The sequence below is a fragment of the Lathyrus oleraceus genome, chromosome 2 (genome assembly GCF_024323335.1).
Source record: "Lathyrus oleraceus cultivar Zhongwan6 chromosome 2, CAAS_Psat_ZW6_1.0, whole genome shotgun sequence".
Lineage (NCBI taxonomy): Eukaryota > Viridiplantae > Streptophyta > Magnoliopsida > Fabales > Fabaceae > Lathyrus > Lathyrus oleraceus.
This window is the reverse complement of record NC_066580.1, coordinates 338085940-338230118: the sequence shown is the minus strand read 5'-3', so window position 1 is coordinate 338230118 and position 144179 is coordinate 338085940. Positions and strand designations below refer to the sequence as shown.

General features: G+C 37.2%; 4 protein-coding genes, 1 long non-coding RNA gene and 1 pseudogene across 12 annotated transcripts; 3 read left to right on the top strand and 3 right to left on the bottom strand.

The window, feature by feature from the left end:
- Positions 1 to 20992: 20992 nt before the first annotated feature.
- Positions 20993 to 24414, bottom strand: LOC127123124 (putative disease resistance protein RGA4). Its single transcript, XM_051053379.1, has one exon. It carries the CDS (start codon positions 24281 to 24283, stop codon positions 20993 to 20995), a length of 3291 nt encoding a protein of 1096 aa, XP_050909336.1. The 5' UTR covers positions 24284 to 24414.
- A 13192-nt stretch (positions 24415 to 37606) lies between these two features.
- LOC127119397 (DNA polymerase lambda) lies at positions 37607 to 68452 on the top strand. Of its 8 annotated transcripts, none has more exons than XM_051049627.1 (9): positions 37607 to 37898; positions 38137 to 38316; positions 38412 to 38465; positions 38754 to 38842; positions 39047 to 39170; positions 39535 to 39615; positions 40444 to 40511; positions 40760 to 40844; positions 67997 to 68452. In XM_051049627.1, exons 3-9 carry the CDS (start codon positions 38421 to 38423, stop codon positions 68093 to 68095), a joined length of 591 nt encoding a protein of 196 aa, XP_050905584.1. In that variant the 5' UTR covers positions 37607 to 37898; positions 38137 to 38316; positions 38412 to 38420; the 3' UTR covers positions 68096 to 68452. The 8 variants fall into 8 exon arrangements, with proteins under 8 accessions (XP_050905584.1, XP_050905585.1, XP_050905590.1 ...); XM_051049628.1 differs by lacking the exon at positions 40760 to 40844 and adding an exon at positions 67847 to 67931 and having other exon boundaries at positions 37608 to 37898; XM_051049626.1 differs by lacking the exons at positions 40444 to 40511; positions 40760 to 40844 and adding exons at positions 67531 to 67598; positions 67847 to 67931 and having other exon boundaries at positions 37611 to 37898.
- A 350-nt stretch (positions 68453 to 68802) lies between these two features.
- On the top strand, positions 68803 to 81871 carry LOC127123123 (putative disease resistance protein RGA3; annotated as a pseudogene).
- Positions 81872 to 106835: 24964 nt separating this feature from the next.
- On the bottom strand, positions 106836 to 107475 carry LOC127123121 (uncharacterized). The gene is made up of 2 exons (XM_051053378.1): positions 107130 to 107475; positions 106836 to 107020 (listed from the first exon to the last, which is right to left on the bottom strand). The coding sequence occupies exons 1-2, from the start codon at positions 107473 to 107475 to the stop codon at positions 106836 to 106838; spliced, it is 531 nt and encodes a 176-aa protein (XP_050909335.1).
- Positions 107476 to 110350: 2875 nt separating this feature from the next.
- On the top strand, positions 110351 to 112089 carry LOC127119399 (uncharacterized). The gene is made up of 2 exons (XR_007802799.1): positions 110351 to 110497; positions 110589 to 112089. It is a non-coding gene; the product is annotated as an uncharacterized LOC127119399 (long non-coding RNA).
- A 409-nt stretch (positions 112090 to 112498) lies between these two features.
- LOC127123120 (disease resistance protein RGA2) lies at positions 112499 to 124520 on the bottom strand. Its single transcript, XM_051053377.1, has 3 exons — positions 123732 to 124520; positions 123057 to 123597; positions 112499 to 114462 (listed from the first exon to the last, which is right to left on the bottom strand). Exons 1-3 carry the CDS (start codon positions 124365 to 124367, stop codon positions 112499 to 112501), a joined length of 3141 nt encoding a protein of 1046 aa, XP_050909334.1. The 5' UTR covers positions 124368 to 124520.
- Between the last annotated feature and the right edge of the window lie 19659 nt (positions 124521 to 144179).

Genomic DNA, 144179 nt, shown 5'->3' with positions numbered 1-144179 from the left:
GACATGGGTGAGCTTAGGTTCAGGAAGAGGTATAGGTGTCCGAATGACAAATGGCATTTTAATTATTTGCACCCTTTCCTTTACCCACTAAAAATATGGTTCTTTTGTAATCCCATTTGCTCTCCCTAACTCAGCTTTTCCTTTTCGATTGACATTTTTCCAAGCTTCTTTGATTCGCTGGAATAAGCTAGGATTCTCAGCCCCAAAGTCAAGTAATAAGAAAGCTTCCAAATAATTTGCCTTTGGAGGGCCTTCCATTGGGTAGCCAAGTTGTCTGAGCGATAGAACTGGATTAGCATTTACACATCCTTGAGTTCCAATAAGCGGTAGATTTGGGAAATCTCCACAACTGGATATGATGTCTACGTTGATATATTCTTTGGAGTACCAAGAGAGATCTTCAAATCGGAGTGATCCCAATCTCTGAGGCCAACTAACATCTGACTGTTCAACCCAAGCACCTGTCTTCGGAAGATGTTCCAGAAACCACTGATACAATAAAGGAGCACAACAAGCAATCAATCCCTTCTTCTTAGTATACCTATGACTTATGTGATAATAGACATCGGCTAACAAAGTGGGTACTGGCTTCCCAGTAAGGAAAACACAAATGGCAGTCATGTCTACGAAACCATCCATATTCGGGAACAGGACGATGCCATAGATAGCCAATGCAATAGCAGAGTAACAAGCATCCCAACTTTCTGCCTTCAACAGGGTATGAGCTCTTTCAAAAAGAAAACTTAGTGAAAACCCTTTGGTATTCCCTTTGGTCTCTAAGTTGTCTTTTGCTTCCTTTTCATCCATGTGAAACGCACTAGCAATGACCTCAAGGGGCAAAGATTCATCTGTCCCTTCAAATAGTGACTTGTCCTTCATAGGGATCCTAACAAGACGCTTGAATTCTTCCAACGTTGGTGCTAGCTGGAAGTCTTGGAATGTGAAGCATCTTAAAGGTAAGTCATAAAATTGGGCTAAAGTGATCAAGGCTGTATGGTCCACTTGTTGATTGAGGATGCTGAGCAAATTGCCATAGTTCTTTCCAAAGTTGATTCTGTATACAGGGTGCATCTGAGAGACCAGGCTACGTAAGCTCCTTAGATCAGGATCTTTGAACTTGAATGAGTAAATGTTCCTTTTGCTTGATTCCATGTTTCTTGAATTATGTTCTAATAAGGTTCTCAGAGTCATAGATCGAGGTTGGGAATACCACTGTAAGGTAGTAATACGCCCAAGGGATCTCATCTGATTGGGGCTTTCGTATTACCCTAATAAGTCTGAGACTTTTCAGGTAAATACTACATAACCACCTGATATAATGGGTTAAAAGGTCCCTAGAGTCATTGATCCAACTTGAGAATACTATCGCCGTGACGAAAACTCGTCGGGCAATAATATTTCAAGAGAATCTCCTCTAGGCGGGGTCTTCGTTTCTTCCCAACAAGGAAGACTCCTTGTGGGCGCCCACTACGCAACCACCAACTTAATCTTATGGTTTTTCTCAGACTCGGGTGGAGAGCCTATCTCACAAAGTATCACCAACCATAGAACCCCAAATAGGACATAATCAATAAATCACAGTAATTATAATCATGACAACATAATAATAACAAAATAAATAACAAACAGATAAAATTAACACACAATACATTAACTGAACTAAGTTAGGCTTCACTCTCTCTTGCTTGGAGCTAGTCCCCAGCAGAGTCGCCATCTGTCGCATCTCGAAAAATACGATTCCTCGCGATGGTCGCGGAAAAATTTAATGTTCGAATAGAGTCGCCACTGAACTTTATTTATCCCAACAAAGGGATAGGAAAATATCGATAAAACCTTTAGGAAATGGAATAATGGTCATCGCAACCATATTCGGGTTCGGGAGTGGATTACGTAAGAGGAAGGTATTACCACCCCTTACGTCCGTTGTACTCAACGGGAACCTTTTAGTTCTAATTTGCATTTTGTGTGTTAATTTATGTTTGTTTGTTATCTTTGGGTTATAAAATATTAAAAAATAGAAATGGATGGGAACCTCAAAAAAGGAAAGGGGAGGTTTTTTATTAGTGTGCTCGCGAAGATACAACAATCTCCTGCCTACATATCCTTATCCTATAATAAGGAAATCAGAGCATTCGTAGTTCGGGGAACTACGGTTAGTTGGTGTTTTTTAATGAACAACTGTTTAGATCGCATCCTAAAGGCTAAACATTGGCTTGTCTACTCTCGGCGGAGGCTTAAGCATTAGTTTGTTGTGCGCATCAGAAAGGATTAAATAGTGTTCTTTTGAAAAGAGTTTTGATCACACGAGGGTGATAAGTTGGATTAATATGTTGGATATTTTGTTTGGTTGAGATGTTTTTCGTTGGATGACGATTACTCGGATATTCGAGTAAGACAACTCATATCCTAACAGTCGGGAAAGGGAATAGAAGACTCTAGACCACCTTCTTTTTCATCCTTAATTATAGAAAGGATTGGATAATAATTAAGGTGTTTTGAAAGGATGACGAATACTCGGATAATCGAGTAAGACAACTCGTATCCCAATAATCGGGAAAGGGAATAGAAAACTCTAGACCACTTTCTTTTTCATCTGAGTGATTATGAAAATAAGGTTGTATATGGTGGATGTATTTTTAAAATGAACGACAAGTACTTGAATAACTGAGTAAGACAACTCATATCCAAGCATTTGAGAAGAGGAGTTGAAAGCTCAAAACCATCTCCCTTTTCGTATAGTTCGTTGTGAAAATGATTTGATTAAGTTGTAAGTTGGTGGAAAAATGACAATTGTTCGACTGACCGAGTAAGAAAACTCGTATTCAAACAAATGAGGAGAGAAGTTGAAGACTCAAAGTCATCTCCTTTTTCATTTAGCTTATTATGAAAATAATTTGATTTAATCGGGTTTAGAAGTTTGTAGAGGAACGACAATTATTTGAATAACCAAGTAAGAGGACTTGTATTCAAATAGTCGTGGAGAAAAAATTGAAGACTCAAAGTTATCTCCCTTTTAGTTTCTTGTTATAAAACGATTTGATTTGTTTGTGCTTAAATGGATTAGAAATGACGACCATTTGACTAATCGAGTAAGAAAACTCGTATTCAAATAATCGAGGAGAGGAGTTGAAAACTCAAAACCATCCCCCTTTTCATTTTCAAATGAAGTGTCGTTTAGATGTGATTAAGTATTTTAATTTAACTTTCGATGTCGGATCGAGGTTTTAAAAATTGCATTCTTGTGAATGAATTGAATTTATTTAGTGAATGGTCCATTTAATCGATTAATTAAAACTGAGTATGTCTCATTGTAAGAAAGCCCAAGAGTAAGCCATGTGAGGTTGATGGCGATGCTTTTACAAGCGATCGACTTACATAGGTGTTTTGAAAAACGGGCTCGACTTTGAATCGAGAGGTTTTATTTGTTTTTTTAAAAAAAAAATTGGTTTGAATTGATGGCATGGGAATTATAATCTTTTTTGTATTTTTTTAAGTCTTTATCATTTTTAGGTTCATTTTAAGATGAGATGAAGGTTGTACAATGATATAAAGTAAATATAAAAAATAAATGTTAGAAGCGGAATTTAAAAGAGTTAGATGTTAATTGCGGTAATTAAAAATTAGAGTTAATCGTTAAATGTTAGGTGTTAATTGAAATCAACATGGAATAATCAAGAGAATTGCAATAAAATATTAAATCTAAAACAAATAACTAAAGTTTAAACAATTAATAAAAGTATCATTAAATTAAAACTCAAAACAATATTAAACTATCAAAAATCTCAATTCTAAACTATTATCCAAAATATTAATTTTAAAATATTAACAAAGATTAAATTCTAAAATCATTCTAAATTAAATTAAAATTCTAAAACAATTTTAAATCACCTTATAATTCTAATCAATCTACAATCATTTCTAAAAAAAGAAATCTAATTAAATTCTAAAATATTAACAAAGATTAAACTCTAAAATCATTCTAAATTAAATTAAAATTCTAAAACAAATCTAAATCATAATAGAATTTTAATTAATCTACAATTATTTCTAAATAAGAAATGATCTAATTAAATTCTAAAATATTAACAAAGATTAAATTCTAAAATCATTCTAAATTAAACTAAAATTCTAAAATAAATCTAAATCACAATAGAATTCTATCTAATTAAATTCTAAAATATTTTCAAAGATTAAATTCTAAAATAATTCTAAATTATATTAAAAAATCTAAAATAATTTCAAATCACCTGATAATTATAATTAATCTACAATTATTTCTAAATAAAAAATTATCTAATTAAATTCTAAAATATTAACAAAGATTGAATTCTAAAATCATTCTAAATTAAACTAAAATTCTAAAATAAATCTAAATCACAATAGAATTCTAATTAATCTACAATTATTTCTAAATAAAAAATTATCTAAATAAATTTTAAAATATTAACAAAGATTAAATTCTAAAATCATTCTAAATTAAACTAAAAATTCTAAAATAAATCTAAATCACAATAGAATTCTAATTAATCTACAATTATTTCTAAACTAAATTTATCTAATTAAATTCTAAAATATTTTCAAAGATTAAATTCTAAAATCATTCTAAATTAAACTAAAATTCTAAAATAAATCTAAATCACAATAGAATTCTAATTAATCTACAATTATTTCTAAATAAAAAATTATCTAAATAAATTCTAAAATATTAACAAAGATTAAATTCTAAAATCATTCTAAATTAAACTAAAAATTCTAAAATAAATCTAAATCACAATAATCTACAATTATTTCTAAACTAAATTTATCTAATTAAATTCTAAAATATTTTCAAAGATTAAATTCTAAAATCATTCTAAATTATATTAAAAAATCTAAAATAATTCCAAATCACCTTATAATTATAATTAATCTACAATTGTTTCTAAATAAAAAATTATCTAATTAAATTCTAAAATATTAACAAAGATTAAATTCTAAAATCATTCTAAATTAAACTAAAATTCTAAAATAAATCTAAATCACAATAGAATTCTAATTAATCTACAATTATTTCTAAATAAAAAATTATCTAATTAAATTCTAAAATATTAATAAAGATTAAATTCTAAAATCATTCTAAATTAAACTAAAAATTCTAAAATAAATCTAAATCATAATAGAATTCTAATTAATCTACAATTATTTCTAAACTAAATTTAACATTTCCAATATTTCTAAATCCAACTCTTCATAAAAATTATAAGCTAAATCTAAAAAATTCTAATGAACCTAAATTCCTAATTATTTCTAATATTTCTAATACTATTTCTAATCCTAAAATTATTTCTAATTAATCCTAATCATAACTAATTTAATCTAATTAATACCTAATCATCTAATTAAGCTAAGTAATCTATATTAACTAAATTTAATCAACTAGTAACCCAAAACAAAGGAATAAGCCTAAAGAAGTTGAGAATGGGCTCAACAAAGGATATCAGAGCCCATTCAGATGGGGTGCAGTAGCATTGAGGGAGTGTACACGCAGGCCAAAATTGCTTGGGCCAAAGGCCCAAGTTCTCACCAACATAATTAGGTTTTTACAACAGAAACTTCAGATCGTACCTTCAAAAATTTCCTAGAATGAGCGATTGTGGTTGTGAGACCTCACAGACCAACTGAAGCCGCCATGGAGGTTGCGCCGGTGAGGAGCGATTGAAGGTCGATTGTGGCCGGCGGAGAAACTGTGGTTTTGTGAGGGTGCTCGTTGGAGGTAGAAAATGAGGGTGTGGAGCGTGTGGGTTCGCGGTCGAAGGAGGAGAAGAGGTGCGCGTTTGGAGGTTTGGAAGGATCCGTTGGAAGGAGAAGAAGATGAAGTTGAGTTTGATGTGTCCCGTCTTCAGATAAGCCTCATTCTTCTGTTTTCGTTCTTAGGGTTTTCGAGAAATGTTATGGATGTTGTGTTCTGGGTTTGCAAAAAAATCGCTCCGTTGTTCTTGCTGTATTAACTTTTTTTAAAGATTTTTTGAAAGTATCTTGTTGTGTTTGGGTTCCAAGAAAAACGAACTGTTCGGGATGTTTTTGCTGTTGGTTCTTTAAGGTTCTCTTTGAAATATTGTTGTGCGTTCTTGTTTCGGGTTTTAGAAAAAATTCGTGTTGTGTATCTTGTTCTGTGGTTCTTGTTTTTTGGATCCTGAGAAAAATATCTTACTGTCTCTATCTGTTCATCTCCTTTTGAATCCGTTTATGAAGGATTTCTTAAGTCTAAAAAAAAAATCCTCTTTCCCTTTGTCCCACCCCAGATTATGTGGGATTTAATTTCTATTGATTTATTCTGTTTTAAGCTAATGTCAAAAGTGCTTTTTTGAGTATTCATGTTAACTTGCTGGATAAAGCTTCAAACTGAATGTTTCATTTAGTTATTTTTTAGCTCTCTAAGTGCTTTTGAAAAGTGCTTTTAAAATAAGCTATTTTTGTTCTCTGCAGATTACAACTCTGAGATGACCTGCTGGAATGGAAGGTGGCTGCTCCAAGCTTCAAGACAACCTGTTTTCATGACTAAGTCCAATGTGATTTCATCCTAATTGCTTGGTTTTGGTCATTAGGAACCTATTTCCATCTGTAGCAATTTTTACTGTAATTACTTAGTTTAGTTTTTTAGACAAAATGTATGTTTGGATTATTTGAGACTTATTGAATTAAATTTTAATTATGTAATTACCTTTTAATCTTTCAAAATTTAACTCAATATTTATTTATGTTAATCATTCAACTTTTTTTTAAAAACAACAAATTTCTAACTTGAGTATAATGACTTAATTTTAAAAACAACATATTTCTAACTTAAGTAAAATGACTTAGTTTTCAAAACAACATATTTCTAACTTAAGTATAATGACTTAATTTTAAAAACAACAACTTTTTAATTTAAGTATAATGACTTAATTTTAAAAACAAATTTCTAATTTAAGTATAATGAGTTAATTTAAAAAACAAATTTTTAATTTAAGTATAATGACTTAATTTTAAAAACAAATTTCTAATTTAAGTATAATGACTTAATTTAAAAACAAATTTCTAATTTAAGTATAATGACTTAATTTTAAAAAACAAATTTCTAATTTAAGTATAATGACTTAATTTTAAAAACAAATTTCTAATTTAAGTATAATGACTTAATTTAAAAAACAAATTTCTAATTTAAGTATAATGACTTAATTTTAAAAACAAATTTCTAATTTAAGTATAATGACTTAATTTAAAAAACAAATTTCTAATTTAAACACAAAAATCTAAATGTGGGACTTTTTATTTTAAAAAAAAACAATACAATTCTATTTTAAATACAAAAATCTAAACATGGGACTTTTAATTTAAAAAAACACAATTCTATTTTAAATACAAAAATCTAAACATGGGACTTTTAATTTTTAAAAAAACACAATTCTATTTTAAATACAAAAGTCTACACATGGGACTTTTAAATTAAAAAAAACACATACATGTTTCTAAAAAAATGCAAATTTAATTTGGGAACCCATGAAGAACTTAGAACTTGGTATAAATATTTGGGATGAGTAAATAGACTAGTAAATAGTGATCATAGAAATAATAACATGGCTTTTAATACTTACTAATAAAAAATAGGTTTTGGATTAGTAATGTAAAAAGATTCAAACCACATTTTAGATTATGAACACACTTATGCAAATGGGCCTTTGAAATAAAAAGATCTCATGGGTAAACCACAAATGGCCGGACAAAATTGGGGTATGACAGTATGAATCCTTTCTTGGAATCATGCATATTAAAGCGTCTTAGCACTTTGTCTATGTACGGACTCTGACTTAGGCCAAGCAGTTTTTGTGATCTATCTCTATAGATTCTTATTCCTAATATATAAGTTGCTTCACCTAGGTCCTTCATAGAAAAGTATTTACCCAACCAAGACTTTACTTTTTGCAAGGTAGGGACATCGTTTCCAATGAGTAATATGTCATCTACATATAATACCAGAAAAAAGATCATGCTCTCACTAACCTTCTTGTAGACACAAGGCTCACCTTCGTTCTTGATGAATCCATATTGTTTTACTGTTTCATCAAAACAAAGATTCCAACTTCTGGAAGCTTGCTTCAATCTATAGATTGATCTTTGTAACTTACATATCTTTTGGGTTTCTTCTGGTATGTAAAATCCTTCAGGTTGTGTCATGTACAAATCCTCAAGAAGATTCCCATTAAGGAAAGCAATTTTGACATCCATCTGCCATATTTCATAATCATGATATACAGCGATAGCAAGTAAAATCCGAACAGATTTAAGCATTGCAACTGGTGAAAAGGTTTCATCATAGTCAACCCCATGAATTTGTTTATATCCTTTTGCAACCAGTCTTTCCTTATAGGTATGTACCTTATGTAACACCCTTCTACCCAAACGACATATTTAAATAGATTATCAGAGTACAACATGTAGAAGAGTTTACATTTCTTACAACGTAACAATTTTCGCATCACAACATAAAACATATTATTTATTTTATTAAAACTTCGCAGCGGACAACCACACAAATATTATCATTCATCATACAATAATTCATAAAAATGTTTCAACATTATCTCACAAAATATCTCAACATATTAGTCATCATAAACAACTTAAATAATAACCAATTATCTATCGAATCCCATAACCCCGGTGTCACATGACCAGAGCATTTGACTCGACTCCGTAGAATAACTCTACACTTATTCTTCAAACCTCAACAATAGCTACTCCTCTTTATCTGCACATTGCTCATCATAGATGAACATAAACACATGCAGAAGGGGTGAGAATTACATTATTAAATAATAATATAACGACAGAATTATAAACATAAATATATTTCACATATGCCAACACAGCTCATCATATTCATCATAATCACATACTCATGAACATCAACAAAACAACATATCAAATGCAATGCACACACCCATGCATGACTCAACACGACTCGGTATACCCATTTTGTGACCAACTACAGGATCACCACTCCCAGATTCATCACCATAGAATCCGAGTTCCCCACAAGGAACCAAGCATCTCAACAAGCCCGGAGTCAACAACATCATTGGAACTCAGTCCGTTCATCACTAGGCATCGGCCTTTCATGAATGCATGCACACCAAACATGCATCATAATCAACATAGCAACAACAGCATCATATAGTCATGTTATCATCATCATTAATAACATGACATACAACTCAACAAAACAACAACAGTATCACAACGATATCACATCGTTACATAACACATTTAATTATTACCAAACACGTAAATTCATCATTATCATCATCATAAACACCTCATACACAATCATATAATCACTGTTAATTGTTTATAATACAAATACAACAACTTACTAAGAGTCTCACAACTCAACGTACCCCAAAACTCCCCACATCAACTTCTGCACAGCACAGTTCGCGCCGCGCAGCAGGGTTCGCGCCGCGAACGATGCGTTACAGAACTCCTCTGAATCCTGTCCAGTTCGCGCCGCGAACTAGGCTTCGCGCCGCGAATCGCGCGCGAACAGAAGCCCTCTGTTACGAAAACCAGCGCAGCTTTGCTTCTCTACTCGCCATAGCTCATACCCCAGGGCTAACAACCCAATATCCACATTAAACAGTCATATATACACAACATACTTCGATTATAATGCATATAACTCCACAAAACTCACAGATCGGAGAATTTTCCATCAAAACCCCAACTTTCCCAATCTCCCTAAAATCCCCAAAATCCATCAATAATCCAACAGATATCATGAATTGCTCGCGTATTATCGTTTAATAAGGTTCAGACCCCTTACCTCTTTGGATTGAAGGAAGCTCTGAGCAATCTTTGGCCTTTTCCTCTTCCTTCTCTTTCTCTTCAGCGTTTCTCCCCCTTTCTCTGATTCTGAGGCAAAACACGTGAAAACAACCTGAGTTCTCACTTTGGCCTCTTTTATCCAATTTCCACTTTTACCCTTCCACTCTTCATATTCCAATTATTTTATTTATTTAATTATTATTAAAATAAATAACATCTATAATAATAATAATAATAATCCAATAATTCAACTTTATTTAATTAAATTAATAAAATAATATTAACTCAATTAAATAATTCTCTTATTTTAATCGGGGTGTTACAACTCTCCCCCACTAAAAGAGTTTTCGTCCTCGAAAACATACCTCAAGCAAATAGAGCCGGATACGACTCCTTCATCTGATCTTCACGCTCCCAAGTCAAGCTCTCCCCAGCTGGACCTCCCCAAACAACTTTCACTAGAGCAATCTTCTTACCTCTTAGGGTCTTCTCTTCTCGGTCATCTATCCGAATTGGCAACACCTCAACGGTCAAATTATCCCTCACCTGGATATCATCCAACTGAACAACATGCGAAGGATCCGCAATATATTTTCTCAACTGAGATACATGAAACACATCGTGCAAATTAGAAAGCGACGGCGGTAAAGCTATCCGATACGCCACTTCCCCAACTCTCTTCAAAATCTGATACGGACCCACAAACCTCGGAGTAAGCTTTTTAGACTTTAAAGCTCTACCCACGCCTGTCGTCGGAGTAACTCTCAAGAACACATGATCTCCCTCTTGGAACTCAAGTGCCTTTCTCCTGTCATCATGATAACTCTTCTGACGACTCTGAGAAATCTTCATTTTCTCCTGAATCATCTTAACCCTTTCCGTCGTCTGCTGCACAATCTCCGGTCTGAGTACAACACTCTCACCTGATTCATACCAACACAATGGAGTTCTACACCTCCTACCATACAATGCTTCATATGGAGCCATACCGATACTAGCATGAAAACTATTATTATAAGTAAACTCCACCAACGGCAAATAACTATCCCAAGAACCACTCTGCTCCAACACACAAGCTCTCAACAAATCCTCCAAGGATTGGATAGTTCTTTCAGTCTGACCATCAGTCTGAGGATGATAAGCTGAACTCAACCTCAACTTAGTCCCCAACGCTTTCTGCAAACTTTCCCAAAATCTAGAAGTAAATCTGGGATCTCTATCAGACACAATACTGGATGGAATACCATGCAGCCTCACTATCTCCTCAATATACAACTCTGCCAACTTCTCTAAAGAGTGATTAATCTTCATCGGCAAGAAATGCGCCGACTTAGTCAATCGATCCACAATCACCCAAATAGAATCATTACCTTTCACCGTCCTCGGCAATCCCGTCACAAAATCCATGGAAATGCTATCCCACTTCCATTCAGGAATCTTCAAAGGTTGCATCATACCTGCCGGTTTCTGATGTTCAATCTTTGACTTCTGACAGGTCAAACAGGCATACACAAACTTAGCAACATCTCTTTTCATACCCGCCCACCAAAACAACTTCTTCAAATCTTGATACATTTTAGTTGCACCTGGATGGATGCTCAATCCACTCCTATGGCCCTCTTCAAGAATACTCTTTTTCAATTCAGACACCTCAGGAACACAAACTCTACCTTTAAATCGCAGGATGCCATTCTCATCAATCTCAAAATTACCACCATTACCCTGGTTAACCATAGTAATATGATCAACTAGAGCGACATCAACTTGCTGACCATTCCGAATATCTTCCAGAATTCCACTAGTCAACTTCAGCATACCCAACTTTACACTATCAGCGGAAACTTCACAACCCAAACTCATATCACGGAACTGTTCAATTAACTCAAGTTCCCGAACCATCATCATAGACATATGTAGAGACTTTCTACTCAGCGCATCTGCAACTACATTAGCCTTACCGGGATGATAACTCAATTCAAAGTCAAAATCCTTCAGTAATTCTAACCACCTTCTCTGCCTCATATTTAACTCTTTCTGATCAAACAGATACTTCAGACTCTTGTGATCACTGAACACTTCGAATCTGGAACCATACAGATAATGCCTCCACATTTTCAACACAAATACAACAGCTGCAAGTTCTAGATCATGCGTAGGATAATTCCTCTCATGAACTTTCAACTGTCTAGAAGCATAAGCTACAACTTTACCATTCTGCATCAAAACACCGCCAAGACCCATCAAAGAAGCATCACAATAAACAACGAAGGACTCACCAGGATTAGGCAAGATCAACACTGGAGCACTGGTCAACCGCCTCTTCAACTCAACAAAACTCGCTTCACAAGCTGCATCCCACACATACACTTGACCCTTCTTAGTCAACCGCGTCAACGGCAATGCCAATTTAGAGAAGCCCTCAATAAATCTGTGATAATAGCCAGCTAACCCCAGAAAACTGCGTATCTCAGTAGCAGACTTCGGAGTCTCCCACTGTAATACAACATCAACTTTAGCAGGATCAACAGAAATCCCACCACTCGAAATCACATGGCCAAGGAAACTCACATCCTTCAACCAGAACTCACATTTAGATAACTTTGCATATAATTTCTTTTCTCTTAACACCTGCAAAACAATTCTCAGATGTCCTGCATGCTCTTCTTCCGTCTTAGAATATATCAGTATATCATCTATGAACACCACAACAAAATTATCAAGGTACGGATGAAATATACGATTCATATATTCCATAAACACACCTGGAGCAGTAGACACACCGAACGGCATCACAGTGTATTCATAATGACCATACCTCGTACGGAAAGCAGTCTTTGCAATATCATCTGACTTTACTCGGATCTGATGATAACCCGACCGCAAATCAATCTTACTGAAAACATGAGCTCCAACCAACTGGTCCATCAAATCATCAATCCTCGGCAATGGATACCGATTCTTGATAGTCACCTTATTCAACTGCCGATAATCGACACACAACCTCATAGTACCTTCTTTCTTCTTCACTAACAATACTGGTGCACCCCAAGGAGAAACACTTGGACGCACAAACTTCTTCTCAAGCAGTTCTTCAAGTTGCTTCTTCAATTCAACTAATTCAGTTGCCGACATTCTATAAGGAGACATCGACACTGGACTCGTACCTGGTACTAAGTCAATGGCAAATTCGACTTCACGTTCTGGAGGTAGTTCACTTACATCCTCCGGAAACACATCCTGAAATTCACAGACAACAGGCAAATCTACACTCACCACTTTCTTATCCGCTTGCAGAGACGCAAATAAAGCGAATATCTGAGCTTCATCTTTCACAAATTCCCCCACCTGCCTAGCAGATAGAAATCTTGCCTCATCATTCTCACCAACTTCAGAAAACCGCACCGTCTTACTATAGCAGTTGATAAACACGCCATAGAATTCTAGCCAATTCATTCCCAGAATAATATCGATTTGGTGCAAGGGTAAGCACACCAAATCAACCACGAACTCTCTCTCAAAGATCGTCAAATGACAACCTCGACAGACAACAGAAGTCTTCACAGAACCATTAGCAGGAGTATCTATCACCATACTTCCGCCTAGGGACGACATAATCACACCAATCCTGGTCGCACACTCATACGAAATAAACGAATGAGTAGCACCAGTGTCAACAATAGCAAGCAATTCAACATTATTAATCAAGCAAATACCTTTAATCAGATTATCTTCTTTAGGAGCTTCAGTCCCACTCAGAGCAAACACCCTACCAGTAGTATGAGCTGCAGTAGCCGCCTTCTTCGGTTTCGAGCACTGCGAACTGATATGACCTTTCTCACCACAATTAAAACATGTCGGACCAGCATCCTTACATTCCGTAACTCTATGACCAGCCTGACCGCATCGGAAACATCTCAGCACTTTCTTGGTACAGCTATCAGCACGGTGGCCTGGCTCGCCACACTTGAAACATTTACCAGCTATGGGAGACCCTCCCCCACTTGACTTCTTCGCATCTACCACTTTCTGCTTACCTTTACCATTCGGAGATGCATAAGGACTACCCCGATCCTTACTCTTCTTCTCACTAAGACTCTTGTAGTGAGCAGTCCTAGCCTTGCTATCTTCATCAAATATCCTGCACTTATTAACCAGTGTAGGAAACCTACGAATCTCCTGATAACCAATGCCTTGTTTGATCTCGGGACGCAACCCGTTCTCAAACTTGACACACTTGGATTCCTCAGCATCAGCATTATTATAATGAGGACAATACTGCACCAGCTCCTCAAACTTCGAAGCGTAATCAGCAACAGACATGTTACCCTGCTTCAGTCCTAGAAATTCCATCTCCTTCTTACATCGCACATCAGCAGGAAAATATTTCTCCAGAAAGGCCGTCTTGAACCTTGCCCAAGTCATCTCAGCACCTGGTACTTCAATTCTCTGGCGGGTGTTATCCCACCAGTTTTCAGCCTCTTCAGATAACATATGCGTACTAAACTGCACCTTCTGTGCTTCAGTACACGTCATCACCCGGAAAATCTTCTCAATTTCCTTCAGCCAAATCTGAGCACCATCTGGATCATAGCGCCCTTTGAATGTAGGAGGGTTATTCTTCAGAAACCTTCCCACATTCCTAAACTCGTCGACCGGTGGATTCTGCTGCGCCTGCATAGCCTGCGCCATAGCAGCCAAAGCCTCAGCAATCGCACGGTCATTTTCTCCAGCCATACTCTGCACAACACAACTACAACCGTTAAATATCGACAGTGTCATTTACACTAATCGACCAACAGGGAAAACCTCACATTATGACTCGACTGGACTGACCATGCTCTGATACCACTAATGTAACACCCTTCTACCCAAACGACATATTTAAATAGATTATCAGAGTACAACATGTAGAAGAGTTTACATTTCTTACAACGTAACAATTTTCGCATCACAACATAAAACATATTATTTATTTTATTAAAACTTCGCAGCGGACAACCACACAAATATTATCATTCATCATATAATAATTCATAAAAATGTTTCAACATTATCTCACAAAATATCTCAACATATTAGTCATCATAAACAACTTAAATAATAGCCAATTATCTATCGAATCCCATAACCCCGGTGTCACATGACCAGAGCATTTGACTCGACTCCGTAGAATAACTCTACACTTATTCTTCAAACCTCAACAATAGCTACTCCTCTTTATCTGCACATTGCTCATCATAGATGAACATAAACACATGCAGAAGGGGTGAGAATTACATTATTAAATAATAATATAACGACAGAATTATAAACATAAATATATTTCACATATGCCAACACAGCTCATCATATTCATCATAATCACATACTCATGAACATCAACAAAACAACATATCAAATGCAATGCACACACTCATGCATGACTCAACACGACTCGGTATACCCATTTTGTGACCAACTACAGGATCACCACTCCCAGATTCATCACCATAGAATCCGAGTTCCCCACAAGGAACCAAGCATCTCAACAAGCCCGGAGTTAACAACATCATTGGAACTCAGTCCGTTCATCACTAGGCATCGGCCTTTCATGAATGCATGCACACCAAACATGCATCATAATCAACATAGCAACAACAGCATCATATAGTCATGTTATCATCATCATTAATAACATGACATACAACTCAACAAAACAACAACAGTATCACAACGATATCACATCGTTACATAACACATTTAATTATTACCAAACACGTAAATTCATCATTATCATCATCATAAACACCTCATACACAATCATATAATCACTGTTAATTGTTTATAATACAAATACAGCAACTTACTAAGAGTCTCACAACTCAACGTACCCCAAAACTCCCCACATCAACTTCTGCACAGCACAGTTCGCGCCGCGCAGCAGGGTTCGCGCCGCGAACGATGCGTTACAGAACTCCTCTGAATCCTGTCCAGTTCGCGCCGCGAACTAGGCTTCGCGCCGCGAATCGCGCGCGAACAGAAGCCCTCTGTTACGAAAACCAGCGCAGCTTTGCTTCTCTACTCGCCATAGCTCATACCCCAGGGCTAACAACCCAATATCCACATTAAACAGTCATATATACACAACATACTTCGATTATAATGCATATAACTCCACAAAACTCACAGATCGGAGAATTTTCCATCAAAACCCCAACTTTCCCAATCTCCCTAAAATCCCCAAAATCCATCAATAATCCAACAGATATCATGAATTGCTCGCGTATTATCGTTTAATAAGGTTCAGACCCCTTACCTCTTTGGATTGAAGGAAGCTCTGAGCAATCTTTGGCCTTTTCCTCTTCCTTCTCTTTCTCTTCAGCGTTTCTCCCCCTTTCTCTGATTCTGAGGCAAAACACGTGAAAACAACCTGAGTTCTCACTTTGGCCTCTTTTATCCAATTTCCACTTTTACCCTTCCACTCTTCATATTCCAATTATTTTATTTATTTAATTATTATTAAAATAAATAACATCTATAATAATAATAATAATAATCCAATAATTCAACTTTATTTAATTAAATTAATAAAATAATATTAACTCAATTAAATAATTCTCTTATTTTAATCGGGGTGTTACACCTTACATCCATGTCAGTCTTCTTTTTGAAGACCCACTTGCATCCTATAGGGTTAACTCCTACAGGAGGCTCTACCAAGGTCCAAACTTGGTTTGTGTACATGGAATCCATTTCAGATTTCATGGATTCTAGCCACTTCTCAGACTCGGGACCAGTTATGGCCTCTTGGTAGGTTACATTCTCATCTTGATCCATGAGTAATACACCACCTTGATCAGTTATGAGATATCCATATCTCTCAGGTAGGTGACGTATCCTGCTTGACCTACGTTGGTCTTGTTCTACTTGAGTAGGTTGCTCTTCCACAACTACTTGTGTTTCCTACTCTAATTCCTCCATAGGTGTATCAATGCTTTGTGATTCTTGAATTTCTTCAATCTCTACTTTCCTCCCACTTATTCCTTTGGAAATAAAATCCTTTTCTAGGAAAACTCCAGTTCGAGCAACAAACACTTTGCCCTCAGAATGATTGTAGAAGTAATACCCTCTTGTTTCTTTAGGATACCCCACAAATAAGCATTTGTCAGATTTGGGTTCAAGCTTAGTTGAAATTTGTCGTTTCACATAAACTTCGCAACCACAAATCTTCATGTAAGACATATGTGGTTCCTTACCACTCCATATCTCATATGGTGTCTTCTCAACCTTTTTGGATGGAACACGGTTAAGTGTGTAAGTTGTTGTCAATAGTGCATGTCCCCAAAAGGAGTTTGGAAGATCGACATGACTCATCATGGATCGGACCATGTCTAACAGGGTTCGATTTCTTCTCTCAGATACACCATTCCATTAGGGTGTTCCAGAAGGAGTAAGTTGGGATAGGATCCCACACTCTTTCAGATGGTCATCAAACTCTAGGCTTAAATACTCACCACCTCGATCTGATCGAAGAGTTTTAATGTTCTTACCTAGTTGGTTTTGTACTTCATTCTTGAATTCCTTGAACTTTTCAAAGGACTCTGATTTGTGTTTCATTAAATACACATAACCATATCTACTGAAATCATCAGTAAATGTGATGAAGTACTGAAAACCTCCTCTGGCTGGTATGTTCAGTGGTCCACATACATCGGTATGTATGAGGCCCAAAAGATCATTAGTTCTTTCACCTTTTCCTGTGAATGGAGACTTTGTCATCTTTCCAATTAAACAAGACCTGCATGTCTCATATGATTCATAATCAAAAGAGTCTAAGAGTCCATCTTTATGGAGTTTGTAAATGCGTTTCTCATTTATGTGGCCTAATCGACAATGCCAAAGGTAAGTTGGATTTAACTCATTAGGTTTCATAATATTAATGTTATAAATAGGCATTTCAGGATCAAGGACATATAGCCCATTGTTCATTTGTGAAGTAGCATAGAATATATCATTCAAATAAATTAAGCAACAATTGTTCTTTATTATAAATGAAAAACCAAACTTGTCCAAACAAGAAACGGAAATAATATTCCTGCTAATTGTAGGTACATAATAACAGTTCTCTAACTAAAATATTAAACCACTAGGTAAAGTCAATACATAAGTTCCTACGGCTAAAGCAGCAACCTTTGCTCCATTGTCAACTGTAGGTCAACTTCACCTTTTGCCAAATCTCTACTCCTTTTTAGCCCCTGCACATTGGTACAAATGTGAGAACCGCATCCAGTATCTAATACCCATAATGCAGAAGTAGATAAATTAATTTCAATAATAAAAATACCTGAAGTTGAAGTCTCTACTCCATTCTTCTTATCTTCCAGGTACTTTGGGCAGTTTCTCTTCCAGTGTCCGGTCTTACCGCAATGGAAGCAGGTGCCTTCCTTTGCTATGCCTCCACTAGGCTTCAAAGCAGCAATAGTGGGTTTAAGTTTGGCAACTTCCTTGCCTTTCCCTTTATCACCCTGCTTGGTGGGTCTTTTGTGAAGGAGAATTGCGGTCCAAAACGCAGCGGAAATTAAAATTTTCTCCTTTAGAGATCCTTACAAATGGTCATGATCAGTGATAGAATATTTACCTCTTGTGGCGATTGAAATCTTTGGTGCATATCTCTTGTGATGATCAAAACCTTTGATGCAGATCTACGGAGCGATCACGAACGTTGAACGATGATAACGTCTCTACTCAGTCCACACGAACGGATTCCTTCAATCTCAGTGCTAGCTGGTATGAATGAAGGCTTTGAGTGAGAGAGAGAGAGAGAGAAAGAAAACGAAAATGCAACCGCAATTAAATGCTTCTGCACAAGGGTTCTATTTATAGAACCACTTGTGTGGGCTTTAAGCTAAAAAGTCCACTTAAGTGTATTTTGGCCCATATCTTATAATATGCCCAAAATCACTTAAGCGTGTGGTACCTTACCATATTTCGTATTCTACTTAAGTACATCGTACCTTACGATGTTCTATAATTCACTTAAGGGCATTGTACCTTACGATGTTCCTTAGTTACTCTATCTCTCATCAATCCGTCCTTTGTGTGTGACCCTGTAGGTTTTCGCGACGTTGACAATTATATTAAATCATGTATTTAACATAATAAATAGTGAGCGGTATCTAGCAACACATCACTGCTACCCAAGACACGAAAATGTCATGTGATCTTACAAATCCTTCTGTGATAATACTTATGTGCATAATTACTCTTTTTCCCTTATGTCTATATTGAACACAAGGCATAGACCGTGTCATCCTTGTCCAGTTCAATATTGGGCCCATAGATATTTATCCTGTTATGCAGGATGGGCAAATTCCATCTAGGTCACTCATATCCCTAAGCATGCTTCGTGGAGTACCCATCAACTGTCTTTATGGTCATCCAGTTACAGACAATGTTTGATCAGCAATAAGGCACTCGACTCTACATCTAGGGTCCATAGTGGTTTCAGGTCGAAGGGTATACACCATTATCACCATGAGAATAACTTATGACACTTTGCATAACATTCTATATAGTATTCTCATAGCGGGTCAATCCAGTATAAATATTACTCTTAATATTCATACTTATGTTTAAGACTTGATAACTCCTTATCCATGATCCATGAGATGTGATCATCAGTCTATATACATAATAGTCTTAATACTTTAATGTTATCCCACTTCACAATAAAGCTCGACTATGGATACTTTAAGAATAGTGTCCTTATGTTTAATGTTATCTCATGATTAAGTCACACTTGATACATTAAACGAACTATCTATTCTAGGGACTTTATTAGACAAACATAATAAAGAAAAAACCTTTTATTATTAATAAATAATTCGATACAAGTACCAAAAGTATTGACCTCTAGGGCTTACACCAACAACTTGGTGGGTTCATGTGACAAAGGCGTCTTCATCTCGGCGATCGCCCCACTAAATTTCCACGCGTACTCAGATGCGGACTGGGCGGGCGACAAGGATGATTATATTTCTACCACTGGTTACCTATTATATCTTGGCAGCACGCCCATCTCTTGGAGCTCTCGAAAACAACGTTCTATTGCTCGATCATCCACAAAAGCAGAATATAAAGCCTTAGCTGACACGACGAGTTAGCTGCTATGGGTCCTTTCCCTACTCACCGAACTTGGCCACACTCCAACAGCCAATCCAGTCATCTATTGTGACACTCTCGGTGCTACCCATCTTAGTGCTAATCATGTATTTCACTCTCGGATGAAACATATAGCATTAGCATATCACTTTGTCCGAGAAAATGTTCAACGTGGCAAGTTTCGCGTATCCTTTGTTTCTACCGATGATCAACTTGCTGATATTCTAACCAAACTCCTGCTTCGTCCTCAATTCGATTACTTATTGTCCAAGTTGCATCTCTCATTCAGACCATACAACTTGCGGGAGGATATCAATAATAATAATAATTAGAATTTAATTTCCTTTAATTATTATGATTTGTAATCACTCATTATTCACTCACCTAATTAGTGGAGTGGAGAGTTTCTAGGAAAGTTGTTAGTCTGACTCACTCCATTTAGGTTTACGTTGTATATATACATGTCAGAACCTAATGAGTAAAGAATGTATTATTTACACAGTTCTTTTCTTTCAGTTTCTTATAGGCATTACTCTAAAACAATCTCTAATTAACATAAATATAAAATAAATAAATTAAAATACAAATTTAAAATTAAATTAAAAAATGTTAGATAAATAAAATTTAATTTTATATTTTTGTGTTAACTTCTTTTCTTTGACTTCAATAATTTCTGTACGTTGTTTTTTATGCAAGAAAAGATATTGACAACCCATATCTATAAAGATGAAAGAAAAAGATAATAAAATAGGATGAGGGGTTTAGGAAGAAGAAAGAAAAAATAAAACAAATAGAATAAGAGAGATTACATTATCGCATTTTATTTTATTTGAATATTTATTAAACATTATAATGATCTTCAAAGATTCTTAAACACAAGCTCAGTATGTACGATGTGCAATTTTAGTTTTGCTTAACAAAATAATTAGAATTTGCTTTCACGATTTTTATTCATAGAGATCAAATACATTATTATAAAGGAAAAGTTTAAAATAAATAAAAAATTATCTTACACATGCATAGAATCAAACCTACTCCCTATGACAATATCTTGAACGTGGGCTATTTTGTGCCAATCTTCACCAGTGTTCTCTTTACATCGTTTCTCTAATTCACTGCAACCGTGAATTCTCAAATGTTTCAGACTAGTAAGGCGTTGAATGCTCATGGGAAGACATGTCACCTTTGGACAATTAGAAATCTCCAATTCTTGAAGCAAGGCAAGGTTTCCTAACCAGTCAGGTAAGGATGCCAGGTTCGGAAGATTAGCCAATGACAAAGATTCAAGAGCACACATATGTTGTAATGCCTCATGCAAACCTTCTATTTCTGGGCAACCTTGGACTGTCAAATCCTCAAGACAAGTGAGGTATTGAAAATTTTCTGATAGGTTGAACTTTTGGCAGCTCGTAATACTCAATGTCTTAAGAGAGTGCAATCCATGTAATACTTCATCTGCCAATGACTTGAGGTTCTCGCAACCACTAATATGTATTGCTTGGATAACATTAGTGTTATTGATATCAGTTGGAAGTTGCTCAAGTTTGGAAAGGCCATGAATGTAAAGATTCTTTAGAGAAGTGAGGTCTCTTAGCATCCCAGTTGGAAAGAAACTTAGCTCTGTATGACTGTTGAAACAAAGGAATTCAAGACTACCGAGTCTATGAATTGAACTTAGCAAATGTTGGCTGCATTTCCCTTCTATAAGCAAACCACTAAGAGAAGGAAGGCAAGGCAACTCCAACAGTATAGGACATTCTGTAATTTCAAAATTTGAAAGGCACGGAAACATGTTATCTCTATCCTCCCTTGATAACCTTACCAGGTTCGGCAACTGCTCTAGTTCCAATTTTTCTAGTTTTGTGAAACCTCCTGCAACTCCACCATTGCATGAATCCTCCTCATATAGGTATTTTACATGACTCAGGTTAGATACTATTAGATTCGTTAGAGAAGGAAGTTTCCCCAAGTCTGAAAGGTGTAAACAACTTTCGCAACTCACAAGTTGTAGATGAGTTAAAATAGTTAGAGACGAACTAGACATCCATTGTGGGAAATAGGCACCTGTATATCCTCTCACTCTCAGACTTTGAAGTTGTTGGGTTTGAGGTTGAAGCACTTCAAGAATCTCTTTAACGTTTTCTTGTAATTGGGACTCTTCATTTATCTCCCATTCCAATTCCAAATTGTTCACTTGCTTTCTCAACATATTAGCTTCATTGGCATCCATCACACTTTCAACTCTCTCCAAGTGTTTAATGTAAAGGCTTCCTTTAAGATTCATCTGTCCTAGTTCCGCCAAAAGAAACCCTTTCTCCATGCCAACAACATACATGGTTAAAGTTTTTAGAGAAACCATTTTACTTATATGTGGAGGCAAACTTGATAGCGAGTTACAGCGCTTCAAAGATAGATGTTGTAGAGCTTTCAACTGTACCAACCTATCAGGCAACCTTTGGAGACTTTTACAATAATCTAACTTTAAAATCTGCAAATTCCATAACTCGCATAAAGATTCTGGAAGAGTTTTGAATTCTCCACGGGAAAGATTCAAGTATCTTAAATGTTTCAAACGAAAAATCGAAGATGACAACTCTTTCATTCTTTCGAAATCAAGTACTCGTAGAGAATAACATTTTAGTATTTGAGGTGGGGAACAATTGTATGGACGACTTAAAAAGGTCCTTAATGATTTGATTTCATGCAACTGTTTTGAACCGACTATCATAGAAGATTTCTCACCATAAATTGAGAGGTGGCGAATTCTTTTAGATAGGTTTGATTTTGGAATGTAACAACTAACCTCTTCCGCAATAGATTGAGCAAGATCATGAACAAGGTCATGCATTTTAAATTGTTCAATTTCACCAATATCATCTATCTCTATATCTTGAAAAAATGATCTCCAATATAACTCATTCCACACCTCATTGCCAATATCTTCTGCTTCCAGCATTCCATTAGATGAAATAAAACCGTTAGCCATCCAAAGATCAATCAAAAATTTCTTGTCTATTATTTTGTCTTTGGGAAACAGTGCACACAAGGCAAAACACGGTCTCAGTTTTACTGGCAAATTCAAATAGCTCAATCTTAAGGCAGGCATGACATGATCTTCACCTTGTAAATTCCATAGCTGGCTTTCCTTGACATTGAGCCACTCTATTTCCTTTCTTTTGAAACGCAACAGACTTCCTAATGCCATTGCTGCAAGAGGCACTCCCCCGCACTTCTTTACTATCTCCTTTCCTATGGCCACAAGTTCTTCCCTCTCTTCCTCATTTGGTCCAAAGGCTCTCTGTTTCAACAATTCCCAACAATCAGTGTCTAATAGGATTGATAAATCATGAGGGGGTATTGTTCCCATGATTGCTGCAACCTTTAGAAGACGAGTGGTGACCAAAATTGATGCGCCTTTTCCCCCACATGCCAATACAGATTTCAACATCCGCCAATTCTCTTGTTCATCATCCCATACATCATCCAACACAAGCAAATACTTTTTTCCTTTCAACAAATCTAGAAGTTTTCTTTGTAAAGGCTCTAGATCCAGTTCTGCACAAGCATGGCCAGTTGCTGATTCAATGATGGCTTTTGTTATTCTCTTCAAACTAAAATCTTCCGAAACACATACCCAGATTCTCAGCTCAAAATGACTGACTACCTTGTCATGATTGAATATAAGTTGGGCAAGTGTTGTTTTTCCAAGTCCACCAAGACCAACTATTTGATAAACAGACAAATCCTCGAAACTAGAAGCATCGCCTACCAAAAACTCAATAATTCTATCCTTATCTTGTTCTCTTCCGTAGACTTGAGGTTGAGTAATGATTGAAGTAGTTTGGCGCCAGTCAAGGACTCCACTTCTCTTCTCTCTAACAATCTCCATCAAATGAAACTTGCTCCTTTCTTGAGCGATTTCATCTAACCTCTCTCTTATCCTCTTCATTCTCTTAGCAATTTGGTAGCGGAAAACATTATGTTTGGGATGAAAACAAGATAAAAAAGAGCTTTGTACCTTGTGTGACAGTCCTTTAGACTCCATCTCCAGCACTTGAGTGGCACACTCGTCCAAGATGTCCTCGAGGACGTAAGCAGCATCTTTGAGCTTAAGCAGCCAATCCTTGATAGCTCTATCACTGAACTGTTTTTCTTCGGCATCTTCAAGTGTAGCCTTGATTGTAGTTAGCAAGCTGGAAAGACTATTAAAGTCTTGATCGAAACCCAGAAATAAGTCAAGCTCATTTCGAATGAGTGAGCTCAAATTAGTAAGCACAAGTTCAAGCACAGCCTCAGCCATGTTTCAAATTTGTACCTGAAGAAGAATGTAAACGCAAGGAAAAGTTTGTTTGTTTTTGGTTAAGAAATGAAGATGTAGTAGATGTTTTGGGATAGACTTTGTCAAGTCAACATTAGACATAGAGATGAGAAAATGACAGGTTAGAAAAGGAAACAGATCTGAAACTTGGTTGCAATAAGTAAGGAGAATATTGAGTAGAGACACATGTCTGTTTTTAATTGGCCTGTACAGAAATTGGCAAAGAATGCGAGCTGTTTCAGATTTCCATAAACATATGTTACATGACAGTTTGAAAGCATTAACAAAGTTTAAATATTTGATTAATTACTCAATTGATGATTAACTAATGAATATTGTCTCCTGTCTTAGATGGTAGATTTTGACGCACATCTGACAGTGCTTGCTGAAAGATTACAAGAATGAGTAGTAATTCATACAATTACAAACACCAACGTTTATCAAGTTGTGATTTATTTAGCTTAAGAAAAATTGTTGACATATGCACACTAGGTTGTGCAAAAATATAGTTAACCAAACTATATGACTAAACTGAATTATATTGCACCATAAAATAACTAAACCAATTGAATAGTTAATGAATGAACCATTTAAATTAACCATTATAATTGAGTTTAAAATTGGTTTATAACCCGTTTTCTTTTATAAATTACTTTAATTATAATTTTTTTAATAAAAAAAAGAAGTATTAATGAGAGTGAAAAAAATGGAAATTAAAAATATTTATAATTATGAAAAGTAAAAAATATTTTATTGAAAATTAAAAATAAAATTATAAAAAAAATATATAATTTTTTTAGAAAAAAATCTAAAAATAAAATATTTTGTATTCCATAAAATAAAAAATATTTTTTTTATTCATTAAAAGAATATAATTTAATTTGAAATAAAAAAATATTTTTTCAGAAAAATAAAAAATTATTGTTTTTTGAAATAAACAAAATCTGAAAAAATAGTTTTTTTTTAAATAAAAATTTCAGAATAAAATAATTTTTGTAGTGAAATTTTTCCTCAAAGCTTTTGAAATATAAAATAAAATATTTTTTTTTCTGAAAATAAAATTCGAAAAAAATTTATTCTGGATTTTTTTCCCCGAAAAATTTAAATCAAAAAATTTTTAAAAAAAATTTTTTTGCATGAAATTTTAAAAATATTTATTCCGATTTTTTTCCAGAAAAATAAAAAATTTAATAATTTTTATAAATAAAAGTTTTTTTTAAAAAAATAAATATTTTCAAATATTATTATTTTTTTAAATTAATTATTTTTTATGAAATTCAAAAAATTGATTTTAAAAGAGTTCAAATTATAAAATTGGTTTATAATTGTAAACTGATTATAAACTAGTTTATAAATACAAACCGGTTATAAACTAGTTTTAAACTGAATTGAAACCATTTTAGCAATTAACTGCATTTTTTTAAAAATGATTATTATAAACTGAACTGAACTATAAATATGGTTTGGTTCAGTGCAGTCCATGAACCACGAACACCCCTAATGCACACTGTGTGTATTCTAAATGAATTAGTTAAGGAAAGAAAAAGCAAGTTTGTGTTGATCTGATACACTAACATAAGGTAGCCAAGTTTCTTAACTAAAGCGGCGGAGCCAGATAAAAAAATTTGGGATGACCGCTAACGTAAAATAAAGATTATAAATAAAATATAAATAGTATTTTAAATAAAACATTAAAGTTAAAATAAATACAAAGTTAATTACTAAAAATTTAAATTACATGACTTAAAACTACCTTAAAGTAATGCTTTACGCGTTCCGAGTGACTTGAAATCGTCAATAATTGACTCCGAACTAATGCTTGCACTAATCTCCCTTTCAATATATACTGTCATGCTATCTCCAAAAAACCCATCATCCATCTTATTTCTCAACTTAATCTTAATAATTTTCATTGCTGAAAAAGACCTCTCCGTTGTGGTCGTAGAAACGGGAAGAGTCATGATAAGACGAAGTAGTCTATCAATCAAGAAGTAAGTTTCAGCTTGCCCAGATGCAACCAAACATGAACATAGTTCTTGAATAGTTGATAAATTATTCAAGTTTGATGCTTGACGAGCAACAAATAGAAAATGTTGGAGTTGAAATTGCAAATTATTCTTCTCTTGATCACTAAAATCCATAGGATAATATTTTTCAACTAAAGAACAAATAGTATCAATGCTAAAAGCTTTATATCCATCCTTATGAGATAAAGAACAAGAAAGAGTTAACAAATTCATTGCCTGCTCACCGAATCTGCTATTCAACTCTTGTAACTGTTTGTCAATGGTAGTGAAAAAGATTTCAACTTTAAAGTAATGTTGAATTGTGACTTGATTCTCTTCAAGACGGGAGCGTCCGAATCTTGTTGTTGAATGAACATCATTAAGATCAAGAATCTCAATACCATGCTTTTCACAAAAAGATACCACTTTAGTAAACAATATATCCCAACCATTTTCTCTCAAACCTTGAATAAGATGTTTTGTTGAACGAACCAAATTCATAGCATTAACTACATCTTGATTTTTTTTGTAAGGCTTGACAAAGCATATCTGTTATTCCCATGATTTCTTTCATCAAGTGAAAAATAAATATAAAATCAAATGCCTTCAAGTAATTGTAACAACTATCTACATTCCCACGTGTAGCATAACTCCCTCTATCTTTTGCAATTTTTTAAAAAACTAAACAAGTTACATACATGTTTATCAAGCTGGAAATTGAATCGTAATGTGATCCCCAACGAGTATCTCCAGCTCGTTTCAATGTACCAACTTGATTTGCACCTTTACCAGTTACAATCTCATCAATCTCTAACAAATAAGCAATTTCTTCTAATTGGGCAGCTTGTAACTCATCATGACGCTTTGTAGAAGAACAAACAACATTCACAACAAAGATCAGCTTCTCAAAAAATTTATGAACAGGTTTGACTTCTCTTGATGATGTAACTAATGCAAGTTGCAATCGATGAGCAAAACAATGAGCATAGTATGCATAAGGACAATCCTTCATAAAGAGGGCTTGTAAACCATTCCATTCTCCTCTCATATTGCTAGGACCATCATACCCATGGCCACGAATGTTAGAAACATCAAGGTTATGTCGAGAAAGTATATCACATATTGCTTCCTTAAGAGTTAAAGATGTGGTGTCTTTAACATGTGCCACGTCAAAAAATATCTCTTGTATTAAACCAACTTTATCAATAACTCTTAATACAAGAGTCATTTGTTCCTTTTTTGACTCATCACGGGCTTCATCAACAACGATACAAAATTTGAAATCACTAATTTCCTCACGAATACTCTTTTTCACCCTACTAGAAAGAATTTCCAAGAGCTCTTTTTGAATTTGATGTGAAGTATACTTGCAATTTTGTGGAGCATTTTCCAACACAACTTTTGTAACTTCATCATTGTAGGATGCTAAAAGTTTCAATAACTCAAGAAAGTTACCTTGATTTCTTGATTTGCTACTTTCGTCGTGACCTCTAAAAGCACAAGCTTGTAGTGTTAACCAACGAACAGTGTCAATTGAAGTCTTGAGTCGTAACCGATTATTCATTCGTTGACTTGAACTTTGCACTTGAATTACATTTCTAATATGACCATCTTGATTCAACAAGTCTTGACAAGCTTTCATTGCATTGTTGTGTGGTGAGCAAGGATCCTTCCCTATGTGTTTAAGAAAGGAACAATGTTTTCCATTCCTAACTTTCTTCCAATTTCTAAAATCCATAGAAATAAAGACAAGTGATCCGGGACGTCCACTTAGTTTTTTGCTAAAAAGGTAACATGGTAAGCAATATGCGGCATCTTCAGATGGTGAATATTCTAACCATGATGGAAATATGCTAAACCAAGTATGTTGAAATCTTCTCGGATGATCGTCGTTACCGGACAAATGATAGTTTTCTAAATGAATTTGATATGAACCCCATTTTAGATAAGCTTTTCGTATTGCATCCACTTGATTTGGTGGATATTGCCAAATCGGAGGACGCTTTCCAGGATCGCGTTCCAAAGAATTTTCAAAACCATGATGCTCTTCAATTGTTGGATTCTCAAGAACTGTTTCAGATTTGGATGTCGGCATTATAATTTATTCATCTCTCTCTTCTCTTTCAATTTCACATGCTTTCCTTTTGAAAAAAGAATCAATTTTCCTATTATTCATCTTTACTCTTCCTATAATATCATATCAGATCCAAAAATCAATTTAGAGAACATAAAAATTAAAAGAGAAAAAAATTAATAAACTTAATTAATCAACTTTAATCCGTTTTCAAATACCGGTAACTTCACTATTAGAAATTAGCAGCAACAATGATTAAATAAACCTTATTACAGTGTATAACTATATTTGTAAATTACAGTGTTATGAATTGGCTTAATAAATCTCATATAGATTATTTTAACACATCAAGAAAGAAGAACCCTAAAAATCTCAAAAACACAAATCAAACAATCACTTTAATTTGTTACTTTTTATAAAAGAAGAATGAATAAAGTTTTTTACCTGTTAGATGCCGATCACTTTAATCTATTCCGATTCCGGTGTCGGTAGCAAACCCATATGAGAAATAAAGGAAAGGTAAGAGCTTTTTACCTTATCTGTATTTTAACCTAACTTTGAATGAAAAATAAAAAATAAAAATTATTTTTAATTTAAACTAAGAATATTTTAATAATTTAATATATATATGAATTAAAAAAAAATAAAAAGTTGAGGGGTGGTCGTGAAATTCCGCCTGTGATCATTGATCATGTCCATGTTCACATTTCATTTGATTTAGCGGTTACTTTGAACATTATGAGCCAAATACTTAGAATCAATAAAACCATTAACAAAATAAAAAAATGACAATGCATGCATCACATCAATTCCTTTGAAAACTAAAAATCACAATACTTGGTTAATTGGTTTTATAAGCTTCCAAATTTTATATATGGTTCAACAACCGGAATGAAGCAAAAAAATAACCTAACAAGTTGAATGTTCCATGTTGTAATAGTTTGCAAAATGGAATTAAAAGATACTGATGATTAGATATTAGGAGGAAATAGTAAGAAAAGAACACATTGACAGATCCATAATAATAGCAGATTTGATGATAGTAGCAAGCAAACAAAAAGGTCAACTAGGAAAAACAATTATAAATGTAAATGACATGTTAGATAATACTACTATAAACAAAGACTTCACCGCAAAAACAGGTGGAATTGCTCAATACCAATGCATTTGTCGGGTCATATATCTAAAAAAGGACATATTGTGATAATAAGAAAATACATTCAATATAAAATGTATATATGATTGGAAATAAGAAAAGAAAATGTTTCATTCCCGCTATTAGTTTGTATAAGATTAAAGATATTGCACTTACACCATCCAATAGAATTATAATTTATTTCATATTATATTTATATTTTAAAATTAAATATGTAATTTGAGGGATACACGTCCCCAATTAATTAATAGTATAAAATTATTTTACACTATCAGTGTATATTCTTTTTTTTTAAAGATTATATACATCATTTTTAATTCAATGTTTTTCAATTTATACTTATAATAATATTGAATAGCTTAAGGGTGATTTAATAAATAAATAAAACATTCATATATGTGTTGTTTTACGAGGATCGTCATTGAAGAAATTATCGAGTTGAGTCGCAGACTATATCGCTCTCTTTAAAATATTTTACGGTATTGTTCAAAGTTATGCAAAACTATCATCCAACCAGGCAACCACATTGTGTCTCTAGGATATAATAGCTCAGTTCTATAATGTATGATTATCACTTGCACAGTAGATAATCGGTCCACAGATACACTCTTTGGTGGTTCAAAAACCTGTCGAATATGATATAAATATCACTCGTTGTATCTGGGATAAAGATCACTCGTAATAATTTCTCAAACGAGGAGAATTCAAATAATTCGAAAAAGAGAATTCGAAAAAGAAATATTTAGAAAATTTTTAAACAAGGAGAAATTCAAATAATTCTATAAAGAGAAATCGAGAAAATACTCGAAAAATCCAACAAGTAGAAAGAAAGGGGAATTGTTAATACCTTAGGATTGGCATTAATTTTGTAAAACAAATAATGCAATCATCTCTGTTGTTTTAATATGTTGGGTTGAAGAAGTTCAACATCTGGACCAATATGTCATGTACGATGTCACGACATCATGTCTGTGACATCGTACATGTGTAGAAAACTGAATTAATTAATTCAGTATATATTCTGGGATTAGTGAGGATATTTGGTGAATATCCTAACTCTCATGTGGAGGTCTTAAAGACTCAATCAGAACATATATAGGCTCAAAATAAGGAGATATATATGGAGAGATTTTAGGATTGAAGACCTTGTTTGTAGCAGAAATTTTCTGCTGTATTTGTAACAGCAAAGAACAAGTTTGCTGCGAATTCTGAAGGCCCAAATCCAGTTGGGTGATTAGGTTATAAATAGCTTATTGTAACCTAGTATTTGTAAGCCTCATAGAATGAAAATTTAGGGGTGTGTGTGAGGTAAACCTCCCAATCTGTGGGAAGGTTACCATGTGTTTCTCAGTGGTAAAAGCTGAGAGTATTTGTAACTCAAAGCCTGTAGGCAAGAGTGATTATGTTCTTGAATGAAGCTGTGAAGCAAGTTCAAGTTGGTTTAACATTACATTGTATTTGTAGTGATAGGAATGGAAACTGGAGGTTTCTATCTAGGAGTTCCTAGGTATATATTACATTGGGTAGGGATTAAGTGAAGAGTTGTAAACGGGGGAGTTTAACTCTGAATTAATACTGCTGATAGTGGATCTTCTTCCTGGCTTGGTAGCCCCCAGACGTAAGTCATGTTGGACTGAACTGGGTTAACAATTTCCTGTGTTTGTTTTCCTTCTGCATATGTTATAATCCTGTATGCCATAACTAAGCTTGTATCTCAGTCTGCCTACCAAGATAATAACAGACCTGATACATAGCCTTCTGGTTGTATGTTAATCAGAATGTCGTGACATTCATCATTGACAGCATATACTGAATAATAGGCAGGTTGGTTTTTATGCTTCAGTTCAGTATATATTTAAGTCTGGTTTTCAAGTGGAAAACAGACCTGGCCAAAGGATCATTGTGAAACTGTCAAACTGGATGTCTAGACAGTTGTTCATGTAGGCTGATACTGAACTAGAGACTGGTTGGTCTTTTACAGTACAGCAAATTTAGCACAGTCTGTTTCTCAAGAACATAACAGAATCAACATGATGTATATGTTCTGACTGTCAAACTGAATGTTGTGACATTCATTCCTGACAGCATGTGCTAAAGTGTAGGATGATTAGTTTTTCTGTTTCAGTATTTTTCTCAGGCAATTCTTTAGGAATCAAACAGCTGAGCTAAAATCCAGGAAACCAACTACTATCCTACAATTAATGAACCTAACAAATAGCCAATTTGTTAGCAATCTAATAAGTGGTAATTAGATTAATGAATTCAACCTTTATTTCAGGAAATACAAGTAAAAGGCAAGCACACTGGAATAATGTAACAGATGATTAATATTAAGACATCGTGCAGATAACTGTGTAGGAAAACAACAGAAGTGAGAACGATGATTGATCTCTGCTGAGGTTGTATACCTGATGCACAGGACTAGGGGTTCCTTCATTCTAGGGTGACATAGAAGGAGATGTCGTGACATCTGTGAAAGCGTGCTTTAGTACAGGGTTTAATGTGTTAACTGTCTTGCTATGTTAGTTACAATGTTGGATCAGATGTCATGACTTGGAGTAGAACATCTGAATTCTGACTACGCCAGAATTACAGGAAGAAGTTGACGCTTCGATAATTCGAATATGCAAAGTAAAGAGAATGAGAGAGGAAAAACTCAAACGACGTTTTTGGTGTATTTTGAAATGAAACATGTGCATTCCTTATATAACGAAGTAGGTTATTCAAAACACACATATACACATTGACAATGTATAATTTTTTCAAGTTCATTGCCATATTAGAATATTGACAAGTTTCAATAATCCCCCCACTTGAATTTAAAAAATTATTTAGAAGATAATCAAATATTTTAAAAGATCTGCATAAATAGAGGTGTCTACGACTTGAAATTTTGTATAGTAAGTACGGTTCTGATTCAATAAGAGTGACACAACTGTCTTGAATTCTATATAAGACATCAAACTCGTACACAATTTTTTTTCTTAAGGTGTATTTAATAAGCTCATGCTTCAAAGGCCCTGCATGCCTATATCAATTTAGTGAAGGCTCTATGAATTCTTCCTCGAAATTCAATAGGAATCAACCTAAGTTTCACAATCACACCGGTGAATCTATCAAGAGTACTCCTACAGGTAGGTACTCCCTCATATAGAGTATAGATCTCATTAAGAGTTTCTATTATCTCATCCTCATACCACTTCAGGATTCATGCTTCCTTTACATATTACTCATAACTTGTTATTACACATTGAATCTATGTCTTAGGATCTCCATTCTATTAGGTTGGATTACAATCATGAGAAACTCATTACTCTATAGGCATTAATAAGAGAATACATTCAATATAAAATATATATGATTGAAAATAAGAAAAGAAAATGTTTTGTTTCGGCTATTAGTTTGTATAAAATATTTATCTTAATATAAATCACATTTATAATTTTTTTTTTATGTAATATTATATGTATTATAAGATTAAAGGTAGTGCACTTACATCTAGGGATGTTCGTGGTTCATGAATTGAATTAAACCGAACCATATTAGTGGTTCAATGCAGTTTTTAAAAACCACTTTAGCAAAAAGTGGTTAATCTGTTTAATCAATTCAATTCGGTTTAAAACCAATTCAGAACCGGTTCATAATTTTAAACCAGTTTAAAACCAATTTTTTTAAAAAATTGGATTAATTTTTTCATCAAATTCCAAACTGGTTTTCTTGTATATTTAAAAAAACTGTTTCTTTTTTGTTATTATATTAAAATTGAATTTTAAAATTAAATTCAAATTTGGATTTTTTTTTAAAAAATGGTTTATATAGCAGTTTTAAAAAAAAATTGGTTTAAATATTTTGATTTAAATAGAAATTTTTGCATAATCAATTGTGAATGTTCCTTATCATTTTTTCTTCATTAGAATTGTCATTGAACTCATACATGTTGCTTAAGTCACTTTTAATCCATATAGTTATCAAAATCATCAATAACATATGTAGTTATCAAAATCAACAACCGTGGAATATAATGAAAGGAATACTATAAAATATTTTTCTTTGACACTTAAAAATAAAAGTTCTGTACATTTCCTTTAGGATTACAATGAATGACCATCACTTTCTTTAACCTTCCATTATTTTAGGATTACAATCAACAACTATGATTTCTTCACAAGAAGTTTACAACCATTACTACATTATTGGCCTATAAAATTACATACAAAATTTGAAACAGAACAAGACAATTGTCACAGTTGTGTTCAGTTAACAATTCCATAATCAACTTTGCTTGTCAATAGCAGTTAGTAAATTCTATGGTTTTTCTTCTATTGAAAATGAGCTATGTCTTGTTGGTGTCTCCTCACTATAGGACCATTCAAATCAATACCGAATGTAATTTTTTTCTACGCATAAAACAGTGCAAGCAATATTATCTCAGTTAACACTGGTGAAGAGGAATATTATCGCATTGCAAGTTTGTCAATTAAGAAATGAAAAAGTTTAATGGAATGTGTATTTGTGAATAAATCAACAATATACAAGAAAGATGCGACAAATGGTAGAGTAATGGTTCCATTTTGAACATGAAAATAGTGAAGTGACAATCATCTACGAAAGATCTGTGCTCGTTGCCGCCTCCATTCGAGCCCACATCGCTCATGATTTTCTGCGCAATGAAACAAAATTTAATCAACAGAGTTAAGAGGTGGGAAAATGAGTATTGGAAAAATTCAAAATGAGCAAATACACACTACAAACATTTGAATTGATTGATCATAGTCAAGAATTATCAATGGGAAGAGTAAGTTATAGTAACAAATCATCTCCTTCATGTATTGATCTTACATTTAAGAGCAACCAATTGTAAATGCTACTGAAAATATGTAATAGAAATAAAATTGATTGGGGAGACTAGGAAACTAATGGTCAGTATATCTTACCCTAAATCATCAACAACAGACACAAAGGTTGAGCAACTTCCGGTATCTGGCGTAGAATATAGTTCTACAAAAGAAAGAATGAAAATTTAACATGTAACAATAAAGTAATAAGACACTAGTTTTTATATCTTTTGACATCTTACCATCCTCAATTCGATCAATATTATCGAGATCCTCACTACTAAGAAAAGATGGAACTAATCCTTTGAGCCAATCTTCAATACAAATAAGTGCTTCCATACTAACCGATGTTAAAGAACTACGATATGCATAAAGGATCCTTCCTCCGGTACTAAAAGCTGATTCAGAGGCTACACTGGATATCGGTATGGCTAAAACCTCTCTTGCAATGCTTGCAAGTATTTGATATCGGCTTGAATTCACCTTCCACCACTCTAGCACATCAAAATTTGGAGGATGATTTTCTACTTCTTCTTGAATATACTTCTGTAATTCTGTCTCTGATGTGCTGCACTCATCTGATTGGTAGAATTCAGCACAATGGTACGGATCGTTAACTGCATTAAAACCACCGGATAGATTAACTGAACTACCTAGATGAGACACTGCCCTACCAGAGTATTCATCAAAAAAGACTTCAAATATGAATCCAATTTGGTTTTCAAATATTATGCATCACTAGTATCATAAATCCTAGCTGTCATCCATACCACAAGCTTCAATTTATATCTAGGGTCTAATACCATTGCAATCAATAACAACATGTTAAGGTGGTCAGATTTTCCCCAATATTTATTGTACTTTGCCTTCATCTTTATAGCCATTGACCTTACCTTTTGATCTTCCGAATTACACATGTTCAGAATGCTTCTTCCAACACCAAAAACCTCAAGCATATACATGTTTCTTGTCACATAAGAAGATCCTGAAATACGCTCTGTAGCTTCATGAAATATCTATAGAAATGGAAGGATTAACTCAACATGCTTCCAATCTTCCAGTCTAGGCACTCCTTTGTCCTTACTCATTTCATTAAAATATTTCGATCTCTGAATTCTAACTCTGTAAAGGTCTTATTATGTTTTAATGGACCCTTTAACATTAGATATGTTGAGTTCCACCGAGTCTCACAATCTCTCCCAACATAACATTTATATCCAATTGTTTCATGATCAATACATTTCTTAAATCTTTGAAACCTCGAAGGAGTACGCCTCACATACCTCACCGCTGTACGAATTCTTACAATAGAATCATCAACTTCTTTCATACCATCCTTTACAATAAGGTTTAATATGTGGCACAACAACGTGTATGAAGGTATTCTCCATTTAAAACTATGCCATTCTGAGAGTGGAGCCATCTTTTGAGATGTTGAATTCCAACGTCATTTGAAGATGGACAACTAAGCACACGATTTAGTTCCCAACCATTTAAGCACTTCTTAACTGTTTTGGCCATAATCTCTCCTGTGTAGTCCGTGACTTGAGTAAAATTCAAAATATTTTTTTGTAGCTTCCAATTGTTATCAATGTAATGCCCTGTGAGACACATGTAATTAGATTCTTGGGTAAATGTCCATGTGTCTGTAGTGATACAAACTCGGTGACAATTTTGTGACAAAATAGTCTTCATTTTCGCTTTCTCCACGTCCCAATTCTTCAAAATATCACGTGCCAGTGTATTGCGTGATGGGAACTAAAATTTTGGTTGTAAGCCATAAAAGAACCTATGTAAATATGGATGCTCTACCTTTTGAAACGGAAGTTTCATGGCTACAAACATTTTTGTCAAGTCCATTCGACTAACTTCTTGGTCAAATTTGGGAACCGAAGGGGATGAATTAACAATCGCCTCAACTACTTGACTATTACTCGCCCCGACATATCTTTTGTTGTTCAACAAGTAAGTCAATTCATGCATTCTCCTCGCCATCTTCATTTGGCTGCGGTTCGTCGTATAATTCGCTACTTAAAGGGAACCTCTCACCGCGAATTATTCTTTTCCGTTGGAATTTCTCTTCAGTTGAGTGCTTATAGTGATGTTGATTGGGCAGGGTGTCCTGATACTCGTCGATCTGTTACTGGTTGGTGCATGTTTCTTGGTTCTTCATTGATCTCTTAGAAAAGTAAGAAGCAAGCAAGAGTTTCTAAATCTTCTGCTGAATCAGAGTATCGTGCCATGTCTGCTGCTTGTTCAGAAATACTTTGGCTTCGTGGTCTTTTGGCTGAACTTGGATTTCCCCGAACAGAGCCAACTTTACTTTATGTTGACAATACAAGTGCCATTCAAATTGTTGCAAATCCTGTTTTTCATGAACGCACCAAACATATCGAAGTTGATTGTCATTCAATACGTGACGCCTACGATGATCGAATAATATCACTTCCTCACGTCAGTACTCAGTTGCAGGTTGCAGATATTCTTACCAAGGTTGTTCCACGCCCACGACATCAGTTTCTTGTTAGCAAATTGATGCTCCTTGACCCGCCGCATCAATTTGAGGGGGGATGTTAATCAGGAAATAATCAAACACATTTATTGTAAATAATTTACATTCATAGAATAAAAAATTAGTCATTAAGAGTTGTAATTAGTTGTGATTAGTCATTATGAGTTGTAATTACCGACACTATTATATATAGTATCAAATGCAATGAGAAAGACATCAAGCCAAAATTTCTAACACTTCCCTCCTCAGCTAAATTAAGATCCTCCTCAGCTAAATTGTCATCTATCTCTAGTAATAACATTTAGCTATTCTATGAGCCTCGTTGTCTGGTCAGGACTTAGGTATTCTGATCCTCGAGTAGTATAGGGTCCCTTAGTACTTGGGTGTTTGTCTAAAATGGTATTCGAGGGAGTCGACTGGCCAGAAAAAGGCTGAATGAAGCATTGTAAAGTGAAGCCTCTGAGATGTTTTCTCTTAGGTGCAGTGCTACAATATTAATAGGGACTTGGTTATGAATATGGAGATCCTAGGCCCTGTACCAAGTAGTATGCAATGCTTAGTGAAATAATTAAGTGGTTTGGTTTTTCTCCCTTGACAATTAGCTTATAAGGGAGGGATTTTTCTAGTGCATGGGTGCCTATCATTTTCATTGCAGAATAAAAGTGCACGTGTTGTTTATAATTTAGATACTAGTCTGATAATTTCTGTGAGCTATGATTCTTTCCATTTTTAGAAAGCTGGGTTCCAATGTTCAATTATGCTTCTTATTACTAACTTCTTTTATCAACTTTTTAAAATTGACTTTATTCATTGTTGACAAATGACTCTTCATTGCTAATACAAACATCTGCATTTGATCCTCAATAAGACATCTGTGCCTTTTCCTTTGTACATATTGAGCAACTTGTTTGGGTCAGGTAATAGACAAAAAATTGTTTTTACTGTGTTCAGATTCAGGAGATAATCACTACTGGGAAGTTATCGAAATTGGAACACTTTGAAATTGATGAAAAGGTATTTAGTACTTGGCCTTTTTAAACACTCTTGGTCATATTTATTTAATTTTATAACTTACTGTCCTACTGATTGGCATTTTGTTATTCTTATCTTTTATTGGTTAGTTGATTGATATATAATAGGAAATAACATATATTCCATAAAATAGGTGCAAACAATATCTTTATTTGGAAAAGGTATATTTTTGACATTTTAATTGCAATCTTGTGCCTTATTTGATTCAATTCAACTGTAGGTGCAAACAATATCTTTATTTGGAGAAGTTTGGGGTGTAGGCCCAGCCACAGCTCTGAAATTGTATGACAAAGGACACCGTACATTAGACGATCTTAGGAATGATGATTCACTTACAAATGCACAGAAGTTAGGATTGAAATACTTTGATGATATTAGGCAACGGGTTCCACGCCATGAGGTATGTCCGGTGGTACCTTTTATTTGCTATTATTTCCCAAAAAAGGAACTTGTTTTATTTTACCTAAAATCATTGTTCTCTTTTTGATTCGATAGGTTCAAGAGATGGAACAAATTTTGCAGAAAGTTGGGGAGGATGTTTTACCTGGGGTGAGCACTTCAAAGTTTTCTTCATAAATAGCAGTTTGAACAATAATAATGGTCATTAGTGCCATTTTAATAATTAATAATTTTTTTTTTGACCATTGGCCTAGTCGCCAACACATGTTTTGACCCGAGATTCCATATAAAATATCCTACAGCCAAACCACTAGGCTGGACGAATAGTTAATAATTTTCTCTTCCCCAATTTTTTAAAAGTATTTTTATCAGGTGACCCCTGATTTAGAATTGAAGCATTACATTGAAACCTGGTTACTCTGCTTCTGATTCAATTAGGTTATCATTATTTGTGGAGGATCATATCGACGTGGGAAAGCTACTTGTGGGGACATTGATATCATTATAACACATCCTGATGGAACAAGGTATTGCTTGGTTTTATATAGTGTATTCACTGGGAAATATGCAGTTATACTGTATTCAACTGAAAGTATGCATTTCAATCAACACATGTCATTTTCATCGTGGTTTTTGAAAATGTGATCAACAATCATTCTACACTTCTCTTTTACTTGTGCAATATTTTTTCTCATGCTGAGAGGCTCACTAGATTTGTTCATGTGTTGCAGTCACAAAGGATTTTTGCCCAAGTTTGTAAAGTGTTTAAAGGATATGAATTTCCTGAGGGAGGATTTAATTTTCAGTACCCACAGTGAAGAGGTAGTGTTGGCTTTTGCTTTTTCTCTACCCATGGTATTTTATTTGGCTGACTATGCGTTCCTGTTAAACATAGATAGCATTGTGAGTCATTAATTGGTATTATCCTAAATAGGCATGTACATGGATTTGAAACATGCATAAGTGTTGTAAAATATTAAAAATTGCTAATATTAAAATCAGGAGCATGTAATCATTTGATTTTAATATTAAAATTGTAATATACACCATGAATCTAATATAAACCATCATCCTATAGCTTTATCTTCCTTTGATTTTAAATGATTAATTATAGCTAAAAACATGCATTATTCAAATCCAATCAATACTGATATTTTTGTGTGTAAGTCACTTTGGTAGATGTTTCTGCAGTAACCTTCCCATATATGCATGCACACAGGGCACTGATTCTGGTGTTGACACATACTTTGGTTTTTGCACTTATCCTGGACGGGAGTTGCGGCATCGTATTGATTTAAAGGTGACATATGGTCTCTGTTAGAAAATTGGGTATGATAATCCTGGATAACTTCGAAGAATCTTGTTCGTACACTTTCCGAACAAAGTATTTCGACCCTATTCTTGTCTGGGTTCACGAAATCTTTGTGGGGATAATTCTTGAAGAACAATTTGTTTCTGGCAAAAAGAAATGTTCAGGAATGTAGAGAGAAAGTTTGGTTTCGTTATGTCTTTTAAAATTGAGGCCAAATGACTCCTTATATAGGAGATCAATAACAGAAACCGAAAAGACGCAACTGTTTAGAAACGGTTACGTCGGTTGGGAAAGGATTCGAAATTCAAAAGAAAATTTCGAACGTTGGAATCCCATTTCAATTATTCGCATTCAATTATACGTTGACTCGACGAACGTGCACTTCGCACTACCCCTAACTCGTTTCCAAACTTTAACGTATAATTGCATCGGCCTATAATAAATCACATTACTACTAAAATTACATTGATGATACTAAAATCACCAACAGTCTCTTCATAGAATGACTGATGAAGGCTGCTGGTAGTCAAAAAAGTTTCTTATTTCGTTTTCCTTCTGACATATATAGCATTGTAAATATTGTTGTAGAGTTGTAGTTGCATGCTTTTTTATATGATACTTCAGTTCATACTTTTGTAGTGTTTTTCAATTTCTCTCGTTTTGTCAAAATACTTACCAATTAATCATCGAATACCGTGGTAAAATGTAAATGTGATACTCTATTGTTCATATTTTTCGTTGTAGTTTGTTGCTTAGTCCAGACTTATTATTTATGGACATTTGAGAAGTGCATGTGATGGATTAATGTATTGGCAGGTATACCCAAGAGACATATATGCTTTCGGACTTGTAGCTTGGACCGGAAATGATGTATTAAATAGGAGGTATGCTTGCTTCCTTTTGAACTGAACTTTCCATTGTCATTGTGGCTGAAAGAAATAGATATCTTTCCAAAAAAAGCTACCAATATTGCATTTTCATCTTCCTTATTTAAAAAATGGATGCTTCCGTATTCATACTTTCTGTTAGAAATTTGATGGAATATCGGGTGTTTATCTATTTCATTGATTTCTTTAAGATCAATAGTTGGCGAGTTATGTTGCTTTTCCTCCTTTTGGGTGTTCGGGTGCAGGTTGAGGCTGCAAGCAGAATCTAAAGGATTTAGGCTTGATGATACAGGGTTGTTTCCAGCTATTCAAGGCTCTGGTGGCAAACGGGTCTGGCAAAAAGAAATGTTCAGGAATGTAGAGAGAAAGTTTGGTTTCGTTATGTCTTTTAAAATTGAGGCCAAATGACTCCTTATATAGGAGATCAATAACAGAAACCGAAAAGACGCAACTGTTTAGAAACGGTTACGTCGGTTGGGAAAGGATTCGAAATTCAAAAGAAAATTTCGAACGTTGGAATCCCGTTTCAATTATTCGCATTCAATTATACGTTGACTCGACGAGCGTGCACTCCGCACTACCCCTAACTCGTTTCCAAGCTTTAACGCATAATTGTATCGGCCTATAGTAAATCACATTACTACTAAAATTATATTGATGATACTAAAATCACCAACAAATCCCCCCCATTTTAGTGTAATCCTTGATTTACTCAGTATATACAATAATATATACAAGGGTATAACACACAGGTATAACGATCAAACAAATGCATAAATGAAAATGTCTTGCGATTGAACTTTCATCTTAGTACAAATACACATTCCAAATACTCGAAAATCGGGGTGTCATAGCGATTGAACCCGTCAATCCATTTGAGTGTCTGAAGATATAGTACACATATGTTTCTTACAATACTCTACTATTCATACTTGACACTTTACAAGCCATGTGTCCTTATCCATTAATAAGCATATAGGAAGCCAAGTCCAAGCTTCTTGAAGCGGCAAAACTTCATGCTCACATAGGTGATTCTTTTAATCTTGCACCTGCATTTGCAATTTTCCAAAAGAACCATTAAGAAGATATAATTCAACCTAGCCATCACTTGCAGGTCTGAGCACATACCTTGGGAAGATAAACACAATTGCTCCAATCTCTAACTGTGATCTTTCCACATTGAATTTTGCTTCTAATGTTGTATTAGAAGGGAATTGGGTATACCATAGCTAATAGATTTAAATGGACTTTAATCCCATCCCAATTACCGACTTCTTCACTAAGTCTCTAGCTAACCCCTTCGTCAAGTGGTCGGCTAAGTTTTGTTGCGACCGAACAAACTCAATAGATATCACCCCATTCATGATTAATTCCCTAATCATACTATGTCTAACACCCAAATGTCTAGACTTTCCATTGTATATTTGACTATAAGTGTCGCATTACGCGAAAAACCGGCGGGAAACAAGAACAACAGAGCCGCCACCGTGCGTTATTTATCCCAACAGAGGGAAAGGAAACGCTCAGAGTAAACCTGGAAAGAACATGGTCTCGCGACCAAAGAGAATGGGATCGGGAGTCGGTTATGCGAAGGGAAGGTATTAGCACCCCTACGCATCCGTCGTACTCGACGGGATCCACGCACAAGAGGAAGGGAAATGGTTGCTAAAAACGCTGCTCACACTCACACAGGGAACGCAGGTGGGGTTAAGAGAAGGGAGCTCGATAAGGTATCGCACCTTATGCCTACATATCTCGTCAGGAACGAGAATCAGAGCCGCTGTAGTTCGGCTAACGCACGCCAAACAACACAAAACACACAAACAGGTGGCAAACCTGGAGCCCGACAGCCAATCACTGGGCTTACGTCGGCATCCGAACCAAAACGCAATCAAAACGGCAAACATGGAGCCCGACCGCCAATCACTGGGCTTACGTCGGCATCCGAACCAAAACACACACACACTGGAACCCGAATGCCACTCGATGGACTTACATCAGCTTCCAAGCACACAACAAGACACAGGATGTGGAATGCCAATCGCTGGGCTTACATCCATCTCCTGACACACACAAGGAGAAGAAGGGTCTCGATTGCAACTAGGGCAAGAGAAAGGGAAGGTCTCAATCGCAACGAGGGCGAGAGAGAAGAATTAGTGTTAGTTGTTAGTCAAACTCGACAAGACATCGCATCTCGTGTCTACGTATCTCATCTGGACATGAGAATCAGAGTTGCCGTAGTTCGGCTAAACTATTCCTGTTGGTTTGTATTTTTTAAGTGGACAACGTCACTACGCAATCTACCGGATGCTCGACCTTTGGAGACTTACTCACCTGTAGTAGAAGGAGTTGACGTATCCTTAAGAGGGGATAATGTTTGTTTGTGTTTTAGGAGAGCTCAAGCAAGAAAGGAAGTCCTATACGAAGGAACCGTGCTACCTTAATTGACATGCAAACGAGACTACGCGGAGTCTAGCAAACCTAGGGGATACAATCACACCACACAAACATATACAGCATGAAATAAACACACCAACAAGGGGGCTCAAACATCAAGGCTAGGCTTTAGTCGAGGGTCATATCAACCTCAACAAACAAGCCTCTGTATCGGGGTCAGGTTAGCTCTTAACCTTGCCATTGAGGGGCTAAGGTGAAGCTGATGAAAAGGTGAGTGAAGATAAGACTTCACAGCTCATATCCCTGGTCAGGGAGAGCTTCTGACAAATGAGCATGGGTCCAGAATGGGGGAACCCTTCTATACTCAGAGACACTGACACAATGTGCACTGCACAGGATCTTGGGTTTCGATCTCAATGCTACAACCATGTAATGGGAGCAAGGAGAAGACTCACAGAATAGTGGGGGATAGGCTACATATCCCTAACTTCCACCAATTGCCTTATTTAAAGGACTTTCACCTGCTTGGCACGAAAAATAAACAATCACACACAATGCCTCTTAAGGAGGACTTCAGACAATTTGCCCGGCCAAATAACGGGCCGGGTCTCCAGACTACATGAAGAACAAGAGGTGCATACCTCAAATGCCACTTGCTATAAAGCAAAGCAATGCAAGTTCTTAAGAGAACTGAGCAACTAAAGGTACCTGCAAAAGTCAAACAGAATCAGCATCCCAACATCAACAAAATAATAACATAAGGATCAACCAATGTTCAATCAAACAATAATGTGCAACATGTGCATAGCACAAAGATCAAGTGGACCAAGCCCTACAAAACAAACAATTAGTCAAATGATTTCAACTCAATTATGCATCAACCTCCTTAAGGCACTAGCTTTTTAACCTGAAAAGTCAAAGTCAAACTCAAACATAAGTAACTAGACCACTAGGCCAAGCCTAGGGTCCAAGGGAGGAAAAAATATTAAAACAGCAAGCAAATCATGATCAAAGTCAAGATAATTCAATTAAGAAAGGACTCCAATTGGTCTCGAACCCAAACTATGCCCCTATTTCATTTTATGCATCATGTAAGGCAAAGGAAGCAAGTGTAAATCACATATGAGCAACCAGCAAGATCAAACTCAAAAAAATATCAAAACAGAACATTAAATTCCACAAAAATTATATCCTAAACAGAGGACATTCAACAAGCTACATGTCAATTTTCATGCCATTTGGACTAGTGGAACTATGGGAATTAATTCAACATGACAAGGCATGCAAAAACACAACCAAATGAGGTCACAAAATGTATGCTAACTTCAATCGAATGGTAAACAGTGATATTACATGGGAAATTGATGGGACCAAAGCTAAATGGAAGCTACACATGTTAAGAACTACCTCACCAAATTTCATGTTCATAGGGTTAGGGATGAGGATTTGGCAGCATATATACAAATGTAACACAAACAAGGCCCCAAAAATGATAAGCAGTAGACAAAAATCCTAATCAATTAGAAAATGGATTATTAAAATCTACAAAAATTCATGTTGAAAGTTAACATCTCAAAGGTATCTCATGCAAAAAATCAAGGCCATAGGCCACAGGGAAGCATGGAAAAATAATTGGTGAATTCAGCATATCATGTTGTGTCACATATTATCACACTCAAGTTCAATAAATCATATCTAAAAAACCAGAAGTCCAAAAATTGCAAATAATATGCCAAAAATTCCAGAAGAGAGTCAAGAATCTACACCTAAAATTTCAATCCATTTGGAGCTAGCATGGTGATTTTATGATTAAAATGGTGACACATGTGAATATTGCATACATTGGAAAGATCTCTATGGCAAATAAAAATCCTACCAAGCACAATTTTATTTTTTGATTCTATAAAAAAGTAGATGAAAAATGAAGACTAACAAAAAAAGTCTTGAATTATTTGGATCAATATTGAGTAATATATGATTTTTAGAAGTTTTGAAATATTTATTGGAATATTTATTTTGGATTTTTGAATGAATTTATTAATTAATTTAGGCGAATGGCAAAAATGTAATTCTGGAATCCCAGGCCAAAACGCAGCGTTCAGCTTTAATGACATGGCGGCACTGGATTCGCTCATTCCAAGCGGTAAACACGTTTTGAAATTGCAAGGCGCGGATGAAGGATCTACAGAGCAATTTTTCCAGAAATCTTGTGTTCTTCCTCGTTCTTGAACCTTCTTCATCCCAGAGTAGGGTTTGAGCAAATGTTAATGAAAACGAACACTCTATACACCGTTGGAACCGGTATGAACTCAGGATCGCAAATATGCATGTGATTTTGTCCAGAAGTTAACATACAGTGCGAATCGAACGAAAGAAAGAATGGCGACGAATCTTAAATCACGAATTACTCAACCAATCCACAACGATTTTCAATTCTACAAGTTTCTACATGCTCTACAATGAACATACTACAGAATCCCTAAGCTAATTGCGCTAATCGACGGTTTCGAAATCCAACCTTTCTTGGAGCTAACAGCAATGGAGTTCGCGGGATTTGAACTTCAGCAATGCGAAACAGATCGAGAATATTGTTCAGGAATGCTTGTAGTTACGTTCTTGCAGCTCGGAGGTGCCTGGATCAACAAGATTTTGTGGACTGTTATAGAAGAAAGCAGGTTTCGCAACAACTTGATTCAGCCACCGTTTTGCTTCGATCTTCTTCAACAGCAATTCAACAATACCTGCAAGTTGTAAACCAGTAGAGAAAGCACACAGAAATTGATGAAATCTTGGTGGAATGAACCAAAAGGTGTTGTGTGAATTGGAGCAAAATGAGAGAGTTTGAGAAAATTTGCTTTGAGATTTTTCTGTTAGATGCAAACTGTGATTTGTGAATTGTGATTAGCCTCCAATTTCTGTTATAGATTAGGTTTATATATGGAACTCTTAATCCAACTATAATTACAATTAGCAAAAAATGGATTAGTGAAAAATGAGATTATCCAAATATGCTTATGTACATGGTTTGGCCCTTATGCCCTTGAATGGTTAGAGACATTGCAGCAGTATTTTCTCACTTTGAACAAGTTGCAAATATCATTTGGAAGCTGATAGAATTGGTCTCATGTCCAAATTCCTCATATTTTGCATTTTGGACCATTTTGCCCCTAACTTTTAATTAGTTCACTTCAAAAATGACCTTTTGCATTGAGCACTTTTGGAAAAATCCAATTATGCACCACGAAAGTACATATCAAATGGGGTTTGTGCATATAAAGAACTTGCAATTTGGACAATCCATGTGGAAGTTATGGCCTCCTGATTACGGGCCTTTTTTTGAAATTCACTGAGCCATAATTTTCCAACCATACATTGGATTTTCAAGTTCTTGGACTTTTTGGAAAGGTGAGAACAAGATCTACAACTTTCATGTTGGACAAAATTCCATTTGAAGCTTGTATGATGAAATCATTTTGAGGAGAAAAAGTTTCCATTTTGGGCAGCTGAAATTACAGGTCACCTGCTATTTTTGGAAACTTCTTGTCTGACCTCCAAATCTTCAACCTTGGTCTTTGATATGTCAAATGAGACTCATATGGACATGAATGAGGCCTTTCAAACCATCTCCCACCTTCCAATCCATAAAATCAGGCACAGTTGACCACAATTGACTTTCTAGGGTTTCAGCTGAAATTCAGCTTGACTGATGACTTCTGAGCATCCAATCTTTGGCCAAACCACTTCAAAATGATCCTTGGACCATATGAGCTTGATGAATCAACCCTAGGGCTTTGTTCCAATAAAAATAGCACTTGCTTGCTTGACTGACTGATTCTTCTGACCAGTTTGACCTAATTTGTCAGTGGGCTTGCACTTGGGCAAAGAACAATGCAATGTTATGCAATTGACTATGTTATGTTAATGACCTAATGATGAAAATGAATGTACAAATGGTAGGGTGCAAATTTGAGGTGCTACAGCTGCCCCTATTCAATCAACTGGGAACCCGAATGGATGAGAGCAACGGCTGTCAGACTTTCAGAGTAAACAGGGATTGAATACCAAGAACCGTAGAAATTTGCACACTGCTGGGAATTTTTCTTCTGTTTTTTTTTCTTCAGAGGTACAACCACATCCAGACATCGACACACGATGAATGGGATCAGAAATCGTCTCAACTAGATGCCAACGGACAACTAGGAAAAACTCAACGTTTACCAAGACCAACGGAGAGGTAAATCCACATGGGGACAGGTACAACTAGACGTCATAGGACGAATAGGGAAAAACTCAGCGTTTACCAAGACCAACGGAGAGGTAGATCAGCTCTACTGGGGATAACCAGGAAAGGATACAACCATACGTCAGCGGACGTAACGGGAAAAACTCAACGTTTACCGAAACCAACGGAGAGGTGAATCAGCTGGGACGACCAGGAAAAACTCGACGTTTACCAAGACCAACGGAGAAGGAGAAAACTCAACCAGACATCATCGGATGAATGGGAAGACTCGACCAGACGTCATAGGACGAAAGGGAGAAGCTCGACGTTTATCGACACCAACGGAGAAGGAGAAAACTCAACCAGACATCATAGGATGAAAGGGAGACTCGACCAGACGTCATAGGACGAAAGGGAGAAGCTCGACGTTTATCGACACCAACGGAGAAGGAGAAAACTCAACCAGACATCATAGGATGAAAGGGAGACTCGACCAGACGTCATAGGACGAAAGGGAGAAGGAGAAAGCCACTTCACGAGGGAAAGGCACCACAACCGGAAACCGAATAGGACGTCTACTGGGAATTCTGGCTGGGAAATCAACCAGACATTAATGAATGAATGGGAATAGGGCATACAATCAAACGTTTGCGGACGAATGAGAAAAACACAACGTTTATCGAAACCAACGGGGAGGTAAATCCACTTGGGGATGGGTACGACTAGACATCACAGGATGACTAGGAAAAACTCGACGTTTATCGACACCAACGGAGAGGAGGAAAATCTGAGGGGATTCATCTGGTATTACCAAATGATATGCGGGGAATAAGCAACTAGACGTCATAGGACGACTAGGAAAAACTCGACGTTTATCGACACCAACGGAGAGGAGAAAACTTCTGGGGACGACCCTGTGGGGAAAGATATCAACTATACGCCAACGGACGCATCGGAAAAACTCGACGTTTATCGACACCAACGGAGAGGAGGAAACTTCTCTGGGGAGAGTGAGAACACAACCAAATTATCAGCGGATAATTGGGAAAAACTCGACGTTTATCGACACCAACGGAGAGGAGGAACTCTTCTAGGGAGAGTGAACACAACCAAATCATCAATGGATGATCGGGAAAAACTCGACGTTTATCGACACCAACGGAGAGGAGGAAACTTCACTAGGGAAGGGACGACGTTACGAACATCGAAAGATGATGTTTACTGACATCAGAGAATACCAGACACTACGCATGACTGGGAAATCACCGAAATATGGTGTTTACCGACACCAAGGAAACAACACACGCGGGTGCTGACAGGATACTGGCATCTACATGTCAGGGCAAGGCCACATACTGGCAGGGGATCTCACTGGGGAACAAGGTCACGACAGCGAGCAAACAGGAAGGAACACCAAGGATACCGGGTTGTAGGTATGAAACAGGTGACCGACCAAACGTGAATTGGTTTGTTGTCCAAAACACTCAACATCCTGAAGAGGGCTAGAAAAGCAAACTCGTTAGAGGATGGACATTCGATTCCACAAGGAATACGAATCTTACTCAGCTGGAGAAAACAATCAAAAGACTGACCAGAGAGTGCATGAGATATATTATCTATAGCCGTCAAAACGTAGATAACATACTCGCATGGAAGATTATCCATAACCGGGTTGCAGGTTGTTAAATGGATAAATCAACCGAAAAGAAAGGCATCGGGGTACCAGACTAGGTATGCAAAGGATGACCAATCAAAAGAGGATAAAGTTGCTAACTCGGAGCAAATATCCAAAAGAAAGGGGAAGACCCACTGGGGACAATACTGCTTGATCGAGGCCAGTATCCAGAGGGGAAAAGAATATCAATACCGCAAACGGGATACTGATAACTGCAAAGAGGGGATTACATCTACCGGTTTGTAGGCAGAAAACCACGGAAAAGTAACCAGTCATCGTCGGGATGAGCACAAAGGGTTAACTCCACCAAGGGGAGAACGTGGGATTTTACAACTACCAGCTTGTAGGTAGAAAACCACAAAGATAGGACTTACAACTACCGGCTTGCAGGTAGAGGCCAACAAACAGAATGAACCACAAAGATTACCTCTGCTAGGGGATGAAAGTGGGATTTTACAACTACCGGCTTGTAGGTAGAAAACCACAACGATAGGACTTACAACTACCGGTTTGCAGGTAGAGGCCCACAAATTCCGCTGAGGATAAGATGAATGAGTACCGGTTAGTGAGCCACTATTCATTCATGCCCCAGGGCAACACAAGAGACAGTCAACAAGAAGCCAATTTAGGATCAATCCCAAAAGGCAGACTGAAACAAGACTCATCCTAATGAGGAAAGAACTCAATAGGGAAACCCGTCCCGTGAGGGAGGGAACGGAAACAACCGTCATCCACGAGGATGTATCTCAATGGGGAGCGCAGAAGGAAATGACAGACACTTTCTGCTTAAGGGGTAGACTCTACATGGAGAGATCAGACACGCCCACATCTGCTAGGGGAATGGACCCAGGCTTGCAAGATGCTGCCAACTTCGGGGAGTAACACTGCTGGGGATACCCACTCGACTAAAGGGTCACTTGTTGGGGAACACTTCTCTCAACCCTGCTGGGGGAACCCAGTTCTGAAATCGATCCAAGCGATGCTAAACTCTTTCCAACAATCCATTCTCGGTCAATTCACCACGGCCTCGGGCTAATGGATGCGTTTGCAATGCTAATGCATGATTTTTTTTTGTTTTACACAATGCCCCATGATCATGGAAATGCTATGCACTAATGATGCGACATGCTATGCTTATCTAAATGATGGATGCATAAACACACGTCCCCTCCAGAGACAACACTGGGGAGCTCCACGAACTGTACTGAGGATCTCATTACCACGTCGATTTCCACCCTGCTGGGGGAAGACAAACCTTGCTGGGGATGACCTTCATCGAACCCGGACTGCTTGGAGATTACCCTGCTAGGGGAGGCAACCCATGCTTGTCTCTACTGGGGATGATCCTCCGGACTCGATCCGCTTGGGGACCTTGCTGGGGGAGAACCATCAACACAAACTCTGCTGGGAAGACAGCTTCAGAATCACAACTCCGCTGAGGATGTGGTAACCTTCAGGCTTGCTGAGGAGGCACCGATCTCGAACCTGCTAGGGAGATGACACTCTCAAACCCGTTGGGGAAATACGGCCTATAGGACACAGGCCGCACTTCGATTCGTCGAACACTGGTGTTCACCGTCCTACCACAGTGTTGACTTCCCACTTTTGAGAACTCCCGGGCTCATCCGGACTCTTCTGATTCATCACCTTGAGGATCGAATTCCTGGGATCCATACAACTTTCCAGTCTTTAGGCTTTGAAGAGTCTTCTTGATTAACCCTCCAGGATCGTCGTCGTAATCCTTCACCGTCCTTTCATTGTTCATCTATCCCTTGCCCCTGGTTGGACTCTGTGGGGATCTTTTGTCAAAAGGCTTCATATCACAACCTGCCAGTGAATGAAGATATCTAAAGGCACCTGCACAAGAGATTGTTAGATAAAAGCGTGCCCCAGGCGTGCCAACACTTCAGCATCTTGGTCACCCAAACTTCCGAATAAGATTTCCAGATTTCAATCTTATAAGCATGCATCGGAAGGGACCTCTATGTTTCAAAATGCAAATATTCTTATCAAAACGAACGGATGTTTTCGTAATCAAAGCGGTAATGAAAACAAAAACAAAACTATTTGACTGAACACGCATTTTATTGACTGAAAAAAAATAGCTCAAAATCGAGCAACACACAGGAGGCAAACCCTGGAAAGAGGTGATTGCGCACAAAAGGAAAAAATCTATCCTATTGGCAATGTGGAACCGTGATCTCATCGGGTTCCAACTCGGTTACACCTCATATGTCCTCAAGACTTTCCGCACTTTCGGCCTTCTGAACAAGACGCTTCCAATCGATTTCTGTCGGAGATTAGCTATGATGTCTTAACCAAGGCACAAACGATCATGCTAGACGCAGTTGTTCGTCTCAACCCCTCTTTTGGCTGGACCGCCCTTTCGGGTTTCAGTCCACCGGGATACCCTTTTTTGCCCAAGTCGCCCTGGTGGGGTTTTCGACTTGCCGGGTGTACAGTTTTTTCATTATCCCTAACTTTTGCCCGAACCTTTTCTCTTTTTTTTCTTGGTCCGCCGGGATGCCCTTCTTTGCCTGGACTCTTTTATTCTTTTTGTCCAGCGGGTCTCTTTCTTCACGAAGTATTTTCTAACTGCGTCCGCATCCGCAGGGGATGGAAAATCCTCATCATCCGTGGTCGTCAACAACAAGGCTCTGTCAGAGAAAACCTTCTTGACCACGAACGAACATTCATAACTTTTTATCCGCTTGCCCCACGATCGTTGAGGAGGAAGGATCCTTTTCAACACCACATCTCTTCCATGCTACCCACGAGGTCATACGTCTTGATTAACAACCCGCTTCATTTGCTGGGTATAACTGCCCTATGACAAGTAACTGCCAGCCCTCTTTTCTCAATCAGGCTCAACGCGTCATACCGAGTCCTCATCCATTCGCCCTTTTCTAACTTCTCATCCATCTGGATTCTCCACAAAGAGATCTAGCCTCCAGCAGGCAATATCACTTCCATCCCATACTGAATGAGGAAGGTGTTGCCCCAGTAGATGCACGTATCGAAGCACGACACTCAGGGTACCAACTTCGTACTCAGCCACCATCGTTGGTGCTTTCAACTGTTATCGGGGAAGCACTAGCTCATTCACTTTTAAACTCTCCCCATCAGACATCAGAACCCGTTCGGATTCAGGGTCAGGCCCCTCCTCCGGGATCGGTCACTCTCAATCTTTCGATTTGAGTACCTCGAGATGTCCTCATCAGGGACTTCAAACTTCCTTGGTTAAGAATCATCGATGGGTTGTTGGGCGAGATAACCATACAATACCCTCTTCTTGATTGCTTTCTGGGAGGTATACCGAATATCGTATTCAGTTGACGCCATTTGCTCTCTCGCAACCCGTTCGTTCAACGCCAGCTCCTCAAGCACATACTTGATCAGATCCATTTTGGACATCCACAAAGTGGTATGAACCAGCATACTGTCTCAGTCGGCGAGCGGCCTATGCCAAAGTACATCAAGTTTTCTCAAGCAGTGAGTGTATTGTTTCACAGTCGATAAACTTTTTGCTTAGGTAAATTGCATGCTCTTTTCGACAAGACTCGTCATGCTGACACCATACACCTCATAGACCCCTTGAGGGCTGTCAAGTACCAGATTAACAGAATCAGAGGTTCCTGCAACTTATTCTTTTTTCAAATGCCCCTTGGCAATCATCATTCCACCTGACCGTTTGAGCTCTTTCTTGTTCTCTTGTCTTTGGTTCAGGCGTTTCTTGTATTGTTTTTTCTTTTTTTCTTTTTTTTTTCTCTTTTTTTTTTTTTAGCAGGATCGACCTCGACTCCTCTTTCGTTCAAAATAAGCCTCGGCAACTTACCGGACAGCACTTCATAAGTGCACTGATTCGAACTCAACGGTATGAGTTATCTCTACCTGTCAAACCACTGGATCAAGTCCACCGGATGCCCCTCTTCTGCTTGGGACTTTGCCATCATGTCATCAACATGGCATTCGCTTTCACGATGAGTCATATCATGAAACAAAGTCACCGTAGACCTTCGATCCGTGACACCGGCCTCCTTCTTCACTAGAGGGTGGTCTTCTCTCGATGGTAGCTCGTGCCCCACAACATGGGTATTCCACCTTGATGTATCTTGATACAACCAGGCGCACATATCAACCTGCTCTTTCAACAGGGCTACCATTCTGTTCGTGACTTGCCTCTAAAGCGGCCTCAACTTTCATTTCCACCTCGGCGGTATTTGGGATTACCATCTTGACTCGCTCCTCGTGTGGTTGAATCACCTTCTCCTCTTGTTTCAACAACCTGGTTATTCCCAGCAGATCACAATCTTCTTCGCCTTCTTCTTCGGCATGATAGCTCGGAGTGTCGAAGTCATACAGAGGTGTAACCAAATTGTTATCGATGAGATCAGGAGGATAATCACTTTTGTGGTTGGAACGAGACAAGTTCAAAAGAAAAACGAAAAACATTGCCATTTTTATTTTTTAAAACTGCAAAAAATGGAAAACAGGGAACACCGCTTTTGATCACAAAAACATCCATTTATTACTGATGCAAAAGGTTGCAAAATGAGACACATGAGGTGGCCCTTACAATGGACCAGTACGTTTCGGGCAAAACGTATGGCTTTCATGCAAACAAAATTAACACAGAAAAACTACTCTTCCGGATGAGCGACAATGATGCTTTTGGAGGCCTTCCAGTTGCTTGGTACGCACGACTTTATCCACAGCTCTAGCTCGCGGTCGCGGTCGATCTCTTCACTCACTGAACAAGCATGATCAGAATTCAGCATTCCTGCACTGACGAAGATGTACGGTGGACGACGTCCTCTGTTTGGTCTAGACGACTCTTGATCTGGATAACCAATCCCGAACATGTCTGCCTTCACCACTATGTCAATGATCCTGCCCCAGCCTTGGGCCTCTTGGTTCTTCACCACCTCTAGAGCTTGTTTATAGGAAGAAATGGACAGCTTCTTCTCTTTCTCAACAACAACAGCATTCTCTACCTTGATGGTTTTAATTGCTTGCCTGGGTGTTTCAACTTTTTCACTATCCATTTCCACCTTTTTCATCTTCTGGGTCGTATCTCTCATCAATACACACCCCTCTGTGGCAACGGCCGCACAACAATTATCAACAACAGGGAAAGCTCCATCCTGCATCAAAGGTTTTGGGGCCACAGCCATGGGAACCTTTAACTGACCTTCCTCAGTCATTTCCATTCTTTTCTTGACCTTTTTTACCATCTTCATCTTTACAGGACCCTTCCTGGGTACAGGGTTGACATCCCCTTTCATGATCTGGGCCAAGTTAATGGTCTTGGAGTCCACCATGTCCTGAACGACATGCTTGAAAGCCCTACAACCCTCGACACTGTGCCCGGGTGCCTCAGAATGGAACTCGCACCTGACATTCTCATCATAGTGTGCAGACCTCTTCTGTTGTGCTACGGGAATCAAAATCCTTGGCCGGACTAACCCCAAATCCCTTAATCTCCTGAACAGAAGGGTATAGGTCACAGGTGGTTCCTCAAACTGACGTTCCTCCTTTTTCTTCTTCACCTGGCTCCTAGCTCTCGGTGCCTTCTGTTGAGGTGGTAGTTGTTGCGGTGGTATAGGTGAATTACCAATAGGAGCGGTTACAGCAGCAGCGTAAGGATGATAACGATCCTTACTACGTTCTTTCTTCACTGGCACACCGCTTGGCTCAACCTCTTTTTTGAGCGGACCACTACCAGAGATTTTCTTTGCTACAGATTCAGAGGGATTTGTCACCTCGGGTGACGGAGCTTTTCCTGGAACTTCCTCCTTGATCATCCACTTCTCAATCCTTTCCAATCTCTCGGCCATGGCTTTCTGCCCCAAGGCAAGCCCTTGCACAACACTAAACAAGTCCCTCACCATCTCTTTCAGCTCAAGGATGTCGGCGTTGGGGAGATCCATCAGCTTGGATTTGTTGCCCCTAGCAGGATATCTGAGCAAACAAGCTATGCGCACCGGTTGACACCTACAAAACAGCAAATGGGTTAGTATGACTCACACATGCAGTGTCCACCCGTACCAGGAATATTCTGTCCTTTGATTCCGGTTTCATCGAGACAGATAAAATTTTATCAACAACATTCTGACATCTGGATGTCTCTCAACCTGAGTCTTTGTTAAAAATAATGGACCCTGAGTACGGGCAAACATGAGTCGAATGCAGATGAATGCGAAATGAGACCGATGCGAATGCATGAATGCGGGTCGCTGTGCCACCAAGTCATCTGTAGACCCATTAAGTCTCTGAACCAGTCACAGTTATCTGAAGGACTAGGTCACCATAAATCCAACTTGGGGAGTTCCGAAATAAACGGAACTGGAGATTACATCACTATCATCACAGGAACATCCACTGAACGGACGACAAACGGATCCTCTGAACAAGTACTCTCAATTCAACCCGGGGATCCGAAATAAACGGAACCCGCTGATAAACCACGGACAGAACTCCGGCGTCCCAGAAATAAATGTCCATAAATTCGGCTGAACCAAAGTCACTATCACAGCACCGCTGGCAGAAACCGTATCTGTAGAGATCAAACCCTCCCCTCACAGGTGAATTCTAACATGGTCATCCTAAGGCGGACAATGGTCTCAACAGTCGGGCAAAGATACTCAACGGGTTTGCCCTTTCGGGTGTGCCGTTGTAGCTCTCTTAAGATCGTCTCAACCAAGAATCCGGGAAAGAACGGTCACCAGAGTCAATAGTTCAGATGAAGTAACTCAACCAAAGTGGAATACCCACAGAGGCAAGCACTATCAAATGAACCTCGTCCGGCTTGTGGTACATCATGTTGTCAGGCACATGTTGACCTAACATGAAGGAGGCAACATGAGACCACACTAATCCTAGGTGTATACTCGGGCCTGGGTTTTAGCCCCACTCAGAACACCCACCCCAGACAGAAGAACCACCTGCACAGGAGACAGTTCAATGACAGTATGATGCATGCAAACGTACATGCAAAGAATAAATGCAAACAATAAATGCACATATATACAATGAATGCAATAAATAACAGCACAAAGCAACCAGGGCCCTAACCTAGAGAGCGCTAGGAGAGACTCGCTTAGGGAAGATGGACCAGCACAGGTCAACTTCTTAAAGATCCCCAGCAGAGTCGCCAGCTGTCGCATTACGCGAAAAACCGGCGGGAAACAAGAACAACAGAGCCGCCACCGTGCGTTATTTATCCCAACAGAGGGAAAGGAAACGCTCAGAGTAAACCTGGAAAGAACATGGTCTCGCGACCAAAGAGAATGGGATCGGGAGTCGGTTATGCGAAGGGAAGGTATTAGCACCCCTACGCATCCGTCGTACTCGACGGGATCCACGCACAAGAGGAAGGGAAATGGTTGCTAAAAACGCTGCTCACACTCACACAGGGAACGCAGGTGGGGTTAAGAGAAGGGAGCTCGATAAGGTATCGCACCTTATGCCTACATATCTCGTCAGGAACGAGAATCAGAGCCGCTGTAGTTCGGCTAACGCACGCCAAACAACACAAAACACACAAACAGGTGGCAAACCTGGAGCCCGACAGCCAATCACTGGGCTTACGTCGGCATCCGAACCAAAACGCAATCAAAACGGCAAACATGGAGCCCGACCGCCAATCACTGGGCTTACGTCGGCATCCGAACCAAAACACACACACACTGGAACCCGAATGCCACTCGATGGACTTACATCAGCTTCCAAGCACACAACAAGACACAGGATGTGGAATGCCAATCGCTGGGCTTACATCCATCTCCTGACACACACAAGGAGAAGAAGGGTCTCGATTGCAACTAGGGCAAGAGAAAGGGAAGGTCTCAATCGCAACGAGGGCGAGAGAGAAGAATTAGTGTTAGTTGTTAGTCAAACTCGACAAGACACCGCATCTCGTGCCTACGTATCTCATCTGGACATGAGAATCAGAGTTGCCGTAGTTCGGCTAAACTATTCCTGTTGGTTTATATTTTTTAAGTGGACAACGTCACTACGCAATCTACCGGATGCTCGACCTTTGGAGACTTACTCACCTGTAGTAGAAGGAGTTGACGTATCCTTAAGAGGGGATAATGTTTGTTTGTGTTTTAGGAGAGCTCAAGCAAGAAAGGAAGTCCTATACGAAGGAACCGTGCTACCTTAATTGACATGCAAACGAGACTACGTGGAGTCTAGCAAACCTAGGGGATACAATCACACCACACAAACATATACAGCATGAAATAAACACACCAACAAGGGGGCTCAAACATCAAGGCTAGGCTTTAGTCGAGGGGTCATATCAACCTCAACAAACAAGCCTCTGTATCGGAGTCAGGTTAGCTCTTAACCTTGCCATTGAGGGGCTAAGGTGAAGCTGATGAAAAGGTGAGTGAAGATAAGACTTCACAGCTCATATCCCTGGTCAGGGAGAGCTTCTGACAAATGAGCATGGGTCCAGAATGGGGGAACCCTTCTATACTCAGAGACACTGACACAATGTGCACTGCACAGGATCTTGGGTTTCGATCTCAATGCTACAACCATGTAATGGGAGCAAGGAGAAGACTCACAGAATAGTGGGGGATAGGCTACATATCCCTAACTTCCACCAATTGCCTTATTTAAAGGACTTTCACCTGCTTGGCACGAAAAATAAACAATCACACACAATGCCTCTTAAGGAGGACTTCAGACAATTTGCCCGGCCAAATAACGGGCCGGGTCTCCAGACTACATGAAGAACAAGAGGTGCATACCTCAAATGCCACTTGCTATAAAGCAAAGCAATGCAAGTTCTTAAGAGAACTGAGCAACTAAAGGTACCTGCAAAAGTCAAACAGAATCAGCATCCCAACATCAACAAAATAATAACATAAGGATCAACCAATGTTCAATCAAACAATAATGTGCAACATGTGCATAGCACAAAGATCAAGTGGACCAAGCCCTACAAAACAAACAATTAGTCAAATGATTTCAACTCAATTATGCATCAACCTCCTTAAGGCACTAGCTTTTTAACCTGAAAAGTCAAAGTCAAACTCAAACATAAGTAACTAGACCACTAGGCCAAGCCTAGGGTCCAAGGGAGGAAAAAATATTAAAACAGCAAGCAAATCATGATCAAAGTCAAGATAATTCAATTAAGAAAGGACTCCAATTGGTCTCGAACCCAAACTATGCCCCTATTTCATTTTATGCATCATGTAAGGCAAAGGAAGCAAGTGTAAATCACATATGAGCAACCAGCAAGATCAAACTCAAAAAATATCAAAACAGAACATTAAATTCCACAAAAATTATATCCTAAACAGAGGACATTCAACAAGCTACATGTCAATTTTCATGCCATTTGGACTAGTGGAACTATGGGAATTAATTCAACATGACAAGGCATGCAAAAACACAACCAAATGAGGTCACAAAATGTATGCTAACTTCAATCGAATGGTAAACAGTGATATTACATGGGAAATTGATGGGACCAAAGCTAAATGGAAGCTACACATGTTAAGAACTACCTCACCAAATTTCATGTTCATAGGGTTAGGGATGAGGATTTGGCAGCATATATACAAATGTAACACAAACAAGGCCCCAAAAATGATAAGCAGTAGACAAAAATCCTAATCAATTAGAAAATGGATTATTAAAATCTACAAAAATTCATGTTGAAAGTTAACATCTCAAAGGTATCTCATGCAAAAAATCAAGGCCATAGGCCACAGGGAAGCATGGAAAAATAATTGGTGAATTCAGCATATCATGTTGTGTCACATATTATCACACTCAAGTTCAATAAATCATATCTAAAAAACCAGAAGTCCAAAATTGCAAATAATATGCCAAAAATTCCAGAAGAGAGTCAAGAATCTACACCTAAAATTTCAATCCATTTGGAGCTAGCATGGTGATTTTATGATTAAAATGGTGACACATGTGAATATTGCATACATTGGAAAGATCTCTATGGCAAATAAAAATCCTACCAAGCACAATTTTATTTTTTGATTCTATAAAAAAGTAGATGAAAAATGAAGACTAACAAAAAAGTCTTGAATTATTTGGATCAATATTGAGTAATATATGATTTTTAGAAGTTTTGAAATATTTATTGGAATATTTATTTTGGATTTTTGAATGAATTTATTAATTAATTTAGGCGAATGGCAAAAATGTAATTCTGGAATCCCAGGCCAAAACGCAGCGTTCAGCTTTAATGACATGGCGGCACTGGATTCGCTCATTCCAAGCGGTAAACACGTTTTGAAATTGCAAGGCGCGGATGAAGGATCTACAGAGCAATTTTTCCAGAAATCTTGTGTTCTTCCTCGTTCTTGAACCTTCTTCATCCCAGAGTAGGGTTTGAGCAAATGTTAATGAAAACGAACACTCTATACACCGTTGGAACCGGTATGAACTCAGGATCGCAAATATGCATGTGATTTTGTCCAGAAGTTAACATACAGTGCGAATCGAACGAAAGAAAGAATGGCGTCGAATCTTAAATCACGAATTACTCAACCAATCCACAACGATTTTCAATTCTACAAGTTTCTACATGCTCTACAATGAACATACTACAGAATCCCTAAGCTAATTGCGCTAATCGACGGTTTCGAAATCCAACCTTTCTTGGAGCTAGCAGCAATGGAGTTCGCGGGATTTGAACTTCAGCAATGCGAAACAGATCGAGAATATTGTTCAGGAATGCTTGTAGTTACGTTCTTGCAGCTCGGAGGTGCCTGGATCAACAAGATTTCGTGGACTGTTATAGAAGAAAGCAGGTTTCGCAACAGCTTGATTCAGCCACCGTTTTGCTTCGATCTTCTTCAACAGCAATTCAACAATACCTGCAAGTTGTAAACCAGTAGAGAAAGCACACAGAAATTGATGAAATCTTGGTGGAATGAACCAAAAGGTGTTGTGTGAATTGGAGCAAAATGAGAGAGTTTGAGAAAATTTGCTTTGAGATTTTTCTGTTAGATGCAAACTGTGATTTGTGAATTGTGATTAGCCTCCAATTTCTGTTATAGATTAGGTTTATATATGGAACTCTTAATCCAACTATAATTACAATTAGCAAAAAATGGATTAGTGAAAAATGAGATTATCCAAATATGCTTATGTACATGGTTTGGCCCTTATGCCCTTGAATGGTTAGAGACATTGCAGCAGTATTTTCTCACTTTGAACAAGTTGCAAATATCATTTGGAAGCTGATAGAATTGGTCTCATGTCCAAATTCCTCATATTTTGCATTTTGGACCATTTTGCCCCTCACTTTTAATTAGTTCACTTCAAAAATGACCTTTTGCATTGAGCACTTTTGGAAAAATCCAATTATGCACCACGAAAGTACATATCAAATGGGGTTTGTGCATATAAAGAACTTGCAATTTGGACAATCCATGTGGAAGTTATGGCCTCCTGATTACGGGCCTTTTTTTGAAATTCACTGAGCCATAATTTTCCAACCATACATTGGATTTTCAAGTTCTTGGACTTTTTGGAAAGGTGAGAACAAGATCTACAACTTTCATGTTGGACAAAATTCCATTTGAAGCTTGTATGATGAAATCATTTTGAGGAGAAAAAGTTTCCATTTTGGGCAGCTGAAATTACAGGTCACCTGCTATTTTTGGAAACTTCTTGTCTGACCTCCAAATCTTCAACCTTGGTCTTTGATATGTCAAATGAGACTCATATGGACATGAATGAGGCCTTTCAAACCATCTCCCACCTTCCAATCCATAAAATCAGGCACAGTTGACCACAGTTGACTTTCTAGGGTTTCAGCTGAAATTCAGCTTGACTGATGACTTCTGAGCATCCAATCTTTGGCCAAACCACTTCAAAATGATCCTTGGACCATATGAGCTTGATGAATCAACCCTAGGGCTTTGTTCCAATAAAAATAGCACTTGCTTGCTTGACTGACTGATTCTTCTGACCAGTTTGACCTAATTTGTCAGTGGGCTTGCACTTGGGCAAAGAACAATGCAATGTTATGCAATTGACTATGTTATGTTAATGACCTAATGATGAAAATGAATGTACAAATGGTAGGGTGCAAATTTGAGGTGCTACAATAAGCTTTAGCCAATGTGGCAGTACTATCACAACGGATAGAAATTGGTGATATCGGTTTAGGCCATATCGGAATCTCATATACCAAATTCCTTAGCCATTCCGCTTCTTTACCAGCAGCAGCTAATGCTACAAACTCAGATTCCATTGTGGAACCAGTTATACATGTTTGCTTCTTGGAAGCCCATGAGATGGTGTCATACCCCAAAATTTGCCCATTAATATTACAAGGCATTTCTTAAGCACTCCAACCTATTTTTCAAGGCATGGATCCCAAAAGAACAAAGGCCCAGCTCACAGATGGCCAAATCCAGAAAATGGTCCAAACTGGCATGCTCGCTAGGCGAGCAAATCCTTCGCCTAGCGAACCCTTCGCTACAATGCTCGCCTAGCGAAGCTTGCGATATATCAGAATTTTCGGGCTTCATTCTGAGCCCATTAGGTCATCAAAGGAGTATTATAAATACCCCAACTTCAGTCAGAAAAAGGGAGAACGAAAACAGACAAGGACGGACAGAAACCCTGGCATAGAAACCCTGGAGACTAATTCAGAGAATTCCGAGTAAAGAAACCCTGAAGGCCGCTCATCCGCACCGAAGTTGCCGCCGTCCAACTCCATCCGATACCAAGAGTGGTCAGTCCCTTCAACATCGCCATTCAGTTGCAACAGGTTTGCGCATCACTACTGTTTTATGTTTCCAATTTGTAATCTCTAAATACATAATGCATCATGATTGAATTTTTTGATATGTAATTAGATTTTGCATGTGAATTCCAGTGAACCTGAATACCTTAAATGATTAATCATATAATTGCTGTAATGAAAACCATAAGACATAGAATTGGTTGAAATTGATACTGATATCAAAACCAAAATCCGCAGTCGCTCGCTAGCACATCGCTAAGCGAGCATGCAGCGAGCATTCGCTAGGCCTTCGCTAGGCGAAGCAGGAGCGAACGGGACAGTGGTTGTTTTGTTTCTTTGCTGTTCTGCCTTATGGTTATCTAATCAAGATTTATTATAATTCTGCATTATTTGGCCTGATTTTATGACTGTTGTGTTCATTTTGTGGTGCAATTTTCAATTGCACTTTATCTCGATGTTCTAACCCGTGTGCTGAATTGTGTAACGGCTTACATATAGGAAACGGCCGGCTAGGTATTCCACTTTATGTGTGGGATACCCTTATGGAGATGGATTCTGAATTATTTAATTTTAATGTGGAGATTCATCCTAAATTACCCAACTGATTTTAATGTATTGATTTCATCGATTTTAATGTGGACTTAACTACTTAATCGATTACGGCTATCTAATTAATTGTAAAACTTTGCCTTTAAATATGCGATCTTGGACCTCTCTTTGTTACCCTACGATATTACGGTATTATGGTCATGTCCCGCGAATGTGGGGATGCACTTAGCACAGACCCTTCGGTTAAATCATCATAGTCCCTCGGATGTTGCCTTCGAATATATGATTTTGTCCCTCGATAACCCTTCGGTGTAGCCTACGGTTAAATGATGATCGTCCCTTCGAATGTTAAGGTATCCCTACAGAAGTTGCCTTCAATGACCAATCGATGACCCTACGATGACCCTTTTACATCCAAAGGATAAAATTACTTACTTCTCAATAGTAAGGACAGTTTTACCCTCATAAGGATAGGAAATGCCCATGAAGACCTTAGATAGGTATAACTCTTAATTGCTGGGTCACAACCTAAAACACTTTTCACACCTCACAACTTTCAAAGCATCTTTTGGAAAATCACCACTTGGCATACATTCATACTAGAATCATTGCTAAGTTATATTTTTCTAAACCATTTTCATAATTAAACGAGATAAATACTTTGTATACATTCATACGAGAATCATTACAAAGTTAAACTCTCTTTTCAAAACATTTTTAAGCAAATTCACGAACACTTTTTTCAGATAAAAACATAAGTGATCCAGCAATTAAGAGCTCATGGATAACCATGGATACAAAGGGTGCTAATACCTTCCCTTTGTATAATGTACCTCCCGAACCCAAAATCTAATTAAGGTCTTTCCTGTTCTTTTCCGCCTTTCCTTATTGGATAAAAGAAAAGTCGGTGGCGACTCTTGCTATCCGCGACATTGCGATTAAAAGCAAAACACACAAAGTCAGTTCACCGTATGACAGATGGCACCTCCCCCAAGCAAGAACACCCATCCACTTGTAGAGGATGAATCTTCAGCATTATTTATCCAACTAGCATCCGAATAACCCTCTAACACCGAAGGAAATCCCATATATGACAATCCATAATTCATTGTACCCTTCAAGTACTTGAATACCCTAGTTATCGCATGCCAATGATGTCTACTAGGATTACTAGTAAATCTGCTCAACTTTCCAACCGCATAAGCAATATCCGGTCTAGTACTAATCATAGCATACATCAAAGAGCCTATAGCTTTTGAATATTCGAGTTGATCCACAGGTTTACCTGTATTTGGCATAAGCTTTTCTCCCGGATCCATGGGAGTACTTACTGGAGAACAACTTTCATAATTGAACTTCTTGAGTATTTTCTCAATGTAATGAGATTGCATAATTACAATCCCCTTATTCTCCCGTTTAATCTTAATACCAAGAATAACGTCTGCTTCTCCCATATCCTTCATGGAGAACTTTGATGACAAGAAATTCTTTGTTTTATCAACTTGATTTTGGTCGGTGCCAAAGATCAACATGTCATCAACATATAAGCAAATGAAAACTCCTTTACCGGAAGTATCAAATTTGCTATATACACATTTGTCAGCTTGGTTTAGAATGAAACCATTAGACAAAACAACCTCATCAAACTTTTGATGCCACTGCTTCGGAGCTTGTTTCAGCCCATACAACGACTTAACTAGCTTACACACTTTATGCTCATTACCAGGCATTACAAATCCTTCAGGTTGCTTCATATACACTTCTTCCTCCAAATCACCATTTAGAAATGCTGTTTTGACATCCATTTGATGAATCACTAGATTATGAATGGCCGCCAAGGCAATCAACAATCTAATAGTAGTGATGCGGGCAACCGGAGCATAGGTATCGAAATAATCAATCCCTTCCTTTTGTCTGAAGCCTTGGATAACTAATATAGCTTTAAACTTGTCAATTGTACCATCGACTTTCATCTTCCTTTTGAAGATCCATTTGCAACCCAATGGTTTGCAACCTGGTGGTAAATCAGATAATACCCAAGTATTATTTTCCATGATAGAACCAATCTCTTCGTCAATTACTTCTTTCCAAAAAACAGAATCTCGAGATTTCACAGCTTCATCATACGTTCTTGGATCCTCCTCTATGCTATAACAATAATAGTATTGAGTGTCAATCTGATCCTTTGATCCCTCAACTAAATATAGTTGAAAATCAGATCCATAAGATCTAGATTTTCTAGCTCTTTTGCTCCTACGGGGTTCAAGTGTCTCACTTGGCACATCATTTGAATGATCATCCCTTAGAGATTCATCTGAATTAGGTATAGAGTCCTTTGGTCTAGGTATAGAAGAGAAACAATTCTCATCAAATATGGCATCTCTCGATTCTATAATCGTGTTAATAGAAATCGAGTCATTAGGTTCTATAACATAAAACCTATAGGCCTTGGAGTGCTCAGCATATCCAACAAAGATGCAAGTTACACCCTTTTCACCCAAAGTTTTCCTTTTTGGGTCCGGGAGTCTAACCACGGCCCTACAACCCCAAACACGTAGAAATGTTAAGTTGGGTCGTTTCTTATACCAAAGTTCATATGGGGTAGTCTTGTTCCTTTTATTAGGAACCCTATTTAACAAATAGCAAGCCGTTAACATAGCTTCTCCCCAAAACCCTTCACTCAAACCAGAGTAAGATAACATGGCATTCACCATTTCCTTAAGCACTCTATTTTTCCTTTCAGCCACACCATTTTGTTGAGGTGTATAAGGTGCCGTAGTCTCATGAATGATTCCTACGGATTGGAAAAATACAGGATCATAATATTCACCACCTCTATCTGTACGTAATGTTTTAATCAACACATTCTGTTGCACTTCAACTTCAGTTTTATAAATTTTGAATTTATCTAAGGATTCGTCCTTGGCGTGCAACAAATAAATATAGCAGAATCTAGATGCATCATCTATGAAAGTGACAAAATATTTTTTATGTCCTAATGATGGAGTAGCATGCAAATCACATAAATCACTATGTATCAACTCAAGAATGACAGATTTCCTTGTTATACTTTTAAAAGGTTGCCTAGTGATCTTTGTTAACATGCAAGTTTTACAATTTTCTACATTTTTATCAAAAACAGGAATTAAATTATCTTTAGACATTTCATGCATTCTTTTATAATGTACGTGTCCTAGACGAGCATGCCATAACGATGAATTGATAACATTCGAAGAGGACATAAATACAGAACCAGAATCATTAGGAACTCCATTCAAATTCATCATAAACATACCATTATTATAATATCCAAATCCTACAAACACACCAGACTTCGATAAAACATATTTATCGGATTCACACACTTGCTTGTATCCAAGCTTATTTAATACAGGACCAGAAATTAAATTCTTACGTATTTTAGGAACATACAACACATTAAACAAAGTAATAGTCTTTCCAGAACTGAATTCTAGCACCACGTTTCCTTTGCCTTCAACGGGAGCGAAGTGATCATCTCCCATGTAGAGGACAGAACCATCTTCCACTGGAACAAGAGTCTTGAACCAGAAACGATCCTTGCAAACATGTGTTGTAGCGCCAGAATCAATCCACCACGCGATAGCATCATCCTGCACATAGAATGCTTCAGAATTTAGTGAAACCGATTGTTTAATCAAACTATTCAAATCACGAATTGATTTCTGACCTTGGTTTTCGGATTGGTCCTTAGACCCCTTTCCTGAACCACTTTCATTCGCGTTATCATGCTTTTTGCCGGAACGACAATCCTTCTTGAAGTGGCCTGTTTTGCCACACTTCCAGCATTCTAGTTTCGGTTTCTTGTTAGCACCGAAACTGCCCTTATTGTTCTTGAAAGCACGCTTCTTTCCTTTGTTTTTGTTGTTACCGTTCTTACCACCCTCTTCGACCATATTAACCGAGGGTCCAGCAATTTCTTTTCCTTTTCCTTTGTCATCCTCATGCGCTCTTAGAGATTCTTCTATGCGCAAGTGACTTCCAAGTTGGATCAAAGACAATTCGTCTTTTCCATGCTTCAGATTGTGTTTGAAATCCTTCCACGAAGGAGGCAACTTGTCTATGATGCTTGAGACAGATATTGTTTCATCCATCTTCAATCCATGTTGTGTGAACTGTCCAAGGATTCGGAGGAGTTCATTGAATTGTTCCATGACAGACCTCGATTCAACCATTTTGTAATTGTTGAAATCGGTTACCAAGAACTTTTTACTGGATGAGTCCTCTGCCATGTACTTGGATTCGAGACAATCCCACAATTCCTTTGCAGATTCTATGTTTTGATAAATATCAAATAAGGGATCAGACATACCGTTAAGAATGTGCCCTCTGCATATGTAGTCGTCGTTCTCCCATTTTGATCTACGTCTCAGATTTTCAACCGTGTCTTCCTCCAGAAGTTCTGGAATCGGTGTAGACAGGACGTGCACCACCTTCAACGTTGTCAACATGAAATGCATCTTCTTTTGCCAACGCCTGAAGTCTTGTCCTTGAAACTTGTCCAATTTTCCGAAGTTTGTAGTCATCTCCTTGACGGTGCTTCCTCCAGCCATGATTATCAGAAAATACTTTGTTCGTTTGTTAGAAAATTGGGTATGATAATCCTGGATAACTTCGAAGAATCGTGTTCGTACACTTTCCGAACAAAGTATTTCGACCCTATTCTTGCCTGGGTTCACGAAATCTTTGTGGGGATAATTCTTGAAGAACAATTTGTTTCTGGCAAAAAGAAATGTTCAGGAATGTAGAGAGAAAGTTTGGTTTCGTTATGTCTTTTAAAATTGAGGCCAAATGACTCCTTATATAGGAGATCAATAACAGAAACCGAAAAGACGCAACTGTTTAGAAACGGTTACGTCGGTTGGGAAAGGATTCGAAATTCAAAAGAAAATTTCGAACGTTGGAATCCCATTTCAATTATTCGCATTCAATTATACGTTGACTCGACGAGCGTGCACTTCGCACTACCCCTAACTCGTTTCCAAGCTTTAACGTATAATTGCATCGGCCTATAATAAATCACATTACTACTAAAATTACATTGATGATACTAAAATCACCAACAGTCTCTTCATAGAATGACTGATGAAGGCTGCTGGTAGTCAAAAAAGTTTCTTATTTCGTTTTCCTTCTGACATATATAGCATTGTAAATATTGTTGTAGAGTTGTAGTTGCATGCTTTTTTATATGATACTTCAGTTCATACTTTTGTAGTGTTTTTCAATTTCTCTCGTTTTGTCAAAATACTTACCAATTAATCATCGAATACCGTGGTAAAATGTAAATGTGATACTCTATTGTTCATATTTTTCGTTGTAGTTTGTTGCTTAGTCCAGACTTATTATTTATGGACATTTGAGAAGTGCATGTGATGGATTAATGTATTGGCAGGTATACCCAAGAGACATATATGCTTTCGGACTTGTAGCTTGGACCGGAAATGATGTATTAAATAGGAGGTATGCTTGCTTCCTTTTGAACTGAACTTTCCATTGTCATTGTGGCTGAAAGAAATAGATATCTTTCCAAAAAAAGCTACCAATATTGCATTTTCATCTTCCTTATTTAAAAAATGGATGCTTCCGTATTCATACTTTCTGTTAGAAATTTGATGGAATATCAGGTGTTTATCTATTTCATTGATTTCTTTAAGATCAATAGTTGGCGAGTTATGTTGCTTTTCCTCCTTTTGGGTGTTCGGGTGCAGGTTGAGGCTGCAAGCAGAATCTAAAGGATTTAGGCTTGATGATACAGGGTTGTTTCCAGCTATTCAAGGCTCTGGTGGCAAACGGGTATGGCCTTTTCTAATTACGAAAAAGATTAAAACGATTATATTCTGATTCACTTGATTTTGCAGGGCACAAAAGGTACTGCAAATATGAAATTATATACCGAAAGGGAGGTGTTTGATTTCCTGGGTTTTCCTTGGCTTGAACCACATGAAAGAAATCTCTAAATACCGGAATAGTTTGGTTAGTCTTCTAGAAGTATGAGATACAGCGTCGTCTTGCGATACTGGGAAGTGGTGTCTAGCTTGATTTTGGTGGGCTCTGAAATCCAATGCTTTGTAAATATATATGTAGGAAGGATACCAGATTACGATTCTGGCGTCATCTTCAAAAGATCGTGTACACAAAAATAGATCAATAGGATGAATGCTGTTTTTGTTTCCGGGCTTTGTTTAAAATGTATTAAGTTTAACGTTATGACTACACTTTGAAACATAGTGAGATTGGATCAAAATGAAGAATGAGTGTTAAAATATGCTGATCCTATTCAGTTTTCCAAGTGTTCCAGATATTTACCATGTTTTTACTTGAATTTTTTCATGATATATTTGTATTCCCTCGAAGTCTTGCGAGCCTAAAGGCTAGGAAAGTTAAATTAAACAAAGTGATATTTACCATGTTTTACTTGAATGTTCAATAATTCTTTCCAGTCAACAGTCCTTTGAAAACACATTCATAAGATCTAAAACAAAAATTTGCTGTTTAGAGACCAATTTAATGATCAAATTGTTTCAGTCTCTCCTCTCCAGGGACCAATTTAAAGCCTTATATTTTATTGAGTCTCTAAATCGGTCATTACATGACAGTTTTTATGAGTAATTATAACCATGTAGACTTGGATGAAACTACTGTTTGGATCTTCAAAAGTTACAACATGGCTGAGGCTGTGCTTGAACTTTTGCTTCACAATTTGAGCTCACTTGTTAACAAAGAGCTTGACCTATTATTGGATTTCGATCAATAATTTAATAGTCTTTCAAGTTTGCTCACTACAATTAAAGCTACACTTGAAGACGTTGAAGAGAAACAATTCACTCACTGTGCTATCAATTACTGGCTGCATAAGCTCGAAGGTGCTGCTCACGTCCTTGATGACATCTTGGACGAGTGTGCCACTCAAGCTTTGAAGTATGAAGGAGTCAAGGGAAGCCTTTCCAATAAGGTAGAAACCTCTTTCTTATCCTCTTTTCATCACAAACATGTTGCTTTTCGTTACAAAATTTCTAAGAAAATGAAGAGGGTATGAGTGACGTCCTTGACTGGCGCCAAACCACTTCAATCAGTACTCAACCTCAGGTTTATGGAAGAGATGAAGATGATGATAAAGTTATAGCCTTTTGGTTGGTGATGCTTCCGCTTTTGAGGATTTATCTGTCTATCCAACCGTTGGTCTAGGCGGACTTGGAAAAACAACACTGGCCCAACTTATCTTCAATCATGAGAGGATAGTCGATCACTTTGAACTAAGACTTTGGGAATGTGTTTCTGAAGACTTCAGTTTCAAGAGAATAATAAATGCCATTATAGAATCAACATAAGAGCCACTACAAAGAAGACTTCTCGATTTACTACAAAGGAAAAGATATTTTTTGTTTTGTATGATTTGTGGGATGATGAACAAGGAAATTGGCAGAGGTTGAAATCTGTATTTGACAGAAGAAGCGAGTAGTTTTATAAACTTCTGTTATTATTAGAATGCAATTTTGGACTTTATACATAAAAAAAACTTTAGCTATTCTACTAATTATGATAAATAGTAAATACTCTTAATTTTCCCACTGTCTCTTGACCTTCCAAATCTCTCCATTAACTTATTATTAAAACCCATTAACTCTAACATTAAAGTTTATTCAACAAAACTCCTCTGTAAACTTAAATGTTTCTTCTATTCATCATGCCTATCAACTTCTTGCCTCTGTCGAAGATTTCTTTTGATAGTGGTTTTGTGAAAATGTCTGCTGCTTGGTCCTTACTTGCTACATGCTTCAATTCGACATTTCCTTCCTTCACGTGTTCTCGAATAAAGTGAAAGCGAACGTCAATGTGTTTGCTCCTTTCATGGTTTACTGGATTCTTTGCTAACTCAATTGCTGACCTGTTGTCAACGTGTATTATTGTAGCATCGTTCTGTTCTAGCTCCATTTTACTCATCAATCTTCTGAGCCATATTGCATGACAAACGCACCAGGATGCTGCTACATATTCTGCTTCACACGTCGAAAGAGTTACTATTGGCTGCTTTTTTGAAAGCCAAGTAAATGCAGTATTTCCCATGAAAAACACATATCTAGAAGTGCTTTTTCGATCATCTATGTCTCCGCACCAATCACTGTCAGAGTAACCAACCAGCTTGTATTTGTCTGAATTCGAGTAGAACATCCCAAGTGACACTGTTCCTTGGATGTACCTCAGAATTCGCTTTAATGCTTTCCAATGTGTGTACACTGGCTCCTCCATGAATCGACTTACAATGCCTACACTTAGTGAGATATTTGGTCTTGTACATGTGAGGTAGCGAAGACTTCCTACCAAACTTCGATATTTTCCTGTTTCGACACGTTCTCCTCCATCAAATTTTGACAGTTTTGTTCCTGGTTCCATTGGCGTCGAAGCCGGATTACAGATTTCCATCTTATATCTTTTCAAGATTTCTTTTGCATATTTTTCTTGTGAAATGAAGATTCCTGTTTCTTCTTGTCGAACTTCCAGACCAAGAAAGAATCTCATCAGGCCTAAATCTGTCATCTCGAATTCACGTGTTATTGTGCTTTTGAATTCTTCTATCATCTCATCATTACTGCCCAGAAAAATAAGATCATCAACATAGAGAGCAACAAGTAATACATTCATTCCTTTTTTCTTCACATAGAGGGCATGTTCATACGGACATTGCTCGAACCCGTTCTCCTTGAAATATGTGTCGATACGTGTGTTCCATGCCCGCGGTGCTTGCTTCAGCCCATATAGCGCTTTCTTCAATTTCAGTACCTTCTTCTCTTCTCCAGCTTTCATGTACCCGAGTGGTTGTTCGACATAGACTTCTTCTTCGAGTACACCATTCAGAAAAGTTGTTTTGACATTCATTTGAAATATTGGCCATTTGAATTGAGTAGCTTGAGATATGAGTAATCGAATTGTCTCCATTCTTGCAACAGGTGCAAATACTTCGTCATAATCAACTCCTGCTTTCTGTTTGTATCCCTTCGCAACAAGTCTCGCTTTGTATCGTTCTATTTCTCCTTGAGCGTTCATCTTTTTCTTGAATACCCACTTTACACCAATGGGTTGACTACCTTTTGGCAATTCAACTAGCTCCCAAGTGTTATTGTGGTTAATCGCCCTCATCTCTTCGTCCATGGCACTTTTCCACTTCTTGTCTCGTACTGCTTCTTCAAAACTGATGTTTTCAGCATCTGCCAGGAGACATACAAGGTGCACTTCACTTGTCGAATCATACAGATCTTGCAAACTTCGCATTCTGGGTTGTGTAGGTTCATCTTCATCGTCAGAATCTTCAAGTGTTGTCGAAATGTTTGATGGTACAGCGACAAATGGTTCTTCAACTTCGACAACAGCTTCTATCGAACTGTTCTAGTCCCACTTACTTGCTTCGTTTATTCGAACGTCTCTACTCACTATCACCTTCTTTCTTATGGGATCAAATAGCTTGTACCCTTTTGTTTTCTCATCATACCCAATGAGTATGTATTTCTGACTTTTGTCTTCAAGTTTCGTTCTTCGTTGATCTGGTACGTGTGCATAAGCAACACTTCCAAATACTTTGAGATGAGAGACTGTTGGCTTCTGTCCGCTCCACGCTTCTTGTGGTGTTTGATCTTCTAACTTCGAATGTGGACATCGATTTTGAACATAAATAGCACATTGTACAACTTCTGCCCAAAATTCCTTTAGCATGTTCTTGCTTTTAAGCATTGAACGAACCATGTCAAGGACTGTTCGATTCTTCCTTTCAGCCACCCCATTTTGTTAAGGTGAGTATGCTGCAGTTAGAAATCTCCTTATACCCTGCTCTTCACAATACTTCATAAAAGCTGTCGAAGTATACTCACCACCTCTATCTGATCGAATTGCTTTAATGTGTCTGTCGGTCTCCTTCTCCACCATTACTTTGAACCTTTTGAACACCTCGAATGCTTCAGACTTTTCTTTCAAGAAATAAACCCATGTCTTCCGTGAGTAATCGTCGATAAAGGAAATAAAGTACCTTTTGCTACTGAAGGATTCTGGCGTGATTGGCCCACATATGTCGGTGTGAATCAAATCAAGGATATGCTTAGCTTGATATTCTGCCTTCTTTTGAAATGAAGTTCTTGTTTGTTTGCTCAGCACACATTCTTCACAGAACTTTCCTTCATAATCCATATCTGGTAGTCCATGCACCATGTTCCTTTTCGCCAACCTTTTTAAACCAGCATGATGTAGATGACCAAAGCGTAGATGCCATAGTGACGCTTTGTCTTCGACATTTACTTGTAAACATTTTTCTCGAACGTTTATCAGATTCAGTTTGTACATTCGATTTCTCTCCATTTCAACACGAGCAATCAGATGTCCCAGCTTGTCCTTCAAATACAGTATCCGTTCTTTCATAAGTATCGAATAACCTTTTTCTTTAAGTTGTCCCAAACTCAAGATGTTGGTCTTAAGATTTGGTACATAATAAACATCTTGAATTGATCCAATCAACCCATCCTTCTGCAGGTAACGAATCGTTCCTTTGCCTTCGACCTTCACTTTCGATGCATCTCCGAAAGACACATTTCCATCTTCAATCTTTCTCATTTCTTTAAACAGGTGTTTGTGACCACACATATGGTTACTTGCTCCTGAGTCAAGATACCAAACATTGTCATTTGTGTTGATCTCATTTTGAGCCATCAAGAGAAAACCTTCATTTGCTTCAGCTTCCAAGGTTAGATTGGTTGTTTCTTCTACCTTCTTTTCGATTCGACAATCTTTTGCAAGATGTCCCACTTTATCACAGTTATAGCATTTGAATGAGTTACAATCCTTCGCATAATGGCCATACTTCCCACACTTGTAGCATTCAAAGTTGGAATGGTTCGACCTACCACCTCTTTGACCACGTCCTCTGCCACGCCAATTTTGCTGACTCGACTGTCCTCTGTCGAAGTTGCTGCCTCTACCACTTCGACCACTGTCACGTCCTCCTCGACCACGTCCTTTTCCTCGAAAATTTTGAGAAAAGAGTACCTTTTCGTCTTTGATTTGCTCCTTGGTTTGATTTGCGTCCTCTACTCCTTCTTCCTTCTTTTTCATCTTTCGTTGTTCGTGTGCTTCGAGGGAACCATCGAGCTCTTCGACTGCGAGCGTCGAAAGGTCCTTTGACTCTTCTATTGCACACACAATATTCTCAAATTTATCTGTTAAAGATCTCAAAATCTTTTCGACAACTCGTGCATCAGTTACTGTTTCGCCATTTCTGGTGAGTTGGTTCACCACCTTTTGTACACGCGTAATGTAGTCAGATATATTTTCTGACTTTTTCATCTGCATCCTCTCCAATTCGCCATGAAGTGTTTGGAGTCGAACTTGCTTTACTCGATTTGCTCCTTTGAACACTTTCTCTAGCGTGTCCCACGCTTCTTTCGACGTAGTCGAACCGACAATCTTTTTGAAGCCTGATTCATCAACAGCCCTAAACAGCATGTAAAGTGCCGTTTTATCCTTCGATCGCGTCTCTTTCAACGCCTTGTTTTGAGCTGCCGTATATCCCTCAGTATCTGTTGGTTCTTCAAACCCATCTTTGGTCACCTCCCACGCGTCTAGAGATCCGAGAAGAGCTTTCATTTGGATACTCCAGTTTTCGTAATTTAACTTCGTTAGTCGTGGCAACGACATTTGATTCATCATATTTGCCATTAGCTCTGATGCCAATTTGACAGAAGAAGCGAGTAGTTTTATAAACTTCTGTTATTATTAGAATGCAATTTTGGACTTTATACATACAAAAAAAACTTTAGCTATTCTACTAATTATGATAAATAGTAAATACTCTTAATTTTCCCACTGTCTCTTGACCTTCCAAATCTCTCCATTAACTTATTATTAAAACCCATTAACTCTAACATTAAAGTTTATTCAACAGTATTGACATGTGGGGGAAAAGGTACTTCAACTTTGGTCACCACTCGTCTTCCAAAGGTTGCAGCAATCGTGGGAACAATGCCACCTTATAATTTATCAATGCTATGTGAGACTGATTGTTGGGAATTGTTTAAACAACGAGCCTTTGGAACAAATGACGCTGAACGGGCAGAGCTTATGATCATAGGGAAAGTTGAAGATAAGCACATATCAAATCATAATTATTTGATTATGATTTGTTAAAATGTTACAAAACAATGGTGTAAATAGATTTATTCTCTATTATTATTATTTCCTTATTTAGGTAGTAGCAATTATAGGGAGTTATTTCTCTGTTTATTAACAAGTTAGTACAACTTGTTGTATCCTATTTATACCTTACAATGTAATAGTTCCTATCACAATGAAATATACAATATATTTCTATATGGTATCAAAGCACAAGATCTGAACCATCCCTAAATCTTGAGCACCACCCATGGCAGATACTAAAACAGAAAATTCAGCCAACAATTTGGTTGAAGGACATGCTCTTCCTATCACTGGTCACAAATTGAATGACCAGAATTACAATCAATGGGTGCACTCAGTCAAAATCTACCTTCAAGGAAAAGGGAAGGAAGGTTATATCACAGGAGACTCCAAGTGTCCAAAAAAGGGGGATTCAAACCTCGAAAAATGGCAACTAGAAAACAGTCTAGTAATGTCATGGCTGCTAAACACCATGACAAATGAAATTGGAGAAAAATTCATGTACTATGACACTGCCAAAGAGATGTGGGATGCCGTAAAGGAAACCTACTCTAATGTCGATAATACGTATGCAATTTTTGAAATCAAGAGCATACTCCATGATTTGCGTCAAGATGACCGCTCAGTCACAAAGTACTTTAATAGTCTCAATCGTCACTGGCAACAACTGGATGTATATGATGAAGTTGAATGGAGTTGCACGGAGGACAAAAAGAAGTACAAAGAATTGGTGGAGAAAGATAGAGTCTACAAATTTCTATTAGGTTTGAACACAGAACTTAATGAAGTTCGTGGGAGAGTCCTTGGAACCAAACCTCTTCCAAAAATTCGAGAAGCATTCTCGGAAATACGAAGAGAAGAGAGCAGGAGAAAAGTGATGCTTAGAAAATCCAATGCAGTCCCATCTATAGAAGGATCTGCAATGGCAGCAAGGGGAGATCATCGTTCTTTCCAAAAGAAAACTCGGCCTTGGTGTGACCACTGCAAGAAACCGGGTCATACCAAGGAGACATGCTGGATCATTCATGGAAATCCATCAAAGCTAAAATGGACTAAAAACCGGGACAACAGGGGGAACACAACTGAGGTAAATTCTCACTCATCACCATTCAACAAGGAGCAAATGGAAGCCTTACAAAAAATGCTTCAACAAACAATTGGTACAGCTACTGTGGCACAAAAAGGTAATCTTTTTCATGCTCTAAACACTAGCATGGGAAAACAAAATTCATGGATTATTGACTCAGGAGCATCTGATCACATGACTGGAGATTTGACTGTCTTTGATAGCTATTCTCCATGTCAAAATAATTCGACTGTTCGAATTGCTGATGGTACCCTTTCTAAGGTCATGGGTAAATTTTCAGTCATTATTTCACAAAATATTACTCTTAGTTCAGTACTGTATGTGCCTAAACTTGATTGTAACTTGCTGTCCATCAGTAAACTTACAAAGGATTTGAAGTGTATCACTAAATTCTTTCCTAACCTGTGTGAATTTCAGATTTTGGAGTCGGGGAGGATGATTGGCAATGCTAAAGAATGTGCTGGACTCTATATCCTTCAGGCTGAAGCATCTAAACCAGAATCCGAGGCAACCTCTTGCGCTGTAGTTTCTGCATGTAGTGAAAATTCTGCAATGCTGTGGCACTATAGACTAGGTCACCCAAATTTTATGTACTTGAAAAAAATGCTTCCTAAAGTATTCAATAAAAATCAGAAGTTGTTTCAATGTGAAATTTGTCAATTGTCCAAACATACACGCATCCCCCACCCACCTCAACCCTATAAACCTTCCCAACCGTTTTATGTTATTCATAGTGATGTATGGGGACCATCGCGAGTCAGAAATGTAACTGGATCAAGATGGTTTGTCACCTTTATTGATGACCACACACGGATCACTTGGGTCTACCTTATGAAAGACAAATCGGAAGTTGGTAGAATATTTGAATGTTTCCATACCATGGTGCAAACATAATTTCAAAGCAAGATTAGAGTGCTTAGGAGTGATAATGGCCGTGAGTACTATAATTCTGCACTAAGCTCATACTTTATGCAACATGGAATAATACATCAAACCTCATGTGTGGGTACACCTCAGCAGAACGGGGTTGCCGAGAGAAAGAATAGACACCTCCTAGAAGTAACCCGATCTCTCATGCTAGCTACAAATGTCCCTAACCATTTTTGGGGAGAAGCTGTCCTCTCTGCAACCTATCTAATAAACAGAATGCCTTCCCGAATCCTTAACTTTCATACGTCTTACTCCACTCTCCAAACCTTATACCCAACCAATCGCATCCTTACATCTATTCCTTTGAAAATATTTGGATGCACAACCTTTGTCCATAATCTTGATCCCCAACGCAGTAAACTTGACCCGAAATCCATTAAATGCATATTCCTCGGCTACTCTCCTCACCAAAAGGGATACAAATGTTATTCACCTCAAAACAAAAAATTCTACCACATCATGGATGTAACTTTTTTTGAGAATCAACCATATTATCCCAAAGTTGGCATTCAGGGGGAGAACATCTATCTAATTGAAGTGGTAGAATCCCAACTTTTGGAACTTGAGCTAACTGAACCCAAACTCATTGCAGAGGCATCAAAACCTACACCTAAACCAAATGAAAATGCAACAGAAACTGCAGAACCTACACATGGACCAGAAGAAACTACGTTAGAAAATGTAGAGGAAATTGCAGTAGAAACTACAGCCCCTACAACAGAAACTGCACCAGAAAACGTGAAAGTGTACTCCAGGAAGAGCAAGAAGGGAATAGAGTCCTGCACAGCTCCAAGGCAGAACCAAGAAACCTCCAAGACTCTAGAAAATGACGTTCCCTCAGGTAATACTGCTCCTAACTTTGTGAATGTTGATGACATTAATATTCCTATTTCTTTGAGAAAAAATGTAAGATCGTGTACTAAACATCCCATTGAAAGATTTGTATCTTATGGAAAATTGTCCCAGAGTTACAAGACGTTTGTAACAGCCCTTGACAATACACATATTCCAAGCAACATCCATGAGGCACTCCAAAATTCTGAATGGGCAGCAACCGTAACTGAAGAGGTTCAGGCCTTAATTAAGAATGGCACTTGGGAGATCACAAGCCTACCATCAGGGAAGAAGCAGGTAGGATGCAAATGGATATTCTCCATGAAGTATAATGCAGACGGGAGTGTAAATCTGTACAAAGCTCGACTTGTAGCAAAGGGATTTACTCAATCATATGGACTAGACTATGAAGAGACTTTTGCACCGGTGGCCAAACTGAACTCAGTTAGAGTTATTCTCTCTTTGGCTGCAAATTTAGATTGGCCACTCCATCAACTAGATATCAAGAATGCCTTCTTAAATGGTGACCTAGAAGAGGAAGTTTATATGAAGATTCCTCCTGGACTTGAATCATCCAGCACCGCAAATATGGCGTGCAGGCTCCGAAAATCCCTTTATGGCCTCAAGCAGTCTCCAAGGGCGTGGTTTGATAGATTGACTCGAGTTATAAAGAAAGACGGGTTCAACCAATGCCAATCAGATCACACTATGTTTGTTAAACACTCCATGGAAGGAAAGGTAGCTTTGTTTATTGTTTATTTTGATGATATCGTTATTACAGGAAATGATTATGATCAAATTGATCATTTAAAGGGACTCTTGGCAAAGGAATTTGAAGTTAAGGACTTGGGATAACTGAAGTATTTTTTAGGGATGGAAGTTGCTCGAACAAAGGATGGTATCTATGTATCACAAAGGAAATACACCCTTGACTTACTTCAAGAAACTGGAATGCTTGGGTGCAAGGCAGCTAATACACCAATAGAACAAATAAAAGGAAGAGAAGATGAAAGTCCACCAGTCGACAAAGATAGATATCAAATTTTAGTTGGGAAACTAATCTACCTATCTCACACTAGGCCCGACATTGGGTTCACTGTAAGCTTGGCTAGTCGCTACATGTCAAATCCAACATGAAAATGGCGAATAAAATCCTCCAATATCTCAAAGGCACACCAGGCCGAGGCCTCCACTTCAAGAGGAATTCAAACAGGGACATTGAAGTTTATACAGATTCAGATTGGGCAGGATGCTCCACAGACAGAAAATCGACTACAGACTATTGTTCATTTGTGTGGGGGGACATAGTAACTTGGAGAAGCAAGAAACAATCTGTAGTGGCGAGGAGTAGTGCAGAAGCAGAATTTAGAGCTATGGCCCTAGGTATTTGTGAAGGAATGTGGCTTAAGAGCATGCTAGATGAAATCAAAATTCATGTGAACCATTCTGTGAGGTTACTATGTGATAACAAAGCTGCTATAAGCATTGCAAAGAACCCAGTCCAACATGATAGAACAAAACATGTGGAAATTGACCGACACTTCATTAAAGAAAAAATTGATTAGAAGATTATAAATATTGATCATGTCCCATCATGCAAGCAAACTGCAAATATCTTAACCAAGGCTCTTCCAAGGAATACTTATGAAAATATCAAATCCAATCTGGGTATGATAGACATCTACCACCCAGATTGAGGGGGAGTGTTGAAGATTAGCACATATCAAATCATAATCATTTGATTATGATTTGTTAAGTTGTTACAAAACAGTGGTGTAAATAGATTTATTCTCTATTATTATTATTTCCTTATTTAGGTAGCAGCAATTATAAGGAGTTATTTCTCTGTTTATTAACAAGTTAGTACAACTTGTTGTATTATATTTATACCTTACAATGTAATAGTTCCTATCACAATGAAATATACAATATATTTCTATAGAAAGAAATAGTAAAAAAGTGTAGGGGAGTTCCTCTTGCCGCAATAGCATTACGAAGTCTTTTGTGTTTTAAAAGAGAAGAAAAAGAGTGGCTCTATGTCTTAGAAAACAAACTATGGAGTTTACAAGGTGAGAACTTATCTTCATGATCTAGCTCAATCTATTATAGAAGAGGTTTGCTGCATTAAAAATGACAATCACATGCCTAACATGTTCGAAAGAATTTTCCATCTTTCAAATTATAGGTTGAAGTCATTTCAGGATGTCGATTCAGTGCACGTTTGTTTTTGTGGAAGCATGCATTCCATAACATAACATGTTCAAGGAGCCAAGACCCAACAATAAATATTCAATGTGCTTCCAAGGATTCACGACTCCAAATCAAAGAAACCATCACTTGGGTTGCCCAACTTCAAATCTTTGAAGACTTGTATAATTCAAGTGAGTGCTGATGATGATAAACTTTCACCTTATATATTCAAATGTTATTCTTTAGGAGCGATTGACTTCTTTGAGAGAAGAAAAATGTTGCCATATTCAATTGGTCATTTAAAATATCTAAGGTAAATGAATCTTTCTAAGGGTGACTTCCATAGTCTTCCAGAATCCTTGTGTAAGTTGTGGAATTTGCAGATAATTAACTTGGACTACTGTCAGTATCTCCAAAAGCTGCCAAGTAATTTAGTATGCTTGAAAGCCCTCATACGATAATCGTTGAGGGGTTATCAGTCACTCTTATGTTTACCCCTCCATATAGGAAAGATGACTTCCTTGAGAACTTTAAGCATGTATTTTGTTGGAAAAAATAAGGTTACTTTTGGATGAACTAGAAAAATTGAACCTTAAAGTAGATCTTTACATCAAACACTTAGAGAGAGTAAAAAGTGTAATGTATGCCAAGAAAACCAATATGTCGAGAAAGCACTTGAGCCAATTGTTATTGTCTTGGGAGAGAAATGGAGATTAACAGCTACAAGAAAATGTTAAGAAAATTTTGATAGATTTAATAGAATCAGATAGAACTCAAAAGCTAACCCAAATTAAAATTAAAACGCTTTTTCTGATGATTATATATGATGATGATAAATACATATACGTCGACAATGTCAGTGTATACCAATGTTTCTGGGTAAAGCTTTAATGAGTGGATCAGCCATTTGATACTTGGATGGAATGTGTATCAACTTGATGAAATCTGCATCCACATGTTTTCTAATGAAGTGACAATCTATATCAATGTGTTTGGCTCTTTCATGACTCATTGGATTGCTTGCCATTTGAACTGTGATGTGTTATCACATAATACTTTAGATGATGGAACATTGATGCCAAATGTTCTTAGGAACTGTTTCAGCCATAACAACTCGGATGTGAAGATGCAAAAGCCTGTGGGGGATTTTCTTGTTGTGATACAGTTGGCTGCTTCAGTTGGATCTCTGCTTCAGTTGGATTTTCTTGTATTCTGCTTTAGCTGATGATCTTAAGACAGTTGGTTTCTTTTTGGATCTCCAAGCCACTAGTGATTCTCCAATGAAGATGCAAAAGCCTGTGGTGGATTTTCTGGTTGTGATACAACTTCCCCAATCTGCATCAGAATAAGCAGAAATATGCAGGGAAGGATTTGAGGAAAACAGTATTCCTTGTCATGGTGTGCCTTTCAGGTACTGCAGGATGTGATTGATCCCATTTAGGTGTGGCTTTCTTGGTTTTGACATGTAGTGACCGAGTTTATGCAAAACATATGAAATGTCAGGCCTGAAAATAGTGAGGTACAATAATCTACCAATAATTCTTCTATACTGAGAGACATCTTCAAGTAATGGCCCTTCATCATCATTGAAAGATACACCAGGATCCATAGGAAGTGATAGTGGTTTTGCATCTATGAAACCTGTGCCCATGAGCAACTGAAAGATGTACTTATTTTGACATAGGTGAATCCTTTTGTTTGGGTGTGCAATTTCCAATCCAAGAAAGTATTTGAGATCTCCTAATAACTTTAACTTGAACTGACTTTGGAGCATATTTTTTTGAGTTTTTTGAACAAGCTTGAGATCATGACTGGCTAGAACAATGTCATCTACATGTTAATTGAGGGTTTTGCTATAAACCAAAATATGATCAAAAAATATAATGAATTTTTTTCTCAAAAAGTCTTGGAAAACATGGTTCATTAAGGAGTGGAAAGTAGCAGGGGCATCTGTGAGTCCAAACGGCATCACCAAATACTCAAAATGAACCTCATGAGTTTTGAAGGTTGTTTTATATTCATCACCTGCAGACATCCTTACTTGGTGATAACCGGATCATAAGTCCAATTTAGAAAAAATGGTAGCTCTCCCTAACTCATCCATTAAATCTTTAATTAATGGAATAGGAAAACGATCTTTCATCGTGCTTTGATTCAACCGCCTATAGTCGACAATAGACGCCAAGACCCGTCCTTTTTCCTAACCAAAATAGTTGGAGAAGCAAAAGGACTATTACTATATTGGATTATGCCTTGGGCCAACATATCCTTAACTAGTTGGTCGACAATATTTTTTTGGATTACAGAATGTCAGGAAAATAGGTTTCATCCCTCTCTCATTATTATTTCTGGTATATATAGAGGTTACAGGGTTATACAAGTAATTACACGAATTAATTACATTTAATGAGAACAAATCAATTTCTGATTTGTTTCCTTTATTCTAGGAACAAACCCTAAATCTATGAATAAACTAATTCCTATTCACATCCCCCCTCAAATTGATGTTGTTGGTCAATGAGCATCAATTTGCTAATAGTGGACGTGGAACAGCCTTGGTAAGAATATCTGCAACCTGCAACTGAGTACTGGCATGAGGAAGTGATATTAGTTTGTCATCATATGCGTCACGGATCGAATGACAATCAACTTCGATATGTTTGGTGCGTTCATGAAAAACAGGATTCACAACGATTTGGATGACACTTGTATTGTCCGCATAAAGTGAAGTTGGCTCTGTTTGAGGAAATCCAAGTTCAGCCAAAAGACCACGAAGCCAAATTATTTCAGAACAGGCAGCAGACATGGCACGATACTCAGATTTAGTAGAAGATTTAGAGACTCTCGCTTGTTTCTTACTTTTCCATGATATCAATGAAGAGCCAAGAAACATGCACCAACAAGTGGCAAATCGCCGAGTATCAGGACATCCTGCCCAAATCGGCATCACTATAAGCACTCAGTTTAGGAGCAATTCCAGTGGGAAAGAATAAACCACGATGAGAGCTTCCCTTCAGGTAGCGAATTATGCGACGAACTGCTGCCAAGTGAAAATGACGAGGAGAGTGCATGAATTGACTTACTTGTTGAACAACAAAAGATATGTCATGGCGAGTAATAGTCAAGTAATTAAGGCTACCCACGAGTTGACGATACTATAAGGGACCAGGCAAGAGATCACCATCATCACGATGATATTTAACATTAACCTCAAGAGGAATATCCACTGGATTAGCCGATTGTAGACCAGCTATAGAAATTAAATATGTGGCATACTTGTGTTGATGGAGGAATATGCCCTTGGATGTAGTATGAACCTCAAGACCAAGAAAGTAATGCAAATTACCAAGATCTTTCATATGAAACGATGCTTGTAACTGTTGTTTAAGGCTTTGAATCGAAGCATGATCAGAACCAGTAATAATCATATCATCAACATATAGAAGAAGTAGGACAATTCCAGTAGAAGTTCTATGAATAAATAGAGAATAATCATATTGACTTTGAGTAAAGGAGAACCCAAGTAAAGTTGAGCGGAATTTTTCATACCATGCTCTAGGCGCTTGTTTCAAACCATATAAGGAGCGTTTGAGCTTGCACACACCCTTAGATGACAAGAATAAACCTTGAGGAGGAGTCATATAAATATCTTCCGTCAGGTCACCATGAAGAAAAGCATTTTTCACATCCATTTGATGAAGATACCACCCGTTAGAAGCAGCTATGGAGAGTATTGTACGAACAAATGTCATTTTGGCAACCAGTGCAAATGTCTCATCATAATCAATTCCATATTCCTACTTATTTCCTAAGGTAACCAATCGAGCCTTGAAACGATTGAGAGACCCATCAGAATTCAGTTTCACAGAATACACCCATTTGCAGCCTATGGGTTTGATATCAGGGGGACAAGAAACAATATCCCATGTAAAGTTCTCTTAAAGAGCCTGAAGTTCCTCATTCATTGCTTTTATCTAGCGCACGTCTTTAACAGCATGTGCATAACAAGTAGGAACAAATATGCTAGACAGTGAGGCGGTCAGAGAAGTATGTGAGGAATCATACCTGTCTGGTGAATATCTATCTGGTGCTTTAGATATTCGACTAGAACGTCGTTGTTTGACCGGTTCAGGATCAGGTGGTAGATCTGTGTCGGGAGGGGTAGTGGGAACCTATTTTCTGTGTTGTCTGACATATGTGATTCCTGGTCTGTAACGTTCTATAGATCGAGGCATAACAGAAAAAATAGGAAGAATAGCAATTTCATTTGTGACAGGAGAAAGAGAGTGAAACATAAATTGATTATAAAAAAATGTAACATTCCTAGAAACTCGAAAGCGGTGATTAGACACATCATAACACACAAAACCCTTATGAGAGTTGCTATACCCCATAAATGCACATTGAATAGACCGTGCTCCAAGCTTATTTCGTTCAAACTGAGGTAAGTGAACAAAACACGCACATCCAAAAGTATGTAAATAACTATAATCAGACTGAGTTTTAAAAAGACGAAAGAAAGGAGAATCAAAATCAATAACCGTAGAAGGAAGACAATTGATCAAGAATACGATTGTGGAAAGAGCCTCTACCCAAAATCGGGATGGCACAAAAGCTTGAAGAAGTAAGGTGCGCGTTACATCAAGAAAATGACGATTTTCTCGCTCTGCCATCCTGTTTTGTTGGGGGTGTAGATGTTTTTGATTGGCTGCATTTTATGTTAAAATAGTTATTGTACTTAGATGTCTTGACTGATGTCATGACATGCTTAAGTAGTATGCTGCATGATTAGCTAATACAGGATTTACTGAATGTCAAACTGAATGTTATGACATTCATCCCTGACAGCAGATACTGAATTATAGACTAATCAGTTTTTCTATTATAGTTCAGTATTTAGTTCAGGCTGATTTTCTGTTCTGTTATGACAGTCATTCAATATAGGATTTACTGAATGTCAAACTGGATGTTATGACATTCATCCCTGACAGCAGATACTAAACTATAGGCTAGTTGGTTTTTCTGTTATGGTTCAGTATTTATCTCAGGCTGTTTTTCAGGAGAATAACAGACCTAGCACATAGCCTAGTGTCTGGATGTCAAACTGAATGTTACGACATTCATTCCTGACAGCAGATACTGAATTATAGGCCAGTTAGTTTTTCTGGTATAGTTCAATATTTATTACAGCTCAGTATTTCTTTCAGACTGGTTTTCAGGAGAATAACAGAGTTAACATATGGCCTATGTTCTGGACGTCAAACTGAATGTTACGACATTCATTCCTGACAGCATATGCTAAATTGTAGGTTGTTCAGTTTTTCTGTTTCAGCAGTTCTCTCAGGCTATTCTTCAGGGAGTCAACGGCTGATCTAAAATCCAGGAAACAAACAACTGAGCTACAATTAATAGACCTAACAAATAGCCTATTTGTTAGCACCCTAATATGTGGAAATTAGGTTAACTTGCCTAACCTTAATTTTAGGAAATACAAGTACAAGGCCCAAATCCAGTTGGGTGTTTAGGTTATAAATAGCAGATTGTAACTTAGGTTTTGTAAGCCTCAAACAATGAAAAATTAGGGGTGTGTGTGAGATAAACCTCCCAACCTGTGGGAAGGTTACCATGTGTTTCTCAGTGCTCGAAGGCATGAGATTATTTGTAACTCAAAACCTGTAGGTAAGAGTTTGTTATGGTCTTGAACGAAGCTGTGAAGCAAGTTCAAGTTGTTTAGCATTACATTGTAAATGTAGTGATAGGAATGGAAACTGGAGGTTTCTATCTAGGAGTTCCTAGGTATAGATTGCATTGGGTAGGGATTAAGTGAAGAGTTGTAAACGGGAGAGTTTAACTCTGAATTAATACTGCTGATAGTGGATCTTCTTCCTGGATTGGTATGCCCCCAGAGTAGGTGATGTTGCACCGAACTGGGTTAACAATTACTTGTGTTTGTACCTTCTTCACGTTATAATTATGTCTGTTATAAAATAAGGTTATCCTGTAATGCTGTAACAGGTGATGTTCAAATCAATGTTGAGACATCATGCTGATAACTGTGCAGGGTCAACACAAGTAAGTGCTATGTTTGATCTCTGCTGTGTCTTTGTGCCAGATGGAAAGAACTGGGTGTTCTTCCTTACTATGGTGATATAGTAGCAGATGTCGTGACATCTGTGAATGTGTGCACATTAGTACTGGATTTTAATTGTATAACTATCTTGCTGTTTTAGTGACAATGTTGGATCAGATGTCATGACTTGGAGTAGAACATATGAACTCTGACTTTACCAGAATTTCAATTGGTATCAGAGCAGGCATCATGTTCTGTTTCTGGATGAGATCCATGGGTGATACTTTCTGGTATCTTGCAAGGAGTTATGTCAGTACTGTTGGTGGAACCTGTGGAAGGTTTTGTGATTCCCATGAATGGTCCCTTGAAGTAGGTGGTTGGACTATTCATGACATGAACTATGTGTACCTGGCTCTGGAGGTTGGCAATTGGCCTTTATGTGGTACAGCTGTGCTAGTATTGAAACATATTCAAACTTGGTATGTTCTTGGAGGCTGATCTGGTGAAGTGTGTGGTCATAGGTTGAGTTGTATTATGATTTCTGCTGCATAATACCTGGCAAAACTCAAACTCTGATGTAGTTTCCCCTCATGTGGATGAAAGGCTGTTGTATTCAAGATTTCATCATAATCTACTGAAGATGTCAAAGATACTTGAGTCTCCTCAAGTCCACTCATGATGACGTTCTCACTTCAGGATGGTAAGAATCACCTGATCACTGATTCTTTTACTCTCTTGGATAGTGTATATGAAGACCTTGAAGACTTTCAAGGAGGATTTGTTCCAAGGAGGTGGAACTAATGTTCTATGCGATGTTAGAACATGTTGTTCAACAAGTATGCAGCTACTGGTTGAAGAGCAGATGTTTTTAGGTGTCAAACAAAGGGATAATTGTGTTTGGAACCTACTCCTGACCTGGAAGAGGAGACATCTGTGGGTGCTAAGTTGACAAGGGTAGGGTCAACTATGAGTATGCTCAAGAAGGTCACTTTTAGAAGTTTGATCTCTAGAAGTGGAGCTGGTTGAAATGTGACATTGTGCAACCTCATGCTGTCTGTCTTGGATAGTTGCTCCTGGAAGTACTATGTTGTGTTGGAAGACATGTCCCTTGGATGTTAGAAGTCAATAATGGGGCAACCTGATTGCTATATCATTTAAGAGGATTAGGACCATGAATCTTGTAATTCAAACACCACGCTCAGAAGTGGCAGTTCTTTCAAGAAGTGAGAATATGAAGATTCAGAGATTGGTTGAGGTAGTATGCTCTGGAAATGCATATCTACTATTGACGGGTGTTGTTGTCTTTCACCAGTACTTATGGTCAACTGGAGTCTGATTAGTGTGATTGGAGTATGTAGAGGTTTAACTCAGAGAGTTAGTTGCCACCAATAAGGGTGATGTATGTCATGTTGAGACAGTTGGGTACAATGCATGGATATTGGTGTGGAGTTTCCATGATTGTTAATTTGAGGGGGAGTTTTGGTTAACCTCCTCACGTTTGGTCAGCCTAGGGTATGTTTGGTTGTTGACCTGTGCCACATGGGTTCTGGTTGTTGTGTGACACATTTGCAAGGAAGGATTCATCTCTCTCATTCCTAAGGGTGAATCTAATCTGGAAAGATTCTCAAAACTGTTGAGGTACTTGCAAGCAGAAGATGTTGACACTAGAAGAGTATCTTCAAAGTATTCTTATGGTGGAAGTATCTGAAAGGAAAATTGGGAAAGGAATTAAGATCAATGTCTACTTGTGCCAAATTCAAGTATTTAATTGATTATCCTTGGAGCTCAAGATAACTGATGTTCTTAAAGATGTTGGAACATCTCGTCTTCAAGACCCTGTGCAGAATCACAGGAAGGATAGTACATTGGTTTATGATCTATCACTTTGGTGGCAGCAAAAGCATATGATCTCTGAAAAGGTTTCCTGGCAAGAAACATGTTCAGCCTTGGTGTGTACAAGAAGAAGAAGACATCATAGTCTTGATGGTGGTTACTTGGATCAGTTTATTTCTGATCTAGGTAAGGAAGTGCATTGGCTAATGCACACTGTGGAGTTAAGAACAAGTGGTAGCATTCTTGACATCATGGAAACAACCTTGCTTTAGGAAGTGGAATCCTTGGTATAGCTGAAGGGTTAGTTTCTAACTGGTCCTACTAAAGACTCATGCATCAGAGTGTCTGATGTCTTTGGAGAAGAAGCAGGGATTCATCAAGGTGGGAGCTTGGATGACTTAACTGCAAACCTGCAGGATGAAGGTTGTTTACTCAAACTTGGTTCCACAATCAAGTCTATGAGAACGTTGAACTCTTGTTCTGTGAAGGGAGGAAGTTCCTTCAAGTGGCAGAAGAAGGAGCTGAATTCAACAGCTAGATGTTAAAACACAATGTTGTGACATTTAGTTCAACATCAGAATCTTAGTTGGTGAAGTGGCACATCAACTTAAGATAGAAGGGTCTACAGAGTTGTAGATTGGGTACTTCAAAAAGATCGTTCTCATTGCAGTTCTTTGGAGTTGCTGGATGGAGAGGATGTTACATGTTCATGTCTTAGAGAATCTAAGTTTTGTTTAACATGTAGCTTGAAGTTCAAGTCTCACTTGGAAGGTCAGAATATCTTTGGGAGAAGTCTGATAAACGTGGAGAGGTCAAAAAGTGGCATTTGACTTTTTCATATGAGGATTCATGAAGGAGGTAATCAACCAGTGGCATTTGGTCTATCTCAGAAGTGAGTTCGAAGAATCAAGATAATCAACATATGGCAGCTGATTATTCTTGAGGAAAGTCTGAGACAAATTACTTTTGAGCAGAAAAGTAGTAAGTTGAAGACAAAAGGAGGTATTTTCTATTCATCTCTTGGAACTTGTGGTAGGAGTTCTGAGCTATCTATGGAAGATTATCTCTTGTAATGGGATGAGAATGTATATGTCCCAATGTGTGCCTGGTTTCTTTTGGATCAAGCTGGTGACTCAGTGATATCTGAAGATTATCAGATGGTGTTCGTTGTTATGTTGTGAAGGATGTCCTAACTTATGTTAGAACATTTTGGTTCTCTGCTCTGGTTAGAAGAGAGATTGACACAGAGTGTGGATGTGTTCCGCCAAGAGGGTTGAACAGAGGGTGTGCTCTTGAAGACATGAAGATACGTCTTATGTTTTCCATTCATCAAATGGTCTGGGTTCTCTTTGAATCAGGAAGTATGTGCAGGTCCAACTTTGGGGTGTTGGATATGTTCATGTGTGATCTCCAAGTTTCAAGAGGAGAGTTGGTTGTTCATGACAGGGGGAGTTCTGTCTTTGCGCTGCAAGTAATCATCAAGCTTGTGGTCTATGAGTTCTCAGATAACAAGGTATGGCACCTTGTTAGTTATTGGGATGATGTGGTGTGTGTCAAGGCTGAGTGAGCAGAAGAATGTCTGACCGGATGTCATGACATTGCCTTGGAAAATATTGTTATTTCCTTCTGAAACTTACAGTCATAAGGAAATATGGATGTGGTGTGTCTCATTATGATATATTAGGATGAGCCTGTGTGTTACAATTGTGTGGTACAGGAGCTGGAGTTACTGTTATTTGATGTATGCACAGATTTAGGGGGAGGAGAAGTACCATTGTGCATGTGTGTATTACTAGTAACTATAAAGCTAGTAATTGTGTTGCTTCTGCTGCTGTTTAAACTACTGTTATGTTGTTTAACTGCTGATAGTTTACCTTGTGAACAAAAAGGAAAGATATATGTTTTAGCCAAAATTTGCCAAAGGGGGAGCAATTTTGGTAAAACAAAGAGTGTTCACAAGATGTTATGTGTGATGTCTTAACATAAGATATCCTATGTACCTGCTGGAAGTTATAAAAGGAATTATGGAATTATGCAGGATTTTTCCAGGATGTCAGACCCGATGTCATGACAACCTGTACACAGAACATTCAGTGTGAATGTCTGGTATTTTGTGATTGCACACTTAATGGCAATTTGTGTTTGATTGAAGATCTGATTTGTGGCTGAAATTCGTCACTCTAAAGCTATGAAGCAAGAGTGTGGGTCTACTTGATCAAAGCTGTGAAGCAAGATCAAGTGGGTGTAGTCTTGATCAAAGCTGTAAAGCAAGATCCAGAGTGTGTATTCTTGATTGAAACTGTGAAGTAAAATCAAGTGTGTGTTTCTGAAATTTGCTTGTAATTTTATTTTTGTTGGTCTGTAATATTAAGTGTTGCTTTGGCAACATTTTTGACAAAAAGGGGGAGTAACAAATGTACCCCAGGACAACAGATTTCTGTGAAGATGAAGGTCCTCTAAAACAAGAGGTTATGCTGTTGTTTGCTATCTTCTATGTGCTACTGCTGTGTGAAGTTTATCTTCTGTGTGTGATTAGTGTATTAGCTAACTTGATTCTCTGCTTGGATGTGTGCTTTCCGCTGCTGTGAACTCTGTTGTGATGTGTCATACGGTGAACTGACTTTAGGTGTTTTGCTTTGAATCGCAATGTCGCGGATAGCAAGAGTCGCCACCGACTTTTCTTTTATCCAATAAGGAAAGGTGGAAAAGAACAAGAAAGACCTTAATTTAGATTCTTAGGTTCGGGAGGTACATTATACAAAGGGAAGGTGTTAGCACCCTTTGTATCCATGGTTATCCATGGGCTCTTAATTGCTCAATCATTTATGTTTTTTTCTAGCTGGAAAAAAGTGTTTGAGAAATGTTTAGGAAATGTTTTGAAAAGGAGAATTTAACTTTGTAATGATTCTTGTATGAATGTATACAAAGTGGTTATCTCGTTTAGTTTTGAAAGTTGTTTAGAAAAATATAACTCGGTAATGATTCTAGTATGAATGTATACCAAGTGGTGATTTTCTAAAAGATGTTTTGAAAGGTGTGGAGTGTGAGAAATATTTTAGGTTATGAATAAGCAATTAAGAGTTATACCTATCCAAGGTCTTTACGGGCATTTCCTATCCTTATGAGGATAAAACTGTCCTTACTATTGAGGAGTAAGTAGTTTTATCCTTTGGATGTAAAAGGGTCATCGTAGGGTCATCGATTGGTCATTGAAGGCAACAGTTGTGAGGATACCTTAGCATTCGAAGGGACGATCATCATTTAACCGTAGGCTACACCGAAGGGTCATCGAGGGACAAAGGCAATGTGCGAGGGACTATGATGATTTAACCGAAGGGTCTTTGCTAAGTGTATCCCCATATTCGCGGGACATGACCATAATACCGTAATATCGTAGGGTAACAAAGAGAGGTCCAAGATCACTTATTTAAAGGCAAAGTTTTAGAATTAATTAGATAGCCGTAATCAATTAGATAATTAGGTCCACATTAAAATTGATGAAATCAATACATTAAAATCAGCTAGGTAATTTAGGATGAATCTCCACAAGGGTATCCCACACATAAGGTGGAATACCTAGCCGGCCGTTTCCTCGGGAATATGTAAGCCTTTACACAATTCAGCACACGGGTTAGAACATCGAGATAAAGTACAATTGAAAATTGCACCATAAAGTAAACACAACAGTCATAGGGTCAGGCCAAATGATGCAGAATTATAATAAATCTTGGTTAGATAGACATAAGGCAGAATAGAAAAGAAACAAAACAGCCATTGTCCCGTTCGCTCCTGTTTCGCCTAGCGAAGGCTTAGCGAGTGCTCGCTACAGGCTCGCTTAGCGATGTGCTAGCGAGCGGCTACGGGTTTTGAATTTGACAGCAGCATGATCTCCGGAACCTGAACTTTATGGCATTTAATTACAGGAATAGCATGGACAAACATTCAAGATATTCAGGCATACTTAAATTCACATGTGAAATCAAATTACATATCCCAAACTTTAATCATGATGCCCTATGTATGTAGAGATTACCGATTAAAAGCATAAAACAGTAGTGATGCGCAAACCTGTTTGCAACTGAGCTGCGATGTTGAGAGGACTGATCACTCTTGGTATCGGATGGAGTTGGGCGGCGGTAGCTTCGGCGCGGATGAGCGGCCTTTAGGGTTTCTTTACTCGGAATATTCTAAGTTGATCTCCAGGGTTTCTATGCCAGGGTTTCCGTCCGTCTTCGTCTGTTTTTCCTCCCCCCTCTTTCTGACTGAAGCTTGGCTATTTATAATGCCCTTGTTGTGACCTAATGGGCTCAGAATGAAGCCCAAAAATTCTGATATTCGCAAACTTCGCTAGGTGAGCGTGTAGCGAAGGGTTCGCTAGGCGAAGGATATGCTCGCCTAGCGAGCAGGCCATCTGTGACCTAATGGGCTCAGAATGAAGCCCAATAATTCTGGTATTCGCATGCTTCGCTAGGCGAAGGAGTTGCTCGCCTAGCGAGCAAGCTAGTTCGGGCCTTTTTCTAGATTGGGTCTGTTGTGAGCTAGGCTTTTGTTCTTTTAAGGTCAGTGCCTTGCAGAATAAGTTGGAGTGCCTTGAAAAATGCCTTGTAATATTGACGGGCAAATTTTGGGGTATGACAGCTGCCCCTGTTTAATATTCTTGAACCGAGAGAGTTAGAATGGTATGTACGCCATTCGTGGTCTGGAGGTGGAAGAGTATTAAACACTAGAATGCCCCAAAAATTTGCACTTGTTAATCAGAAGTTATTCCTGATGGAGATGGGCTTAAAGATGCCATCCAGGAAGTTTGATGATGAGAGTTTCAGAATGCGTCGTACATTAGACGATATCTGAAAACATGGATGTCATACCGGGTCGTACGTTAGACCGTATAGTGAGTCGCTCATTAGGCTGTCGACTTCGCTGGGGAGTCAGAGTGTGTCATATACCACTGGGGATAAGGGATCAGAATGGATCATACGCTAGATCATATCTGAATTACAGGATGAGCCGTCTGTTAGGCGGGTGACTTCACTGGGGATGAGAGATCAGAATGGATCGTGCGCTAGATCGTATCTGAGTTGCAGGATGAGCCGTCCATTAGGCTGTATCTGAGGATGAAAGGGGGTAGTCGTATGCTAGACTACACTTCAGAAATGTACCGTACACTAGGTAGCATCTGAGGAATGAAGGTCCAACTGGGTCGTACATTAGACCGTATTTGAGCAGAATGAGCCGTCCGTTAGGCTGAATCTGATGATGAAAGGGGGTAGTCGTACGCTAGACTACACTTCAGAAATGTACCGTACACTAGGTAGCATCTGAGGAATGAAGGTCCAACTGGGTCGTACATTAGACCGTCTCTGAGAGAATGAGCCGTCCGTTAGGCTGAATCTGATGATAAAAGGGGTAGTCGTACGCTAGACTACACTTCAGAAATGTACCGTACACTAGGTAGCATCTGAGGAATGAAGGTCCAACTGGGTCGTACATTAGACCGTCTCTGAGAGAATGAGTCGTCCGTTAGGCTGAATCTGATGATAAAAGGGGTAGTCGTACGCTAGACTACACTTCAGAAATGTACCGTACGCTAGGTAGCATCTGAGCAGCAGAATGAGTCGTCCGTTAGGCCGCATCTGCTTATGAAGGGAGGTAGTCATACACTAGACTACACTTCAGAAATGTACCGTACGCTAGGTAGCATCTGAGGAATGAAGGTCCAACTGGGTCGTACATTAGACCGTCTCTGAGAGAATGAGCCGTCCGTTAGGCTGAATCTGATGATAAAAGGGGTAGTCGTACGCTAGACTACACTTCAGAAATGTACCGTACGCTAGGTAGCATCTGAGCAGCAGAATGAGCCGTCCGTTAGGCTGCATCTGCTTATGAAGGGAGGTAGTCATACGCTAGACTACACTTCAGAAATGTACCGTACGCTAGGTAGCATCTGAGGAATAAAGATCCAAATGGGTCGTATGTTAGACCGTGTTGGAGCTGTTGAAGGTCAGAATGGATCGTACGTTAGATCGTATCTGAGTTGAAGGAGCCATATGTTGAGCTGAATCAGAATGAACCGTACGTTAGACTGTATCTGATCGTATTTGTAGATGTTGTATTTGCAATAAATGTCTGGGATGGGCTTATAGATGAATGTTGACGTGGAGTATATCTGAAAGATGTATCTGAAGAAGAAAGTAGTCGTACGCTAGACTACACCTCGGAATATACCGTACGCTAGGCAGTATCTGAGGGATATAGTTGAATCTTGAATGTAATTGATAAAGATGTCTGTCTGAATGGACCTTTGTTTTGACTGTATCAGGAGGATAATTGACCTGAAAAATAAAGTTAGCTTCATGCTACGTCATGATGCATGAGATGCAAATGTTGTATGCATGCGTGTGCTGTGAAATGATGTAATGAATAAATGCGAACATTGTATGCATGTATGTGTTATGAAATGATGTAATGAATGCACTATGCGTCTGAAACGTTCTTCCAGGGGACTCTACTGGGGAAATAAATCTCAGTCTTCTGGTCGGAGATATTTGTATTGATGACCCTGTCTCAGCTGGGGGTATTTGATTTTTATCTGATGGCAGAAACATTCGGCAGAGCTTGGCCGAGGGTAGAAGAGATGACCAGTTTGTCTAGTGATGCCAATTTCTTCTGGGGAATAACTGGCGTTGCCGGGGAATAGAATTAGCAACGAATTCATTGGGAAGCGTGATTAGACCTTCTCCTCGATCCTGAAGTCGTGTAGTAATTGCCATTACTATTCTAGGCATGCATTTTTTGTAAACATTGATCATATTCAAATGCATAAATCAATTCAAATTAAATCAATGGACGTTTACGCAAACAAAACAGAAAAGCAAAAACGGAATCATCTTTTTGGAAATAAAATTGTATTGATTTTGAAAGAGGGCCTGTAAACAGGCAATTTGAGTACAAGGAGACATAAATCCTAGTAAGAGGAAATTGTTAGGAGAACAAAGATAAAGCTATGCAGAAAAAGCCCTATCGATTCTAATTCCACTACTGTCATTATGTCTTCAAGCATCTCATCTCCTGCTGTCGGATAGAAGTGATTGGCTTGTTCAATCCCTTGAACTTGGTTGAAGCTGACAGAGAACGGGACATAGTCATACGCTTTAATCCCTAATTTTTGCCTGGACCGCCTTTTCAGGTTTTCAGTCCACCGGGATACCCTTTTTTGCTCAAGCCGCCTTTTCAAGTTTTCGACTTGCCGGGTGTACGTTTTTATATGTTTATCCCTAATTTTTGCCCGAACCCTTTTGGTTCGCCGGGATGCCCTTACTTTTTCCTAGGTACGTCGACCTAGCGGGTGTCTTCTATGCGTAGTATTTTTTTGACTATGTCCGCGTTTACAGGATGCGGGAAATCTTCGCCATCCATTGTAGCAAGTATCATGGCTCCACCAGAGAATACTTACAAATGGCCCTTCGTATGTGGGAGTCCCTTTGCCCCTGGGATCACTCTGTGGTAGAATGATACGCTTGGTCACCAAGTCGCCAAGTTGGTACACCTGTCTCTTGACTCTTTTATTAAATGCCTGGGTCATGCGCTTCTGATATATCTGCCCATGACAAACAGCCGCAAGTCTCTTCTCATCAATCAAATTTATCTGATCGAGTCGAGTCTGAATCCATTCATCCTCATCTAAGCTTGCCTCTCTCCTGATTCTTAGAGGGGGAATCTGAATTTCCACTGGTAAAACGGCTTCCATTCCGTAGACTAAAGAGAACGGAGTTGCCCCTGTCGAAGTGCGCACTGAAGTGCGATAACCATGAAGAGCAAAGGGTAACATCTCATGCCAGTCTTTGTATGTTACTGTCATTTTTTGTATGATCTTCTTGATATTGTTAGCAGTCTCCACGGCGCCGTTCATCCTTGGCCAGTACGGAGAAGAGTTATGGTTTTTTTTTATTATTTTGAACTGCGTGCAGAGTTCAGTTTAGTACCATTATCAGTGATAACTCTCTCGGGAGACAGCAGGTTCCTCAAATAGATATTTGGTAGAATCCATCTTAGAAGTCAATAAAGTGGTATGATTCAACATATACTGTCTTAGTCGGCGAGCAGCCTAAGCCAAAGCACAGCAAGCTTTCTCGGGCCGTGAGTATCTTGTTTCACAGTCGGTACCTTTTGCTAAGGCAGTGTATGACATGCTCTTTTCGACCAGACTCGTCATGTTGCCCCAGCACACCCTATTGAATTTTCTAACACGGTCAAATACATGGTTAGAGGTCTTCCTTCAACTGGTAGCATCAGAATTGGAGGTTCCTGGAGATATTTCTTGATTTTGTCGTTCATCATTCCATACCATCTCTTGATTTTTCTTTTTTGGTAATTTGAAGATGGGTTTGCAGGTAGCAGTCAAATGTGGAATGAATCGGGCAATGTAATTCAAGTGTCCCAAGAAACCTCTGACCTCTTTCTTGTCTATTTCAGTACCCAAATTTATAATTTCAATTGATTCCTCATTGTAACACCTCAAAATTTGCCCTCCTCTCTTGGGACTAGCTTAACATATTGCATATCATGTGGTTACATTGTGCAAGTCATCCTCACAAGTCTTGATCAGAAGATGAAGAGGTTATGTGCAAGCTAGGGTTTCATTGGACTGGTCATTAATCATCTGAGGATGTGGAGGTCCAAATTAGGGTTTTGTGGTTCTCAAGGAGATTGGTCTTCATCTTGTTTGAAATGGTGCATCATCATCATCATGGTTCATTGTTTCTGAGCATGTTCAAGTCATCTGTCAACCAGAAAGTCAACTGCAAAGTCAACTGTGGATTTGGAGGTGGGAAGTGATTAGAAATACTTCATTCATGTCCAAAAGAGGTTTATTCATCATGTCAAACATCTACCTTGAGGATTTTGAAGCCAGATCAAGAGTTTCCCAAATGGAAAGTGATATGTAATTTGAAAGTTTCCAAAGAATGGCAAGTTTTGGACCAACTTCAGCGTGACTTTCCAACATCAAAAAGGCTTAAAATGCAATTTTGTTGAACATGAAAGTTGTAGATCTTTCTCTCCCATTTCCAAAAAGTCCAAGATCATGAGAATCGGATGAACGGTTGAGGAGATATGATTAAATTACCACCGAGCGTGCATGGCAAAATTTTCCATGTATCGATACATACGAATTTCGCATCGATGCATGGAAGGCAAAAAGTGCTATGTATCGATGCATACGAGTTATGTGTCGATGCATACTGTTAAAAAGTGCTATGTATTGATACAAACAAGTTATGTGTCGATCCGTACTGTTAAAAAATGCTATGTATTGATACGTACGAGTTATGTATCGATCCATACTGTTAAAAAGTGCTACGCATTGATGCATACGAGTTATGCATCGATGCGTACTGTTAAAAATGAGTTATGCATTGATGCAGGAGCTTTTGTATCAACACACAACTCTGTTTTGATCTTGCATTTGCCTCTAAACATCAAATGTGACTTGCTTGAGCTGCAATTACACTGTTACATTGGCTGGTTCGGCAAAGGACATTTTGGCCTTTTCACATGAAATGCATTTTTGCTAATCACTTTGATTTTGGTAATTGTGATTAGCAAAGTGGATTAAGCTTGGTATATAATGTTAATCATAACAGAATTTGATCACATTTCACATTCTCCAAGATCTGTAACCACTTTTCCCTCCATTTTCTCACAATTCTCTCAAGAACTTCATCAACATTTTTCATCAAATCTTCATCAATTCTCAACCAAATTGAGTGATTCCTTTTGATTCGTGCTCCATGAACCTAGATCTACAACTGTTTTGGTGAATTCATGCAAGAACCATCAAGAATCGTGACTGTTCATGTTGTGCATAACAATGGCGTTTTGAGAATTCTCACACCTGGAGCAACATTGAGCTAAGATAGCTTCTTCAATCATCTTCCTATACCTCAATCATCATCTGTTTGGAGCTTTGGCATCGTGAATCATCAAGATCAACAGTTGTCATCAACACAAGGTACTTTTTCGAATCTCACCATTGCTCGAACTATGCTAGGGTTTAGAAAGGTCTTGGAATGTAGATGAACATGATGTGATTAGTTTTTGAATTGGTTAACTGTGGAGAGAGTAATCGCGTTTGGAAGTTTGACGTGCGTTTCTTCTTTGGATCGATCCCTTCGCCATGGTTAGAATTAGGTTGAATGAGTTACATGTTCATGTTCCTTGTGGAGAGACGGTTCTTTTGATGTGCCATTTGTTCGTTTTGGTGAATGTTTGTTCATATGCATTTCTGGTGATTTCTGATGAAGAACGATGAAGTTCTTGCAATTTTCTGGAAAATATGCATGTTTGATCCATTATTTCCCTTGCCTGGCTTTTGAATCATGTTTACCGCCTGTTTGAGCCAATCAGGAAGCGCCATTGCTTCTGTTCCAGACGGTGTCGTTTTGGCTTGAGGCTTTAATATTACAAAAATGCCATTGCTGTATTTAATTAATTATATTATTTCATTTCTTTTTTCATTTTATTTTCATTTGATGCCATGAACTTAGAAAAATCATAGAGGATTCATTTCTTATCCAATTTTGGTGAGATTTTTTGCATAATACTCCTGATGATGTGTAGAATTTGATTATGATTTTTGTGGATTTTTTGCATGTGTAGAAAATTAATTGGCCTAGGGTTTGATTGTATGTGTCACATTTGTACATGTTTTGCCAAATCCTTCATGAAATGCTCATACTTATAAAGAAATGAATGAAAAGTTTTGTGCTTATTCTGGACATGTTGATGGTGATTTCCATGTAAAGTTTATGATTTTTGGATACTTGGTGATGGAGATATGATTTTTTGAAGTAAGGTGTGACAATTTGTGTCACACCAAGCTAGGTCATCTTTCTGATTTTATTTGCCTGGCCTAGAAATGTTGAATTGCTCCAATTTTTTGCATGAATGATCATTGATATGTCAAGATAACATGTGAATTTTGCTGGGATTTTTGGTTGCATTTTCAAATTGATTGATAATTTTCTTCTCTGTTGGTTCATTTTGCAACATTGTGTGACACATGTTTGTATTTCTTTTGTGAAATTCTCATATGGTATTGGATGAAGATGGAATTTGTCATGAGCATTCTAGAGACACTGTAGGACATCATGGTTTTGATCCCATTCATTTCTAATATGTTGTCACTGTTTTATGAATTATTGAAGATGATGCTTATGTGGATGCCTTGAATTGGTTTGTATAATTGTGTCTGGACTTCTTGATTTTCATTGACCTACTTTCTTTTGTCCAATTGAGCTGAAAATTGACATGCTATACATTGAATGTGTCCTGTTTAGGTGTGAATTTTTGTGGAATTAATTGAATTGTTTTGGTATGCTTTTGAGTGAGATAGTTCTGTTTGGTCATTTGAAGTTGCAAATTGCATGATTGATGTTAAATTGTGCATGAAATGATAATGGTGAAGGATATGAGCATGGGACCAATTGCATTTGCTTTTGATTTGTTTGAATATGATTTTGGATGAGTTGCACTTGCTGTTTAGAATTTTTTATCCCATTTGGACCCTAGGCTTGGCCTAGTGGTCTAGTTTCTCACATTTGGTTTGGATTTTCAGGTTAAAAGTGCAAAAGGCTTGAGGAGAGAAATGGAAATTGAAAATTGAATTTGTTTGATGTTGTCCAATAACATGTCTTTGTTTTGTAGGTTGTGAGGCTTGAGCTTGGGCTTATAGCTTGCACTTGTGTGCATTGACTTATGTTGTCTGTATAGATTAACATTTGTTGTTTACTGTTTGTCTGTCTGAGTACTGATGATACTTGATTGATTTCAGGTACATTAAGTTGCTTACAGTTCTTTAAGAACTTGCTTGCTGCTGCTTGGTTTTTAAACCAATTGAGGTAGGACTTCTATTCTTCATGTAGTCTGGAAGACCTGGCCTGTTACTTGGCCAGGCAACTGTCTGAAGTCCTCCTTAAGAGACGATGTTTGTGGTTGTTTACATTTGTGCCCAAGCAGGTAAAGACCTCTATGAGGCAATTGGTGGATCAAAGGGATATGCAATCTATCCCCCACTATTCTGTTGAGTCGTCCCTCTGCTCACACGGCTGTGTGTTGATGCATTGGGACACAAACCCAAGATCTTGTGTTGTTGCACAATCGAGTCAGAGTCTTGAGCATAGAAGGGTCCCCCCATTCTGGACCCACGCTCCTTTGTCTGAAGCTCTCCCTGGTCAGGGATAAGAGCTGTGAAGTCTAATCTTCACTCACCTTTCATCTGCTTCACCTTAGCCCCGCAATGGCAAGGTTAAGAGCGAATACTACCCATGTACAGATGACTTGCTTCGGCAGTCAAACCCATTGTTTGAGCCCCACTTGACTGGTTATAGTGTGTGCTTTGTGAATATTTGTTTGCTCTGTTTGCTTGTATGCTTGTATGCTTGTTTTCCTGGATAGGATTAGCTTGCAGTTGTGCAAGTAGGTAGAAACCACAACGTAGGGCAATGATGCATGATAACACTAGGCTCGAGTACAACTCCCTGGTAGTGTGTCTCCCCTTGGTTTCTGGCTAGATTTTCTTTCCCTTTCGGGGGAACTACATCGCCCTGATCCTCGTGCCAGACGAGGTATGTAGGCAGGAGACCGTGCGAGGTCTCTCCGGGCACTTTTTTTCTTTTTGTGTGTGTTTGCTTGTTATATTCTTGTGTGTCAGGATATGGACGTAAGCCCAGCGATTGGCTGTACGTATCCTGATTGTGTTTGTTTGGTTCGGAAGCTGACGTAATTCCATCGAGTGGTTGTCGGGTTCCAGGTTTGCCTGTGGGTGTGTGTGTCTTGTTTGGCGTGCGTGAGCCGAACTACGGCAGCTCTGATTCTCGTTCCAGACGAGATACGTAGGCATAAGATGCGATGTCCTATCGAGCTCTCTTCCTCTTAACCCCACCCGTGTTGTCTTCGGTGCGTGTGTGTGTGGTGTTTTAGCAACCTTTTCTTTTCTTAGAGCGTGGATCCCGTCGAGTACGACGGACGTGAGGGGTGCTAATACCTTCCCCTTGCGTAACCGACTCCCTTACCCTTTCTCTTTGGTCGCGAGACCATTTCCTTTCCAGGTTTCTCTGAGCGTTTCCTTTCCCTATTTTGGGATAAATAACGCGCAGTGGCGGCTCTGTGTTGTTTTTTTGTTTCAGCCCGCCGGTTGTTTTTCGCGGATGCGACACTCATGCGGTTGTATGGTCTTTTCTTCTTGTAGTACCAGTCTGGCAAGTTCTCCAGGGACTTCACAATCTTCCTCACTTCCATCCTCGGCTTGGTAGATCGGATTTCCAAAGTCATAGTGAACAGTAGTGGAACTATTATCAACAGGATCCAGAGTGGATATGGATACGCAATTTGTTACGTGAGTGTGTGCAAGAAAACATAGCTTGCTTGGAAGATGACAAGAAAGATAAAGAGCACAATATTTGAATGCAAAAAGTCCATTGATTTATTGAATGTAAATATGCTTATGAAAATGACAAACCCTTAAAATTAGCTATTATGCCCCGGGTATAGACACAATGCTTTGAAACACAGAAATAGCAATAACAATTACTCCTGGCTAAAGGAAATCGGGATAGTGTCTTCAGCTTTCCAATTATTGAGTCCGTCACCAAATGTTGGGTAGACCCAGCTATCCAGGTCGCAATCGCTGTCAGCATCCTCTATAGCATTAAGAGTTTTGTCATGATTAGGCAGAGGAGCAGTGATGACATTAGGAGTCTCCGGAGGATCAAATTCAAATTCCCCAGCGTCGATCATATCCTGAATCTTGTTCTTCAACAACCAACAATCGTTTGTATCGTGCCCGGGGCTATCGGAGTGATATGCACACCTGGCGTTGGGATTATAACTAGGAGAAGTAGTGTTGGGTTTTGCAGGAGGATCTCTGAGGGTAATTAAATTTGCTTTTAGCATACCCTGCAGTGCTTGTGCTAAAGTCATATTGATCTTCGTAAACTGCCTTCTTCCCGGGTTAATGTGACTCACAGATTTCTGGTCCTTTTTCTTCTCGAGCAAGAGAGCCTTCAGTTCTTCCTGCCCCTTGGATAAGTTCAAGATCATCTCCTGGAGTTGAGCATTCTGAGCATGGAGATCTTTGAGAGTTTGCTCGAGGTCCATTTTTCTGTTTGGAGGAAAACCGTGAGAACATTGATCCCTTTAGAGTACATGTTATGCAATGTTATGTCATGCTATGCAATGTATGAAATGTTTTCAATGTTTAAAGTCCTTGAAATGGTTAGTACAATGCCATGATGTTAGGATGTTATGATGTTATGATGTTATGATGTTGAATAAATAACAAGCCCAAATAAGTCACACAACAATCATCCCTAAGTTTTAAGGCTTGCATGAGTTCCATAGGTAAGTACCCTCCCCACTGAAGTTTGGTTGGTTCAACCTGTCCTAGATTAGTAACCGGGTTCTAGAAGGATCTCAAATCATCGACCTTTCCTTAAGTCCACTTCAGTGCAACACCAAGTGGTTGACCAAAATTTCCTTAAAGTCCAATCTCAAAGAGTGTAGTATCGAGTCTCAACCAACCTCAGTCGGAACCGAAGCCAGTTATCTCACTACTTTCTAATGGCTAGGATGAGTCAATTAGGGTTCTAAAGGTCTGGTTAATGCTTTGATGACACCACGCGGAAGCCAAATTTTCCTCAAGTAAACATGAGGAACATCAGGACACCCAAAGTGTCACATTAACCGTAGCCATCATTTTAACCATTCCAGTATACGCCGGATAGTCGCGATGATCTATTGCTACTTACCTAAGGTACACTAGATCCGGGTGTAGGACCTTTCACTCAACAATACCCTTAAAAGAAGGAACAATTTAAAACATAAATGATTTTTTAAGGTGACCTCTCTTTGTAGTCCCCAGCAGAGTCACCAGTTCTGTCATACGGTGAACTGACTTTAGGTGTTTTGCTTTGAATCGCAATGTCGCGGATAGCAAGAGTCGCCACCGACTTTTCTTTTATCCAATAAGGAAAGGTGGAAAAGAACAGGAAAGACCTTAATTTAGATTCTTAGGTTCGGGAGGTACATTATACAAAGGGAAGGTGTTAGCACCCTTTGTATCCATGGTTATCCATGGGCTCTTAATTGCTCAATCATTTATGTTTTTTTCTAGCTGGAAAAAAGTGTTTGAGACATGTTTAGGAAAGGTTTTGAAAAGGAGAATTTAACTTTGTAATGATTCTTGTATGAATGTATACAAAGTGGTTATCTCGTTTAGTTTTGAAAGTTGTTTAGAAAAATATAACTCGGTAATGATTCTAGTATGAATGTATACCAAGTGGTGATTTTCTAAAAGATGTTTTGAAAGGTGTGGAGTGTGAGAAATATTTTAGGTTATGAATAAGCAATTAAGACTTATACCTATCCAAGGTCTTTACGGGCATTTCCTATCCTTATGAGGATAAAACTGTCCTTACTATTGAGGAGTAAGTAGTTTTATCCTTTGGATGTAAAAGGGTCATCGTAGGGTCATCGATTGGTCATTGAAGGCAACAGTTGTGAGGATACCTTAGCATTCGAAGGGACGATCATCATTTAACCGTAGGCTACACCGAAGGGTCATCGAGGGACAAAGGCAACGTTCGAGGGACTATGATGATTTAACCGAAGGGTCTTTGCTAAGTGTATCCCCATATTCGCGGGACATGACCATAATACCGTAATATCGTAGGGTAACAAAGAGAGGTCCAAGATCACTTATTTAAAGGCAAAGTTTTAGAATTAATTAGATAGCCGTAATCAATTAGATAATTAGGTCCACATTAAAATTGATGAAATCAATACATTAAAATCAGCTAGGTAATTTAGGATGAATCTCCACAAGGGTATCCCACACATAAGGTGGAATACCTAGCCGGCCGTTTCCTCGGGAATATGTAAGCCTTTACACAATTCAGCACACGGGTTAGAACATCGAGATAAAGTACAATTGAAAATTGCACCATAAAGTAAACACAACAGTCATAGGGTCAGGCCAAATGATGCAGAATTATAATAAATCTTGGTTAGATAGACATAAGGCAGAATAGAAAAGAAACAAAACAGCCACTGTCCCGTTCGCTCCTGTTTCGCCTAGCGAAGGCTTAGCGAGTGCTCGCTACAGGCTCACTTAGCGATGTGCTAGCGAGCGGCTACGGGTTTTGAATTTGACAGCAGCATGATCTCCGGAACCTGAACTTTATGGCATTTAATTACAGGAATAACATGGACAAACATTCAAGATATTCAGGCATACTTAAATTCACATGTGAAATCAAATTACATATCCCAAACTTTAATCATGATGCCCTATGTATGTAGAGATTACCGATTAAAAGCATAAAACAGTAGTGATGCACAAACCTGTTTGCAACTGAGCTGCGATGTTGAGAGGACTGATCACTCTTGGTATCGGATGGAGTTGGGCGGCGGTAGCTTCGGCGCGGATGAGCGGCCTTCAGGGTTTCTTTACTCGGAATATTCTAAGTTGATCTCCAGGGTTTCTATGCCAGGGTTTCCGTCCGTCTTCGTCTGTTTTTCCTCCCCCCTCTTTCTGACTGAAGCTTGGCTATTTATAATGCCCTTGTTGTGACCTAATGGGCTCAGAATGAAGCCCAAAAATTCTGATATTCGCAAACTTCGCTAGGCGAGCGTGTAGCGAAGGGTTCGCTAGGCGAAGGATATGCTCGCCTAGCGAGCAGGCCATCTGTGACCTAATGGGCTCAGAATGAAGCCCAATAATTCTGGTATTCGCATGCTTCGCTAGGCGAAGGAGTTGCTCGCCTAGCGAGCAAGCTAGTTCGGGCCTTTTTCTAGATTGGGTCTGTTGTGAGCTGGGCTTTTGTTCCTTTAAGGTCAGTGCCTTGCAGAATAAGTTGGAGTGCCTTGAAAAATGCCTTGTAATATTGACGGGAAAATTTTGGGGTATGACATGATGCCAAGTTGTTTTAGCCAAAAATTTGCCAAAGGGGGAGTTTGTAGATGTTTTTGATTGGCTGCATTTTATGTTAAAACAGCTACTGTACTTAGATGTCTTGACTGATGTCATGACATGCTTAAGTAGTATGCTGCAGGATTAGCTAATATAGGATTTACTGAATGTCAAACTGGATGTTATGACATTCATCCCTGACAACAGATACTGAATTATAGACTAATCAGTTTTTCTATCATAGTTTAGTATTTAGTTCAGGCTGATTTTCTGTTCTGTTATGACAGTCATTCAATACAGGATTTACTGAATGTCAAACTGGATGTTATGACATTCATCCCTGACAGCAGATACTGAACTATAGGCTAGTTGGTTTTTCTATTATGGTTCAGTATTTATCTCAGGCTGTTTTTCAGGAGAATAACAGACCTAGCACATAGCCTAGTGTCTGGATGTCAAACTGAATGTTACGACATTCATTCCTGACAGCAGATACTGAATTATAGGCCAGTTAGTTTTTTTGGTATAGTTCAGTATTTATTACAGCTCAGTATTTCTTTCAGACTGGTTTTCAGGAGAATAACAGAGTTAACATATGGCCTATGTTCTGGACGTCAAACTGAATGTTACGACATTCATTCCTGACAGCATATGCTAAATTGTAGGTTGTTCAGTTTTTCTGTTTCAGCAGTTCTCTCATGCTATTCATTAGGGAGTCAACAGCTGATCTAAAATCCAGGAAAGAAACAACTGAGCTACAATTAATAGACCTAACAAATAGCCTATTTGTTAGCACCCTAATATGTGGAAATTAGGTTAACTTGCCTAACCTTAATTTTAGGAAATACAAGTACAAGGCCCAAATCCAGTTGGGTGTTTAGGTTATAAATAGCAGATTGTAACCTAGGTTTTGTAAGCCTCAAACAATGAAAAATTAGGGGTGTGTGTGAGGTAAACCTCCCAACCTGTGGGAAGGTTACCATGTGTTTCTCAGTGCTCGAAGGCATGAGATTATTTGTAACTCAAAACCTGTAGGTAAGAGTTTGTTATGGTCTTGAACGAAGTTGTGAAGCAAGTTCAAGTTGTTTAGAATTACATTGTAATTGTAGTGATAACTGGAGGTTTCTATCTAGGAGTTCCTAGGTATAGATTGCATTGGGTAGGGATTAAGTGAAGAGTTGTAAACGGGGGAGTTTAACTCTGAATTAATACTGCTGATAGTGGATCTTCTTCCTGGATTGGTATGCCCCCAGAGTAGGTGATGTTGCACCGAACTGGGTTAACAATTACTTGTGTTTGTACCTTCTGCACATTATAATTATGTCTGTTATAAAATAAGGTCAACCTGTAATGCTGTAACAGGTGATGTTCAAATCAATGTTGAGACATCATGCTGATAACTGTGCAGGGTCAACACAAGTAAGTGCTATGTTTGATCTCTGCTGTGTCTTTGTGCCAGATGGAAAGAACTGGGTGTTCTTCCTTACTATGGTGATATAGTAGCAGATGTCGTGACATCTGTGAATGTGTGCACATTAGTACTGGATTTTAATTGTATAACTATCTTGCTGTTTTAGTGACAATGTTGGATCAGATGTCATGACTTGGAGTAGAACATATGAACTCTGACTTTACCAGAATTTCAATTGGTATCAGAGCAGGCATCATGTTCTGTTTCTGGATGAGATCCATGGGTGATACTTTCTGGTATCTTGCAAGGAGTTATGTCAGTACTGTTGGTGGAACCTGTGGAAGGTTCTGTGATTCCCATGAATGGTCCCTTGAAGTAGGTGGTTGGACTATTCATGACAGGAACTATGTGTACCTGGCTCTGGAGGTTGGCAATTGGCCTTTATGTGGTACAACTGTGCTAGTATTGAAACATATTCAAACTTGGTATGTTCTTGGAGGCTGATCTGGTGAAGTGTGTGGTCATAGGTTGAGTTGTATTATGATTTCCGCTGCATAATACCTGGCAAAACTCAAACTCTGATGTAGTTTCCCCTCATGTGGATGAAAGGCTGCTGTATTCAAGATGCATAATACCTGGATTTTAATTGTATAACTATCTTGCTGTTTTAGTGACAATGTTGGATCAGATGTCATGACTTGGAGTAGAACATCTGAACTCTGACTTTACCAGAATTTCAGGGGGGTATTGGGACAAGATCGTTGAGATAAGATCCCTTTTTGTTGAAGGTACTCCTGAAACTCATGAGATATATACTCACCTCCATAGTCAGATCAAAAATTTTTCGCACTTTCTTGAAATTGAGTTTCAACATATGTCAAAAACTTCTGAAACATAGAGAACACTTCAGACTTAGATCGAAGAAAATATATCCAAGTAAAACGACTGTAGTCATCAATAAATGTGACAAAATATTTATAGTGAGCATGAGATGCTGCAGGAGACATTCCCCACACATCACTATGAATCATCTCAAAACAAGTGGAGGCACGATGAGCACCTGATGGAAAAGGAAGTGTTTTACTTTTAGCCAATTTGCAAACAGAACATGAAATAGAAGCAGTACAAACATGTTTATTTCCCAACAAACCAGTTTTAAATAAATGAGACAAAACAAATGAATTTGGATGGCCCAATTTTCTATGTCAATCCTCATAAGAGTTCAAAACACTATTACTAGCAAAAGATAAATGATTAGAGCTAACACAATCACGAGACATAGTTCCTTGAGTAAGCAGATGTTGTTCTTCCCTGCGAAGTTCACCAACACAAGTATCCAAAGAAGGAACAAGATTCCTATTTAGCAAAGCACCTCTGACAACCTCAAATTCTAAACGAAGTTTCATGAGAAATTGATCTCGCCCGCTGGTGTATAATAGTGGAGTCTTTTGTCCAGAGATTTAGAAAACCATAATAGTATTCTTGAATAGACAAGTCACCTTGTTTATAGTTGACTATGTCTAGCTCTAACTGAAACCGTTTTGCCGAATTATCCTGGTTATAAATGCGCTTCAAAGAATTCCACATTTCTTGAGCAGTTGAAAAAGAGCGCAAATTATTGATCATCTGAGGATCAATACTGTTGAGAATCCAAGTGATGATTTGAGAATCTTTAGTTTCCCACACATCTAAAGCAGTTTTCTTCCTCGGTGCCTTAGAAACATCATCTAAGTGACTCCATAATCCCTTTCCTCTAACATACATCTTAAATTGAAATTCCCATGCCGAATAATTTTTGCCGGTAAAACGGACACAAAAATTATCTCTTTCTTTTTCGGAAGCCATCTAAGTTAGTATGCAACAAGATTCAAGCTCACTAATTGATAAATTATTATAATAATAATAATTATTATAATAATTATTATGATTATAATAATAATCCAGCAACAGTAAACAAACCAAATACTCCACGAACAGTATAGTGTCCACAATCCACAAACAGTGCAACAAGAAGATAACCAAGATAATCCACGAACCGAACAATCCATAATCCACAAACAAAGCAAATGCGATTTTGAAGAAGCGGCAGAATCAAAAGATAATCACGATCAAGAATCTCAAACCAAGAACATCCAAGAACAAAAAAAAATCAAAATTGCAACCGAAAAAAAAACTAAACACGATCGAGAATCACGATTTGGGAAAAGGATCGCAAAACAAACCGAAGCCCTAACCCTAGAATCACGATGAAATCTCCACGAAACAAATTCCACGTTGATCGATCAGAGACCCATAAACGATGAACAACAAAACTCGATCAGAACCAGAAAATCACATGTTTGATCGCGAGGCTAATACCATGTCAGGAAAATAGGTTTCATCCCTCTCTCATTATTATTTCTGGTATATATAGAGGTTACAGAATTATACAAGTAATTACACTAATTAATTATATTTAATGCGAATAAATCAATTTCTGATTTGTTTCCCTTATTCTAGGAACAAACCCTTAATTTATGAATAAACTAATTCCTATTCACACAGAATACCGATAACGATGTAAATTAAAAGGTATAGTACCTTCTTACAAAGGAATCTTATGATCAAAGCCATCACGCTTAGGAGGAAGTTGTTGTGGCTCCTTAAAAATGTTTGGAAACATTTCAAGAAGTTGTTGAATTTCCACAAGCATAACAGAATTAACTGCAGCAGTATTCAATAAATGGCAAGTTGGAAGGAATGATCAGTTGAGGGTGTGGCACATCCATAGCCAAAAAAACACAATTCATAGATAAGGCGTCGTTGGAGATAAGTTGAACTCCAGGAGTCTTAGCACCTCTAAGACTAATCTTCTTGCCTTTAACAGAAAATTCCATGTGCAAACGATCTAAATCCCAAAGGATAGGACCCAAGGATTTCAACCATTGTATGCCTAGAATTAAATCACAACAAACCAGTGGAAGAACAATGACATCAGTGACAAAAACTATTTGTTGAATGGACCATTGAAATTTTCTGCAAATCTAGGGAGCCTCAGGTTGGTGACCACCACCTCCTGTAATAGATAAAGGTGTGATAGCCTCTAATTTGCAGCCAAGCTTCCTAGCCATTTCCAAATCCAAAAAATTATGCGTGCTACCACTGTCAAGTAAACTTATGCGTGTTACCAACTCCAGATCGGATCTCGTGATACTAATTGATACAACTTGGATTGTTAGGGACGAACCATTAACTCTCCTAGCTCAACACAGGAGTGTTAATCGCATAACACTCGTTATGAATGAACCAAAGAGAAATAAGTAGAGTGAAGAAAGATAATTTTTAATTGATTGAATGCTGTACTTTTTCCATTCTGCAGCAAGGCAATATGAAATGGAATTGGTTACAACTTTTCCGAAAAAAGCGGAATATTCTAAAGGAATTGTGTTAGCAAAGCTTCTAGAGGCATGACCCACTTAATTGAAAGGAAATTACAAACTGTAAAATGTAAAACTATATGGTAAATATTTCTATAACATTCTCTAACTCACTGCAATTGTAAATTTCCAAAGTTTTCATATTAGTAAGGTGTTGAATGCTCATGGGAAGACATGTCAACTTTGAACAATTAGAAATCTCCAGTTTGTGAAGCAAGCCTAGGTTTCCTAACCAGTCAGGTAAGGATGCCAGGTTTAGAAGTTTACCCAATGATAAAGATTGAAGATTCTTTAGACAAGTGAGGTCTCTTAGCATCCCAACTGGAAATAAACTTGGCTCTTTATAATTCTTGAAACTAAGTTTTTCAAGACTACCAAGTTTATGAATTGAACTTAGTAAATGTTGGCTACATTTCGCTTGTACAAGCAAATCACTGAGAGATGGAAGGCAAGGCAATTCTAACAGTATAGGACATTCCGTAATTTCAAATATTGAAAGGCACAAAAACATGTTATCTCTATCCTCCCTTGATAACTTTAACAGGTTCAACAATTGCTCTAGTACCAATTTTTCTAGTTTTGTGAAACCTCCTGCAACTCCACCATTCCATGACTCCTCATATAGGTATTTTACATGACTTAGGTTAGATACTATTAGATTCTTTAGAGAAGGAAGTTTCTCCAAGTCTGGAAGGTGTAAACAACTTTTTATCTCTTATATAACAAAATACCTGATTATACTTATTTTAAAACCTTTGTATGCATGGCCTATGCCTCCACTATCCATCAAAACCGCACTAAATTTGATCCATGTGCACACAACTGCGTGTTTTTAGGTTATTAAGAAGGCACTAAGGGTTATTTACTATATGATTTGTCTACTAATAAATTTCTTGTTTCCAAGAATGTTTGCTTTTATGAGCTTTGCTACCACTTCTCCACTTCCAATGACCATTTCTCTCTTCCCCCACCATACATCATTAATCACGATCCCACTGATCTTGAACCTATTGCTTTTGTTGCATCCCCACCTATTCAACCTCAAGATGATCCTCCACATGATCACCCTTCTACACCCACCCTTCCTCAACCTATTTTATCAAATAATCCTTCTGCCAATGACCTTTCTGCCACCTCAGAACCCAACTCTCCAACTGCCCTACCTCAACCTACTCCCCTTAGGCGCTCCACTCAACCAACCAAACAACCCTCCTACCTGTATAACTATCAGTGTAACCTCCTTAAATCTGACCAATCTTCCTATCCTGCACCTCAAGCTTCCTTCCCCATATCCTCCGTTCTTATGACAACTGCAATACTGCCTACAAATTTTTTTTGCTTATCCCTTTCATCCATACCTGAACCCACCACCTTTAACCAAGCAACCAAGCATGCTTGTTGGCTTCAGGCTAGGCAGACTGAATTAAAGGCTCTTGAGGATACCAACACATGTACCCTTTGTTCTCTTCCCCCTAACAAAACTCCTATTCGTTGCAAATGGGTATATTGCATTAAATATCTTGCTGACGATTCTATTGACAGGTACAAAGCGCGCTTAGCCGCCAAAGGTTACACCCAACTCGAAGGAGTGGATTACTCGCTTTGGCTTCCATCAAATGCTGGCATCTCGAACAACTACACGTTAATAACGCCTTCTTACACAGGGATTTACACGAGGACGTCTATATGGCACTTCCTCAATGTTACGATCTCTTCCATTCCTCTTCCCCCTCACAGGTTTGCAAACTTAATAAGAGTCTCTATGGCCTTAAATAAGCCAGCCGCAAATGGTACTTCAAGTTGTCTGAATCCTTAATATCTCTAAGTTATAATCATTCACATGCTGATTATTCGCTAATTACCAAATGCCATGATAATACCTTTACGGCTTTACTTGTTTATGTCGACGATATAGTTTTAACAGGTAATTATCTCCCAGAAATCCAATATGTCAAAGCTTACTTCATCACCAAATCCGTATCAAAGACTTGGGCCCCCTTCGATACTTCCTTGGTCTCGAAGTAGCTCGCTCTCAAACTGGTACTTTCATTAACCAACGTGACTATACTCTAGACTTACTCAATAAAATAGGTATCCAAACTCTCTCCTACCCCTTACAACTCATCTCTTCCACTACACTCCGATACTTCACAACCGTATCTGGATGTCACGCAATATCGTAGACTTATAGGACAGCTTACTTATTTAACAACCACGTGGTCGGACATTTCCTTTGCTGTCTAACAAGTCAGCCAGTTTGTTTCAAACCTGACTATCACTCACTATCAGGCAGCTTTGTGTAGATTACAATAGTTAAAAACCAGTCCAGCTCTGGGCTTATTTTATCCTGCTGCTACTGATTCATCCCTTTCAGGTTTTGTAGATCGCGACTAGGCTACTTGCCAAGGACGCACATATTTGTCACGGGCATTGCCATCTTCTTAGGCAAATCATTAATCTCCTGGAAGTCCAAGAAACAAACAACAATTTCTCGCTCCAGTTTCGAGGCTGAGTATCGCGCCCAAGGCAACCTCACCTGCGAAGTGCAATGGCTGCATTACTTGTTTAAGGATCTCCGCATCACTTTTCCCAAACCCACTTCCCTCTACCGTGACAATCAATCAGCTGCGTATCTTGCATACATCCAACTTTTCACGAACGATCAAAACATATAGAGATATATTGCCATCTCATTCGCGAAAAGCTGGGATCTGGAATCATCAAGCTCTGTCATATTCCTTCTACTGCTCAAATTGCCGACGTACTCATATAACCTCTAGCCAATCCTTCATTTTATACTTTTCTTCTCAAGCTTGGCCTTTTGACTTTGCATAGTCCAGCTTGTGAGGGAGTATTAAATCATAAATAGTCCTTTATTGTTATTTAGTTTTGCCTTGACTTATTCTTTATTTTTTCACGTTTTCCTTGCCTTGTGTATATATAAACACACCATACATTGTCTTGTAGAAATATCTTCTTTTTATTGATGAAATTTTGTTTTCTGCAATTCTAATATATCATAATACTGATTTTTCTTGTGTTATATCTTGAGTTCCTCTCTTTTATGCTTGAAACTAAAACCTTGGTAACCATTATTCTAGAAAATTAATTTAAATCAAATGGGTTAAGGCTAGAATCGTGAATGAATCACTTTTCTTGTAAGTATTTCAAATACTCTCAAATGTCTTAGAGCTGGAACGTAGGAATACTCAGAATAATTTAACTTATACTTGAGTTTGCACAAGACCGATGAAAACTCGAATGTAAGGAAAATGAAATCTGGAATTTTGTGTGAAGATGATAGACTTTTGTGTTATGATTTTCGAATTCCGAATAATGTATTTATAGGCCATGTATGTGTTGTTTCATAAGGTTGCAATTCTTGATAAATAAAAAACAACAGTTTTGAAAAGAAACTAAATGAAGTAACCTATATTTCTTATTCACTTTGGCTAGAACTGAAAACCATAAGATTCATAAGCTCTTCCAATGATCATTCCATGGTCTTTTACTTCGACGTGTTGAACGTGAACTATTTTGTGCCAATCCTCACCAGAGTTCTCTTTACACCGTTTCTCTAATTCACTGCAACCGTGAATTCTCAAATGTTTCGGATTAGTAAGGCGTTGAATGCTCATGGGAAGACATGTCAGTTTTGGACAATTATAAATATTCAAATTGTGTAGCAAGACTAGGTTTCCTAACCAGTCAGGTAAGGATGCCAGGTTCGGAAGATTACACAATGACAAAGATTGAAGAGCACACATATGTTGTAATGCCTCATGCAAACCTTCTATTTTTGGGCAACTCTTGATTATCAAATTCTCAAGACAAGTGAGGTATTGAAAACTTTGTGATAGGTTGAACTTTTGGCAGTATCTAATACTCAATGTCTTAAGAGAGTGCAATCCATGTAATACTTCATCTGCCAATGACTTGAGATTCTCGCAACCACTAATATGTATTGCTTGGATAACATTAGTGTTATTGGTATCAGTTGGAAGTTGCTCAAGTTTTGAAAGACCATCAATATCAAAAATCTTAAGAGAAGGGAGGTCTCTTAGCATCCCATCTGGAAATAAACTTAGCTCTTTATGATATTTGAAATGAAGGATTTCAAGAGTATGGAGTGTATGAATTGAACTTAGTAAATGTGGGCTGCATTTCCCTCGGACACATAATTCACTGAGAGATGGAAGGCAAGACAATTCCAACAATACAGGACATTCTGTAATTTGAAGTATTGAAAGGCAAGAAAAGTTGTTATCTCTATCCTCCCTTGATAACTTTACCAGGTTCGGCAACTCCTTTAGTTCCAATTTTTCTAGTTTTGTGAAACCTCCTGCAACTCCACCATTGCATGAATCCTCCTCATTTAGGTATTTTACATGACTCATGTTAGATACTATTAGATTCTTTAGAGAAGGAAGTTTCCCCAAGTCTGGAAGGTGTAAACAACTTTGGCAATTCACAAGTTCTAGATAAGTTAAAATGTTTAGAGAGGAACTAGACATCCATTGTGGGAAATAGGCACCTGTATATCCTCTCACTCTCAGACTTTGAAGTTTTTTGGTTTGAGGTTCAAGCACTTCAAAAATCTCTTCAACGTTTTCTTGTAATTGGGTCTCTTCATTTCTCTCCCATGACAATTTCAAATTGTTCACGTGCTTTCTCAACATATTAGCTTCTTTGGCATTCATGACACTTTTAACTCTCTCCAAGTGACTAATGGAAAGGTCTCCGATAAGATTCATTTGTCCTAGTTCCGCCAAAAGAAACCCTTTCTCCTTGCCAACTACATACATGGTTAATGTTTGTAGGGAAGCCAACTTCCTTATATGGGGAGGCAAGCTTAATAATGAGTAACAATCCTTTAAAGATAGATGTTGTAGAGCTTTCAACTGGACCAACCTATCAGGCAACCTTTCAAGTCTGAAACAATAATCTAACTTTAAAATCTGCAAATTCCATAACTTGCATAAGGATTCTGGAAGAGTTTTGAATTGTCCGTAAGAAAGATTCAAGTATCTCAAATGTTTCAAATGAAAAATCAAAGATGGCAACTCTATCATTCTTTGGAGGTCAAGTACTCGTAAAGAATAACATTTTAGTACTTGAGGTGGCAAACAATTGTATTGACGCATTAAAAAGGTCCTCAATAATTTGATTCCATGCAACTGTACTGAACCGACTATCCCAGATGATTTCTCACCATAAGTTGAGAGGTGGCGAATTCTTTTAGATAGGCTTGGTTCTGGAATGTAACAACTAACCTCTTCTGCAATAGATTGAGCAAGATCATGAACAAGGTCGTGCATTTTAAATTTTTCAATTTCACCAATACCATCTTTCTCAATATCTTGAAAAAATGATCTCCAATATAACTCATTCCACACCTCATTGCCAATATCTTCTGCTTCCAGCATTCCATTAGATGAAATAAAACCATTAGCCATCCAAAGATTGTAACACCCCGATAAAAATAAGATAATTATTTAAATTAAGTTAATAATATATTTATTAATTTAATTAAATAATTGGATTAATATTGGGATTATTATTATTATTGGATTATTATTATTATTATTATTATTGGAATAAAAGTTGGAATTAGAAAAGGTCCCATTTGGTAAAAAGAGGTTTTCACGTGAAAACAGAAAAACGACTCTAAAGTGGAAAAGGGAAAAGGGCAAAGAGCCAGAGAACAAGGGTTGAAGGAAGGAAAAGCTTGAAGCTCAGAGATTTGCCGGATTAACTCAGGTAAGGGGGGTTTATCATCGTTTAATGGGTATTATGGGATAATACGTAATGGATAGTGATAAACCATTGATTTGCCTCTGATTTGAATGATGCATGGTGAAATTGTGAACTTTTGGATGAACGAAATCTGGATTATAATCGAAGGAAATTCGTAGGAATTAGATGTAATGATGTTAGAATTTGTGAAATCGAATAGGGTATGATTCGTGTTAGATGATATGAACGATTACTGTGTAAAATTGGACTGTGGAAGGTTGAATTGGATAGATCTCGTAGCAGAGAAGACCATAGCAGATCTGGAAATCTAGTTTCTGGTCATACGCGTATGAGATGGTCTGGTACGCGTATGGCACTAGGCAATACGCGTATGGATGAGGAAGATGATGTTTTGAACGTGGTTTGGTCTCTGTTGGTACGCGTATGGGGAAGTGATACGCGTAGCATACGCGTATGAGATGGTGTTACGCGTATGGGAATTGGTCAGGAGATGGGCCATACGCGTATGGGACTAGGCAATACGCGTATGGGCAGATTTGTGATTTTTCTGGGCTGTTGTTGTGCAGTTTTTGGTTGTTCAGCTGGGTAATGCAATTTAGCTGATGTATGATATAATAGGGATCATTTCCCGTCGTTTTGAGCAGGGGGGGTATTAGTAGAGTGTGCTAATACTGTGATTGATTATGTGGCATTACATAATATGATTTTGTGGTAATTATATTGATGATGTGTGATAGTGTGCATAATGTTGTGATTATATATATTATGTATGCTATTGTGAATGGACTGATTATGGCTTAGAGTGTGAGCATGTGTCCATTTTGAATTATTGTTGATGATGTTGCATTGCTAGGTGATTTAGCATGCATATTGTGGCCTTTATGGTGGTAGCTAATTCCCATGGTGAGGAATTAGTGAGTTAGTCATTATGGACTGTTGTTGATGTTTGCATGCTAGGTGAATTAGCGTGCATATCATAGCCCTTGGGGTGGTAGCTAATTCCCATGGTGAGGAATTAGTGAGTGAGTCACTAGGTCTCAAATGAGTGGGACTAGTGGGCTTGGTAGCCGTGCCTGGATTTGGACGGTGAGGTTGAGCTATATGTTCACAAATAGTCGGTACCGCATGCATGGAGTCTCATTGCATAATATATGTATGGCGTATAATATGAATGGATGTATTCCAATATTATACGTGTGTTTGTGTTGATATTGAGTATGATGTTTGAGTTGATGTGCCGTGACTGAATGTGTGATGTGATTAGGGTGATTAATGTGTTAAATTACTTAACATGACATGATATTTTATAATGCTTATTATATCGATTGAGGAACTCACCCTTACAACTATTTTTCAGATAACGAGCAGTGATTGAGTAGGAGCTAGTGCTTGGAGTCTAGTGTAGTTCCTTAGTGGGTCATGCTCTGATAGATGTAACATCGGGACGGGATGTTTTAAATGTTTTATTGTTGGTTGTGAACCATTTTACATGTAATGTGTTACATGTTTTGCATGATTGATTTGATTTCTATCCGCTGCGTATTGTGCAAATGCTTTATGTTTTGAATTAATAAAAGAGCATGACAATTATTATGATGAATGGTGTGAAGTGATTGTGTGACACCCTTAATTGCACCTTTACTCTGATGTATATATTTGTTGTTTTATTTAAATATTTGGGGTATTTTAGAAGGGTGTTACATTAGTGGTATCAGAGCATAGTCGGTCGAGTCGAGTCGTAATTATTCTGTTCCCCTGTACGGGATAGGTGTTGTGTAACCCTATCAGTACTTATTGTTTTAGCTTGTTGAGTTTTCAGAATAGAATGGCTGGAAGAGGTAGAGACGATGCTGCGATTGCTGAGGCTCTGGGTATGCTAGCTGGAGTACTTGGAGGAAATCTGAATGTTGTGGGAATGGGAGCTGCTCGTCAACTGAGTGAGTTCCAGAAGAACAATCCTCCAATGTTCAAGGGAGCATACGATCCAGATGGCGCTCAGAAGTGGTTGAAGGAAATCGAGAGGATCTTCCGAGTGACTGAGTGTGCCGATAACCAGAAGGTCAGGTTCGGTACGCATATGCTGTCAGAAGAAGCAGATGATTGGTGGGTTGCTACCCGCACTGAGTTGGAATCTGCTGGGAATGCTGAGATCACTTGGGCTGTGTTCAGAGAGAGATTCCTGAGGAAGTATTTTCCAGAGGATGTTAGAGGAAAGAAAGAGATAGAGTTCTTGGAATTGAAGCAGGGTAATCGGTCTGTTACTGAGTATGCTGCTAAGTTCACAGAGCTGTCGAAGTATTACACTCCCTATGATGAGGCTACTGGGGAATTTTCGAAATGTGTGAAGTTTGAGAACGGGTTGCGTCCCGAGATCAAGCAGGCTATTGGGTATCAGCGGATTAGAGTGTTTTCTGACTTGGTTGACTGTTGCAGGATTTTTGAACAGGATACCAAGGCTAGAGCAGAGAGCTATCAGCAAAGGATTGATAGGAAAGGCAAGAATCAGAATGATCGTGGGAAACTGTATGCAGCTGGCAAAGGTTTCCAGAGACAGAGTGGGATGAAGAGGCCTAGTGGGGGAGACTCCAGTGCCCCTGCTAAGTGTTACAGATGTGGTCAGGCTGGACATCGTATCCATGAGTGTACCAGTGCTGAGAGGAAGTGTTTTAAGTGTGGAAAAGGTGGTCATTTGGCTGCAGAGTGCCGGTCGAAGACTGTAACTTGTTTCAACTGTGGAGAGGTGGGTCATATCAGTCCACAGTGTCCTAAGCCGAAGAAAGAGAATCAGTCGGGAGGCAAGGTCTTTGCTTTATCGGATTCTGAGACTTCTGCAGATGATCGTTTGATCCGAGGTACGTGTTATATTAATGGCTTTCCTCTTGTAGCTATTATTGACACAGGTGCGACTCATTCCTTTATATCTTTGGATTGTCCTGTGAAACTTAAATTAGAGATATCTGAGATGCATGGAAGTATGGTGATTGATACTCCTGCGAAGGGTTCAGTGACTACTACTTTAGTTTGTTTGAATTGTCCTTTGAGTATTTTTGGTAGAGACTTTAGGATGGACCTAGTGTGTCTTCCACTAGTGCAGATTGATGTTATCCTGGGTATGAACTGGTTGGTGTTTAACCGAGTTTATATCAATTGTTTTGATAAGACTGTGATCTTTCCTGAGATTGAGGAAGGAAAGAGTTTGTTTCTATCAGCGAGGCAAGTGAATGAGGCAGTAGCAGATGGGGCAGAGTTGTTTATGCTGTTAGCGACTTTGGAAGCTAAAGATAAACTGGTGATTTGCGATCTGGCCGTGGTGTGTGATTTTCCTGATGTGTTTCCTGAAGAAGTGAATGAATTGCCACCAGAGCGTGAAGTTGAGTTCTCGATTGAGTTGGTACCCGGTACTAGGCCGATATCGATGGCTCCGTACCGTATGTCTGCTGTTGAGTTAACTGAATTGAAGAGTCAGTTGGAAGATCTGTTGGATAAGAAATTCATTCGTCCGAGTGTGTCGTCGTGGGGTGCACCAGTGTTATTGGTTAAGAAGAAAGAAGGTACTATGAGGTTGTGTGTGGACTACAGGCAACTGAATAAAGTGACGATCAAGAATCGGTATCCTTTGCCGAGCATTGATGATTTGATGGATCAGTTGGTTGGTGCGAGTGTGTTCAGCAAAATAGATTTGAGATCGGGTTATCATCAGATACGTTTAAAAACTGAGGATATTCAGAAGACTGCTTTCAGAACAAGGTATGGACATTATGAGTATTCTGTAATGCCTTTTGGTGTGACTAATGCGCCTGGGGTATTTATGGAGTATATGAATAGGATTTTCCATCTGTACCTAGACAAGTTTGTTGTGGTGTTTATTGACGATATTTTGGTGTATTCAAAATCTGAAGAAGAGCATGCTGAGCATTTGAGAGTGGTTTTAGGAGTTCTACGAGAAAAGAAGTTATTTGCTAAACTGTCTAAGTGTGAATTTTGGTTAGAAGAGGTTAGTTTTCTTGGTCATGTGATTTCAAGAGGTGGTGTTGCTGTTGATCCTTCTAAGATAGAAGCGGTGTCTAAGTGGGAAGCTCCTAAGTCTGTTGCTGAGATTCGAAGTTTCCTTGGTCTGGCTGGTTATTATAGGAAGTTCATTGAGGGATTTTCTAAATTGGCGTTACCGTTGACGATGTTGACTAGAAAGGGGCAAGCGTTTGTTTGGGACTCAAAATGTGAAGAGGGTTTCCAAGAGTTAAAGAGAAGGTTAACTACTGCTCCTATTTTGATATTACCGAGTTCGTCGGAACTATTTGAGGTTTACTGTGATGCTTCATTGTTGGGTTTAGGTGGTGTTTTGATGCAGAATAAGCAGGTTATAGCTTATGCTTCGAGACAACTGAGGGTTCATGAGAGGAACTATCCGACGCACGATTTAGAGTTGGCAGTTGTGGTTTTTGTTCTGAAGTTGTGGAGGCATTATTTGTACGGGTCAAGATTTGAGGTTTTCAGTGACCATAAAAGTTTAAAGTATTTGTTTGATCAGAAAGAACTGAATATGAGACAGAGGAGATGGTTAGAGTTTCTGAAGGATTATGACTTTGGTTTGAATTACCATCCGGGTAAAGCAAACGTAGTGGCTGATGCATTGAGTCGGAAATCATTGCATATGTCTATGTTAATGGTTAAAGAATTGGATTTAATTGAGCAGTTTAGAGACTTGAGTTTGGTGTGTGAGAGTACTCACAATAGTGTTAAATTGGGAATGTTGAAGTTAACGAGTGGTATTCTGGATGAGATTAGAGAGGGTCAGAAATCCGATGTGCTTTTGGTTGATAAGTTGACTTTAGTAAATCAAGGTCAAGGTGGTGAATTCAGAGTTGATGAGAATGGTGTTTTGAAATTTGGTAATCGGGTGTGTATTCCGGATGTTACCGAACTTAAGAAGAGTATTCTTGAGGAAGGACATCGTAGTGGCCTGAGTATTCATCCTGGAGCTACGAAGATGTATCATGATTTGAAAAAGTTATTTTGGTGGCCGGGAATGAAAAGAGAAATTGCGAGTTTTGTTTATTCTTGTTTGACTTGTCAGAAGTCAAAGATTGAGCATCAGAAGCCATCTGGGCTAATGCAACCGTTGGCTATTCCAGAGTGGAAGTGGGATAGTATCAGTATGGATTTTGTTTCTGGTTTACCGAGGACAAGTAAGAATTTTGAAGCTATTTGGGTGATTGTTGATAGATTGACAAAATCGGCTCATTTCATTCCGATCAGAATGGATTATCCGTTAGAGAGATTAGCTGAGTTGTATATTGAGAAGATTGTAAGTTTGCATGGTATTCCGTCGAGTATTGTTTCGGACAGAGATCCTAGATTTACATCGAAGTTTTGGGAAGGTTTGCAGAGGGCTTTGGGACCTAAGCTGAGATTGAGTTCTGCATATCATCCGCAGACTGATGGTCAGACTGAGAGGACGATTCAGTCACTAGAGGATCTTTTGAGGGCTTGTGCTTTGGAAAAAGGAGGTGCTTGGGATTGTTATTTACCTTTGATTGAGTTTACCTACAACAATAGTTTTCATTCGAGCATTGGTATGGCACCGTTTGAAGCTTTGTATGGTAGGAGATGTCGGACACCTTTATGTTGGTATGAGTCCGGTGAGAGTGCTGTGGTTGGACCGGAGATTGTTCAACAGACTACGGAAAAGATTAAGATGATTCAGGAGAAGATGAGGATTGCTCAGAGTCGTCAGAAGAGTTATCACGACAAGAGGAGGAAGTCACTTGAGTTCCAAGAGGGAGATCATGTGTTTCTTCGTGTTACTCCGATAACTGGGGTTGGTCGAGCTTTGAAGTCGAAGAAGTTGACACCTCGATTTATTGGTCCTTATCAGATTTTGGAGAGGATAGGGGAGGTAGCCTATCGTATCGCTTTACCGCCGTCGCTTGCGAATTTGCATGAGGTTTTTCATGTGTCTCAGTTGAGGAGGTACATTCATGATCCGTCACATGTAGTCCAAGTAGATGATGTACAGGTGAGAGATAACCTGACTGTTGAAACATCACCTATGAGGATCGAGGATCGAGAGTTGAAGCAGTTGCGGGGTAAAGAGATTGCTTTGGTAAAGGTAGCTTGGGGAGGACCAGCAGGTGGCAATGTGACTTGGGAACTTGAGAGTCAGATGAAGGAGTCCTATCCAGAGTTATTCGCTTGAGGTATGTTTTCGAGGACGAAAACTCTTTTAATGGGGGAGAGTTGTAACACCCCGATAAAAATAAGATAATTATTTAAATTAAGTTAATAATATATTTATTAATTTAATTAAATAATTGGATTAATATTGGGATTATTATTATTATTGGATTATTATTATTATTATTATTGGAATAAAAGTTGGAATTAGAAAAGGTCCCATTTGGTAAAAAGAGATTTTCACGTGAAAACAGAAAAACGACTCTAAAGTGGAAAAGGGAAAAGGGCAAAGAGCCAGAGAACAAGGGTTAAAGGAAGGAAAAGCTTGAAGCTCAGAGATTTGCCGGATTAACTCAGGTAAGGGGGGTTTATCATCGTTTAATGGGTATTATGGGATAATATGTAATGGGTAGTGATAAACCATTGATTTGCCTCTGATTTGAATGATGCATGGTGAAATTGTGAACTTTTGGATGAACGAAATCTGGATTATAATCGAAGGAAATTCGTAGGAATTAGATGTAATGATGTTAGAATTTGTGAAATCGAATAGGGTATGATTCGTGTTAGATGATATGAACGATTACTGTGTAAAATTGGACTGTGGAAGGTTGAATTGGATAGATCTCGTAGCAGAGAAGACCATAGCAGATCTGGAAATCTGGTTTCTGGTCATACGCGTATGGCACTAGGCAATACGCGTATGAGATGGTCTGGTACGCGTATGGCACTAGGCAATACGCGTATGGATGAGGAAGATGATGTTTTGAACGTGGTTTGGTCTCTGTTGGTACGCGTATGGGGAAGTGATACGCGTAGCATACGCGTATGAGATGGTGTTACGCGTATGGGAATTGGTCAGGAGATGGGCCATACGCGTATGGGACTAGGCAATACGCGTATGGGCAGATTTGTGATTTTTCTGGGCTGTTGTTGTGCAGTTTTTGGTTGTTCAGCTGGGTAATGCAATTTAGCTGATGTATGATATAATAGGGATCATTTCCCGTCGTTTTGAGCAGGGGGGGGGGTATTAGTAGAGTGTGCTAATACTGTGATTGATTATGTGGCATTACATAATATGATTCTGTGGTAATTATATTGATGATGTGTGATAGTGTGCATAATGTTGTGATTATATATATTATGTATGCTATTGTGAATGGACTGATTATGGCTTAGAGTGTGAGCATGTGTCCATTGTGAATTATTGTTGATGATGTTGCATTGCTAGGTGATTTAGCATGCATATTGTGGCCTTTATGGTGGTAGCTAATTCCCATGGTGAGGAATTAGTGAGTTAGTCATTATGGACTGTTGTTGATGTTTGCATGCTAGGTGAATTAGCGTGCATATCATAGCCCTTGGGGTGGTAGCTAATTCCCATGGTGAGGAATTAGTGAGTGAGTCACTAGGTCTCAAATGAGTGGGACTAGTGGGCTTGGTAGCCGTGCCTGGATTTGGACGGTGAGGTTGAACTATATGTTCACAAATAGTCGGTACCGCATGCATGGAGTCTCATTGCATAATATATGTATGGCGTATAATATGAATGGATGTATTCCAATATTATACGTGTGTTTGTGTTGATATTGAGTATGATGTTTGAGTTGATGTGCCGTGACTGAATGTGTGATGTGATTAGGGTGATTAATGTGTTAAATTACTTAACATGACATGATATTTTATAATGCTTATTATATCGATTGAGGAACTCACCCTTACAACTATTTTTCAGGTAACGAGCAGTGATTGAGTAGGAGCTAGTGCTTGGAGTCTAGTGTAGTTCCTTAGTGGGTCATGCTCTGATAGATGTAACATCGGGACGGGATGTTTTAAATGTTTTATTGTTGGTTGTGAACCATTTTACATGTAATGTGTTACATGTTTTGCATGATTGATTTGATTTCTATCCGCTGCGTATTGTGCAAATGCTTTATGTTTTGAATTAATAAAAGAGCATGACAATTATTATGATGAATGGTGTGAAGTGATTGTGTGACACCCTTAATTGCACCTTTACTCTGATGTATATATTTGTTGTTTTATTTAAATATTTGGGGTATTTTAGAAGGGTGTTACAAAGATCAATCAAAAATTTCTTGTCTATGATTTCGTCTTTGGGAAACAGTGCACACAAGGCAAAACACGGTCTCAATTTTACTGGAAAATTCAAATAGCTTAATCTTAAGGCAGACATGACATGATCTTCACCTTGTAATTCCCATAGCTGGCTTTCCTTGACATTGAGCCACTCTATTTCCTTTCTTTTGAAACGCAACAGACTTCCTAATGCCATTGCCGCAAGAGGCACTCCCCCGCACTTCTTTACTATCTCCTTTCCTATGGCCACAAGTTCTTCCCTCTCTTCCTCATTTGGTCCAAAGGCTCTTTGTTTCAACAATTCCCAACAATCAGTGTCTGATAGGATTGATAAATCATGAGGGGGTATTGTTCCCATGATTGCTGCAACCTTTAGAAGACGAGTGGTGACCAAAATTGATGCGCCTTTTCCCCCACACACCAATATAGATTTCAACCTCTGCCAATTCACTTGTTCATCATCCCATACATCATCTAGCACAAGCAAATACTTTTTCCTTTCAGCAAATCTAGAAGTTTTCTTTGTAATGGCTCAAGATCCAGTTCTTGACAAGCATGGCCAGCTGCTGATTCAATGATGGCTTTTGTTATTCTCTTCAAACTAAAATCTTCCGAAACACATACTCAGATTCTCAGCTCAAAATGACTGACTACCTTGTCATGATTGAATATAAGTTGGGCAAGTGTTGTTTTTCCAAGTCCACCAAGACCAACTATTGGATAAACAGACAAATCCTTGAAACTAGAAGCATCGCCTACCAAAAAGTTTATGATTCTGTCCTTATCTTGTTCTCTTCTGTAGACTTGAGGTTGAGTAATGATTGAAGTAGTTTGACGCCATTCAAGGACTCCACTTCTCTTCTCTCTAACAATTTCCATCAAATGAAACTTGCTCCTTTCTTGAGCGATTTCATCTAACCTCTCTCTTATCCTCTTCATTTTCTTAGCCATTTTGTAACGGAAAGCGACATTCTTTGGATGAAAAGAGAATCGGAAAGAGCTTTGTACCTTGTGTGACAGTCCTTTAGACTCCATCTCCAGCACTTGAGTGGCACACTCGTCCAAGATGTCGTCGAGGACGTGAGCAGCATCTTTGAGCTTAAGAAGCCAATCCTTGATAGCTCTGTCACTGAATTGCTTCTCCTCGGCATCTTCAAGAGTAGCCTTGATTGTTGTCAGCAAGCTGGAAAGCCTATTAAAGTCTTGATGAAAACCAAGAAATAAGCCAATCTCCTTCTGAATGAGTGAGTTCAAATTGTGAAGCACAAGTTCAAGCACAGCCTCAGCCATGTTTCAAATTTGTAACTCAAGAAGAAGTTTGTTTGTGTTTGGTTAAGAAATGAAGATGTATTATGACAAAACAAGATTATTAACAAATGGTAGGAGATGTTTTTGGATAGACTTTGTCAAGTCAACATTAGAGGCAGTATTATTGAGTAGAAGAGACAGAGAAATGAGAAGTGAAAGTTTAGGAAAGGAAACAAACAGAGAGAAAAGGAAACAGGTCTGAAACTTGATCATGTACATATTGACATTTCATTTGATTTAGCGGTTTTATAAGCTTTGCCGGCTAAATTTCCAAATTTTATATATTTGGTTCAACAATCGGAATGAAGAAAAAAAATCAACAAGTTGAATGTTCCACGTTGTAATAGTTTGCGAAATTAAAAGATACTAATGGTTATATATTAGGAAGAAATAGTAAGAAAAGAACACACCGACACATCCATAATAATAGCAGATTTAAATACAAACATGTATTAATTCCAATAATAGAAGATTTGTATGATTGAAAAATGACGTGATGATAGTAATTTGGAATGAAACAAGTGCATTCCTTATATAGTGAAGTAACTCAAACGATGTTTTTGTGTATTTTGGAATGAAACATGTGCATTCCTTATATACTAAAGTAAATTATTCAAAACACACATATACACGTTGAAAATGTATAATTTTTTCAAGTTCATCCCCATATTAGAATATTGTCAAGTTCCAATAATCCTCCGCTTGAATTTAAAAAAGTATTTAGAAGATAATCAAATATTTTAAAGGTTGTGCATAAATAGAGGTGTCTATGACTTGAACATTTGTATAGTAAGTACGATTCTGATTCAACAAGAGTGACACAACCGTACTTGAACTCTATATAAGACATCAAACTCGCACACAGCCTTTTTTATTAAGGTGTATTTTAATAAGCTCATGCTTCAATGGCCATGCATGCCTATATCAATTTAGTGAAGGCTCTAGGAATTATTCCTCGAAATTCCATAGGAACTACCTAAATTCCACAATCACACTGGTGAGTCTATCAAGAGTACTCTTTTATATGTAGTTACTCCCTCATATAGAGTATAGATCTCATTAAGAGTTTCTATTATCTCATCCTCATATCTCTTCAGGATTCATGCTTCCCTTACATATTACTCATATCTTATCATTACACATTGAATCCATTTCTTAGGATCTCCATTCTATTAGGTTGGGTTACAATCATGAGAAACTCATTACTCTATAGGAATTAATCTCATCTTCTTTGGATGTATTATAAAATTTCTCTCGAGCTAATCCTTTCGTTAAATGATTTGCTAAATTTTCCCTAATGCTTATATGATCCACTCTTATATCTCCATTAGAGATACAATCTCTAACAATATTGTGTTTCCTTCTTATTTGACGTCTCTTACTATTATAATAGTGATTCTCAGTTTTTGTGATAGTTGTGGTACTATCACAGTGGATCAATATAGTTGGCATAGGTTTTTTTTCACAAAGGGATCTCAACTAACAAGCATCTTAACCAACTTGCTTTTTCACTAACAATTGCTAATGTTATCATTTAAGACCCAATGGTGGATTTAACCAAGAGAGACTATTTTTTTGATTTCCAAGATACAATACCTCAAACTACATTGAATATGTAGCCATCCCTTGCTTTGGGATAATATGATAAGGTGTTCCAATTGACATCATTGTGTCCTTCAAATACATCAGGAAATCTCTAATAATGCAGACCAAGATTCATGGTCCTTTTAAGGTATTACATGACCCGCTTAATAGCTTGTCAACACTCATTACTTGATATACTAGTAAACATGCACAACAATCATACAACATATGCAATGTCGGGTCTAGTATAATGAATGACATAACTATGACTGCTAATGATGCTTACATACTTGGTTTGTCAAACAATATCACAATTATTCTTAAATAGTTTTACATTTGGATTGTATGGTGTGCAAGCAAGCTTACAATCAAAGTAGTTATATTTCCTTAAGATCTTCTCCACATAGTGAGTCTGATTCAAAAGATTTCCTTGTTTGGATTTAGTGATCTTGATACCAAGAATCATACTAACTTCTATGAGGTCTTTCATATTAAAGTTTTTGCACAACAATGATTTCACATCATTAACAACGTCAAGGTTTCATTTAAATATGACTATCTCGTATACATAGAGACATATGGATAGTTCAAATGCCAATTTTCGATTTATAATAAACACATTTGTCACTTTCATTCACTTTGTACTCATTCGATATCATTAAGTTATCAAGTTTTTTATGTCAGTGCTTTGGATCTTATTTTAGACCATACATAAACCTAACTTACATACCTTGTTTTCATGCCCATGAATCACAAACCCTTCCAGTGGTCCATATAGATTTCTTCTACTGAGTCATCGTTTCAAAAATTATTTCAATATCCGGTTGGTGTACTATTAACTTATAAATAGAAGCAATTGAAATCAATACCCTAATTGATTTAATTCTAGTGATTGGAGAAAAAGTATCGAATAAATCTATATTTTCTTTTTCCCCAAATTACTCTACTACAATGCGAGTGTTATACTTATCAATTGTTCCACCAAGTTTTAGTTTCTTTTTCAAACCCCATTTCAACCTATTTATTTAAACTAGGAGGCAAATATACTAATTGTCAGATCCTGTTAGATTCTAGAGAATTTATATCATCGTTAACAGCTTCTTGCCATAAATCTGCATCTATACATGACAAGATTTCTTGAAGATTTGTTAGAGCTTCTTATAATGTATAAGCTGTATAATCGGGCCTATATTCTTTAGAAACACTTACTCTCTTACTTCGTTGAAGTTCTATTTCTATTTCTATTTCTTTGTTGCTTTCAATGCTTCTTGTCACAAGAATGTGAGTCAGTTTAGTTCCCCCACTATATCTCATTTTGAAAGGGGATTTATCTCTATAGAATTCAATATCATTTGATTCTATTATCACTTTAGCATTTAGATCATAAAATTTATATGCCTCACTGTTTGCTACATACCCAAGAAATACACATTCGTAGGCTCTACTAGTGAGTTTAACTTGCTTCAAAATCTGGGATATATCTTATTTTTAGACTTGGGAACTCTATTAAGAACATACAAAGCAGACAATAAAGTTTCCCCCCCACTAATGAGATGCAACACTAAAAATCAACATAATAGTAACAACTTAATTTAGTAAGAGTATTATTCTTTCTTTCCACTTTACCATTCATTTCAAGAGAATATGATGCAATTGTTTCATTTATAATTCCATATTATTTATAAAATTCATTAAATAAACAAGAATCATTCTCAACTCTCCTATCACTGTGAAGTCTCTTAATTTTCTTACAAAATTATTTTTCAATTTCATTCACAAAATTATTAGACATATTAAGTGCTTCATTTTCATTCTTACTAAATCTATTTTCAATTGCATTCATAAAAATATTAAAAATATCAGTTTCACACAAATATTATTCTCAGTAATGGTGTACAAATCTATCATAATAGACTGACTAAACGTTTTCTTATTCAGGAGAAAACAAAAAAAAAATCTTTATAATCTCAGGAGTATGCAAGAGATCCTTTAAGATAAATTTTTTTGAAGGTGGACTTAGCTCCACTTCTCCAAAACCGAAAATGTTAGTGGTGTGAGTAACTCTCAACAACATTCTCTTATTTTAAATATTCATGTATGTTTTTAACATTACACGATCATAAAATACATGAGAAATGAGCCATTGTCTATCCACCAACTATGTTGATTTCAATGATCATTGCAATAAATTTCTCATTGGTCAAGTTAACATGTGCATTAGGGGAAACACATAGTTTAGGTCTGATCTGACATTTCTTTGCCATATGGCATAGTTGTCCATAATTTAAGCAAGAGAAAATACCACTGACATTTATTTGTGGTGGTGTTTGTTTCCTATCAATTAGAGTAATTGGGGCCATTGAAGGATTCTTATTCTTAATTTGGTTCACAACATTGTTGTTCTAATTCTTTTATGGTTTTCCAAATGGCTTTTGAGCTACACCAGATTTGTTTTTGTTGTTTAAAACAATCAAAACTTTTCTTTTTGATTTTATATTTAATATTATTTTTTAATTTAAATGTGAATAATCAGACTCTTAATTAAAAAATTTGTGGCAAAATAAAATTTTAAAATCTTTCAAACTAGGGACAATTTGTCAATAACAAAATCAGTTTAAAATTGTTCATATTTTGCATACCTTTAGTGATGATCTCGTAAGAAATATTTTGTAGTCTATGATGTTGAGCTTCCTCGTACGTTTTATCTACCATTAGAAACTCGAGGTAGCGACTAACAACATATTTTTTTGCTCCAGCCTCTTCGGTATCGTACTTCCTTTTTAAAGCTTCTCAAACATGTTTTGTAGTATCGGAACTACTGTAATAATTATAAAGATCACCTGCAAGTCTATTAAGAATATGATTTTTGTAGAGATAATAATTTTTTCCATAATAAAAATTCTTTATTTAAATCATTTTCTTTAATATGTTCAAAAGATTCATATTCATCATAATTAACTATTGCATATGAACCCACAAATTTATTAATGTTAGTTTGTTCTATTGATACAGAGGGAGCAAAGAGAATGTCATCAGTAAGAACGTTGGCCACCTTTTTAAGGTTGAGAAAAGTTGCATTTTTTGTTGCCATCGTTTGAAGCGACTTTCCTTAAACTTGAACGATTTTTTTGAGGCAACTGTCACAGAAGTACCAATAATTTTTTAGTAGCCACGAGAGTTTGTAAACCTATAAAAATTGTTGTTTTATATTTATTTATTTTGAAATTTCCACTGAGGAAATTACCAGGTCGAGTCGTGGATTAGGTTGCTCTCTTTAAGAAGTTTCCTGACACTGCCTAAATTATGTAATACAATCACCCAACCACGACGCCTCTAAGATAAAATAGACATGTTATATATTGTATAATTACTACTTGAACCATAGATAACCGGTCTATAAATACACTTTCTGATGCTACAAAGAACAGTTGAATATGATATAAATATTACTCGTAGTATCTGGTATAAAGACATGTCATAATAATTTTTTAAACGAGAAAGAATTCAAATAACTCTCCCAAAAGAAACTAGCCAAAAAACCTAAGCACTAATAGTTTACGTTAACATGTCATAGCTGACAACGGGAAGATATTGGATGAAAGAAAAATATTATTTTCATTAAAGCATACAATTACATTCTAATGTCTTTAAATAGGGCTAATTATTGCACCCAAGGTTATGGCTAGAGTAAAATACAAACTCAGCATGTGTCATACCATAATTTTGATCCTGAATCATCGAATTGATATAGTCATCATAAAATTCCCATCATCTGCATAGTATAGTATGCATTTCATTTTGCATAATTCCCCAAAAGTCAATCAGAATAAACTTTCATAGATTTCAATTACACAAATCCATGCAACAAGTACTCAGTAACACCCAAATAACTCATTTGCACATTCTTTATGTAATGTAATGAAAATACAACTCAACTCATGCATGTGGTACCAACTCAACAAAGGTTCTTCATACGAACTAGGTCCTAACATCTGAACCTCGAGCCCCCTCATCTGTGCTTGGGACGAATCACTAGTCCTAACATATGAACTTGTAACTCTCCTCTTTCACAACAATGACAACATATGATGCATGCATAGTATAATGCACAACCACAACAACTCAATAAAATATTTACAGTTCCACATCCAACTGTACATAACAACATCAAAGTAATCCCTACACCTAAACTACTCACCACGGTCTTAATTACATGTTCATCACATAATTATCTCGTCATTAACACAATTCAAAATCACTAGATAAACTAATCAACCAAAATTCAGAAAAACACACCAAACAACAACAAAACGTCGACCGTGCGACAAAACAACACCAAAAATCCAACTCAACAAGTCAAAATGCACTCATTGATACAATGATGGGTAACCCGTCGCCTAGGTGACGTCCGTCATCACCCTTCTCCCTTAACCCTCACCCCAACGATGATCGACAAGGCTCAACGCTTGCTTTGAGGGCTTGATGATCTCCTCATCAGATCGTTGACACCCGTCAGCTCCCTAATGCACATGACGACCAGGTCGTCATGCATGTGACACCCGTCACCCTGTTGGCAGAAGTAGAATTTGTGTTCTACTATGGAGTTCAGTTCAAAACTCTGATTTTTCGCCCCAAACCCTCCAATCGATCATAAACATCAGAGAAATAACATGTCATCATTACAACATCATATATATATATATATATATATATATATATATATATATATATATATATATATATATATATCGATTAACATGCAATTTCATCAATAAAACACAATTTTAACACTTTATTCATCATATTCATGTCAATCAAATGAACACAACTCATACCACTTTTATGAATACAAACATCTACTTTTCATGGTAAATAAGCACAAGAATTTCAGGATAATCACATGAATCACATCATGTTATCATAATAATTTCATCAATGTCATCAAACATTCAACCATGGAAGAAAATAGGGAAAAATCTAATGGAGATTAAGGACTTTTACCTACTGATGATGCGATTAACACCATATTTAGAGTAATCTTCCTCCCCCTTACCTTGGATTTCCAGTAAAGTAAACGCTACAACAATTGTGATTCATCCCTCTTCTTCAAACCCTAGGTTGCCTCTCTGGTCTCTTTCCTCAAAACAACATGTACCGACAACTCTTAGGTTTTCTAATATCTTTTTTATTAAAAAAAACCTATTTTAATCTTCTAGTAACTGTACTTTGGCCCAACTCCTCTTATAATTCTCATCACTTCCCTTATTTTCTCATAATTCATATTTTTCACCTAAAGTCTCTATTTTCTATTTAATTTCAATATTACTTAATTATTTACTTATTCAATTAAATAACTAACATTTTTCTACCAATCCCAACATAACATAAACACTGCCAAAACACCAAATCATCAATCTAATGCACATAAAATTCATTTAAATAAATAATTAAAACATAAATTAAATTAAACAAAATATTTAAAGAAAACAGGATGTTACAATTAGGGCATTAGTTTTGATACATTTGATATAGTAATTTACAACCACAATCAATCATTTTAATTGCCCGGAGACAATGGGAAAGGACCAAGGATGTCCATAACCCCACCGGAGAACGACCATGGCATATTTATTTGGTGCAGGGGAAATGAAAGCGAGATTCAATGAAGCAACGTCATTGAGACTTTGTTTCTTATACTTACCTAATCAAAGTTTATGAGAAAGTATAAGAACACTTACTTCAAAAAGATCCATATTATCAAACTAGATCTCAATAACAAAAACAACATAAGCATAATATCCAAAGAAAAATATTATAAATGGCCAAACACTTAGCTTTACTTTTTATTTTAAATTCATTATTAATCTCACAAAATTTCAATGAAACATCTCTTATTTATAAATTTGAAATCTTAAAACTTTCACATTTTCTATACGACTTTTTCATCGTGTTTGTGACAATTATTTAAGTATTAAACTAGGGATATGATCTAGTAGAATTTTCCATTTTTTTAGTAAAAGAGCTAAATCTTTTATATATATACATATATATATATATATATATATATATATATATATACCTTGAATCACTCAAAAAAATGTAGCTTTTGAAAAATAATTATCCATATCACATAACACTTAATTTAAACTATGACAATCACATGGAGTAAAAAATGATATATGATGAATGTCAAGAAACCTTTTTTATACATTTTGATGTTTCCCTCTCGTTATAGACACGTTATCTTAACCCTACTCTCTTAGGTACTAATATCAATACCAATATTACTTATTTCATTTATAATTGCATCAAAAGGACTTTTTCGTATTGTTTCATTTACTTTAAAAACTCTAGAAAATATTCAAATATTTGTATTGAAATGGAAGAAATTTTTGACCAAATGAATCCAAACACAAGGGTAAAGGAGTGAATTGTGACATTTGAAATTTGAAAAATACTTATAAAAACTTAAAATAGACGTTTATGTTAGTCCAATCAAACATAGATACACAAACCAAAAGAATTTTTTTAGCATAAATAAAATAAAGAGATAAGAGTTAGAGAGATTGCACTAGAGGTTTAGACATGTTAGACCTAATCACTTGGACTATTATTGTCCCCAAGAGTCTCCTCTTGAGAGTGTCTATTAAAATATTACTTGAGATTTTGACAGGATCAGTCCATGAACCTTCTTACAATAGATAGATAGATCTTTTTACAAGCTAAAATATCAAACCAAACAGAGTTTTATACAGGCTAAAATACAAACCAACCAGAGTTTTTATACAGGCTAAACTCCAATCCAAATAGAAATAATTCTCAAGAGAATCACACTTTTGAAAAAAACTAAATCTAGCACACCACCAATACAATATAACTCTCAAAAGGATTTTCACACTCTTGACACTAAAACAATATTTAGTGAAAAATAGAAAATAAAATAGGAGAGTATAAAGAATGATAGAAAGGATTATTTTCAGAAAATTGGTGTAATATGAAATGAGGAAAATCCTCTTTTATCTAGGAATAAATTTGGCTTAAAAATAAAATGATCCACATGCTAAATTAAATAATTTATCAATTAAATTATCATTTGATCGATTAAAGCACTCCAAAAAGTGACAACCCTAATTCAAAAAACCCTAAAACGACTATATGGCTTAATCAATGAATGGCTTCCTTAATTGATCAAAGGCATAACAAACGAGTTAATTGATTAACTTTAATATGGTAAATAATTAACCAGTGTAAAAAGGTCTCCTAATTGATTAAATAAGATAGTAATTAATTAAGTACGCATGCAAAAAAGTTTCATTCATTTTGACATATGAAAAATATAATTTAAAAAGCTTTTGAGTGTGTGTGAATTTCCCTAGTATATTGACAACTACTATAATATACTTAACATTAAGTTGATCACTCAGACACGCGCTAAGCGCGAGTTAGGAGAGCTTTCATACTTTCTCTCTTTCAGAAATTCAGGTCTTCAAGTTCTTTGTTTGATACAATGTTGACTTATCACTTCAATTGGAACTTGAATATTATAATTAATGAGACATGAGACACCTTCTTGAACATATGCCTTCATGAGATATTGTTGGGTAATAAATATCAAGTTCCCTTTTGACAATTGTTACCAAGGAGTTCACCAAACATTGTTTGACATAGTGTGTGTGTTCATCATCAAAACTAAATGTCGTTTGACATAAGGTGTTTTTATCATCAAAATAAACAGCCGTTTTACATAAGGTGTTTTCATCATCAAAACCAACAACATCAAATGATTATACCTATACAACATAACCCCCCCCCCCCCCCCAATTTTGATGATGACAACGCATCTCTTAAGGAGGTGGTAAATAAACACATTGATACAAATATCGAAGTGATTAAATCCTCCTCACAAATAAAGAGAGTACATTCTACTCCCATTACGAGTATACTTCTTTTTCCTTGAAATTATAAAAAAAATAGAATAAAATAATCAATAGAAGGAATGAATTACCTGATGAAGAGATGTAAAACTAAGCAGAGAGGGGGAAAATTAAGCAGTAAATAAGTCCATACTTCTCCCTATAACTAGAAACTTTCTGCTTTGAGATTTGTTCTTTTTAGCATAAGTCTTTTGTTGATCTTCTTCTTCTTTTAAAAAAACTTTATTTTCAACACATTGTTAGTAGAAAAATAAATATAATGAATATGCGACAATTTAGTCCTTGTTAGAAGAATAGTTAGAGTTTTATGAGTTTATTTTCTACCAAGCAACTTATCTCTTACAAAATAGTAGGTAAAATTTTAGAGGACTTCTTCCATTTTGTTCTTTCTGGCCAAATTCAATTATCTTTGAAGCTCTCTAAATCAAGAGTCAGTTCTAAAATCCATTCCTTTTTCGATGAGATTCTTTCCAAAAATAGTTTTTCAATGAGATTCTTTCCAAAAATAGTTCTTCAAACATGAAATCACTTCTTTTTATGACATCTTTAGACATATGTCATACCCCATTGTCTCTTGTCCATTTCATGCATTCATCTTACGCATGGTTTTATTATTATTTTTTTAAATCAATGCAAAGTCAATCATGCCACTTTTTGGTCTTCATTGTTGTAAAGGCATTTTTCATGCATCATTTCATTCCATCTTTGATTTAAATTTTAATTCAAAGTGGAGGTTTATATTCATGTTGATTAAATCATTTTTGTTTTTAGGTCTATTTTGACTTCAATTCAAAAGCCATTTTACAAGTCACTTTTCCATGCCATGTCTCTCACTTTCAAGCCTTTTAAGCCAAATTTCAATTCACTTTTTCAAGCCAATTTTCAAGTTTTTTTCTAACCAAATACGAGCCACATTACAAGCCATTTTGAGGACAAGCCAAAGTCACATTTTTAAGCCATTATTTCAAGCCATTTTGTGCATTTCACCACACTTACTTCAAATTCACGTTTTAACAATTAACATTGTATTTCAAATACATCCAAATTACATTTCAGTTTACATTTCAGACTAACAAATTTCACAAAAATTTCATTTACATTTCATTTTAATTTCATCTCAAATCATAACCAAGGGCTACAATCAAAACCTCATTTGGATTGCAAAATTTTTCCACGAATTGCCACATCTTTTCCCTCCAATCTCAACAAACTTCAACTCTAATGCATCCTACTTCTCCCTCTAATTTCCACTTTGAACTCATCATATCTCAGCCTATAAATAAAGCTTTAAACCGAGCTGTCCAGGGACGTAGAAAAGGGACCAAAAGTTCTGCAAAATTTATCCATATTTCCTCCAAAATCCTCCACACTCAAAGCTCACATTGAAGCTCTAAATGGCCTGAGCTAGACCCTCACAACAATCAACAGAACAACCTGCAAGAAGACAAATCTAGACAAACAACACAACCAGAATTTCGCACAAGGGAACGAGTAGAAGAGGAGGAACAGAAGAAGGGCGAACGAAGGAGGAAAAATCGTACTCGAAGCGTACCTGAGTTGCTTCGCCAACAGTAGAACTCACCTGACTAGTTCCGGTTATGTGAGTAGCTCCTTCTTTTTCGCATATTTCTTGTTACCACAATGTTCCACATGCCTTGTTGATCAATAACCCCATGTCAATTGTATGAAGTTGTGCTCCATAGCCATTTAATTTCACTTTGAAGGTTTATGGTTCACACTTTAATTTTAAAAATAAATGTTGTTGTTGGGGGGTTTTAGTAAAACTGAGAAACGGATTCAAGTGCAGGGATGAGAGGCAATTAGAATGGTATGCTTTTTCCCTTTATTTCCTCTTTCATATTATCCCCACCCCTTTTTAGTGCTATTTACAAACCCTCATAAGCTCGCTCCTCCTCTCTATCAACTTCGGCTAATTCTGTTTGAGTCTTGCAGCTTGGATTTACTATTTTTATTTCTATTTTCATTCTATTTCAAAATTCAATCAAAGAATTATTTCTATTTTCATTTAGTAAAATTAATTGTTTAAATATTATCTTAATTTTTCTAATTAAGATAAAATTTCTCTTCATTACATTAAAATTTATTTTTGTTATGTTGTTGTTTCTTTGCGTTATGTTTCATTTGATTTTTTATTTATTTGTGATGGTCGCGTTTATGCATTAGCAACTGGAAATTTGATGCATGTTGAGATACAACGATTTGATATCGTTACATTTAAATTGAATTTGAATCCTACCTTTTGAGCCTTAGATATTGATTGTTTGTTTCTCTCATATATCTTATCTTACTTCGTGTTGATTTTATTTCTATCACCTATCCTTATTTTATTTCTCATAATATTTTTCATTTGGCAAAATATATCCTCCATCCTTGGTTTTGTATTGTGTGATTATTTTTATTGCTTTCCTTTTTGTTGTTTTGTTATTTTAGTTAATTTCCCGCTTAAGATTAAAATCAACTAATTTTCAAAAAGAATAAAAATAGACTTGACCCAACATCAAACTAGTTTCCATTCAATTCAATCGAACACAACGCAAGTGTTTGATCCCAACGTCAAATACCTTTTTTTCTGCTCATTCAAATCTTTTCATAACTCATTAAACATTTGATCCAATGTCAAGTCGCTTTCAAATCTTTTTCACAATAAATCTGAAAGACAAAGGACCGAGAGATTCACATCTCTTTAAACTCCTTAATAGTCGAGCGCTCGGTGCACACATTATTCAAAATGACTATTAGTCTTTCAATCCAAAACACCTTAATCAAACTTGAAATAAAGGGACAATTGGAAGCATATCTATGTGAATCCTGAGTAAACACTCATTTGGTGCACACCTATGCTCAAATTATTACTCTTATTCCGCAAAGATAAAATCTTCATATAAAAGTAATTCAACTAATTAAACTTGTTTTTTCCCTTGCACGACTTCGAAAATCTTTTTCAGAAATGACCATGCTCTATCCATTTTGACGCGAAACAAATAAAGGCTTCTGCCTTCAAGAGCGAGTAGCAAGCAAAGGTTTAACCACTCGAAATGTATAAAGCAACGCTCATTTTAAAATCAATCAACCAACATGTAGTTTTCTACAAAGAACTATGTAGCCTTGAGTTCTTCATCGCACCTAGATATACGTAGGAGCGGGATTTTAAAATCTTGTCAGAAAAATAATAATAATAATAAACCTTTCTTTTTTTCTTTCTCGCTTAATAGATAGAAGATCTCAAACTAACATCACACTAACACTCATTCACATAACAAACTAAATGGGTCCCGCTGAGTACAACGGATGTGAGGGGTGATAATATATTCCCTCTGCATAACCAACTCCCGAACTTTCTATTGGTTGTGACGACCATTTATTTTCTTTTTATGGATTTTATCAATATTTTCCCTTTCCTTTTGGAATAAATCAAGTTTGGTGGAGACTCTGTTGTATTTCGAGCGTGCGACGTGCTCATGTATTTTTTCGTGCCGCGACACATAATTCTCGCCTTTAAAAGTTGGTGTTATATTATACGCTCCCTTTTGATTGGCATCGCCAGCCATATTCATAAACTTTGTAGTCGCTTATACCTGATCAAAATACCACCTTTGAGGTCAATTGTTGGGTGAGAATACGGGGAAGAAAAACGGTCTAGATGGGGTGATTGGAACCTTTTAAAAATTCGACCTATATTCCAAAAGAAATATCAGAGTTTTCAAACGCGCAAAAGTCTTAAAGCAAAAATAAAGATCTTATGCTTGTATTGGAAATCAATCACGATTACAAATACACAATTCACAAATATCACATATTATTCAAAGACAATAAACAAAACTTACATGTTATATCTAATTGACAATTTTTAATTTACACGAGATGTCTCCTTTACAAAAATTCAATTAACGTAGGATTCTAACATCACTAATCTGTAGATTTTAATAATCACTAAAACACAGTTAGGTTCCAAATCTAACAAAACCTAAACTTATGTAATAAATCTCTATCAATAAAAATTAACGATAAACTACACAAAGAAACGATAACCTAAGAATTCAATAACCTACGTAAATTAAAATGCAAGGATGGGAGAGAGAGAGAGGGAGAGAGCGAGAGAGAGAGAGAGAGAGAGTACACCAGGATGTATAGTGGTTCGACTCTATCGTCCTCGCAGAAGCTTACTCCAATGGTTTCCCATTGAAAGTATTTCTTCCACTATGTTTTGACAAATATTATACGAGTTCATACAATCACCAATCCACAATAATGCTGAGAAAAATAAATCTCTATTTGGATCTTAACTTGTAAACAACCTTTATGCCGAACTTTCTGCGAAATCTTTACTCAATTCTTGTTTCTTGAATCTTCCAGCTTCACCAATATGCTCTAAGTCTTCATATATGGCAATCACCCCTGATCCCACCGATTTCATGAGCCATGAACTATCCAAAGATTGAGAAGAACTCATACCCTGTGCATAAGCTTCCACACAACACTACCAAGGTCATCCTGGAGAGAAGAACCTCCTTCTTTTCACTGGAATTTGTCTCTACTAGTTACAACAACCACAATCTTGCAAGCTTCCTGAAAATATTATCAAACTCTTCAAGAATGGTTAGTTTCAAGACACGTCTCCCTCAATAATTGCAGATCTCCATAATCAAGATCTCAATCTAAACAAGAGGTTGAAGATAAAATAAATTATATTTGCAAGAGATTTTGAGTTTTCAAAAATAGAGGTTGTTGATTCTATAAAATAATCACAAAATGATTATGAGATTGATTTTTTGAAAACGAGATGACAAAATGTATTTATATGTGCTTGAGATTAAGCACAAAAAATAGGTGAAAAGGGTTGTTAGACTTGAGTGTCATACCCTAAATTTTTACCCTGATTTTTTCGTCTTCATCAAGATAGCATAAATTGGTCCATTTGTCATGCATTTCATCAGTTAAAAGCATTCATAAGGGTTTAGATGAAAAGTCAGAAGTTCTAACATTTTATCTGGTCTTGTTGACATTGATTCAGTCATTTGTGGTTAAGAAGTCAAAAGATTTGATCTCTTAATCTCAGTGCATCATTTATTTCCATTGTATCGTGTTTTCAGAGGTTCAGAAGGTGACAATCAAGAGTATTTTCATCATCTGAATCTGGGTAGAATTTAATTGTGATCGAGAATTAGAGGTAAATGGTCCAAGGGCGATTCATTTACATCTGATTGTCTATTCATGATTATTCCATCAGCAATTCAATGTATTCACATGTTGTTTGCATTTTTTATATGTCACAATATGCATTCTGTTCGCACAAGTGCTCGAAATATCGCTTGGAATAATTTCTTGGATCTATAGACAGACCGATCAAATCGTTTCTCAACTGTACATCAAATTAGCAAGCAGAAAATTTTAAAATGGAGTTTTCATATGTCATCTTATTAATCTACGTTCCACGTAGTTTAACCTGGTGTGCTCATTTTAATTTTTTTGACTACTTTTCTCGGTCGCCTTTTAATTAGCCTGAGCATTTTTACTGGTCATATCTTATTTCAAAATTTGATCAAAACATCTATGTTTCCGAGAAGATTATTTCACGCTGATAATTTTGGTGCATTCAGTTTAATCCTTTCGATATTTTTGCGCCCGATTTTTGTTCATTTTTTTTATCCGATTATTTTTTTTAGCTAATTTTAGTTAATAGAATTATTTAGAGTTAATCATGTTCTTAAAAATAGTTTTGTTTTACTCTTTTAATTTTATTATATTTTGTTTTTGTTTTTTTAAGTTTTTTTTTTAATTTTTAGAATTTATTTTGATTAAGTAAAGAAAAAAGAAGAAGAAAAATATCTTTCCTCCTCCACTAATGCACCTTCACGTGTCCACCATTTTTTGCAATCACAAAGCAGCCACGTCTCTTATTTTTTTACACCACATACTCCTTCTTCCCGTCACCATAAAACATACTTCATCTTTCACCTACGCGAACGCTTTCAAACGGTTCGCTCTTCTTTTCTTCAAACCATACTCAACAACCAATGATCCACTTCATAAACCTCACCTACCACACCATCGGCCGCCATCACATTCTTCCCATTCACCACCATCTTCAAACGACCTTTATCCACCTTGGAAGAAACACAATAACACAAGTCCAAACCTTTATGTAAACAACAAGAGTGACAACATCACACATACATATTTTCAGTGATACGCAACAACAATTCCAACTCAAAACAATACCGTCAACACCTAGCAACTTTGACACTCACCAAACGGGTTCCATTTCTGGCTATGCAGTATCCGACACAACAGTAACATCAAATTTTCATTAGGGTAACATCTCAATCTCTCATATACTCATGTGTGTAATATGTTTAAGTTATGTGTTCGGTTGCGTAGATTGTACTGGATTATTATGTTTTGAGCATTGTACAAAAAATATTTTCCTCTGAAAGTTGCGACTCCATGCTGCTACTGTGATGTGTTGTGCGTCAAACATGCGATGTCGGTAACGATTTGATTTGGTTTTGCTTTGGTATTCCACGGTCCATTTTCGATTGCGTTTCTAAACTTTCTATTAGTTATACTGTCTTTGTACTTAATGTTGTTAATATTAGATTGAAAATATTGTTTTGATTATGTTAGAGTATGCGTAGGACTATTCATACGACTTTCGATTCATGACATGCGTTGTTATTGTTGTCCATGAAACTCTGCAGTAGAGAATTTTATGTGTGAAAACTTTAACTGAATACTTATTAGTTGTGTGTTTTAAGTATAGGAGTATTGCATATAATATATAAATTGTTGAAATCAGTTTAAATTTAATAAAAAATAAAAAATCAGCTTTCTAAACATAGTCCAAGTTTTTTTTTTCTTTTCAGTTCATGTTTATATTGACATGCAATTTATTTTATTTTTTTACAATGATTTGTTTTCAGCATGAGGAGGGAATCCTTCTCCTTGATATGGTTGTTGCTTTTTTAACGTAAGAAACTTTGCTATGAGAGAGACAATAGAGTTTTATTAGTTTTAAATTTTATTTTAAATAATGCAATGACATATGTCAGAATGTGGTTGGATAATTGAAAATTTGAAAAGAAAAACATTTATTTTCCTCCATGTTAATGCAAACCGCCCCTCATTTTTGTTTTTATAGTTGTTGTTTTTATTTTTTTCTTTCTTTCATTTACTTTCTTTTATTATGGGCATTGATTATTATTATTATTATTATTATTATTAATTATTAATTATTAATATAATTATTATTGCTATTATTGTCTATTATTATGATTAATGTTATTATTATTATTATTTGATAATTATTATTATTTTGATAATTATTATTATTTGGTTACTATTAATATTATTATTTGTTTACTTATTAAATTAAAAATTATTATTATCATTATTATTCATTTTTCTTTTCAAAATTATTATCATTACTATATTTATTGATTATTATTATTAATGTATTATTATCATTTCTTTATTGATGTTATTCATTTATATTTATTATTATTATTGTTATTGTTATTTTTATTATTTTTATTATTGATTAATTATTATTATTATTATTATTATTATTTATTTATTTATTTATTTTATTATTATTGATTATTACTATTGTTATTATTATTATTTTTAATTATTATTATTATTATTTATTTATTAATTTTACTTATCATTATTTATTTTATTTGTTTATTTTTGTTTATTATTATTATTATTGTTTTATTATTGCTATTATATTTATTTATTGATAAATTAATTACTTGTATATAGTTATTAAATAGAAAAAAATTGAATTGATTTATTTGCCCGATCATTTTTTTTCTTCTCTCTTCAAATGTGTATCAATTTTGAAGTTAAAAATTAAATTTAACATCTGAAATTATTTAGACGCATAAAGTTTTATTGAGTGGCCTCAAATAGTGTGATTCCTACATGAATCACCTTACGATTGCTTAATATTACGCTAAATTATATAGTTCAATTTTTTATTTTTACTTCGAGTCCCTTGGCTTTCTCTTGGGCCTTCTTACAACGAGATTCTTTTATTTTTTCAATTGTCTTTCAAAACTTATATCATTTAATTATCATATTGTATCCCCATTCGATAAACTGTACCCCCATTCTCAAAAATTTGTAATAAATTTACCGCTTTTATTTACTTTATTATATTAGTTGATTGTTAATTCAAAGATTAAAATCAACCCTTTTTAGAAAAGAACAAAAATAAATACGCGATCCAACGTCGAGCAATTTTCAGAAAATTAGAACCGTTTACACTATCCAGTTCTCCATCATTTTCAAAATATTCAAATCATTCCATCTGTGTTGATTCAAACGCAAATATTTAAACCTCGATCCAACAACGAGTTTCTTTTCCCTAATCAAATCCAAAATACTTAATTACAATTAAACACCATTTCAAAAAAGGGTGAAAAAGGAGATGGTCTTGAGCCTTCAATTCCTCTCCTCAATTACTTGGATACGAGTAGCCTTACTCGACCATTCGAGCAATTGTCATCTATTAAAAAAAACTTCTAAGCTGACTAAGCCCCCGCCACATCCAAATTATTTTCATAATCAAACCTTAAGTTAAACTCAATTTCGCAACAAACTTAGACGAAAAAGGAGGTGGTATGGAGCCTTCCATTCCCTTCCCCGAGTACTTGGATACGAGTAGCCTTACTCGACCATTCGAGTATTTGTCGTCTGTCCAAAACACTTTAAGATTATTCAACTTCTTTCACAAATTAAGGATGAAAAGGGAGATGGTCTAGAGCCTTCTATTTCTCTTCTCGAGTACTTGGATACGAGTAGCCTTACTCGGCCATTCGAGTAATCGTCATCCAAACAAAACACTCAAACCAATCAAACTTGTTTTCCGCCCTTGTGCGATCACGAAAGCATTTTCAGAAAAGAGTATGCAACGTCCATTTTGATGTGAAACAAACAAAGACTTTAGCCTCCAAGAGTGAGCAACAAGTAAAGGTTTAATCGCTCAAATGTGATTCAAGCATAACTCTCTTTAAAAGCAATCCACCCAGTAGTTCTCTTTGGGCAGAACTACGTATGCCTTGAGTTCTTCATAGCACCTGAAGATATGTAGAAGCAGGATTGCGAAATCTTGTCAGGCACATTTATATTAAAAAAAACCCTAAGTCTTCCCTTTCTTTTTTTTTTCTCTCGCTCAGTAAATAGAAGATAACAATTAACGTCAAGCTAACACTTTATCGTGAATCTAACTAAGTGGTTCCTGTTGAGTACAACGGACGTGAGGGGTGCTAATACCTTCCTCTTGCGTAACCGACTCCCGAACCCGAATTTGGTTGCGACGACCATTTTCTTTTTGTTGTTTTTCGTGGGTTTTATCGATATTATCCCTTTCCTTCATTGGAATAAATAAAGTTCGGTGGCGACTCTGTTCGAACATCTTTTCCGCGAGCGTGCGAGCGCCTCGCGAAGGATTGCATTTTTCGAGATGCGACATTGAGTCATTAATATTTCATGATTTGAGTCAAATGAGCAAGTGGGGTGGAACAAGATCTCATAAAGAGAAGCAATCTATTTCCCGTGATTCGAGTCACATTGTAACCCTGATTCAAGTAATGAAGGCTCATGATTCAAGTCATGTACAAAGCTTGATTTGAATAAAATTAGTCAGAAGCAAATAGGAAAAAGTGAGAACGCTTGTGATTCAAGTCATATAGGATGTGTGATTCGAATCGAATGGGCCAGTGTCTAACATGAGATGTGTGATTTTAATTAAGTGCAACTTGTGATTTCAGTCACAAGACTACATAATTCGAATCATGTGTAAATTGTAATTCGAGTCACAGACAACAAAAAAATTCATGTTCTCCTCTATTTGATTTGATTTAAGTCATGGATTGTGAGTGACTCGAGTCACACACAATAAATCTCAAATTTTCAAGTTTTTAAAAATAGTTTGAGATTTCACTTTCCACATAACTTGAACCAATATAAAATATAAAATATGGTTCTTATTCCATTAACTCAACCAAATGACTTAAAATATTATGATCATACTCAAATACAAACACTTGAATTATGCATGCTAAAAAACGAATAGATTCAAAACCCAATCTAGATATGTGGAATTGACGAGGAGGCTCAATAAACAAAATAAACGAAACGAAAGCTTAGAGGACAAGCGACAAAACCGTATTAGGGATCTCCCCTGAATGTAATAGATACATCCAACTTCACTTGGCAGGTTCAACTAAAATTCATGAGAAGAGAAAAT

Bases quoted from the DNA above. Each gene is read 5' to 3' on its own strand.
- LOC127123120 (XM_051053377.1), bottom strand. From the start codon at position 124,367: ATGGCTGAGGCTGTGCTTGAACTTGTGCTTCACAATTTGAACTCACTC. The intron at 123,598-123,731 runs GTAGTCAGTCAT...GCCATTACAAAG, and splicing joins TTATATTCAATCATGACAAG to AAAACTTCTAGATTTGCTGA. The intron at 114,463-123,056 runs GTAACACCCTTC...GAATGCTGGAAG, and splicing joins GAAATTTTTGATTGATCTTT to CAGAAGATATTGGCAATGAG.
- LOC127119397 (XM_051049627.1), top strand. From the start codon at position 38,421: ATGGAACAAATTTTGCAGAAAGTTGGGGAGGATGTTTTACCTGGG. The intron at 38,843-39,046 runs GTATTGCTTGGT...CATGTGTTGCAG, and splicing joins ACACATCCTGATGGAACAAG to TCACAAAGGATTTTTGCCCA. The intron at 40,845-67,996 runs GTCTGGCAAAAA...TTGATTTTGCAG, and splicing joins AAGGCTCTGGTGGCAAACGG to GGCACAAAAGGTACTGCAAA.
- LOC127123124 (XM_051053379.1), bottom strand. From the start codon at position 24,283: ATGGCTGAGGCTGTGCTTGAACTTGTGCTTACTAATTTGAGCTCACTC.
- LOC127123121 (XM_051053378.1), bottom strand. From the start codon at position 107,475: ATGGCTTCCGAAAAAGAAAGAGATAATTTTTGTGTCCGTTTTACCGGC. The intron at 107,021-107,129 runs GTGACTTGTCTA...AACTTCGTTTAG, and splicing joins CATAGTCAACTATAAACAAG to AATTTGAGGTTGTCAGAGGT.